Source organism: Chiloscyllium punctatum, chromosome 22 (genome assembly GCF_047496795.1).
Source record: "Chiloscyllium punctatum isolate Juve2018m chromosome 22, sChiPun1.3, whole genome shotgun sequence".
Taxonomy (NCBI): Eukaryota; Metazoa; Chordata; class Chondrichthyes; order Orectolobiformes; family Hemiscylliidae; genus Chiloscyllium; species Chiloscyllium punctatum.
The window spans coordinates 47,158,687-47,302,865 of NC_092760.1; the positions used below are offsets into that span (position 1 = coordinate 47,158,687).

At 40.4% G+C, this 144,179-nt stretch overlaps 1 protein-coding gene across 3 annotated transcripts; it reads right to left on the reverse strand.

Moving 5' to 3' along the window:
* Window positions 1-3,842: 3,842 nt before the first annotated feature.
* On the reverse strand, window positions 3,843-70,037 carry accs (1-aminocyclopropane-1-carboxylate synthase homolog (Arabidopsis)(non-functional)). 3 transcript variants are annotated; one of them, XM_072592233.1, is made up of 17 exons: window positions 69,953-70,037; window positions 63,772-63,887; window positions 62,740-63,411; window positions 55,337-55,980; window positions 51,115-51,174; window positions 45,508-45,578; window positions 41,280-41,349; window positions 38,172-38,238; window positions 34,721-34,818; window positions 34,047-34,124; window positions 32,026-32,126; window positions 30,754-30,843; window positions 26,986-27,031; window positions 18,861-19,002; window positions 16,889-17,031; window positions 12,366-12,519; window positions 3,843-9,803 (listed from the first exon to the last, which is right to left on the reverse strand). In XM_072592233.1, the coding sequence occupies exons 3-17, from the start codon at window positions 63,395-63,397 to the stop codon at window positions 9,523-9,525; spliced, it is 2,703 nt and encodes a 900-aa protein (XP_072448334.1). In that variant the 5' UTR covers window positions 63,398-63,411; window positions 63,772-63,887; window positions 69,953-70,037; the 3' UTR covers window positions 3,843-9,522. The 3 variants fall into 3 exon arrangements, with proteins under 3 accessions (XP_072448334.1, XP_072448335.1, XP_072448336.1); XM_072592234.1 differs by having other exon boundaries at window positions 69,879-69,972; XM_072592235.1 differs by lacking the exon at window positions 51,115-51,174.
* Between the last annotated feature and the right edge of the window lie 74,142 nt (window positions 70,038-144,179).

Here is a 144,179-nt window from a genome sequence, read left to right on the forward strand (position 1 = left end):
CCATCTTTGGCCTCCTCCATTGCCAGGGCAAAAGTGAGGACTGCAGATGCTGGAGATTAGAGTCGAGAGTGTGCTGCTGGAAAAGCACAGCAGGCCAGGCAGCATCTGAGGAGCAGGAAAATCAATGTTTCAGGCAAAAGTCCTTAATCAGGAATCCTTTCTCCTTGGATGCAGCCTGACCAGCAGTGCTTTTCCAGCACACACTCCTGACTCCTTCATGGCTAAGAAAAACACAGCTCCTATTGGAGGCAGAACTTCCACCTGGACACTTTCCAGCCGGAGGATTCAACACTGAGTTCTCCAGTTTCAAATAACCTCCCTCCCCATCCCCTGACTCCCTTCCCAACCCCTCCCATCCACTGCTCCCCCCCATCAATCGGATTCATTCCTCCCATTGACCAACTCGGTTGTACCGTCCACCTGTTCTCACCTATCCCCACTTCACCATCCTGCTCCTGCCACCCCCTTCATCTGCAGCTCCCCCCACATCCACCCCGAGTCCTGAAGAAGGGTTACACCTGAAATGTCGACTTCTCCACCTCCTGATGCTGCCTCACTTGCTGTGTTCTTCCAGTCTCCTGCCTGTCTACTTTGGATTCCAGCATCTGCAGTTTTTTTGAATCTAACTAATGTAACTTGTGTCAGACCACATCATTTTATCTCATTTCCCTGTGATGAAGTCAATACTGCAGCCTGGGCTTTGCCAATATAGTTGGCTTCTGCCATGTGCAGGGCACCTTCATGGAGCAAACCGTAGGCATCCTGAAGGGGAGGTTCTGATACATTGGTCAGTATACCTCAATGTGCTGCATAAAAACAAAATGCTGAAGAAACACGAGAGGTCTGGTGAAGAGAGAAACCTTTCACATTCCAGGATGTTGGCAGACCTGTGGAAAACCAAACATATAAATAGAAAGCAGGAATTTTCAGCATTGCTTCGCGTGAGGTCCACTGAAGATGTTACCTAGTAAGGTAATGAAACGTCTGGAAATGAACCTTTTATCTCAGCGAGCAAACCTACATCCATTTTCTGTATTTGTTTCAGATTCCCTTCACTGGTAATTTTTTATAGAACCCCTACAGTATGGAAACAGGCCCTTCAGCCCAACAAGTCCATACCAACCCTCCGAAGTGCAACCTACCCAGATCCATTCCCCTATTACTCTACATTTACCCCTGATTAATGCACCTAACCTCCACATCCCTGAACACTATGGGCAATTTAGCACAGGCAATTCTGTACATCTTTGGATTGTGGAAGGAAACCAGAGCACTCGGAGTAAACCCACGCAGACACGAGGAGAATGTGCAAACTCCACACAGAAGTTGCTTGAGGCTGGAATCTAACTCAGGTCCCTGGTGCTGTGAGGCAGTATTGCTAACCACCGAGCCACTGTGTGTGCTACATAATCCTAGCATGCTGTGCTTTACAGGGTATGAAACAGGGAGTATGATGAGTGCTGAGGAGTTGGGAGAGTGGCAATTGTCTCCTGAGGAGGAAAATGAGGGTGACTTAATTGACACCCATGTCCTATAGATCAGTGTTGAGTGAAGTAATCACTCATTGACTGTAAGTTTGCTGTTGCTCAGAAGTCAAACAGGTTTAGTTTCAGAAACAAATGTTTTTTCTTTTTGGCTTTTTTCTTCACTTTTCCTGCTATTATAATAAAGAGCATGTTGGTCCAATATGTCATTCCTAATTTGGCTGGGTACCTACAGATACCACCCTGTCCATTAGTGAGAAAGGGGCATGTCATCTGCCACTGGTGTCAACTACCCATGCCTAAAGCAATGAGTGCAGTTTTGCTAACACTTCCAGTAGTCAATGAGCATTTTGTTGGACATGGCCTGTCCGGGCAGCTGCCGACCTATTCTTAGTGTCTCCAACAGACCTGCCTTCTGCTCCTGAGAGTATTTATGTAATTAATTGCTGATACCATGGGTTCCTTTCCTGCCTGGGCTCCAGTAGTCCTGAGTGGCAGTGACTTGGGGTGTGTTGACCTCAGCTTGCTGTAGCAATATGCCAATTATGTGCTCACCGTAAAGTGTTCCGCCACAATCTAGCTAATGAACCCACTGTGCTGTCAGTAGCTGAGCTAATTAAAAGTTGCAAGAGCCAGTCAGTGTTTCCCTGAAGGATCCATGAACTCTTCCTCAGAGGTGGAGGTGATTGGTCTGATGGAGGTGGCTGTTTCCTTCATGACGGAGGCTGTGTGGACATCTGTTAAGCCTGGAGAAGATAAGGGGGAAATGAGGAGGAAATAGGGGAAATTATAAGCATGTTAAGAATAAGTTCAACAGTTGTAATGGGACAGAACAGCAAATTTAAATGAATCTTACTCACTTGCTGGGACTCAAAGGTCCATCAGGATCTCCATGACCTTGTTAGCAAATCCAGGGTGCTAACATGCCTCTGTTAGCTATTTTTAGAGCCGACTCTTCACATACTAAAACTGTGACGGGTCATTCCTGGCTTCCAGTGTTTGAACTGGTACACAGCTGGGCTTTAAGTATGGGGCTGGTGGAGCTTGTGGAGAAAAACCCTCAATGAAACTCAAGAATTGACATTTAGGCATACTTGGGAAAATTTCAGCCCAATGTGTGACATACACCGAGTGTTTCATATGTTTTAGATCAACAGATGTTTAGTGTTAGAAGTTTAACTGCTCACTGGAGGCAAGTGCTAAACAATATCTAAAAAGAATGGAAATCATATGCTTCAGGTTACTAAAATTCAAAAGGTAAATTACACTTACTGTATAAAGTCACAGTTAAAAAGCGAGAATCATAAAATGGCATATGATCTAACTTAGCTATAGAATTAGAGACATGACATTTGCAATTATTCCAATTAAAGAAATGTTAGTCATATGATCTTCCACATGAAAGAAAGTTATGACATTTGGTTATAAAATTTGGTTAATTTGTATTTATGTCTGGGACAGATAGGCATATCAATGTTGCCTGTTTATCAGTAGAATGAAGTGAGAGTCTTTGTTTCGACTCAGAAAGGGCACAGCCAAGAAACATAACTTGTTTATCGAATCTCTACACTGTAGAAACACGCCATTTAGCCCATTGAGTTCATACCACCCCTCCAAACAGCATCCCACTGAAACCAACCCCCTACTCTACTCTGTAATCCTGCATTTCCTATGGCTAACCCACATGTTCCCTAGACACTGAACACTTTAGCATGGCTAATCCATCCAACCTGCACATCTTGGGATTGTGGAAGGAAACCAGGGCACCCGGAGGAAAGCCATGTAGACACAGGGAGAATGTGCAAACTTCACATAGACAGTTGCCTGAGGTTAGAATTGAACCCTGGCGCTAGGAGGCAGCTGTGCTAACCACTGAACCACCATTAGGTAATGATCAAGTGCATGCAGACACTGAGGGAGAGGATTTCTGGTACGGATGACCATCCATAGGTGGATATCCTAACACAACATACCTTGTACAATCGCATATGATAAAAGAGGACCTGACCTAGATACTGAAAGGCAACCATAGCTCTGCAGAAGTCAAAATATTTATGAGACACTGAAAATACTGGTGTATAAAGTACAGACAATATGCCACCAGAAACTCCAGGAAAATTTCAGAAATTCCAAAAAGACTCATGCAATATAACTTTTCTTCCCTTCAATGGAAAGAATCACATTGGTGGGATAGCCTCTGGCTGTTTCCTTCACTGTCAATACTTGGAATTCAAACTTAGACCTGCTATTCTGTTCAATTTAAGCAAACATGTAAGATTGCTCTGCAGACCCAATGTTTGCAGGATTTAAGTAATCCCCCCTCCCCCCAGTCACATAATGCAGAGTAAAATACTTAAGTGGCAATTAAGTGAAATTTTACTGGACAGATACATAGACAATACAAAATAAAACTTAATTTTATAATAATGATTACATTAAAAGGTACATTTCAAATAGTTTCACAATCTATAACCATATCTATTATGTTGAATTATTATTGTACAGCATTGGATGTAGTAATACACTTTACATGAAATACATTTGCCTTCCCTCCCTTGATAAGGTTCACAACATAGATGCACAATTAAGTTTCATGTAACAGTTATGTACATCAGCTCTGAGTAGCTCTGCCACATGGGAACCTAATAGTTGTCCAAAGATTCTGATATGAGAAGTGACATATAATGTTTGTGTCCCATTTGAATTATTAAAGAGAACATTATACATTAAAGAAAAATGAAAGACAAACCAATTTTTTCAATTAAACATCATGCTTCTGTACTCCATGGTATCTTTAATACTATCAGAACCTCCAATAGTCTGATCAGCTTTCAAAACTCAGTGTGAAAGTAGGAAGATGTTTTCACATGTTATCAGGTTATTCTGACTGAGTAGTGAGAAATACTTCTCAATTAGTTATATTTTAAAAGCTCCCATTTGAAACAAGTCACTGCTGTTCTTTCTAGACAATAGGAACTTGACAATGATCATATTTTCAAAATCAGCAGTTACACATTCCAAATCTTGACAGAATTTTGTTCACACAAAACCTATTGCCACCTAATTATCCAGATAAAGCCAAACTCACATCTCACTTCAAAAATTAGTGACAATAGTTCCAACCATATGATGTGAAAAGTTATTCCTCCAAAACATTGCTCCCTTCCTGCATCGAACGTACATTATGAAAGGGGTCAGGTGATACAATTACAGTCATGCAATGAATTGGCCTTCACTGACAAGATTTATTAATAAAACCTTGAAAATTCCCACAACAGAAACTCAATATTTACAGAAAAATAATAACAATTTATAAATGCTCATAACCTGACAGAAAAATTGAAAATCATAGAAACATAGACTGATACGGCACACAAGAATGCCATTTGGTCTAACGTACTTGTGCCTGTTCTTTGGTGACAGTATTCAATATGTCTCATTCTCTACAATTGCTTTCCCTTCAAGTATATCCAAATGCTAGGAATTCACAGCATGCTTTTCCCCACCTTTAAAAATACACATTTCTGGAAAACACTTTCAAAAGAGTCCATGCTAAAAATATTTTAACATCTTTTTCCATTTAAGTCAGTTTTTGCCTGAATTAAATGAAAAATACTTTGGTTAAAAATAAGGCAACTTTGACATTTCTTACAAAGTTGCAACAATTTCAGAATTAAAAAAAAAGGGGCTGCAAAAAGATTAAAATCTTCAAAGGATGGTGTTTAAATCTAACCGATCAAAAACAAATATTACCCGAACTGCAGCATATACGTTGGCCTGGCATACAGATCAGCCTCATTTTCCAGTGCCCAAAAATTATAGTTTTGCATTGTTCACTGTGCAAAGTGAAGGAGGGATTTTTTGGAGGGATTTTCAGTCTTCAAAGGCCAATTTGTGTGCTGACTTCCATGGTTGGAATTATTTTGGAATTATTTTGCCATTCATTTGGCATCACGGTCAAAATGATGGGAATTTCTTCCTAACAGCAAGGTGGGCAAAACTACACCATATATCCATATCTCTTTCTTAGCCCCCACCGCCAACCCTGCTGTAACAGTTCAAGAGGCTGTTCATCAGCATTTTCTCAAGAACCATTAAGAACAGGTTTTAAATGGACCTAAGCAGCAATGCCCACATCGCATAAAGAGATAAAAAATAAAATTCCCATAAACAAAAAAAACTTTTTTGAAGGGGTAAATGTAGGGGAATGGGTCTGGGTGGGTCGTGCTTCGGCGGGTTGGTGTGGACTTGTTGGGCCGAAGGGCCTGTTTCCACACTGTAAGTAATCTAATCTAATCTTTCCTTTAATAGAAATCCTGAGGAAGAGTACTTGTTTAAATGACAAAACCAAAATTTCTTCTCATATGCTACATGTAAAATTGCTCAAAACAAATTAAACAAGAGGCATAAACAAACACTGCGATACAAGTTTAAATAAATTTGGCACAAAATTCAATTAAACGTTAATAAAACACTGGATGTACTAGATATTAAGTTACAGTAATATATACTTTTGTCATGTTTTGTCATGTTTTACATCCAAGTAAAAGCACCATAATTTCACCAGAATACATAATTTATACTATAACATAACCATCCGATTGCACTAAAGCTTCAATCTGGCCATGAGATTCCAATGCAACCCAACAACCTGGAAAAAACACTTTCAACAGATCATAAGCAGGAATATTCCAAATGATACTCTGAAATATAAATTTGAAAATCTATCTAGATCAACATTTAAGAGATCTTTCCTCAATGTTTAAAATCACTTAGTTTCCTAGCACTGTCATTTTTTTGTCAAACTGACTTACATGCAATATAGTGCAGGGCTGTCATAATATTTACAAAAGTAATTTGCACACCACCTAAGTAACTCCATTATTTTTCCTTCAATAATTTGCTTTCACTTAACACAACGAGAAGCCACAACTAAACACAAAATACACTCTGGAGCCAGCCTTTGGTTTCATTCATGAAAAATGACAGGGAAAACTGAATATGCTTCTGGTAATTACTAGTCATGCAGTCTTTCACAGTGAAAGACTTCATTAATTGTTACTCATTTGATGATGGCCATTTCCCAACAGCCATGAGCAACTTTTACATAAAATCAGAAACATTCTTTGATCAACAAATTTGCCAAGATGTAAACGAGCTAAATTATACTCCAAACATTTGCTGTTTACCAGCTTCCTTGAACAATAGGTCTGGGAATCCACTGTGGATGTAAAGAGCAACAGAAATTTTAACAGTAAACAGAAAATGACAATCATCAAGCAAACAAGGTTAATAGCTCAGGTTTGGCCCTTTGTCTGAACTACAGTCAAGTCTGAGTAATCCACAGATTTTCTTTATTTTTATTCAAATAATTTCTATGAACAGTTTCATGATTTCTCCCTTCTAAATGCATTAGGGTTTGAATGCTACATATCATTAGCAGACAAAATGAGAAATGACTTTTTTGTTGTTCTTAGGAGCATGCCATCCACCTCTCTTAAAAAAAAACATAGTATCCACTACACTAAATAACAATTTAATTAATACATCACCTACAAACTCCAAGTACCCGTAACTACTGCAAGCACAGAATGAAAAGCAGCACGAATCATCTTCACCAGCTTATTAAAACTTAAATGACCTATCATTCACAATTATGGTTTGTATTGTTGGTATGGAATTTAGCTCATTTGCAACCTGCACTACATGACCAAACTGAATTCATCCCAGTACAGTTCACAGAGTACGGCAGTAAAGTTTACAGTACTGTACTGATAACTGTAGCTTTTTAATATTAAAAAAAATTAACAACTTTATATCATTTTGTAATGACAAGTTGAGGGAAGTCAGTGTTAAGGAAGAGAATGTATTATCACAGTAAAAAGCAATATGAACACCAAATATTGCCAGGTTGAGCAATCACAGAACAGATTCTGAATAAAATTCCTTCCTCTGTGCTTCAAATGGTGAGCTCAAAATCAAAGTGACTGCATATTCACACAACGTTCCCTTTCTCTCAGTCCAACCATTCGGTAGGTCCAGGAGTGTGATTGTCAAACGCTGTGGAGACAAATCACTGGCAGCTTAGTGCCATAGTCTCACACCCATCAGGAAGTCGATTGAGAGTTTCTATTTCACATCAAATCCTTCAGTCAGCAAACAGATGGGAATTCCATGAATTTGGCTTCCATGCAGGCAAAATAACAAATAAACAGTTGATGAACGATTCTTCTGCGTTAAGCTGTGTAATATTTCCTACATTTGTTTTATTTAATGAAATTATAAATGTATTTGAAAAAGATTACAATGATTGACACAGAACTAAATTGGCAACTGGAAAAAAATTTCTGCTCCCAACATGACTAATATAACTTGTTTGATTTATATAGCACCTTTAATAAAACAAATGCACTTTATTGGAGCACTATCAAGGAAAAAATGAACTCCTAAAATGAAGAGATTAAATGGCTGACTAAAAGCTTTGGCAAAGATCTATTGTTTCAGGATTATCTGAAGTAGCAAAGAGCTATCGTAATAGAGTTCCAGAGATTAGGATGTTGATGGTTGAAGGCATGGTGACCAATAGCAGGATGAAAGATGTGAGGGAAATCACAATAGAGTGATAACAACATACAATGAGTTAAATCACTGTGACACCGAGACTCTACACTCCTCACTCTCATTCTTGGCAGTTACATTTTTTATTTGAGTAATTCTAAAATATCAATAGTCTTGTGTGTCAACCAATATGACCTCTTATTGAAAATAATGTATCTAGAGCTCTACAGATAAGCAGCTCTATATATTAGTTTTATTGCTAAACTTGACCCATTAAGAAATGAACTCAAAGCTTTAGTACATGGGAATGTAATTACCTTCTCCTTTTAATACAAAGTCCATGACAGTGATCTTTGTATGTGATCTTTGTGTACAGAAGATTGACTTGTAATATTTAATTAGTTTCCATGAGTGGAGGTGGAAGGAGACAATTCACTTCCTTTTTTCTGTTATATTTTGAGGTCTATAAAATAGCCAGACTGTTTTGTATTAGCGCCCCACAATGGGTTGAATTTTTCACAAAAGCATTAAAAACATTTTTAAAAAATGAAATTTTCTTGCAAACTTTGCAACATAGGTGCCAGGATAATTAATAATAACATCCTACCCAATGCACTACTGAAGAAAGAATTTTCCTTATTACTATTCTGCTGGTGAATAAAAGTCAAATTTATGAACTAGAGTTCCATACAATTTAATATTGTGTGATTAGAAGATCTGGACTGGGGATTTTGTGAATGGATGACAATATGAGCAAAGATTTGGAGGAGCAGGTGTGGGACTGGGGTGGACAAAGTTAAAAATCACACCACACCAGGCTATAGTCCAACAGGTTTATTTGGAAGCACTAGCTTTCGAAGTGTTATGACCACCTGATGAAGAAGCAGTGCTTTGAAAGCTCGTGCCTCCAAATGAACCTGTTAGATTAATACTAGCAAAGTACTTTTAGATCAATTTATTTCTCTTGGAGAAGATAAGTCCTATCTTTAAATAAGTGGACATATAAAGAAGCAGCATATACTGAATTTCTCAGTATCCTATCACATTCTGCTATCGTTCAAGATAGTGTATTGTATTAGATTCACAATGATGGTATGACAAAGATACAAAACTTTACATTCCTATATCTTCTATCTTCATCCAAAATCAATTAACAGACTTGTGAATATTGACAATACAATGTGTGATGGATGGTGAAACTTCCAAAAGCATCACATGGTAAAACATGAGGACAATCATAAATTAGTCTTCAAATACTGGAGAAAGTGGATGAATGAACATGCAAAATTAGAGACAGGTGGAAAAAAATTGCAAAATATCAGCAGTGTCATACAGTACCACTTCAGTGTTAAGATATGTTACCAATTTTTCAGCAAAGTATGGGAAAGTCATGGGAAATAATCCACGAGTATTTTACAAATTTGAAAGCAATCACTAATATATTCCAATCAATGCATTCTTCTGAAATTACAGAGGCAGATTATTTCTCTGCAAGTTTACAGAAAACATCGTAAACTTCTGGATTCTCTTGCGCAAACTGCTCAGGTGTATTTCTCTGTAACCAGTCGGTTGATCGGATCTGTTGGCGTAGTAGTCCAATCAGACCATCGAGGGCGGGATCAGGTGGAGACTGCTGGACACCAATTTCGAATATATCCTCAACAACTTTGGTTCTATTCTCAGAGTCAGTATTAGATCCTTTTTCAATTGACTGGATTTCTGAATCTTGCTCTTCCAAAACCTTTCTAAGCCTCTGCATTCCTAAGCAAAAGAAGAGTGAAATCTCAAATTGGTTTTGGAAGCAATAATTTATAAAATTTAGGAAAATAAAAGTAGAAATAACTTTCGAACATACTTTACTAAGCTACTTACCACATTAAAGTACAGGCAGTAAAATTATTTTGAATTTCTTTGTCACTTCATTCAAAGTTTTGGCTCGACTTTGAACAACCATAATGCAACATTTTCAGAAACCATGGGGCAAACCATTGTAAGCACGATTTTTAGAACAAAATGGTGGTGCAGGACCACTTTGAAAGGCATCCAAAAAGCAGTTCCATGGGCAGAGCACTTGAATGGCAGGTCTGGGTGCATGCTGAAGAGCTCAAGGAAGTCTAATTTTTGACACTTATGTCAAAATTGTGGCGGACTTACCCAACTCTTTCCATCTGTTCTAAGAGTCGGTCAGAGGCCTGTGCGGAGGTCTCTTGACAGGTTTGGAGGGCAGGCCACCCCCACTTTGACTCCAGCCGTCCCTCCACAGGCACTTGTTTAAAATTTATTTTTGGGCGGCACGGTGGCACAGTGGTTAGCACTGCTGCCTCACAGCGCCAGAGACCTGGGTTCAATTCCCACCTCAGGCAACGGTCTGCGTGGAGTTTGCACATTCTCCCCGTGTCTGCGTGGGTTTCCTCTGGGTGCTCTGGTTTCCTTCCACAGTCCAAAAATTTGCAGGTTAGGTGAATTGGCCATGCTAAATTGCCTGTAGTGTTAGGTGAAGGGGTGAATGTAGGGGAATGGGTCTGTGTGGGTTTCTCTTCGGAGGGTCGGTGTGGACTTGTTGGGCCGAAGGGCCTGTTTCCACACTGTAAGTAATCTAGTCAAACTGGGTAGCCCCTTAAAATGAGCACAAGGATCGCAAATGCACAATCGTGTAATTTATAGAATTTAATGTAAACACACCAGTTCTTTTTGTTTGTATGAGGCCAACATTTATTGTCCAGCCCCAATGGGTCAACCACATTTCTGTGGGTCTGGAATCACACATAGGCCAGTCCAGGTAAGGATGGCAAATTCCCTCCCTAAAGGAGGTGAGTGAACCAGATGTGCTTTTCTGATTACCGACAATGGGTTCATGGTCATTGTTAGACTCTTAATTCCAAATTTTATCTGGCATGGCAGAATTCAAACCCAGGTCCCCAGAACATTACCTGGGTCTCTGGATTAACAATCCAATGATAATACCACAAGGCTGTTGACTCCCCTTCCTCTGAGGAAGAGGTCCAACTAGACCAACTGACCAACTGGTCTTTCCTGGGATTCATGACCCCAGGAGCAGAAATCCCACCTGGTAAGAATTGCCAGCTGCACAGTAACCTTACTGTCAGTAATGCAACCGGAGGCGGCCTAAGATCACGGAGGATCCAGGCCAAATGTGAGTAAGGAACTGAAAATGTGTTGCTGGAAAAGCGCAGGTCAGGCGGCATCCAAGGAACAGGACAATCGACGTTTTGGGCATAAGCCCTTCTTCAGGAATGAGGTAAGTGTGTCCAGCAGGCTAAGATACCAGGCTCTCTCCCAAATATGAGTAAGGTCAGGATAGGGTTCAAAAGGGAGACTGGACGGTCGGAGCTATTCACAGGGTTTCGTTGGCAATTACCCTGCATGATGCTAAATTCCTTGATCATGCACAAAGTATTTTTGAAAGAGTGATCCCACCCTCAAACCCATCGGCAAATTCGATAGGTAAAGCATTACCTTAGGCATTTAATTCCTGAGCTACCACTCCACCTCCATTTGGATCAGAGATTATAGGAATCAGTTGGCTCACTAATGAGAAGGCACATTTCCCTGACTGGGCTCTTGTGGCCTCAGACCCAATTCTTGACACTTTGCTACCACTAAGGAGACAGCCATGCAGACAGCATGATTAAGTGGTTTCAGCTTGATATTCCCTGTCACAATGGGCCATATTAAATCCAGCTGAACTAAATTTTTGTGAAGAATTGGTGCAGTGTGTCAAATGTGCAGGGAGAAAAAGTGCATAATACATGATCTGGTGCAATAAGTATGATTTGTGGGGTAGGGGAAGGCCTTACTAAAGAATCCCTGATTTGGAGGAGGCAGTGTTGGACTGGGGTGGACCAAGTTAAAAATCACACAACACCAGGCTATATTCCAACAGGTTTAACCTGCTGGACCATAACCTGGTGTTGTATAATTTTTAAAGAATCCCAGTTTTACTATTAACATTAGAACACAACAATTGCACGCAGGGATCCTTAGTCTATAAATAGGGACGTCAATCCAATAATGCCAATGATAAGTGATGCTTTCATATTCTGAAAAACATGCACGGATTTGAAACTGCACCAAATTTTATCTGTTGGTTAATCAGTGTAATCTCCAGCATCTGCAGTCCTCGCTTTCTTCTAACCAGTGTAACGCAGACACAAACGTTTATCAACATCTGCATTTTAATTATACACTCCTCAGGTAAAGGAATGGGAGCTGTGGAAACATACATTTGGAAGTGATGGAGACATAAAGAGAGAGAAGAAACTGAAACCAACAAAGTGAAGATATTTTCATCAGTCTACTCACCTAACTGTAGCCGGTAGGTTTCATCAGCAAATACAATGCGGAACCAGCCAGGCTCACAGCAGCCAAATGACCTCCCATTGATGAGAAGAATTTTATTCTTGACAAATCGCTTCAATAGTTTTTCCTCTTCTTCAAATGTTGGATTCTTTAAGTACTGGATCAGAAGAAATGAAAGTATTATATTCTGTGGTTTTCAGCAGTTCATCTGCTGAATTACCCAACACACTTTTAAATCCTTTCCTAGTGTGGGAAAGGGCTCAAAGCATCCTAATGTACAGACACAATAAATTAAATTACATAAATTAAGTATAAACTAGCAGAATCCAGTTATATCATATTCAGGGTTGTTAAAACCCCATGATTCTTCAGAGCCTTGTGCACTAGGAGGACAGACATCAAATGAAATCCTCTGAAAAAACCCATGCTAGCCCCCTCTACCCTTGCAAACCATCATTCATGGTCTTTAAATGTGTTACTAGCTTTCTCATCAGTTCTTGCTATTCCCACAGGAAGAAAGTGAGGTCTGCAGATGCTGGAGATCAAAGTCGAGAGTGTGGTGCTGGAAAAGCACAGCAGGTCAGGCAGCATCTGAGGGATGTATTTTCCAGCACCACACTCTTGACTTGCTATTCCCACAACTTTGTCTGAAATTCTCCAATTGACTTCCAAGCAATGAAATCGATCGAACTAGAGTTATAAACCACCTCTATGAGTATGCACAGCACTTAATCTTATATTCCATGGCCCGTCTGTAGGGACCACCCCTTTCAGGGAGTTCATTTCAGATCATTCAGACCATCACTTGTGTCCTTGTCATCTCTGGACTGAACAAATTCAAGTGTAATTATCTTTACTTAGACCTCGGGTGGTGCCAGTCCTTTGCATTTTTCACACAAAATTGCTTATATTAATATGTAGAGGTACAACATCCAAATTTGTCATGTCATTGAACCTTTCAGCAATGTAGCACAGATCAGTTACATCATAGAGGTGATGATAGATACAAACAACGTCTCCTTTACTGTTGATTTGTCACAATGGCCAAAGGAACTCAAAATAAAAAAAAATTCACTAAATGATCAAGTAGACATTTGTTATGACCCCATAGAGACCCTCAAAGTTTAAAGAGAAATTCAAATAGCCAGTGATTCACAGAAAAATGAAACTATAAAATTCTGCATTTAAAAGAAATTAATTTTACTATATAAGAATAAAGTACAGTAAACACTAAATAAACCCTCATGTCACAGAGTCATAGAGATGCACAGCATGCAAACAGACCCTTCGGTCCAACCCTCCATGCCGACCAGATATCCCAACCCAATCGAGTCCCACCTGTCAGCACTTGGCCCATATCCTTCCAAGCCCTTCCTATTCATATACCCATCCAAATGCCTCTTAAATGTTGCAACTGTACCAGCCTCCACCACATCCTCTGGCAGCTCATTCCATACACATACCACCCTCTGTGTGAAAAAGCATCCCCTTAGGTTTCTTTTGTATCTTTCCCCTCTCACCCTAAACCTATGGACTCCCCAACCCCAGGGAAAAGACTGTCTATTTATCCTATCCATGCCGCTCATGATTTTGTAAACCTCTATAAGGTCACCTCTCAACCTCTGACGCTCGAGGAAAAACAGTCCCCGCCTGTTCAGCCTCTCCCTCTAGCTCAAATCCTCCAACCCTGGCAACATCCTTGCAAATCTTTTCTGAACCCTTTCAAGTTTCACACCATCTTTTCGATAGGAAGGAGACCAGAATTGCACGCAATATTCCAACAGTGGCCTAACCAATGTCTGCAACATGACCCCCCCCCCCCAACTCCTGTACTCAATACTCTGACCAATAAAAGAAAGCATACCAAATGCCTTCTTCACTATCCTATCTACCTGCGACTCTACTTTCAAGGAACTATGTACCTGCACTCCAAGGTCTCTTTGTTCAGCAACACTCCCTAGGACCTTACCATTAAGTGTATAAGTCCTGCTAAGATTTGCTTTCCCAAAATGCAGCACCTCGCATTTATCCGAATTAAACTCCATCTGCCACCTCTCAGCCCATTGGCCCATCTGGTCAAGATCATGTTGTAATCTGAGGTAACCTTCTTCACTGTCCACTTCACCTCAAATTTTGGTGTCATCTGCAAACTGACTAACTGTACCTCTTATGCTTGCATCCAAATCATTTATGTAAATGACAAAAAGTCTTTCTTCATACTTTACATCAAAAGCACAACAAACACAATCACAACAAACACAATCACAGACTGTTTAGAATATAAAGTTCCAACAAACATTCCTTTGGAATTTTTCACTTTGATTTTCCCAAGAACGCCTTTGAAACGTATCAAGTGCTTGAAGATTATCCACTTGGAACTAACTCCAAAACTTTCCATAGAGATCATGTAAAATCTGAACTTCTCAGGTCAAGTTTGACCTTCACCGACAATCCCAGAATCCCAACCAAGGCTCCACTTTTAACCATTCATCTCTATGTTACAGAGGTTAGTAAGAAAGGTTACTAAGCTTTTCAAATAATTACTATTAAGCTTCAAAACTAAATCGTATGATTATGGAACTCATAGAAAACTTTTATTTCTCGCAGTTCTCACCAAGAAATTGTTTTTTTTTTCAAAGGTGCTTCTAGCTCCTCTGGTCTGGGAACTACATAATTGAACCCTTTGCAAAGTCAACTGTCGACACCTCATTAAAAACTGAAAGAACTGTGGATGTTATAAATTAGAAACAAAAACAGAAGTTGCTGGAAAAGCTCAGCAGGTCTGGCAGCATCTGTGCAGAGAAATCAAAGTTAACATTTCGGTTCCGATGACCCTTCCTCAGAACTGATGGTAACTTGCAAAATATTGGTTTTTGTGCAGAAGATTGGTGGGGGGGGAAAGGGGGCAGTGTAAGGAGTAAATGATAGTTAGCAATAGAACCCAAAGAGAGAGGACAGTTGGACAGACGAAGGAGTTGATAACAATTTAGCTGGAAGGATGAATAGCTGTTATTGGATAACAATAGGCAGACTATGCAAATACAAGGATAGGTATGTGGGATACGGGGCTAAATCATGGGAGAGTTCAGGCCCTAAAATTATTGAATTTGATATTAAGTCCGGAGGGCTGCAGGATCTCCCAGCAGAAAATGAGGTGTTGTTCTTCCAGCTTGCGCGGAGCCTTGCTGGAACACTGCAGCAAGCCCGAGACAGAGATGTTGGCCAGGGAAAAGGGTGGTGTCTTAAAGTGGCAGGGTCTTTTTTTGCGGGCTGAATGTAGATATTCTGTGAAGCAGTCACCCAGTATATGCTTCATTTCCCCTATGTAGAGGAGATTGCATTGCGAGCGGCAAATGCAGTAAACTCAATTGAGAGAAATGCAGGTGAAGTGCTGTTGACACTTCATGTCTACCAAGAAACTCATGTAAATAGCTCACTGTCTAGTGTTTTCAAGATGACCCCATTTTAGGAACACATCGATTTTTTCCAAACCCAGACGTTTCCTCATATTTTATATTTAACACTTCAGTTTCTAAAATTAAAAGTTCTTTTTCTAAACTGTACGAAATACGGTATCCAATATTTGCAAATAATTCTCAAAACAGATTTCCTTTTTTGCAGTTTTACTTCAATACGAATCAGAATTTACATAAAATAGGGGCAAGTTAACAGGCAAATTGCATTTGGTATAAACTATAAAATACAAACAGAAAGCAAATACTACAAAATCTATCTCATGAATCTGTTAGGAAAAGGGAACACCTCCTCTCTCCAGTTTTGTTTTCCTTTTTATTATGTCACACAGTCTCTGTATTTTAATGATTTGGAGATGCCGGTGTTGGACTTGGATGTACAAAGTTACAAATCTCACAACACCAAGTTAAAGTTCAACAGGTTTAATTGGAAGCACTAGCTTTCGGAGCGCTGCTCCTTCATCAGGTGTTGGACTGTTGGACTATAACCTGGTGTTTTGTGATTTGTAACCCTGTATTTTAACTTCTATTCTTTCGTACTGCTTCAAGGTCACCAGATCATAGACCAGTATTTTTATTATCCAAAATTTGTAATTGATCCTTTTCCAATAAATACAAGCCCTTAAAATTCCACTTCAAAACCTAATAGCAATAAGAAAAAATTAAAGTAATTATAATATTTTCTTATTGCTATTACTTTGGGCTCAAGAGCTGATACAGCCTCAATAGACAGTTATATTTTTCCATTATTGCACACACAAACTTCAATTGAACCAATTTGCAAGAAATCATGGGCGCATATCTACTAAAAACAGATTTAGACTTTGTCAATTTCATTGTACTCAAGATGTAGCATGGAAAAGGGGAGTGTCATTCCAAGACTGAAATCTAATACTATACAAGATCCAAATTTGAAAAGAATTTGTAAGTAACGTGTCACTTTATCAATTGACACAGCTGAATAAATTACACTTAATCCCAATTCAATCCTTTACTTAAACCAGTACAAAACAAGACAGATGACTGAAATGTAAAAATAATTGCACACATTACCTTTCTGAAATCAGCCCAGATATACAAGCCTGCATGCCTGTTCAGGAAAGGAATGCCCATTGCTCTGAGTTCATTTGCTACACACTTGTGGGCAGTTTTCAATCTGGCTCGATTTGTTGGCAAAAACACCTGACTGATCCAGTCTATAGAAGAGAGTGAGGGGAGGAAGAAATATCAACTCAGTGGATTATTGTGGCTTGAGGCACCAAGAAATTTTAAACCCCTTACAAAAGTAACACATTTATATTATGTCTTTCACAATTTCAGGATGCTCCAAAACACCGACAGCCAATGGAATATTTCTGAAGTGTAGTCAATGTTGCAACATAGCAAACATGGCAGTCAATTTTCACGGGGCAGGCTCCCACAAACAGCCATGTTATAATGAACAGTTAATCTAGTTTTAGTGATATGGATTGAGCCCATAACTATTCACCAGGACAGTGGGGATAAATCCTTTAGCCTTCTCTAAATAATGCCATGGGGTCATTGACATCCACCTGAGGGGATTCACGCAATAGCTGACTAACTTGTCAGTCAAAAACTTTTATCTCTGAAAACACAGTGTTCCCTCAGCACTACATTGATGTACACAAGCTTCAGGAATGGGATTTGGACCCAGAACATTCTCACCTCAGGGTCAAGGGAGTTTAACCACAAAGAAAACCTGATCTTTCAAGGTGCCACAGTTAACATTTCATGCTGGAAAATTGCAATTACTTAGTCATATTGGTTTAAAAGCTAATGCTACAATAATGGCCTTATCAATCTTTTCCTTATAAATTTCCACATTAATAGCAACAATCACGCTGATATTTTCCACACAAATACGTAATGTTTTGTTTAGTACAGCATCATGTTAAATGCTCCTTAGATGGAAGGTATAACCTCATGGATTAAGTAATTTGTTTATAACTCATGCTGCCAATAATGTGAGCTCTCTAACCTCAACAGAATATTACATATCTTTAGGGAATCAGAGCATGGTGCATGTAACAAATAGAAAATATCTTATTTGACATTTGACTTCCCAGGGTGGCATGTGATGGCACCAAGCAGAGTTTACAGCCATTACAGATGACTGCAAAATAGGCATTTTCTTTGTCTGAATTCTTCAAAAGCTCATTGAGGAGTCTGATCATTGCAAGGTCTTTCAAGTACAGACTCTAGCCAGAATCCTTCAAAGCATGATTGCGTCATTAACTTACTCTTTTACAGGAGTAACAGATGAAAAGATAAAAGATAGATTTATAAACTACAAAATACAAACTTAGCAAGTATCAGATTTTGCGGAGTTGTAATTTACTCCATTAACCATTAATTTCTGAAATAATATTTATTTACTCATGGGCTAATGAAGAAAGCGATATGTGTTTTGGTGGGTGATTGTACTCAAACCACTCTCTTCAGGGTTAATGCTCTATAAGAACAAAAAGATGCCAATTTTGTTTCCAGGTATGAGCTAGTTGATGTCAGCAGCACAATAATTGACTGGCATTGCTATTATTTTCTGCAAGTACAGCAGCAAAGATAAATAATTGGACAAGATTTCCTGACCTCTATACAGTCAGTTATATCAGTTGTAGACAGTGCATACAAATCTGTTAAATGTGACTGGTGAGAAAAGGAACAACTGTGGAGGCTCTTATATGAGAAATGTTATATTTGAAGAGGTGCTGGAACACCGGTGCATGTACAGCTCTTCATCAACAGGGGCAGTATCTTCAGGATAGCAGCGAGGAAGAGATAAGGAAGGTTTCGGAATCGAATACAAAGAATACATACAGCTAACGATGGCGATCTTTGACACCTGCTTGCCAACATTTGTCATAAAAGCATAACTGCTTTGCAGGAGGTCTTCAATCTGTGCAAGATAAAACCGTCCATTTTGTACACTAAGCTCACTACTTATGTGACACACAAGTCCCACAGAGATACAGAATAAGTTAACTCTATACTGTGACAGATGTACCTTGATCGCGTAATAACTGTGCTACCATATATTGGATAGGACCTGGAACACCATGGAAGCATGCCAACTGGCCAAGGGCACTGATAACATCTGTATTTTCAGTATACAGTGTACCAACTCGAATTCCACTGGCTGCAAAATCCTAAGAAACAATAAAACAGATATAACTTTTACAGTTTTAGGCTCTTCCATTTTCCGTCACACCATTTTGCCATGTATTTCTTCACAGTCACCTTCAGTAAGTATACCAAGCAGCAGACTGGCAGGTTCGCCCCAGTTTAAAAAGAACTGCTAACAAATGGTTCATCAACAGGATTTCCACTTCAGTAAAATTCAGCATTAGTGCCCTTTATGCCAAATACTAGATTTTGTACCAGGAAGGCTATGACCATTTAAGGGATTCATTCAAAGGCATTGTTGGTTAATTAAAAATAAACTGGGACATGTTTCAACCAGGTAAATACAGAACACAAAGTCAACAGTCACACAACAGTAAAGCTCAACAACTATTTATCTTTAAATAGCACCTTTAAATGTAATGAAAGGTCCTAAAGTACTTCACAGAAGTATTATAAAACAAAAGCCACAAGAACAGATATTATGTCAGTTGGCTAACAGCTTGGTTAAAGAGGTAAAAACCCTTAGTTAAAGCTTTACGAAGTGTCTTAATGATGTGGAAAGATTTAAACAGGGAATTCCAGAACATGGGGTTTAAGCAACTGAAGGTGTAACTTCCAACGGTGGAGCAATTAAAACTCACAATGCACAAGATTGAGATCACATTTGGATATTGTGCACAGTTGTGGGCCCCATATCTCAAGAGTTTGGAAGGAACAGGAGAGGTCTTATCAAACACACTGAATGGCCTGGACAGAGGGTTGGGAAGATGTTTGCATTGGTAGGAGAGATGAGAACCTGAGGACACAGGATCAGAATAAAGGGAAGATCGGAGATAAGGAGAAACTTTTTCAGCCAGAGAGCGGTGAATTTATGGAATTCACTGTCACTGAAGGCCATGGAGGCCAGGTTGTTGAGTATATTTAAGACTGAGATATAGATAGGTTCTTGACTGTCAAGGGGATTAAAGGTTACAGTGAGAAAGTGGTAGAATGGGGTTGAGAAACTTCTCTCTCCTCTCCTCCCCCCCCCCCCCCCCAACCCAGATCCAAGCTTCCAACTTGGCACTGCCCTCTTGAATTGTCTTACCTGCCCATCTTCCTTCCCACCTATCTGCTCCACCCTTCCCTCCGACCTATCACTATCACTCCCCACCTACATCTACCTATTGCCTTCCCAGCTACCTAACCCCCCCCCCCCCACCCAAATTATCTCTCAGTATCCCCCACCTACCCCACCCCCATATTCCTGGTGAAGAGCTCATGTCCGAGATATCAACTCTCCTGCTCCTTGGATGCTTCCTGTGCTTTTCCAACGCCACACTTTTCGATTCAAGAAACTTATCAACCATGATTGAATGGCAGAATAGACATGATGGGCTGAATGACCTAATTTCTGCTCCTATGTCTTATGGTCTTAAGCCAGAATTTGGGTATTTCTTCTGCAAATTTGTTATTCATTCTTTGGGATACTTAGCTTTCTCACTATAATTAACTCAAACGTCTACAATTTCATGCTTCACGAAGGTACCTGAATTAGAGACCACAAAACAAGCGTTTTATACTAACTGCTGTCTGAGATCATTTACTGCCAAATCTTAAGGTTCATGGAAGTGTTTACTATCAGCACATAACTGAGTATTCTTTCCATTTGAATAACAAAACTCTCAGACACGAAGATTTTACACAGGAATAAAGGACTGATTTTCCCAGGCCCTGAACAACATGAGCAAAGCAGACACAGTTTGGAAAATTTTGTGTGAATCGAAAAATTCAATTTTCAATGCTGATAAAATTGCCTCATGCGCTTTCAATAGCTAGATGAGAACATGGTCAGTGAATGGCGAGGTGGTTATTTGGATGTGTGGGCACCGCATTATGCCCTAATCTCACCTCCTTTATATGCAGATCACTATTTGGATAGGTCATGGAGAGAAACTAGGCAGCTGTTCGTGGGCAGCTACAACTCGGGTTCTTCTCTGGTTAGTCATCTTATTCCAGCATTCCCAACATGTTGGGACACACTCAATGGGCAGCAGTTGCTTGCAACCCCTTCTACAAAGGCTGGTATAAGCCAAGTACCAGCCTCACCACAGCATTATGGCACAGATCCAAATCACTCATGGAGCAGCTTGCTTTCAACACTGCACTTTGGAGTTCACTGACACATTTGAATGCAGTGCTGCTACCAGGTTGATTTATACACAGAGACAGGCACCCATCTTATGCATAGGAAAAAATAAAATAAAATTGAAGATGCAAATGTCGAGCATTGCCCAACTATGTCAACTACAAATCCTGGTCATGAAATATCTTCATCATATCATTGATCATTACAAATGAATCTTAGAAATGCTATGATGCAGAAGTCAGGCACACTGTAAAGTTACTAGGCAAAAGTGAGGACTGCAGATGCTGGAAACCAAGTTTAGATCAGAGTGGTGCTGGAAAAGCACAGCAGATCAGGCAGCCTCCGAGGAGCAGGAAGATTGACGTTTTGGGCAAAAGCACTTCATCAGGAATAGAGGCAGGAAGCATCCAGGGTGGAGATCTCTGTAACACTGTAAAGTTACACCTATGCTCCATAATCTCCAAACAAATTCGAGAGTCTCAGAGCCTGCTCAAGATTCAGGAGATGCTTACCTCACAGCTTTAACTCTACAATGTCCACACCATTATCCTACATGCAATGCTACCTTTCCTGTATATTATGGAGGTGGAATTGGGGAGAAGAAAGTCTTCTTGCAATCTCCTGTGTGTGCCACATCCTGGCTCAGCAAATACCTGAATCAGGTCTACTACATAAAAGGTCCAAGCAAAGGCATCCTGTTGTTCTCCTTGTCAAAGGCCTCCATTGAAGGACGATAGTTCAATGTCACCTGTATGTGTTGTGATTGCTGACTGATCCCATTACTGTGGAGCTGCTTTGTTTCCAATATTCCCCACATGGGTGCATTTGGAGCTGTCATCAATGGATTCAGATACAGAATCCATTGGCAGCTTTGTGGCTGCTTCAATACAAGCCTCCACCCGGCTTGATGAGGAAATCCAGCAGCAACCACAACCACCAATGGATGTGGAGCAGCTTCCTAAAGCAGAGTTTCCAGCAAAAGGTCTTTTCTTTATGCAGAGAAAGTGCAGGAGACCCACACTTTCACCTTCAATGAAATGTCCTCCAAATGAGCGATGTGCAGTTGGTACTGCCAAATGAGGACACCATGACAGACTATGATCTCCTGCAGCATTCCAGGTGCAGGGCACCATAAACTGTACACAGTAGTGGTCAGAACATCACATTATGAGGGTCAGCACATATACAATTCCTTCCTTCCACTGGGAACTTTCAGAGTGATACAATGTCTCCGCAAGATGAGGTTCCCATACTTGTACAAGAGTGGGAACTTATTGTAGAACAGTAAAAAGTAAATTGATGAGGGCAGAGCACTGTTTACATGGACTTTAATAAAGTCTTTGACAAGGTTCTGCATGGTAGACTAATTAGTAAAGTTAGACTACATGGGATTCAAGGTGAGCTTGCCAATTGGATACATAATTGGCTTAACAGCAGGAGACAGAGTAATAGTGAAGAGTTGTTTTTCGGACTGGAGGCCTGTGACAAGAGGTGTTCCACAGAGATCAGTGCTGGGTCTACTTTTGTTTGTCATTTATATAAATGATTTAGATGAGAATATACAAAACATCATTAGTAAGTTTGTGGATGACGCCAAGATTGGTGGTATTGTGAACAGTGAAAAAGGTTATCTAACTTTACAAATAGATCTTGATCAATTGGATCAATAGGCAAATGGAGTTTAATTTTGATAAATGTGAGATATTGCATTTTGATATAATAAATCAAGGCAAGACCTATACACTTAAAAATAGGGCCTTGGGTAGGGTTCAAGTACATAATGTTTTGAAGTTTGCATCACATATAGGTAGGGTGGTTAAGAAGGCATATAGCATGCAAGCCTTCATTGCTCAGACCTTTGAGTATAGGAGTTGGCATATTATGATAAGTTTGTACAGGATGTTGGTCATGCCTTGTGGAGTCCGAAGAAATTTATCAGGATGCTGCTGGGAATTAAGGGTTTGAGTTATAAGGAGATGCTGGATAGGCCGGCACATTTTTCCATTGGAGCACAGGAGGTTGAGGGGTGACCATTTACAGGCTTATAAAATAATGAGAGGTATAGATAAGGGGAGTAGCAGGTGTTCTTTCCCTAGGGTGTGATTTCGAGACCAGGGGACATATTTTTAAGGTCAGAGAAGAAAGATTTAAATAAAACTTGAGAGACTTTTTTTTTAAAATACACAGAGTGTGGGTTTCAGTGTGGACTGAACTTCCAGAGGGAGTGGGGGATGTGGGCACAATTACATCATTTAAAAGTGATTTGGAGGCTTGGACAAGTGGTTTGGACAACCACCTGATGAAGAAGCAGTGCTTTGAAAGCTAGTGCTTCCAAATAAACTTGTTGGACTATAACCTTGTGTGTGTGATTTTTAACATCATTTAAAAGACATATACATAAGTATGTGCATAAGAAGGGATATGTGCTTACTGCAAGCAGGTGAGACTAGTTTAGTTTGGGATTATGATTGGCGTTTACTGGTTGGACCAAAGGGTCCGTTTCTATGCCATATAAGTCTATGACTCTACAAAGGATGCCATATAATCATTGCATGCTGTGCTTTGGAGAGCTGGAACAAGCAATTAATGTAAGTGATAGATAATAATATATTCTGTGAGGGCCACAGCATTGCTGGGAGTAGAAAAATAAAGATGTTCAACCAAGACACTTCACCTTCACCATCCGGAAGCACAGCATCACTGGTCACAGTAAACAAACGGCACTTCTTTGGCAACTGCATGCAATGGGAACGGAAGAGAGCAACTTTACAGAGAGAGGTCTCAGAGAGAGAGAGAGAGAGAGAGAGAGAGAGAGAGAGTGTGTGCAAGGGGAGCGAGAGATGTTGATGCAGTCAGCTTCAGGAGGTTTCCCTTGCATCGGTCTGCATTTCCCTCTCAGGATCTATATCAAGCTGCGCTTGGGTTGTTACAATGCTGAGCTCTCCTTAGCACGCAGCCAATGGTGCCACACAAGCTCCTCAAAAAGTAACATTGTTTCATATTCATCAGTTAGCATCACTTTCTTTAAGCTTGAACACCTCCACACACATTCTCCACTTTAAAAAGCAGTTTCCACGTTTCCCATTTTCAGTCCACAGGCCAAAAATAAAACGAAAATGAGGCATTTACAGCACGCATGTCCTCGAACTTTCTTTCCAACAACACAATATTCTGAGGTCTGCGCATGGCAGCAACATCCAGACACAGGAGTCAATGCCACTGTTGTAGCAGTCATTTTTTAAAACAGTTTAAAGATAACATTGTTTAGACAATTTTGTGTAGTCCTAGAGCTGAAAGTCAGGGGAGTCTGCCCTAGAGTTCCAGATGAACAACGCTGGGGCTGTTTGTGACCAGATAGATCAGACATGCGGAGAGTGTGGCCATGTGCAGGCTCACCATCCCCTACATGGTTGGGGTGAATAAGCTCAGCACTTCTGGAATATCCAAAGAGCAGACTTTTGGGGGATGTATATACGGTTACTCTTCTATATTGGCCAAATGTTGACACAGACCTGTCTCCATGATAAGAAGGGGTACTTGGAGTGAGGTCAAGGTCTTTTGCCATTGGTGCTGAAAGATGGAGTACAGCTCTGTGCACTTATCTGACCATACAGACCATAGGTCTCCGTGAGAGTCACCACATTGTTCATGGAGGGAACCAGATACACACATGTCAGAGCCAATACGGTACATACAACATGCACGGACTCTTTCAACCTTCGATTGAGTTTCCCAAGTGTCCCTGCCTGAAGCTGTTGTGTCTGTTCATGCATTTTGACAAAGTTATTGAACATGGGAGGGGGAATCCTCTCCTACTTGGGGCTGAGGATATGTCCAGTCTCCTGCTCTTCTAGCTGCAGAGACACACCGGACTGTGACTCTATAATCCAGCTACAGCAGCCTCCAAGGAGTCAGAATCTGGGTCATGGACAATGCTGGAGGGAGTCTTGCCGGTGCATCCTCAGAGGCTCTGTGGTCTGAGGTGGAGCAGGAAATGTTAGCTTGAGCGTCTCTTGTTGGAAAAGGCTGGGTGGATGCTGCTTGTCCTAGAGAAGACATGAGAGGGGATGAGTTGTGAAATAGAGATTGAAGTTTGAGCATGCCAAGAATACAATCATAGGGGAAGTAATGGGCATTGGGCAGTGAATCTTACATAGTTGACAAGCTCTGAGCCATGGAGGTCCCAGTATCACCATGAGTGATCAAGGTCTTTTCCTGCTCAGACAAGGATTCTCTCCTTATAAAAAGTGAGAGAAAAGTGGCTAGCATAGTTATTAGTGCTGGTGCAGGTAGAGAAAAGGTGTTAAGCTGCCCCCAGTGAGAGAGTAGAAAGCACAGAGGCTAGCAAGGGTTAGGGGTTGAAGCGAATGGGGTGAGTGAGAGCCATTAAAGAAAAATTGCAACATGCTACAGTGGGAATAGTAGACCATGACCCTACTGGGGGGTTTGTGCAGTGGCACAGTTAAAAATGAACAAACAGGCCATTTAGCCCCTCGAACTTGCTCTGCCAAACAATAAGACCACAGCTGGTTGCGATCATAAAGCTGTATTCCAGTCTACCCTGACAATCTTTCATTTATTTACTTAACAAGAATCTATCTCCCTCTGCCTTCATAAAATTTCAAGGATTCTGCTTCCAGCACCTTATTAGAATCAGATTTCCAAAGACACACAAGTGTCAGAAACAAATTCCCCTCATATCAGTTTTGAACAGCTGATTCCTCATTCCCTAAATCCCCATAATAGGGAACATCCTCCCTACATCTACTTTGTCATGACCCCTCATGAACTTGTACATTTCAATCACATTTGCTTGTAAATTTCTAGTGTCACAAACCTAGTTACAGTGAGTATGAGGTAACGGGATAGAGTATGGTGGAATCTACGCTTGTGGAGCACAGAAGTTCATTAATCATCTTCCTGTGCTGCTGGGGTGCTCCTTCAACCTGTGGACATTACACTCACCCAGGCTGCAATTTCAGATCAGACCAGTAAGGCCTATTGCTATGGTCTCCACGAGCCACCCTGAGGAAAGAGGATGGTACTCCTGTCTATCACCATGTCTACAAGGGGCTCCAGGTTCAGGTCAGTAAAAGGAGGTGCCAAACTGCCTTTATTAGAGCAGTTCTTCATACATTGTAACTGTGTATGGCTATGCCTATCTTGCAGTGCTTGAATTAGTGCACAACTGAGCTTTGAATATGGCACCATTGGCAGAAAACCTAGAATGTCCTAGCAGTGTGAGCATCTCTACTGCTGCTGAGAGTAACACATATGCAAGAGCAGCACCATGGAGGCATTTGACATATTTAACAAGGTTAGCAGAGTACATTTTTATGAGAAAATTCACCAGAGTTTCTGGAGGCAGCTCTTTCATGAAACACCTGAAAATGACACTTAGCCTAATTTTTGTTGAACTCTACCAACATATCTTTCTATCTTGTCTCCTTACCTAGATAGGTATTCACAATACTTTCCTCAACCACTCCATGTTGTTGTGAGTTCCACAGTCTCAACAGTCATTGCAAAAGGAGGTTACTCTTGTATCCTGATTTGAGTAAATTAAATATAACAGAAAAAGATTCTCTCCAAAGTGAAATTCTTCTTTCCCCTATGTAAAGTCCCCATATTGTGTAATGACCCCTGACAAAGAATAGCAGAAGCATATTTTTGCATTCCACTGTTGTCATTCAGATGGTTGACTCTTCCAATCCCAAATGAATCAGTAAAAGACTGAACATTCATCATGTGAGGCGATTACTTAAGTGGTGTTCCAGCATAATCTACAAAATTTCCATTGTACACTGCTGTTTTAAAAAAAATATGCATCTTGTGTTTTCAGACAGAATTAACCATTAGTTCCAATGAAACGTTTTACCTTGCTAATTCCCCACATTACATGAGTTCTCTGTGGATCAGGAAGCCTGAAAAACAGTGTGATACAGGCATTAATTCTGAATACTTAAATGTGAACAAAAATATAGCAACACAGATATAATAAAAAGCACCAAGATAGCAAAATCTGTTTGTTGAATTTTCAAGCACAGAAGTTGGAAAAACAAAGTATGGTCCATCTATAATTAATGTAAATGCAATTATTTTCACTCCCCCATAAACAAAGTTGAATCAAAATGACTGCACAGACAGCATGCAATGCTACAATACCTACATTTCACAACTATTGTGCAATGTTCTGGCATTGTCTCAGATTACATTAACAAGTTGACAGAAGTCTGTGATTAAGTATGAGTGATTAGACAGGCCAACATGGGGTGAGGCCACATTAGATTCGGTACTGGGTAATGAACCAGGTCAGGTGTTAGATTTGGAGGTAGGTGAGCACTTTTGCGATAGTGACCACAATTCGGTTATGTTTGCATTAGCGTTGGAAACTGACAGGTATATACCTCAGGGCAAGACTTATAGCTGGGGGAATGGCAATTACGATGCGATTAGGCAAGATTTGGGGTGCATAGGATAGCGAAGAAAACTGCAGGGGATGGGCACATCTGAAATGTGAAGCTTATTCAAGGAACATCTACTATTGGTCCTTGATTTACCTATTAGGCAGGGAGAAAGTTGTCGATGGCAGGAGCCATGGTTTACTAAGGAAGTTGAATCTCTTGTCAAGAGGAAGAAGAAGGCATATGTTAGGATGAGATGTGAAGGCTTAGTTAGAGTGCTTGAGAGTTGCAAGCTAGCCAGGAAAGACCTAAACAGAGAGCTAACAAGAGCCAGGAGGGGACATAAGAAGTCATTGGTGGATAGGATCAAGGAAAACCCTAAGGCTTTTTATAGGTATATTAGGAATAAAAGAATGACTAGAATAAGAGTAAGGCCAATCAAGGACGGTAGTGGGATGTTTTGCATGGAATCAGAGGAGATAGGGCGGCTCTGGTTTCCTCCCACGATACAAAAATGTGTAGATCAGGTGAATTGGCCATGCTAAATTGCCCATAGTGTTAGGTACATTAGTCAGGGGTAAAGTGGGGAATGAGACTGGGTGGATGTCTTCGGAGTATCGGTGTGGAGTTGTTGGGCTGAAGGGCCTGTTTCCATACAATAGGGAATCTAATCTGGATCGGGGAAGTGCTAAATGAATATTTTTAAATCAGTATTCACACTAGAAAAAGACAATGTTGTCGGGGAAAAGACTGAGATACAGGCTACTTGACTAGATGAGATTAAAGTTCACAAGGAGGAGGTGTTCGCAATTCTGGAAAGTTTGAAAACAGACAAGTCCCAAGGGCAGGATGGGATTTATCCAAGGATTCTCTGCGAAAACACGGAGGAGACTGCCGAGCCTTTGGCTTTGACCTTTATGTTGTCATTGTCTATAGGAATACTGCCAGAAGACTGGAGGATTGCAAATGTTGTTCCCTTGTTCAAGAAAGGGAGTAGAGGTAATTATAGACCAGTGATCCTCACTTGAGTCATGGGTAAAGTGTTGGAAAAGGTTATAAGAGATAGGATTTATAATCATCTAGAAAGGAACAAGTTGATTAAGGATAGTCAACACTGTTTTGTGAAGGGTAGGACGTACCTCACAAACCTCATTGGTCACCTTCTCAAAGAACTCAAACAGGTGGATGAGGGTAAAGCGGTCGATGTGGTGCATATAGATTTTAGTAAAGCATTTGATAAGGTTCCCCACAGTAGGCTATTGCACAATATATGGAGCCACATGGGATTGAGGGTGATTTAGCAGTTTGGATCAGAAATTGGCTAGCTGAAAGAAGACAGAGAGTGGTGGTTGATGGGAAATGTTTATCCTGGGGTTTAGTTACTACTGGTGTACCACAAGGTTCTGTTTTGGTTTCACTGCTGTTTGTAATTTTTATAAATTACCTGGATGAAGCCGTAGAAGGATGGGTTAGTACATTTGCAGATGACACTAAAAGGTGGGTAGAGCTGTAGATAGTGCCGAAGGATGTTGTAGGTTACAGAGGGACATAGATAGCTGTCGAGCCAGGCTGCAAGGTGACAAATGGAGCTTAACGCAGAAAAGTGAGAGATAATTCATTTTGGAAAGAGTAACAGGAATGTAGAGTACTGGGCTAACGGTAAGATTCTTGGTAATGTAGATGAGCAGGGAGATCTTGGTGTCCATGTACATAGATCCCTGAAAGTTGCCACCCAGGTTGATAGGGTTGTTCAGAAGGCATATGGTATGTTAGCTTTTAGTAGAGGGACTGAGTTTCGGAACCATGAGGTCATGCTGCAGCTATACAAAATTCTGGTGCCGCCGCACTTGTATTGCATACATGGTCACCGCATTATAGGAAGGATGTGGAAGCGTGAGAAAGGGTTCAGAGGAGATTTACTAGGATGTTGCCTGGTATGGAAGGAAGATCCTACAAGGAAAGGCTGAAGGACTTAAGGCTGTTTTTGTTGGAGAGAAGAAGGTTGAGAGGTGACTTATGAGAGACATATAAGTTAAATCAGAGGATTAGATAGGGTGGACAGTGAGAGCCCTTTTCCTCAGATGATGACGGCTAGCATAAGTGGACATAGCTTTAAATTGAGGGATGATAGACATAGGACTGATGTCAGAGATAGTTTCTTTACTCTGAGTAGTAGGTGCATGGAACGTTCTGCCTGCAACAGTAGTAGGCTTGCCAACTTTAAGGGCGTTTAAATGGCCATTGGATAAACATATGGACAAAAATGGAATAATGTAGGTTAGATAGGCTTCAGGTTGGTTTCACAAGTCGGCGCAACATCGAGGACCGAAGGCCTCTACTGCGCTGTAATCTACGTTCTGTGATTAGATTCCTTTTACATTATTGTTCACCCTAGAGGGAACTTCAAAAGATCCAATATTGAACAGCAGAAAAAAATGGCAAATCAGGTGGACTTGTTAAATGGACAGATCAGAAAAGGTGCTATTGATGAAGAACACTTGCTAATTTGGGGTAGAGTTTTTATTTTTATGCGGCTTCAGTAACTCTACAAACCAATACTCCAGTGAGTAAAATGATTGTACCTGAAAGGGTAGTGGGAGGCTTTGAGGTTTAGTTTTATTCCAGCAGTACATCTTTGTACACTTAATGGCCTTGGCCCAGGCTGTAGCAACCTGCAGCTAAATTCTGTATTTGTGGGTAAGAGGGGCAAGTAAACTGATGAGGGTGGAATGTGCATTCTGAGTCAGGAAAATAGAAATTCTACATGTAAATTGCTCGGTAGCTTGATTTAGAGTCTCCTAAATTGCAATGATAATGACGATTTTCTATACAAATGTGGGAAGACAGGTAGCACAGTGGCAATGTGACTGGACTCGTAATCTAAAACCACAGACTAAGATTCTGGGGACATAAGCTTCAGATCGCAACATGGCAGATAGTGAAATCTGAGTTCCAATTAAAAAGCTAGCCTAATGATGATTGTTGTCGATTGTCACAAAATCCCATCTAGTTCACTTATGTCTTTCAGGGAAGGCAATCTGCCATCCTTAAATGATCTGGTCTTCATCTGACTTCAAGTCCACATTAGTTAACTCTTAACTGTCCCCTGGACAATTAGGAATGTGCAATAAATGCTGGTCTAGCCAGTGACACCTGCAAATTATGAATGATATATTTTTGATTAATTATACAAAACAATTATCACTTTATTCACTATAGTTAATTTAAGATATAAAACTCACTTGTCAAAGCTGAGAACACTTTGGAATGAGTCCATATCACCAAATATCGATAACATATACACTTCATCCACAATTACATGCAATTTGTATCTGCACCACCAGGGGAAAAAAAAAGAAATCTTATTGAATTAAGTTGTGCAAACAATCTCAGTTCAAAGAAGGGGCTTGATTTTTATACTCAATAAAGCTAGAATGTTTAAATGATGCAGTGAGTCTACTGAACATCTTGACTGGGGACTGGATAAGTTCCTGTTTTGCCCTTCAATGCAATAACATCTTGAATAGACTATGTCACTTGTTTTAAATATTGATAAGTTACTTCAATTACACAATTACAGCTCATTTGGGGTAGATCTGGACTCTGTGCATCTACTAAAACATTAGCAGCATGTCAGCAGCTTGTTTACTCTCTTTCCTTACTTTTGTTTTCATTGAAGTCTACATCTTGGGGATCTTTGGAAAATATGGTGAAGTAAATTGTTTAAAGGCCTCTAAAAATGTTAATCTATGTATCAGTGTCCAGGAACTGCATAAGAGTGTCAGGTGGGACAAGAAAAGCAAAATATCCTTATGGCCAAATACCTGGTGTCATATGACAGAGCTTCAGAAAATCAGATAATGAAATTATTGACACAAAATAATCTTGACACAACATGAGTTTGTTCTAATAATGTGCATAGCTTGTGGCAGAACCAGAACCAACCTCTTGGCTAAAAATGATATTAATTTGCAAAATAATATCAAGCTCATCAGCACACAACAATGATTGATACACATCAGGATTTGAAAGGCAGCGTGGGGAATGCAGAAAATTATTAAATCCACATTACAATGTAATAAAGCACTATTCTAGCAATTGTCACAGATTTTCAGCGTAGATCAAACTACAACATTCTGCAAAATATATTTTTAGTTCTCATAAAGATACATGTAAATAAGTTTAAAAAAAACAAGTGCACGAGTTCTAATAGTTAAAATATTTGAGTCTGGATTTATTTTGTGAAAGTAAGTGAATTATTTGAAATCAAAGTTGAAGATGGTGCATAATCATTGAATGGGCAGTTTGGATTTCTTCTTAAGAGAATTAAATGAAAATAAAATGTACCTTTACAACCTGAAACTGATACAAACTACAAGTCTGCAGGGGATCTGCAATATCCATCTTCTAAACATTTTAACAATTTAAAAAAGAACATTACATCTCTTTACAAAGCTTCATTGCTGGTCAGGCAGGAAATTGTTTATGATACATAATTCCAGTGGAAATCTCACCTTTTAGCAAACTCAAGAAACTCTTTCATTTCTTTTGCGGAATAAATATCACCCAAGGGATTATGGGGATTTGTCAGAATCATTGCCGTGACCCTGGTACCCTGTGATAACACAAAAATCATTGATGTGTAGGATTGTTCTGTGCTAGCAAACTGCAAATCGAATCAAAATGAATCTATTTTAGGAGTACACTTAATTAAAAATATGTTGACATTAACAAACTCTTCCTGTTGAGAACTGAGTCGTGCTAATTAATATAAACAAAATTTAAACAATATAAACAAAGATTAAACTATCAGGTTCAGACTGAAAAATCTGCATCTTGCATGTTCATTTCTGATGTGCAACATTACAGTCTTGCCTTCCTGTCTCAAATTGCACAAGATATTCTGATTAAATCAACATGAATGTGCATTTATGCAGCAGCTTTAATGCAGTAAATTGCCTCAAGGTGCATCATTGTAGACTTATAAAATAATTTAAGCCTTTAGGAAATATTAGGTCAATTAAACAAAACTTGGTCCTAAGGAATCTCATAAAGGAAGAGAGATGGTTAAGGAAGAGGAAAGACTTATAGAAAGAATTCCAGGCTTCAGGATGTAGACTTTTATGTAGCTTTATAGATTCATCAAACTCCAACAACCACAGTCAGTCAGTCAGTTATTCGATTTTTAAAGATTTCACTTGGACCGACATTGAAGGATGGATGTACAAAGTAATTCAAAATCCTATTCTGGAAATAGGTTAAGAGCACTGAACTATTCCTTTACAAAGTTCTGAGGTAAGTCATCTGTGTGGAAAATTATGAGTTCGGTATTTAATTTTTATTTTTTTCTCAACTGCCTCATTCACTATACTTAGGGACTAGCCCTCTGATCTAGCAATCATTCAACAGTTGTAAACCAATGGAAGTTTTCCTTTCAGAATACCAAGTGTTACTATTCCACTGAAGCTGAAACGACTGACTGGAGATTGAAAAGAAATGTTGAAAAGTTGTTAAGCTTTCTTTAAAACATTTTAGTCAATTAGAAAATACCAGCATAATGCAGTTGAAGCAAACAGTGTGCTGAGGCAGGATTAAATGTTGACTTTGTAAACTTCAAAAAAAAAACACTGGAGTTGAGGCTGGATAAAGACAGGACTGAAATACAAGATATTTTGCATACAGTGACTATTCAACGCATTGTACAGAACATGTTAACCTGAAAACATGGGAAACAGATTCTCATACTTTATGCTGACATTTTTAAAAGCAGAATCTTCTTGCTGAACAGATTAAATTGACAGTAAAGGAGAAATGGAGACTGAGTTAATGCCTGAGTAGATTGGAAGGGCAATAATGACTGATGGTGAACTACACTCAGTTAGCAAGGAATGATGTGTATAAGATGGCAAAATGAGCAAAATAAAGAATCTTCTGGCATATTGCAATAAAATGTTCTTCAGGAACTATTGCTAGGATATTTTGGTGTCCATTATAGATTCACTTTGAACACAGTGCTAAAAAAAACAAGGTAAGCATCAAGATTAATTTCCAGCTTGATCGAATTAGCAAGTACAGAAGTTAAATTGAACCTGTATGTAACCTTGCCTAGCCCATATTGATTGCTGTACTGCAAAATGGATATTAAAACTCAAGGAGCTTTAAAAATAATTTGCAAACATTATAAAAAAAAAATTAGGATTATGTACTTAACAAGAAAGGCTAAACATTCTCAGCTATGTTATTCTTTACAGCGCGAGGAATTTGGGTTTGATTCCAACCTTGGGTTACTATCTACACATAACAACCCTTTGACACAATGTGTTATTTGTTCAGTATTAGAAAAAACGGCATGAATTGGTCAACTGAAGATACACGTTACATAATCTCTGCAGAACGTACAATTTCTTTTTTAAAATTGTGTACAGAATTTTGATCAATTAACCTCGTTGTCTGAAACTAACATAGAAAGCAAAGCAACATAAAAATAAAGATAAATAAATTGTGAAGAATCAAAATTTCTGAACCACCCACGCACCTGTAGCTTTGCAATCTGCATTGTTTTTTCAAGCTTTCCTACTGTTAATTGAAATGGACGTGTATCTCCATCGGTCACCTAAAACAAAAACATCAAAGTTCACTACAAGAATTAGACTCACATCTCCATGTTGCAAATTTCTAATGTTCTTTGGGATTGACTATGAAGATGCAGTATTTTTACAAGTTAACACACATAATCACACATTACAGCATCAACAAAACCCAACCAGTATAACTCACTCAACCGCCATCCATAATTCCTTGATTAAGGGGACAATTAAAAAAAAACAGACTGGCCACTTCAAAGTTTCAGAAGTGCTTCAGTCAAACAGACACTTTGCCTGAACATGAAAATTTCGAGGTGAAAGGGTAGTTTTGTAATACAATGAACCACTGGTAAGTAACTACACACTTGTCCTGATCATGTTCAACAATGCACTAGTGATATGGAAATAAAAATCCAACAACATGTTTAGAACAAAACTACATGTTACATATGTTAAATTCCTAATACATCATTGTTCAGGACATAATTCAGAGACAACCAGTGATAGAGACTACTCTTTGAGTTACTCAATTGTTTAGTCCTCATTCACTGAACTGAAGTACAGTATGATGAAGCAAAACAAACAACAGATTATGCAGCTAATTGTTTTTGTGCGATCTCCTTACTTTGCTCTCCAAATCCACAAGTAATGGTTTGACTGCGCTGTAGAAAAATATATCATCCTTGATAACACCATAGTATGGAGAAGATAGTAGAATTGTATCTGCCAAAACAGAAGGAAAACCAGGCAGTATAATTAATTTAATAATAAAATGACACATGGTCGAAAGATAGAAGTTAACATTATGTCCTTACTGACTCAACCCTCTGTTTGCTAGTATAAATGTTGCAATTAACTAGTAATGCATAGGCTACTCGTGATATACACTATAGCACCAAGGATCAAGGTTGAGAGTAAGAGAGGATTTAGTGCCAATGATAACAAATAAGCATAAATCAAAAATTGAAATTTTATCCATTTCCGAAAATAATGAATATAGTATTATTTGCTTAAGATATTCCCCAAACTTGCAGAAATAAGATTATTTTTGGAATTGTTCTTGGGATCCAGGCAATGCTAGCATGGCCTCAAAATTGACAATGCTTAGTTGCCTTATAAAATATTGCAGTGGGGCATCTCCTTAATTCATGCTCTGAAAATAAGTAGCAAATTACAGGACAGCAATCGATCAACAATGATGAAACTACAGTGGAAGAGGTACAAATTAGAATAGTGCAGAGCTTGGAGAGAAACCTGGAGGTGATGTTGTTCCCAAGACATTCCTTTTCTTGTCTTTCTCAGTGATAGAGGTCATGTGGCTAACAGACAGTCCCCATAATGGGTTACTACAGTGCCTCCAATAGTTGGTATAAACTGTAACTACAGCTCAGTGGGGAAAACTAGGATTATTGCTCAAATAGTTTTGGGTTTATAGACACTTATATTTGTTCAATGGCAATCATTCTGTGAATACTCTCTTAAGAAGCTGTAATGTCAAGGCTGGATTGTGAAACAGAAGTGTCAGCTTTGCTAAAAATGTCAACTAGTCAGTTATGTGTTTGTCAAATAGTTTACTCTAGAAATTGCTTTATTTTGAAATACTTTTGATAAGTATTTTAAAACCTTTGCACAAGATCAATGAAAGGTGGTTAGTTTGGAGACTACAGAATTGCTTGCAGAATGTAAAAGATAAGATGAATGCTGAAACTGCAATTGTACAAACATTGAGTTATTATCAGAAGCAAAAATCTTAGAACCTTCAGAAAACATCTATCTATCAGAACATAGAGAATCCATGAACTATCGATTACCTCAACTTGATAACAATCATATTGACCAGGACAAATCTATGGCCTAATAAGAGTGTTAGGATTTCATTGGGATGGAAGATAAAGAATTACAGAACATTGTTGAGAAAACAAGAAGACATATAGCTTATGGTCAACAGAATACAGAACAAAAGAGAAGACTGTGCCCCAGACAACTCAAAGCAAAGAGTCAGAGTTGAGTCCCCTTGTGCTGGGTAAACTATGACAAGGATGTAGCAATCTTTCAGCGTGATCTGGAGAGGTTAGGTGAATAGTCAAATCAATGGCAGATGTAATATAATTTGGATAAACATGAGGTTATTCACTTTGGAAGCAAAAACAAGAAGGCAGATTACTACCTGAATGGCTGTAAATTGGGAGAGGGGAGTGTGCAGTGGGACTTGGGTGTCCATGTACACCAGTTGGTGAAGGGAAGCATGCAGGCGGCGATAAAGAAAGCAAAGGGTTTGTTAGCCTTCATTGCCAGAGGTTTCGAGTACAGGAGCAGGGATGTGTCATTGCAGTTATATGGGATTTTGGCGAGACCACATCTAGAATATTATGATTAGTTTAGGTCTCCTTTTCTGAGAAAGATGCTCTTATTCTCAAGGGAGTACAGCGAAGGTTTACCTGGCTGATTCCAGGGATGGCAGGACTGACGTAGGAGGAGAGATTGACTAGGTTAGGATTGTTTTTTGCTGGAGTCCAGACGAATCAGGGTGGGGCACTCATAGAGACTTATAAAATTCTAACAGGTTGAGACAGGGTAGCTGCAGGTAGGATATTCCTGATGGTGGATATGTCCAGTACCAGGGGTCACTGTTTGAGGATTTGGGTTATGTCATTTAGGACTAAGATGAGGAGACATTTCTTCACCCAAAGAGTGATGAACCTGTGGAATTTGTTACTACAGGAATCTATTCAAGAAGCGGCGAGACCTAGCACTTGGTGCAAATGGTTTCAAAGGTTATGGGGAAAAGCATGATTAGGCTACTGATGTGGATGATCAGCCATGATTGTGATGAATGGCGGAGCCGGCTTGAAGGGGCGAATGGCCTCCTGCTGCTTCTATGCTATCTAACAATTGCCATTATTAGGTATTAACTTTGCATTTCTGTGGTATACTTAATAAGGTCCTTAACTTATTAAGAAATGCGAATGTGTACCTTGAGGTCAGAATTTGTCAATACCCTGAGTGAGATGGACTGCAGTAATCTCTGTCTCACATTGATTATTATAGTGAGAGGTCTTTCTGTCCATGATATCTTACATTTACAGTCTACATGGTGTCAAATGACGCTGAGCTTCTAAGATAGTATTGGGTTTCATCCATCCAGGTCAGCAGAGAATATGCCATTACACTTTTGATTTGAGTCATGGAGATGGCAAGAATCGAGAGGTCAGGAGGCAAGCTACCCATCAGAGTTGTAACCACAGCCTTAAAAATGGCCTTGATTTACCTGATCAAACTAGATTAGATTAGATTCCCTACAGTGTGGAAACGGGCCCTCCAGCCCAACAAGTCCACACCGACCCTCCAAAGAGTAACCCACCCAGGCCCATTTCCCTCTAACTAATGCACCTATCACTATGGGCAATTTAGCATGGCCAATTCACCTGACCTGCACATCTGTGTGACCGTGGGAGGAAACTGGAGCACCCGGAGGAAACCCACGCAGACATAGGGAAAATGTGCAAACTCCACACAGACAGTTGCCCGAGGCTGGAATCGAACCTGGGACCCTGGTGCTGAGAGGCAGCAGTGCTAACCACTGAGCCACCACCATGCCGCCCTAGGTTTTGGAACAATAGTAGTCTCCAGGGTTAAAGTGTTATGGAGAGCTGGGATGAAAGTGGAGCTGAGACTGAGATGAGATCAGCCATGGATCATGTAAAATGGCGGAGCAGGCTCATGGAACTGAATTGCTTGCTCCTGCTCCTAGTTCTTATGTTCCGGGAAGGAAAGTTATCCTTCCTTGGCTTTCCCATTGATTTTAGTTGTGTTAGGGCTCTTTGTTGCTCAGTTGAATGCTTCACTGGTGATAAGTACAGCTGGTCATCCTTACCTCTCTTCCAAGTTTCAACTCTTATCTCTATATCTGGCTCAAGGAAATGATGATGGCAACTCAGAAGGTGTAATTTGACTTTTACACTACTCTTGTATTAATTTTTTAAAAATGTTACATCTAAGATACCATTTCCAGAAAACCAAAAGGAAATCCAAATATCACTTAATTAAAGAACGTCCCTGATTCAACCTTTACTTACCTCCAGGATCACAGAGCACAGCAGACAGTGAAGAAAACAGGGAACCACAACCATTAACCACTACTATCTAAAATAATGGAAAAATAATGTGTTAACATACTTGGTTAATTAGCATTCTACGAACTAGTAGAATTTTGGGAAGAGGAAAGATGGCCTTTTCATTTAAAGTAACTTTCAATTTCAATTGTATAAAATGACAATCATTATATATAAAGAAATCAAATCACTGATTCACAGAAATGTGTCACTCACATTGCTAGGACACCCACTCCTACTATTTAGACAGGCATCTAGTTTTTAATCGATGATTCACATTAATGTTACTCAGAGACTTCAAAAGAAACCCATTCATTGAGATACTCAATCTTCAAGGAAGGTTCAGCTAAATTTAACTGAATCATAGAATGCTTACAAGGACAGGAGGAGCCCATTGGTGAATTATGTCTGTGGTTGATCTCTGTACAGCAATTGAGATAGCCCAATACCTGAGATAGCGTTCCCTACACGGTGCTGCACATTTTAATCTAACTCCCTTTTACAAACTATGATTGAATTTGCTCCCACCTCATGCTCAGTCAGTGCATTCCAGATCCTAACAGCTCAGTGCACAAAATGCACAGATTTTCCTCAGCTTGCCGGTTTCTTTGGCCAAGCCTCTTGAATCAGTGACATTTTAGTTCTTGACCCTTTCACCAATTGGGAACTGTTTCTCCCTGTGTTCTCTGTCCAGATCCCTCTGATTTTGAAAACCTCGAAAATCTCCTCTCCATCTTCTCTCCTGCAAGGAGGACAACTCCAGGCTCTGTCAATCTATCCACATATCCAACATACCTTGAAGCATTCTCATAATTTTTTCCTGCAACCTTCCCAAATCTTTCACATCCTCCAAAAGTGCAGTGCCATGAACTCAACATATAGGCCCAGAAATACTGATCAGCTCAGAATCCAAATATCTAATCTTTATTTCTTTAAAATCAGTTCAGCTATAAAGGAGGGAAAACTAAAAGAATGGAAGGACAGTAACTTAAGGAGATTATTTAGTTATGGGAAAAGGTAGGCTTCTCTGCTGCCATTAATCTGACTCCAGGATGCAATGTTGCCTCTGATACTAGATTCAAGGATATCAGGGGCTGGCTGCAGAAGTCAGAGACCGTGATTGACATTGTCACTAAAAACATTGGTAGAAAGGGAAATGTGGTTCTGCAGTCAGAATTTAGGTAGCTAGGCAGAAAATTTGTAAGCAGGACCCCGAAATAAATAGTCTCTGGATTACTCCCAGTACTATCTGCCAGAGAAATAGGATGATAAGGCAGGTGATTGTGTGGCTGGAACAATGTTGGAGAGAGGGTTCTAGAATCCTGGCACACTACCAGTGGCTTCAGGAGAGACAGCACCTGTATAAGCCGGACAGACAATAATTGAGTTCCTTGCAGAGCATTTTGCTGGTGCTGTTTGGGAGGTTTTGTTCTGAGAGGTGGGAAAGAGCAATGTGAAATTAATTCACAGAGGTGCGAATAGGACAGAATATCAGTGAGGAATGTCAGGATTACACTGCATGTATGTGAAAGCACAGATTACAGTTAACAAGATTGGAGAGTTATAGGCACAGATTGTCTTGTGGGATTATGATGTTGCTGCAATGACAAAGGTCTGGCTTAAGGAAGGGCAGGACTGGATGTTAGATGTTCCTGGTTATAAAGATGTTCAGAAAAGAGAAACAAGGAAAAACATGGAGGAAGGATGGTGATGTTGGTTAAGGAGAACATTGTAGTGCAGGTAAATAAGACTATCCAGAGGGTTCAAGGACAAAACCAACTTGGCTACAGTTAAGGAAGAAAAAGGCACAATCACATTGTTCGCTGTACCCTATAAATCATCAACTAGTGGGAATGATGAAGAGGAACAAATCTGCAAGAAAATTGCAGAGTGTTCTAATGGAGGACTTTCAATGAATATAGATTAAGATAATCGTAGTATTAAGTATGGAAAGGAACATGCACTCCTATATTGTGTTCAAATAATTTGTTATCGCAGTCTGTGTCCAGTACAACAGAAAATGGAGGCGCTGCTTGACATGGCTCTTGGGAATGAAATGGATGAAGTAGAAAAAATGCCAATAGGAGAACATTTAGGGGCAGTGATATTTGTTTTAAAGATTAGGATGTTGGTGAAGAATGACAGTGGTCAACCCAAATAATCAACTGGTGGTTGATTAGCCAACTCCAATGGGGTAAGAATGGACTTCAGCCATTCAGATTCAGACTTATAGATAGGGATCTCTTCCTTCCTAGTTAAACAAATATTTTCCTTGCATTATACTTACCTGTGAAGTTTGTTGCAATGTTCTTCTCACAAAGGTATTGCATAAATGTAAGCTGCTATTATTGAAATGGTTTCCCAAAAGCCAGCTATAGTACACACATCTATACTCAGGCTCAATACTTAGCATATTGGGGTTAAAAAAGTCAAGTAGAAGCTGAAGTTCAGAACTTCCATTGTTGCACAGCATTTGAAAGGCATATATTCTGTGATCCAGGGATGGCAGCAATTCAGCCATTCATTTCACGTTGAACGTCAGGATGAGCTCCATAATTTGTAAACATTGATAACCACTTTCTACCTAGTTAGGATTCAAACCTGTGAGTTGCCTAGTGACTGTCCAACTTAAAAAGAAGGCATGTGAGGTCTCTTTATGTTTGACAAAAAATGGGACGTGCTGAGTTATAAAAATTCCAAACCCATTTTCCTCTCTGAGAAAACCCAAAAGATTCATGGATACTGTTAATCATAAATAAAATCAGAAGTTGCTGGAAAAGCTCAGCAGGTCTTGCTGCATCTGTGAAGAGAAAGCAGAGTTATTAATACTTCCTCAGAACTGATGGTAAACAGGAAAATGTGGGTTTACATGCAGGAGATATGGTGGGAGGAAGGGGGAACGGAGTAATTGATAGTTGGGGAGATGAAGCAGAATGAAGAGACAGCAATAGTAGGAAGACACAATGTTGTGAACTAGGACAAAGATTTTGAATTCACATAATTAGGAATAATGGATATGCAAAACTTGAACAGTTAAATATTCACAGCTATTCTTTACTTATAAATACTCACGTTCTCAGGCTTGAGGAGCACTGGTGCCTTACAGTACTTTGTCAAAAACTTTCCCACTTGCACACGAAGACTGAGGTAGAGAAAGACAAATATTTTCAATTCTTCTGTTGGACATTTTTCTCTCAATACACAAATTCACAGATAGAAAGTTAATCAAAACAAAAATAGAAAGACATTCCTGAAAGAGAGAAAACATAAGCAGCGCCGTATTATAAAGTCCTAATTTAAGATTAGATGGTAGATGGTGCAAGTTTGGAAGGAACTGTTCATGAAGCTTTAGCAAGTTTCTGCAGAGCAGTTTGTGAATGGAGTACACTGTAACCATTGTGATCTAAAAGTGGAGGAATGAATGTTTCTCTCCAACAGGCAGGCTGCTTTATCTTGGATGGGGTTGAGCTTCTTGAGCCTTGTTGCAACTCCACCATTCTTCTGACATGTATCTGAATGTGGAGGCGAGGATCAGGTGAGTTATTCTCCACTTTTCCTTTTTCAATTTTTCAACATCTCCAAAATGCAGCATTGTCTATCATTCTATTTTATTACTGGGGGGACTTAAAAGTTGGAGATCACCCAACAATGATGGCAAAACTTTGACATTCTTTTTTTATTCATTCACAGGATGAGGGCATCACTGGCTAGGACAGCATCTATTGTCCAACCCTAATTGCCCAGAGGGCAGTGGAGAATCAACCACATTGCTGTGGATCTGGAGTCACTTGGTAAGGATGGCAATTTCCTTCCCTAAAGGACATTTGTGAACCAGATGTTTTTTTTTTCTGACAATCGACAATGGGTTCATGGTCATCAATAGATTTGTAATTCTAGATTTCCACTGAATTTGAATATCTGCCATAGTGGGGGTCAAATCCAGGTCTCCAAAACATTACCACATCTCTGAATCAAGAATCCAGCTGCTGTCACCTCCTCATTTTATAATAATCTGCCTTTCCAGTGCACCTTTAATACCGAAAAATACTTTAGGACATTTTACAAAGATGAAACAATCATAAATGCATGCCAAAAGAGATATTCCAAGGGGGACTAAAAGCTTGGTTTTGCAGGAGGGCTTTTAAAGGAGCAGTGAAGACATGGAGAGGCAGACTACAGAGGGGAAATTAGGAATGGCCTTAAGTGGCTCAATCTCTTGTACTGGACCCAGGAAACAGCAGAAGTAGGGACATGGAAAAACTCAATGGTGAGTTTCCAAAGTATGTATGATCATAAAGAAGTATTAAAAATGTTTGCAATTAATTATAGCCACTTTCTACAAGTCTGCACAGAGTATTCAAACTTTAAAGCTCTGAATTGGTAAGAGACCTGAGTTTTGATTCAAAAACATATTACATTGCAATTAAAACAAAAGGCCATATCTTCTATTCAGCATCAGACACTAAACACAAAGATTTCTGTGACCCAACATATTTGGTTTTTGTTTTGCTGGGATTTCCAATGGGTCAGCACATAGTCTTTCAAGCACAAGAATTGATGGACAAAGATAGGAAATGCCCCCTTTTCACAACAGTAGTTAGTTCTGATATAAAGTGATATTTCCGTTCTCACGCGATCTCATTTTATAAGAAAATCGCATAATAGCCACGCCATTTAAACTAATGGGGCCAGAATCACATTATAGTCAATACAAGTAAGGGAAGTTTGCATTCTACAAATAATGGTCTAAATTCTTCAATCACATTAAAGCCAATTTGAGTTAAAGAAACGTGTTATAGCAGAACTGACTATAACTGGCATTTTCAGATAGGTTTTTAAAGATCACAGCTGTTCCAGCAAGTGACTTCGATTTGATTTGCTTTATGACTATTCACTGTACGTTGGTACACACAAAGGTGTTGTATTATGCGATTTACGGGCAGATCATATTATACAAGTGCTTCAGGATAACAGAACAGAGTGCAGGATATAATGTTACAGCTGCCGATAAGGTGCAGACAGTGATCAACATTAACGCAAAAGTCTGATCAACATTAACAGCAAGAAAGAAGCTGTCCTTGAATCTGTTTACAAACCTAGGTCTTGGAGTCTGGAGGTGAGTTTGTTTTGGAATTATTGTGTTGAAGACGGAGCTGCCACCAATAAATAGGAGCCTGATGGAGGTATCCTTGATGCCCAGTTTTAGGGATAAGTTCCAGGGAGATGGTATCTGCCATAGACCTATTGCGCCGGTAGGTGAATTGCAAAGAAATTTGGCAATCCGAAAAGCTGGAGTTGATATGAGCCATGACCAACCTCTTAAAGCACTTCATAACGATGGATGTCAGAGCCATTGAGGTACACTGCATGATTTTTCTTGGGCATTGGGATGGTGGTGGTCTTCTTGAAGTAGGTGGGAACTTCAGATCTTAGTAAGGAGAAATTAAAGATGTTTGTGAATAATCCTGTCAGCTGGTCCACGCAGGATCTGAGCGCATGTTTGGGGACTGCATCTGGGTTGGTCGGTTTCCATGGGTGTGCCCTTAAGGCAGCCAATCTAATGCTTGCAGCAGTGACTGAGGGCACATGTGCATCCAAAGCTGTTGGGACGGGTGACATCGATTCACTGTCCTTCCGTTCAAACAAGTGTAGGATGCATTGAGCTCATCGGGTAAGGAAGTACTGTTGCCCAGGATTCTGTTCAACTCTGCCTTGTAGCCAGTTATGTCATGTAAACGTTGCCACAAACAACAGGTCTCTATGGGGTTAGTCTGGGTCTCGAGCTTAGTTTGATATTGTCTCTTGGCATCCCTAATGAGTGATATAGTGAATGAAGAAGTCGGTGGATAGATGGATTGGGCAGGTTGGTAACTGGGTCACATTGAGAGGGTGGTAAGAATGGGTAAGTCAAATTGCAGTGGTCTGCTTGGGTCAGAGGAATAGCTGGATCAGGTCTCATTGCATCAGGAGATGGTCAGGCCAGCCGTCCAGGTCGAGTCAAACCAGATATTAACTAGTTTAAGGTATTCAGGATGAGTTACAAGTAGCTAGGGCAAATCTTTGACACTGAAATCAGCCCACAGCAGGTTTGACTTCATCACAGAATCCCTACATTGTGGAAGCTGCCATTCAACCCATCATATCCACATCGACCCTCTGATGAGCATCCCACCCAGACCCAACCTGTAACCCTGCATTCCCATGGCCAATCCACCTAGCCTGCACATCCCTAAACACTTTGTACAATTTAGTATTGCCTACAACTTAATCCGCACATCCTTGGATAGTGCAAGGAAATCTGAGTACCCGGAGGAAACCTGCACAGACACAGGGAGAATGTGCAAACCCCATGCAGACAGTTGCCAGAGTCTGGAATTGAACCTGGGTCTCTGTCACTGTGAGGCAGCAGTGCTAACCACTGAGCCACCATGCTGCCCACACCACCCCCCCAGGCAATTTCTACACAGTTATTAGGACCTCTGTGACATCCCAATGTTCATCTCCTAATTTGCATCCAATTTTTCATTATCCCAATAGTGGAAGTTTTGGGCTAACAATATAAGACTGACTCCTACAGAAAAGGAGCCCACATACTGAAATCTATGGATAGTGTTGAGCAGCTTCAAATCAGTGCACTGACATAACTGTCCTTCAAGTGGCACAACTTGACCTTTTAGAGTCTAAATAGTTCTGAATGGAAGCAAAATACTGCAGATGTTAGAAATCTGAAATAAAACAGTGCTGGAAAAACTCAGCAAATCTGGCAGCACCTGCAGAAAGAAAAGTATGGTTAATACTTTGAGTTTAAGAAAGCATTTGTTTCTCTGAAAACAACTTCAGGGTTTGTTTCTAAGATTCTTTTTTTTATAACTTTAGCCCACAGCTAAAATTGCATTGCAGATAACAAACGATCATCATTTATTTTTGTCAACGTGGCAGCCAAAGTGCACATAGCAAGGACCCATAAACAAAACTAAATTGCCTTTTCTTCTTTGACAGTGTTTGTTGAGAAATTCTGTGCCCTTTAAATTATGGCACAATCTTCTATACATGCAGCAAAGTGACCTTTGTTTAATGTCTAATCTTAAGGATTGCATTTCAAACAAGCATATTTTGTCATTATTTGTCATTATTTCACTAATCCTAATGTCATGAACACATCCTTCACTTGGGCTCAAACCCACAGCCTTTGGACTCAGACATGATTGCATAATTATTGAGCCAAGGTTGATATGAAAACTATGAGAAGGATGTGATCTAAAAATCAACAAACAGCATTGTAAAATTACTCAATACTTACAACTCATGCCCTTTCCAGTCTGGATACTGCAAGAGTGGAGGGTCTATCTGATAAATGTCAGTTCGCATCAACTGCAAACAAGAGATCAATCAGCATTTTTATTGAGCATTTAGGATAAGAAACAATCCTTTAATAATTATAACTCGACATTGAAAATGGTGTGAACCTTGTTCTAAGTTTATGTATTTAGAAAGTTTAAATTACAAAGCATAAAAAAATTCTGAACTAAAATACCAGAAGAGTAATGATAAAAATATCTTTTCAAGAAAACAAACATGGCAACATGATAGCTCAGTGGCTAGCACAGCTTTCTCATGTCAGCAGGGACCCGGGTTCAATTCCTGCCTTGGGCAACTATATGTGGAATTTGCACATTTTCCTCATGTCTTCATTTCTCCCACAATCCAAAGATGTGCAGGTCAAGTGGATTGGCCATGCTAAATTGCCCATATAGTGTCCAGGGTTATTAAGCGAATATAGGTGGTTCCCTTATGAGATGTGCAGGGTAACAATTATTGGGCAAGGGGGTGGGTCTGGGTGGGATGCTCTTCATAGGGTCGGTGTGAACTCGATTGGACGGATGGCCTGCTTTTACACTTATAAGGATTCTATGACTATTCAATAGGTTTACTAAATAACACTTGTGTTTCAATTGGTCCTTCATTGTAAGGAACATTCCAAATAGCTTACAGAAAATTGTCTGTTGAACAAGGAAGGGGTAATGAATTTTCCCTGAAGGTCTCCTGCCTTAATCATCGACTCTCCTGCTCCTCGGATGCTGCCTGACCTGCTGTGAGTTTCCAGCAGCACACACTTGACTCTGATCTCCAGCATCTACAGTCCTCAATTTCTCCTAATGAATATTTAGCCAACTGGATGGGGATTTGAGAAGGTTCTTCAAAGGCAGAGAGGGATTTGGGAGAGATTGAAAGGTTAAGAGAGGAAATTTCAAATAAACAGTCAAACGATTGAAGGTTCTATTGCCAGTGATGAGTGAACCAGGCATTTTTAGATCAAATTGATGAGCTTTGATTCATTGGAAATATTGTCTATTTCCTGCCCTATTAGTTTAACAAACAGATTTATCATTCTTCAATCTCTGGCAGCAAAAGCAGAGTTAATCTAAAACAGTTATTATGTATTTTGTTTGACTTAACAAAAGAACTCTGAAAACTTGAGGATAGCATCACCAGGGGAGAAAACAGTTATACAAGGCTTATTAAAGATTTATATAAGTTAGATATTCTAAACAATTTAATTCTATTACAACTTGAATCAGTAAAGCATATTTAACATTGTAATCCTACGCAAAGCACTGCATAGGAACGTTATCAAACAAACTTTGAACAAAACAACAAATAAAAACTGTTGTAAAGTACGAGAGGACAGTAAAGAGGCAGATTGGATTAGGAAAGGAATTCCAGAGATTGGGATCCAGACAGCTGAAGTACAGCCACCAATGCAGAAGTGGAAAAAAAAATCAATATCCGTCAAACAGGATTGTGGCAAATGTCCACTCTGTATAATACATTTAACTTACCTCAGTTGGTGTATTGCGTCCAGTTCTAGGCATTACACTTTGGGAAAAATGTGAAAGCATTAGACAATGTGCAGAAAAGATTCACAAGGTTGGTTCTAGGGATAAGGACCTTAGTTATACAGATAAACTGAAGAGGGTTCTAGAATGGTCTGCATCTTAGGATTTTGAAACAAATGGCTTCATATATAGTGATAGCGTTGGTTTTATCTGTTGAAATTCTTTAGATTCTGGAAGGGTTCAGGTTGATTGGAAAATAGCTAACTTGGTATTTTAATTCAAGAAAAGAAGGAGACAGAAAGCAAAACATTACATGTCGGTTAGCCTAATATCTGTCACAGGGGAATTGCTAGAATTCATTGTTAAGGAGGATCTAGCAGGTTACTTTGAAAATCAAAATGTGCTTGATCTTTTGAAAGGAAAATTGTGCTTTAAATGGGAGGTTTTTTTGGATGAAACAGCAAGCAAGTATAAAAGGTAAAGAAATAAAATATCAAGAGAAAATAGAGGGTCTGCAAAGGGATATTGATAGGTCATGAGAGAAGTCAAATAATTAGCAGATGCAGTGAGCTGTAGGAAAATGTGAACTGAAAAGCAGAGTGCTGTTACAACAGAGAGACACTGCAGGACTCAGAGAAACCTGGTACTTGAATCATAAAACGTTAGTTTGCCAGTATGTGGAAGGCAATTGGAGTGCTGATAATTATTGTGAGGATAATCGAAGTTAAGAATACAGAGATTTAACTGCAGATGTACATAGAATTGGTGAGACCACATCTTAAGTATAGCATAATATTTTACTCTCCATATTTGTTATTGCAGTAGAAACAGTTCAAAGGATGTTCACTCAAATTATTCCTGGGATGAAAGGCTTATCTAATGACGTAAGATTTACCCATTAGGGTTTAGAAGAATGAGAGGTAATCTTATTAAAACTTACAAGATAGTGAAGGGACTTGACGGGGTGGAAAATGGTAGAATGCTTTCTTGTATGATGGTGTTCCAGGTGAACGGGGGAAAGAGTTGATTTAAGAATAGGAGACTTGATTTAAGAATAAGACTTTTCCCTTTTAAGGTGAAAATAAGTGGTGTTTTTCTCTCAGAGGGTCATGAGTCTATTCTCTTTTCAAGCAAACGGTGTAGCAGAACCAGTGTGTGTAATCAAGACTGAATTAGATGGTTTCTTTCATGAACAAGGGAATCACTGATTACATGGTGGCAAGAGACAGGAAAGTGGAACTAAGATCAAAGTCAAGATGTTAGTGAATGGGGAAAAGGCACCATGGACTGAACAGCCTACTCCAGCTCCTTCATCCAACATTCCAGTATTCACCTTGGAGGAGAGGTTTCAGAGGAGATTTGATAGAAATCTTCAAATTTATGAGAGATTTTGATAGGAAAATACTGTTCCAATATCTGGAGGAAACAGAACAAGGCAATATTGATTTAAGGTGATCAGCAGAAGAAGAATGGCAACGTGCGGAAAAACATCTTTTATAGCAAGTGGTTTGTATCTGGAATGCACTGCCTGACAGCATGATGCAAGTAGACCGAGTTGTGGATTTCGAAAGAGAACAGTTTCATTATCTTAATGGGGAATATGCGCAGAGCCATGGGGTCAAGGACGAGGAGTGAATTGCTCTTATAGAAAGCTGACATAGACCGTAAGATATAGCAGCAGAAGTAGGCCATGTAGCTCATAGAGATCTGCTCTTCCATTCGGTGAGATCAGGGTTGCCTTCAATCCCCAATGCCACATTCCTGCCTTTTCCACGTAACCCTTTATTGCCTTACTGATTAAAATTCACCCAGCCTCTACAGTTCTTTGTGGTCAAGAATTCCACAGATTCACAAACCTCTGAGGGAAGAAATCCTTCCTCAATGTCCTAACTTGACAAACTCTTGCTCAAAGATTATGGTCACTGGTTCTAGACTCTCCACAAAGTGAAACAATCTCTCTGCATTGCCCTATCAAGTGTCTTAAAGAATCTTGAGTGTTTCAATCAGGTTGACGCTCATTCATCTAAAATCCACTAAATAATAATTGAGTACAAGCCCAAATTATTGAACTTCTCCTCATATCTGGTATTAACCTAGTGAACCTTCTCTGGACTGCCTCCAATACAGCAAATCTTCCCTTGGACAAGGGGACCAAAATAGTTCACAGTATTCAAGGTCTGGTCACCTAACTAGTGCCTTGTATAGTTTTAGCAAGACTTCCCTGTTTTTATACTCAACTCCCTTTGAAATACAGACTAACATTTTATTTGCTTTCCTTATTATCTGCTGAACTTATTTGCTAACTTCTTGTAAGCTATGCACATGGATTCCCAAATTCCTTTGTGCTGTAGCTTTCTGGAGTCTTTCTCCATTTAAACAATATTCTGCACCTCTATTCTTCCTTTTACAGTACATCACCTCACATTTTCCCAGGATATCCCAAATGGCAAAGTTTAACTTTTAAACTCATTTAACCTATGTCCGTCTGCAGACGCATGTCATCCTTCTCACCTATATTTGCATCACCTGCAAACTTGGCTACAATACATTCACTTGTCTCATTCAAGTCATTCATATAATTGTGACCCCAGCAGCGATCGTTGTGGCACTTCAGTAGTTACAGTTGCCATTCTGAAAATGCCCCCCATGACCTAACCCTGTCTTTTATTAGTTAGCCAATCCTCCAACCATACTAATATAATCCTTTGTAGGCTCATACCTTATTAAGTAGCCTAATGTGTGATGCCTCATCAAACACCTTCTGAAAATCCAAATATATTACATTCACTGTTTCCCTTTATCTATGCTGCTTGTTACTTTATCAACGAATTCTATAATTTAGCTTACATGATTTCCCCTTCGTGAAATAATGCTGAGTCTGGTTATATTATGTACTATTTAATGCTCTGCTATTGCATCCTTTACATTACACTCTAACATTTTCCCAACGTCATCTTTTAAGCTAAATTCCCCATGACCTGTTTTGTCTTGTCTCCCTCGCTTTTTGAATAAGTGTTAAATGGGGAATTTTCCAACTTCCTGGGACTCTTCCAGAATTCAAGAAAGCTTGGAAGATTATAACCAGTGCATTTACTAACAGATCCAGGGATTTATTGTTCTTTAGCCCTATTAGTTTCCTAGTACTTTTCCTCTTGTGATAGCTTTTTTTTCATTTATTCATTGGATGAGGGCATCACTGTCTGAGCCAGCATTTATTGCCCATCCTGGAGGACTTTTAAGAGCCAACAGTATTGCTGACAGTCTGAGGCCACATATAGTATGCTAAGAGCATAGTGAACCAGATGGGTTTTCCCATTAATCGATAATAGTTTCACTGTCATCAATAGAATCTTAATTCCCGGTTTTTTACATTAACTCAAATTGCACCATCTGCCATAGTGGGATTCAAACCTGGGACCCAAGAATATTATCTGGGTCTCTGGATTAACAGTCCAATAATAATATCACTGGGCAATCCCATCCCCGCCCCCTCCTATTGTGTTTATTTTCTCTGCCTTTTTCACCCCTTGATTACTTAGTTTTTTTTTGGAATGCTATTTGTGTCTTGTAGTGTGAAGACAGCTACAATTCATGTCGGTTTGTGGCTCCCCATTATTACTTGCCCAGCTTCATTTTCAAAGGATATGGAGTTAAAATCTCAAGTTCGGCATGAATCTTCTTCAGAATGGAACTGTGTTTCTCTCTCCACAGATGGTGCCAGACCAGATGAGTTTCTCTAGCAATTTGTTTTCACCTCTGATTTACAGCATTCACAGCAACTTGCTTTAAATTGAAGTGTGTAGAAACCACTGGCTTCACAACCATCAAATTTTTTCACAAGCTCTGACCAGTCTCCTAACCAATGGGCTGCAAGTAAAATTAACTTAGAAACAGTCACAGTGAGTGTTACACTCGAAACATGAAGCACTCCAGTTAGCTATGCGGCATTTGGAATCTGTGGTGAAATGCCTTAGCAAATGAGATAAAAGACACTGGATAGAAAATTGGCAAAGCAATTCAGACGGTAGAGTTCTTAAAACATTTTACAGCTTAAGTAAAAATGCACATACCCTTTCAGATAGCAGGTCAAAGCACAGCTTGTTCTCGCTAGTTGCCAGATTAATAATGCCCTACAAGATGGGATGCAAACAAAAAGAAAATAATAATAATAAGAAAACAAACTGAATAAAAAAAACTGCATTCAGATTCACTTTAGAAACTCACCCATACATTATTAACTCACACAGTGTGGGTGCTAGGTCACTCCATTCCAGTTCCAGGTCAAACTGGATTTAAGTCACATTAGATTAGATTTAGATTACTTACAGTGTGGAAACAGGCCCTTCGGCCCAACAAGTCCACACCGACCCGCCAAAGCGCAACCCACCCATTCCCCTACATTTACCCCTTTCACCTAACACCAAGGGCAATTTAGCATGGCCAATTCACCTGACCTGCACATCTTTGGACTGTGGGACGAAACCAGAGCACCCGGAGGAAACCCACACAGACACGGGGAGAATGTTCAATCTCCACACAGTCAGTCGCCTGAGTCGGGAATTGAACCCGGGTCTCTGGCGCTGTGAGGCAGCATTGCTAACCACTGTGCCACCGTGCCGCCCATATATAGTAAAAGAATGTAGCAATTTCACTACCTGTAATTTGGATCATTAATATTTACCAAACTTATAAACACACAAAACAGTATTTAAAACAGTGACTGGTGTTACAAAAAGAATTTTCCAACAGTCTGAAACCCAGGGCCGATACTTCTTTAAAGGAAAATATATCAAGCAAAAGATTTTGTCTGATCTAATGGATACACTATGGCTGGGAGACTTTCTCTGATTAATAAAAGTAAATTACGGCGGATGCTGGAATCTGAAACCGAAAGAGAAAATGCTGGAAAATCTCAGCAGGTCTTGCATCATCTGTAAGGAAAGAAAAGAGCTGACATTTCGAGTCTAACTGAACCTCCATCAAAACTTTTAAAGAACAACAGAGGATTACTAAGAAGGAAATACGCAGAGGAAAAATGAGGTACAAAGGTAAGCTGGCCAAAAATATAAAGGAGGATAGTAAAAGCTTTTTTAGGAATGTGAAAGGCAAAAAAATGGTTAAGACTAAAATCGGGCCCTTGAAGACAGAAACAGGGGAATATATTACGGGAGACAAAGAAATGGCAGAAGAATTGAATTGGTACTTCAGATCAGTGTTCACTGGGGAAGACACAAGCAATCTCCCTGAGGTAACAGTGGCTGAAGGACCTGAACTGAAGGGAATTTATATTTGCCAGGAATTGGTGTTGGAGAGACTGTTAGGTCTGAAGGTTGTTAAGTCCCCAGGGCTTGATGGTCTACATCCCAGGGCACTGAAGGAGGTGGCTCGAGAAATCGTGGATGCATTGGTGATTATTTTCCAGAGTTCGATAGATTCAGTATCAGTTCCTGCAGATTGGAGGGTGTCTAATGTTGTACCACTTTTAAGAAAGGTGGGAGAAAGAAAGCAGGAAATTATAGACCAGTTAGTCTGACCTCAATGGTGGGAAAGATGCTGGAGTCTATTATAAAGGATGAAATTACGACATATCTGGATAGTAGCAACAGGATAGGTCAGAGTCAGCATGGATTTATGAAGGGGAAATCATGCTTCACTAATCTTCTGGAATTTTTTGAGGATGTAACTCTGAAGATGGACGAGGGAGATCCAGTAGATGTAGTGTACCTGGACTTTCAGAGAGCTTTTGATAAAGTCCCACATAGGAGGTTAGTGAGCAAAATTAGGGCGCATGGTACTGGGGGAAAAGTACTAACTTGGATTGAAAGTTGGTTGGCTGACAGGAAACAAAGAGTAGTGATAAACGGCTCCATTTCGGAATGGCAGGCAGTGACCAGTGGGGTATTGCAGGGATCAGTACTGGGACTGCAGCTTTTTACAATATATATTAATGATATAGAAGATGGTATTAGTAATAACATTAGCAAATTTGCTGATGATACTAAGCTGGGTGGCAGGGTGAAATGTGAGGAGGATGTTAGGAGATTAAAGGGTGATCTGGACAGGTTAGGTGAGTGGTCAGATGCATGGCAGATGCAGTTTAATGTGGATAAATGTATGGTTATCCACTTTGGTGGCAAGAACAGGAAGGCAGATTACTACCTGAATGGAATCAATTTACCTAAAGGGGCAGCACAAAGAGATCTGGGTGTTCTTGTACACCAGTCAATGAAGGTAAGCATGCAGGTACAGCAGGTAGTGAAGAAGGCTAACAGTATGCTGGCTTTCATAACAAGAGAGATTGAGTATAGAAGCAAAGAGGTTCTTCTGCAGCTATACAGAGCCCTGTGAGACCACACCTGGAGTACTGTGTGCAGTTCTGGTCTCCAAATTTGAGGAAAGACATTCTGGCTATTGAGGGAGTGCAGCGTAGGTTCACGATGTCAATTCCTGGAATGGCGGGACTACCTTACGCTGAAAGACTGGAGCGACTGGGCTTGTATACCCTTGAGTTTAGAAGACTGAGAAGAGATCTTTTAGATTAGATTAGATTACTTACAGTGTGGAAACAGGCCCTTTGGCCCAACAAGTCCACACCAACCCGCCGAAGCGCAACCCACCCATACCCCTACATCTACCCCTTACCTAACACTACGAGCAATTTAGCATGGCCAATTCACCTGACCTGCACATCTTTGGACTGTGGGAGGAAACCGGAGCACCCGGAGGAAACCCACGCAGACACGAGGAGAACGTGCAAACTCCACACAGTCAGTCGCCTGAGTTGGGAATTGAACCCGGGTCTCTGGCGCTGTGAGGCAGCAGTGCTAACCACTGTGCCACCGTGCCGCCCTCAATAGATTATTAAAGGATTGGACACTCTGGAGGCAGCAAACATGTTTCCGCTGATGGGTGAGTGCTGAACCAGAGGACACAGCTTAAAAATACGGGGTAGACCATTTAGGACAGAGATGAGTAGAAACGTCTTCACCCAGAGAGTGGTGGCTGTGTGGAATGCTCTGCCCCAGAGGACAGTGGAGGCCCAGTCTCTGGATTCATTTAAGAAAGAGTTGGATAGAGCTCTCAAGGATAGTGGAATCAAGGGTTATGGAGATAAGGCAGGAACAGGATACTGATTAAGGATGATCAGCCATGGTCATATTGAATGGTGGTGCAGGTTCGAAGGGCAGAATGGCCTACTTCTGCATCGATTGTCTATTGTCTTTTCTCTCCTTACAGATGCTGCCAGACCTGCTGAGATTTTCCAGCATTTTCTCCCTTTTGGTTTCTCTGATTAATATTTTGAGGAAGATCAAAACCTCATTCTTTCAGAAACCTTTTGCAATTTTAACAGAAAAATCTAATGGAGCATATCTTCTCACTAAATTTTTAATGCCACTGACATATAGAATCAGAGGGAGCTTTACTCCACAGATTTTATGAATGATTGATTAAAATGCCAATTAAAGCATTCAGTTATGAGTGCATTAGAGTGAAACAAGAGATCACAAGTCCAAAAATACTACTAATGTCTCTCAGTTTTTACATTTTAAAAGAAACAATGCTAAATTTACTAAAAATTTCATATTTCTAAATGGAATGGGGCAATAAGTTTAAAAATGAGGTTCATGTCTGATATTGAAATTTCATAAGATTGGCTTTCAAAATCTTTTGCTAACTGCAGAATTAGAGTAAACTGCAGGAAGGTAGTGATGAACTACATACAGGAGAACAGTGAAATAGTGTTAACCTCTGCCAACCAGGATGATTAAATTTCCTAAAGCCATGTGAAGGAATGCAGTTATATTGTCACCATATTAAGTATTGTTTAAAAAGAGATTGTGAAAGAGCATGGATAGTGTATAGTGCACACCAATCATTGGAATATTGGTCTACTTGTGCCACACCAAAATTTCAAACATGTTCAGCAATTTAAAGAACATTCAATGTTGTATTTCCCAACAAGAATTGTGAACCTAAACTCTTGATTTAAATTGATGCACCTGTCACCCCAATTGGTTTTAATCTTTACTCAAAATTAAAATGCTAAAGGAAGTGGCAATTTTGTATACGTTTATGTTGTGCAAACTACTCTTAGGGAAAGACCTGAAAGTTATGGAATAAGCAGACACCCCTCACTGTATCATAAAAATGAAACTCAAGAATTTAGAGAAAAGAAATCAGTAATTTAACACAAACTGAATTTCAATTTTGGTTCAAATGAAATGCCATCACCCAAACAAATGTATATGAATACAAATCTTCAAGATATTTAAGAAAGCATAACGGACATACATTAGGGTTCTTATCTTGATCATGCTTATCTGTATGGTAGGCAGTATAACCCTCCTGAATTATTCCAAAGGAATTAATTTCATTTCCTCTCTTTGATAAATAACTGCTAGATTCAGGTTGTTGGAATGTTGGATTATGTTCTGCACTGGACAGCACATCTTTCAGTCCATTTGGCAGAGATTTGCTTGGATATGATGTTACTCTACTGCTTCCATCTTTAGAGGCAGAAGCGGAGGATGGGCGACCACCTGGTCCTGAAGCTTGACTGGAAGACTGCGAGGAGGCCTGACTGAGATCCAAGCCTAAGGTCTGCATGGAGCCACCATGACGCAGTGCATTCACCATCTGAGCAAATATGGTGAACATTCTGTACTCATGCTCCCTCTCCAGCTCCATCCGACGTTGTTCCAACTGCATCCGTCTGTCTTCCAGTTCCATGTCCCGTTGCATTCTCCGTTCTTCCATTTGAAGGAAGCGTTCCTCCACCACTCTTTGTGCTGTCAGAAACTTGAGAAGAATGTCATCCAAAGGATCCTTCATGCGCGGTGGCTTCCTTTTCCGACGAAGTCTGTGAAGGGCAGAAAAAGTAGGTCCAGAAGTCGGAATCCCAGAAGAAGTACCACTTACATTTGGGTCCATGTAACCTGAAATAAAACAGGGTACAGACATGATCATAAACTACATATTCATTATGCTTATTTATGATGCTAAACTCAACAAAATGAAATGAAAATTTCAAACAAAAATTTCAGAATGGCATCCTGGAAAGACATTTGTTCCCAATTTACTCTAGTTTAGCTGTGCAGGGTTGCTGGGAAACAAATTTTTTCAAGGGTTAATTCTAGAATATTCACAAAGGAATTGAATAGCTCATAGATTGTGGGTCCTGAAATTTTAATACAAGGGCCAAAAAATAAAATAGAGCAGTACAAGTGAAGGCAAACCAGCAGCTGTAACCAATTAAAATTCGTCAGGGATACAAATCAGGGTTTTTTTTCTATTAGTCAGCTTTTCCCTCCATTAATGACTTCCTACAGTAAGAGTCTCACACTTTGTTAACTGATGATAACTCATCTAATTTTCCGATCTGGCGAGAATGCCTTTGGTTAGCAGAATTAAGCTAACTCTATTGTTCACCCAACAAACCACAGAGCACACCCAGAGTTATAGAGTCAAAGAGTTTTTTAAAATATGGAAAGAATCCCTCAGGCCCATCGTATTCACATCAGTCATTAAGCATCCATCTGTCTATTTTAACTCCACTTCCAGCACTGGGCCCATAAGTCTTGTTTGCTATGGTGTTTCAACAGCTCTTCTAAATCATTCTTTAATGTCTTGAGAGTTCCCACCTCTACCACTCTTTGAAGCAATGACACCCACAAACCTTTGCACGAGAATCTTATTCTTAAAATCCCTTCAAATCTAAAGATCCTGAACCTTATCTTAAAATTGCTTATTGACCCCTATATTAAGGGAAAACGTTACTCCTGATACCCCTCAGAACTTTGTACACTTTAAATCATCTCCCCAAAGAAAAACAACTCCAGTTACTCTTTATACTTGAAATTCTCCAGCCCAGGCAATGTCCTGGGGATTGTCTCTGCATCCTCTGGATACCAATCACATCATTCCTAAAGTTTGGAGACCAGAATTGCACACAGTCTTACAAATCAGTCCAACTAACATTCTACACAGCTCCATCAAAACCTCCTTACTCTTATATTCAGTGCCTCAAGACAATATCTCCCACATGCCTTTGCTATTTTTGTGATTTCAAACAACTTTTCCCTGGGGTCGGGGAGTCCAAAACTAGAGGTTTAGGTTGAGAGTGGAAAGATATAAGAGAGACATAAGGGGCAACCTTTTCACACAGTGGGTGGTGTGTGTATGAAATGAGCTGCCAGAGGAAGTGGTGGAGGCTGGTACAATTGCAACATTTAAGAGGCATTTGGATGGGTGTATGAATAGGAAGGATTTGGAGGGATATGGGCCGGTGCTGACAGGTAAGACTGGATTGGGTTGGGATATCTGGTCGGCATGGACAGGTTGGACCGAAGGGACTGTTTCTATGCTGTACATCTCTATGACTCTATGATAACTACAGTTGCTGAAAATCAGAAACAAAACAGAGACTGCTGGAAAAAACACAGCAGGTCTGGCAACATCTATGGAGAGAAGGCAGAGTTAATGTTTTGGGTCCACTGAGCCATCTTTAGAACAGTTCTGAAGAAAAGTCAGTGGACCCGAAATATTAACTCTGCTTCTCTCTCCACAGGTTCTGCTAGTCCTACTGCATTTTCCAACAATTTCTGTTTTTGTGCCTTCTTGACCACCTTATCGACCTGCCCTGTTGCCTTCAAAGATGTATAGAAATGCGCACCAAGGTCCCTCTGATCCTCTATACTTCCCAGTGTCCTACCATATACTCCCTTGTTTTGTTGGTCCTCCCAAATTGCATCACCTCAGACATTTCAGTACTAAATTCCATTTGCTATTGCTCAGCTCACCTGATCAGTCAGTCCATATTATCCTGTAGTCTAAGTCTTTCTTCTTTGCTGTTGATCACACCAACTTTTGTGTCACCTGCAAACTTATTGCTGAAACCCCTTACATTTACGTCTAGATTATTAACATTCACAATAAACAATAAGCAACCCAGCACCAAACCCTGTGTTATACCTCTGCACACAGCTTCCAGTCTTACGACTATCACTCTCTGCTTCCTCCATGAAGCCAATTTTGGATCCAACTTACCAAATTGCCCTGGATGCCTTGAGCTCTTGGCTTCTTAACCAGACTACCATGCCAGATCTTATCAAAAGCCTTATTGAAGTCATGTAAATGATATCAATTCTACATTTATCTATACAATGATTCACATCCTTGGAACTTCAAATCAAATTTGTTGGACATGATTTCTCCCTGACAAAACCTTGCTGATTACCCTTGATTTATACATGCCTCTGCAAGTGGAGATTAATTATGTCCCTCAGGCATTCTTCCAACAGTTTCCTGACCACAAGAGTTAGACTCACTTGCCTGTCATTTCTTACTTTACCCCTACTACCCCACTTGAATACTAGTACACATTTGTCATCCTTCAGTCCTCTGGTATCCCTCATGTCCAAAAAAGACTTGAAAATTATTGTGAACACTTGTCTTCCACAGTAGCCTAGGCCACGTCTCATCTGGATTTAGGGATTTATCCACAAACAAGCCTAATAATACCAGAATAACTCCTCTCTCTCTCAATGTTAATTTGTTAAAGTACGTCTTATTCCCCCTCCCTGATTTATAGACCCAAATCATCTCAGTGAACTAGAGCATTCGATCACCTCATCTAGGCTGCCTACTCTCCCAAATGAGTGACCTCTGCCATTTAAGGATGCAAGAACAGAAACCACATGAAATTACCACCACTTCCACATTCTCTTCCATGTCTCAGTGTCCTTCCTTAGAAATATATTGCCAATTCTTCATTATTGCTTAGAAAAATCTGGAATTCCCAACCACACAGACTGCTACAATGCAACAGGAGGGGTGATCAATAAGTAACAGCCTTGCCAGCATTACCCATATCCCTTGAATTAATAAATAATAAGGAACTGATAGAATGCTGCACTGTTGTCCTTTGGATGAGATGTGAAAACTTTGATGATCTATTGGTCTCTCACTTAGACACGGAGGGCCAGAGAATGGTGAGATTCTCAGAGTTCCAGCTAACACTTATTCCTCAAACAGTGAAACAGATTATTATTGGTTTTAAGACCAATGCTGTGTGCAAACCAGCTGCCTTTTCTTTCGTGACAATCAAACATTGGTTACAACACAATATGGGCCATCTAGCAGTGTTGAAAAGCACCACATATAAATTCAAGCTTTTTAAAAAGCAATTCATCTACTCAGAAGAACATTATAATCTTTATTGCCAACAGAGAGCAGTAAACTTTGAAACCCTGGTTGCTTGTTTCCTGTGCACTGTTTCCCTGGACTAATGATTTAATATTCTTCAAATCCACACAGATGATAAAATAAAAACTGCACAGAAACGTTAAGTACCAAGACTAAACAGTACCTTAGTTAATGCTCCTAGGACTAATTTCTCAGTAACAAAGGAAATATTGGTTCCTACCTTCGAATGGGTTCTGGCTTAATTTTCAGGAACTTCACTGACGCAATCTTCAGCATGTGCAGAAAGCTACAATCTACGATGTGTAGTATATATAGGGCAAAGTATAACTTGCTAAATGGCTACTGATTTACTGATTAATACCTTGAGTCAGAAGGGCATCTGATCCTAGAGCTGTCATTGTCTCAAACATTTTATAGCGCATTCACCACAGAATGATTCAATGCAGTTTTTTTTTGCAATAATAAAGGACTAAATTCCACTTCTCTCCATTAAGTTGCTATTTGACTAGGTTCTGTTATTGTGACTAACCTGGTTTACTTTCAAACTTAAGTTATAGTTTTTGAAGACAAAATTGCTTTTTTGCTCTTTCCTTCCAATATTTGCAGAACCTAATGTTTTATAATCCTATTGCCACAAAACCAAGCTTGCTCATCATACATATGTGGTTAAAAGCAAAATTGTTTTACTGCCATTGCACTTCACTTATGCTTTTATTTTCCATGAATATTATGTCATCCAGTATTTGAGCATCAATCAATCATGTGGCACAGCCACCAGTATTGCCTTTTAAACATTTGTTTCTGAGTGCAGTGGCTTTGTATGTTGTTTTAAGCAACTGATTTGATTTGAGGGGAAGTGTATGCAAAATCTTTCAAAATACTAATAAGTGTTCAGTTTAAGGGAGAAATGCACAGTCTATGTTAGAAAATCATAACATCCCAGTAAGGACTGAGGGTAGATATTCTTAGGTAAATTAGTTTTCTTTGTTCAGATTCACCGAGAAACTGGAATTTTCATGCCCTCTGGAGTTTTCATGAAATATTGCAGAATTGAATATGAAGTCACATTAGATGCATTAAGTACAGAGTCCTGTTGGCATGTCACATCAGCTAAAATCAGCCACTCACTATTGGGATTTTATTTTTTAAAGTTTATCGTTATGTGTTTTACTGCCAGAAGTTTTAAAAAATGCACAAAGTACATTTATGTGCTTTTTACACTTGAAACTTGGCAATGCATGTTTGCACCGAATAGCTTAAATCCCAATGGAGAACTATTAAATGAAAAGTAGTTTAAACTGCAGACCCCACCTCTGACACTGGCATAGTCATGGAGTTAGAATCATGTGAATATACTGCCCTGGGAATAATAGCAATTTTGAAGTTCTGAAGAAGTTATATTGGACTCAAAATGTTATCTCTGTTCTCCCTTCACAGATACTGCCAGACCAGCTGAGTTTCTCCAGGATTTTCTGCATTTGTTCAAAAATGTCTGAGCAACATGTGTTACAATATCATAGTGCACCTCTGACATGTGCTTACCTCAAACACCTCAAGTCAACACATGAAGTCCTACAGATAGATAAAATATGCATACCCAAATTATACCGAATGTGCATGTACACCAGTATGCTGAGATTCAGCATAAGCTCCAGGTTCCAGAATGGCTCAAAGCAGACCCAATTATTCCTTCCTAGTTTTGAATAATTTTTCCACAAATTGGTTCACAAAAGACTACTAATTAATATTAGGTGTTGTGGGTTGACTGGTAGATTTAGCTTGGATTCAAACGTACAGAGGGCAATTATTATTTATAGGAACATTGGGTGTGCTATCATTAGTGGGCCTTTTATTATTTCAAAAATATACTATATATAGGATATATACACAAAGTCTCTAAAGCAGTTCAGTTCTGTCTAGTAGTATATGAAGAAAACAAATACTGAAGTTCAACTCTATCCAACAAACAAACTCAAGGCATTTCTTACTTGCATAAGATTATATTTACATATAATTAAGACAAAGGGAGGGTCCGATAACTGAACGGACACCCACTTAACTTCAGCAGAAAGACCTCAGAAGTGGTCTTCCCACATTGTTCTTTAGCAGCAGCTGCCTGATTACTACAGGAAAGAATATGAAAGAAAGACTTGTATTTCTACTGAACTATAATGTACTTTTCAACTGTACTCACTTTTGTATCAAATATAATCAGACAATTTGTGCACAGTAACCTTCTGCAAAGAGAAATATGATATTAAGAAAATCATTTGCTTTCAGGTATTTTTTGAAGGGTACGATTGGCTCTGGAAATAGAAGGAACATCCCTGCTCTTTGCAGAAAAATTGCTATGGGATTTCTTCCCCAAATGGTGAATTACTGTCTCATTTGAATGTTGACATTCTTGTCGCACTCCCTTGAGTTTTGGCACACAATCTCCAGGCTCAAAGGTTATCAGTGAGCCATAGTTAACACCTTGGAAAACGACATTTGTTCCTTTGTTTTTCATCATCTGCATTAATAATCTGGCATCAGAGAAACAATCTACAATTTTGATTTACAACTATGAATGGCAGATGCTTGTCAAGAGATAAACGTGGCATGATGCATTTGAGCAGACTTAAATTCAGGTGTGTTACATAAAACATAAGGATTGACAATAGCATGTTCAGGATGTACATCAAATTTTGTTTTAACCGGCGCTTGTGAACTGGTGCTCTCGATAAACCAGCAAAAAATTTATTACGTCAAACACCGGAAGTTTACTGTACTATTGTCATCTGCAAGACATCAGCTGAAGGCATGAGTGAGAAGGCTCTCTACTGATAAGGTTTATTTAAGGCAAAGTTGCATTATTATTTACATGATTTACACTGTAGATAAAGTACAATCATGATGTGTCTGCATTACATTTCTATTACTTAGTGTCTGTTTTTACATTGGTTGTGTGGACCTCTTGATCAACTGAGATATTTCATCAACTGTCACACTCCTCGTGCCACAAGTTCCAGTTAATAACATAAAACAACCGTGACAATTCTAACTATCTATCCGGCCTTGATTCAGCCCACATCTATAACACTGTGCTCAGTTTGTTTCATCACATGATTTTGAAAAAAAGGTCAAACTTTGGAAAGGTCACATTCAAACAGATTGCAGCAACGCAAATATTTGTCAACAGGATATCACTCAGCAAAATAAGTATAGCAAGTGGAGCATTTGAACAAATATCGACACATACAGAAAAATAGAAAAGGAGACAAAAAGGTAAAAGAAGAATAAAGTCTTAAAACTAAAAGAAAATAGAGAATAAAAGACACAAAAAAAGAGTGAAAGAAGAGTGAGCATAAGGGAATAGGGGACATGAAGTGGGAGGAGACAATGGCAGAGGAGGGGAAAATTAGCAAGTGGGGAGAGGAGATGAATAGGCAAGTAAATGCAAGACGTGAATCTGAATAAAAGAAGAAAAATGAGAGATGTTAAGTACCAACCTGATGGAGAAATGGTATTATCCGTATGAGTATCTGGCCTAGCAGCTGGTGACCCATCATGATGTCCCCCTTCCAAGAGGCTCCCATCCATTCCATGATCATCTGCAGCTTGTGAAAGTACAATAGGTGGCGGTGGTTCAGGTGTCTCACTACGTTCATCTGAGTCTACTTCCTCACATTTAATATCCATTAGCTCCTGAGGATGTTGAGAATGAGAAATACCATGTGGAGAAGTAAGATGATGGTGGTGGTGATGATGAATATAACCATCTCCCGCTGCCAAAACACCTGGTGGTATCTGCTGTGTTATCACAGTGTTACCCACAGTACTGTAACAAATATTTGGCCTATTGGACAACACTCTATCCATCACCTCAAAGAACTTCCAAGTCCGTCCACCCCTACAGATCTTGTTGTTGTCCTTAATTCTTCTATATTCAAGTTTCATTTTCTTAATCTTCTCCCTGCACTGGTCTCCTGTTCTGTGGATCCCCTTCTCCCTCAAGACTTCAGCTATCCTGTTGAAAACATGCTGGTTTCTCAGACAACTCTCCAGTTCCATCTGAACAGACTCATCGGCCCAAAGCTGCAGCAACTCAACCACCTCGGGATCTGACCAGTTACTCCCACGCTCATACTTTTTGCCTCGGAAATCCATCACATCTCACTAGGCTGAAAGACAAGACATCAATACATTTTGAATACTTTGCTACAGTACCATTTTAATATCCAACAATAAGCAAACATCTGTAAAGAATTGTGTTCTCTTTGAACATCTAAATTCCCTATAATGGCGTAATAAGCACTTACAAAGAAAATACAAAGGTATAAACTCCCAGATGACTTGCATCTTATTACTAATAGTTTAGCAAAGTATTACTTACCTTCTATTTACATTAGATGTTTACATTGGAACAATTTGGCTTCAAACATAATTTATATTTCCCTAACAATAATTTGAGACTTATTTCATATTATGATAAAATTCACTGGGCAAGATTAGTTTTAACCTAAGCACAGGAGGGAACAAACCTGAATCACACTGGCATCAGTCGAACCATCACCATTTAAAACAGAAGGAGAGATTTGGATTAAGATGATATTGTTGGATCCATAGCCTGATTTGCAGAGAAGGTGCCATGCAGAACCTAATGAAATCAGAAAAATTGGTTGGATGAAAACAATTCAAAATTAATAAGATATTTTGAGGAATTCTCATAAAGGACTTTACCTTCCGCCTAATAAAAAAAGAAACAATACAAAGATGTAGGGATTTTTTTTCTCTGGGATAGCTCAGTCAACATGGAAAAAAACCCACATATCATTTACAATATTTGTTACTCCTGATGCGGTCACCTCTACATTGGGGAGACAAGATGCCGACTTGAAGAGCACTTCAGAGAACATCTCCGGGACATTCACACCAATCAATCCCACTGCCCGTGGCCGAACACTTCAACTCTCCCTCCCACTCCACCAAGGGCATGCAGGTCCTGGGCAATCTCCATCACCATTCCCTTACCAGCCAATATCTGAGGAAGAATGCCTCATCTTTCGCCTCGGGACCCTCCAATCCCATAACATCAATATGGATTTCACCAGTTTCCTCATTTCTCCTCCCCTGACCTTGTCCCAGTTCCAACCTTCCAGCTCAGCATTGCCCCCATTACCTGTCCTACCTGTCCATCTTGCTTCCCACCTATCCACTCCACCCTCCCCTCCAACCTATCACCTTTACCCCCATTTCCATCCACCTATTGCACTCTGAGCTACCTCCCCCGCAGCCCCACCGTCCTCCCATTTATCTCTTCAACCCCAAGGCTCACAACCTCATTCCTGATGAAGGGCTTTTGCCCAAAACATCAATTTCCCTGCTCCTCGGATGCTGCCTGACCCGCTGTACTTTTCTAGCACCACACTCTCGACCCTAATTTTCAGCATCTGCAGTCCTCACTTTCCCCTAATAGAAGCAAAAAAGCTATACACTAAGCACAAAGATATATAAATAACATTCAGTTATTCCGGTCATTGTAAAATACAATAGGTGCAAACATATTTTGGTATTGTGTAATTGCACGAAAATTCTCTGTCGTCTGTGGAAGTTCAAGGTAAATGCTTGATATGAACAAAGACGAAAGGTAAAGGGCAGTTGTTAGAGGAGCTCTGTTGAGAAGGGGAAGAATGTACTGAATGGGCCAGTTCAGTGATCAGTGTTTACAACACTATTACTTCTGACATAAATCATGAACATAAACTCAGAAATCAAAGTTAGAAATCACAAAACACCAGGTTATAGTCCAACAGGTTTATGTGGAAGCACCAGCTTTCGCAGCGCTGCTCCTTCATCTTGATGAACCACGTGATAAAGGAGCAGCACTACGAAAGCTAGCACTTCCAAATTAACATGTTGGACTATAACCTGGTATTGTGTGATTTTTAACTTTGTACACCCAGTCCAACACTGGCATCTTCAAATCAGAAATCAAATGTTGGTTGAATTTGCATATAATGCTAAATTAGAAAGGGCAATTGAATAGAATTTTAAAACCTGCAGAACATGCTGGACAATGTATGGAAGTGAACTGGATAATAGCTTAATGCAATCAAATTCAAACTGGTATTAAATAAACAGAAAGACTTGCATTTATATAGCACCTTTCAGTTGTACACGACATTTCAAAGTTGTCTATGGAGTGGTTTTAGAGTATAGTCACTATTGAAATGTAGGAAATGCAGTGCCCATTTACAAACAGCAAACAACAATGCAAAAAAAAATGACCGGTAATTCCAGCTGTTGATTAAAAACAAGAATGGTCAGGCTCAGGCATAACCTGCTCACTCTTCTTTGAAGTAGTGCCATCAGATTTTTTACATCCACCTGCAAAGGCAGATGACAGCTTTGTTTAACATTGTGTCAAAAAGATAGTCCTTGTGACTGTGCGACACTTCCTCAATAGTACATTAAAGTTCCAGCCTTGATCGACATGTTTATTGTGAGACTTCGAGGTAAGAATGCAACTTAGGCACAACTGATGCATCAGTTCTGCACACTGAAACACAAAGTGGGTATCAGACACATTCTATGAATGGTAAATAAAAGCAAAGTATCTGTTGGTGCTGGGAATTGGAAATATAAAACAAAGTGTGCCAGGGAAACTCGGGCACCCTGGACACAGTCTCTGGAGAAAGAAACAGAGTTAACATTCAATTCCATTACCTCTTCCTCAGAACTGAAAGGGGTCTGGGTGTGTGCTTTGCAGAATACCCTCATTCTGTCTGTAACCAAGTTAAAAATCACACAACACCAGGTTTTAGTCCAACAGGTTTATTTGGATGAACAAGCTTTCGGAGCGAAAGCTGATGAAGGAACAGTGCTCCAAAAGCTTGTATTTCCAAATAACCTGTTGGACTAGAACCTGGTGTTGTGTGATTTTTAACTTTGTCCAACACTGCCATCTCTGATCTTCCAGTTAATTTGCTCTCACGCTAACATTTCTATCCAATACCTGCTGCAGCTGCCCAGCTGGAAAGACAGCACCTCATTTTCCATTGAGGCACTTTACAGTCTTCAAGACTCAACATTGAGTTCAACAACATCAAATAGTGAACACTGTCCTCCATTCTGATTACATCCACTTCCCTGTAACTTCCCCCTGCACCCCCACCACTGTCTTGTTTGCATGGTTTATCCTCAGCAAAGCTGATTTATTTTCTACTACTTACACATTGCATTAACATCTATTTGAATCTACACCTCTCCTCTTCTTCTACGGGCATTCCCTTTTGCTTTTTGTTCTGGACACCTTCACCATCTGTTCCACACACTCCTCCTCTCCCTTTGTCAACAGCATAAAAGCCATACTTTTCCCAACTCCCTTCAGTTCCATTGAAGAATCATTGAACTTGAAACTCTAACACTGTTTCTCTCTCCACAGATGCTAGGCTGACTGAGTTTCTGCAGCACTATCTGATTTGACTCTATCAATGATATTGGATAAGGCTGAAACGAGTTAATGTAACAATCAATGCCCAACCAATATATAACAACGATGCACAAACCCAACACACATTGGCTGACTTAGCCAAAACAGCAGAACACAAGTATGATACAGAACTCTGGTCAGAGCACACATCTTGAACATTTAGTGGAGTTCTTGCCACTGAGGTACAAAGGAAATTCTGAAACATTGGATGCTGTACAAAGAAATGGTTCAACACAGGTGACAAATCTTTAGACATAAACTATGAGAAAATAATCCAGAGGCTTTGGCTTTTCAACAAGGAAAGAATATATCTGACAAATGTTGACCAAATAACCAATGGAAACCATTGGCCATTCATCTTTGAAACAGTGCCATAGGAACTTTTACCTTCACCTGAGAGGGCTGATGGAACTGACATTTAAAATTGCACCCAAAAGATGCTCTTAAAGGATGTAGGGCTGTGATGATGTACGTCCAGAACACACAAATCCTGCAATCATTTAAACCCAACTATGGGGGTAATAGGAGATTAGGAACAGATGATGTATTTTACCTCCACATTATCCCAAAAGGCTTCCTAAGTTCAAAAGAATGGAGGTGGCTCCTTAAGTGGCATTCCTACCAAAAGCTTGAAGCAATCATTTATACATAGTTAGGCAGGTTTTTAGGCATCAATGTGATCTGCACAGCTACGTAACCCACTTCCAGCACATTTAACATACAGGAATGAATCACTTTCCCCAAGCGCTAAAACAAAATCTTTTTTACATAATATTTTAGGATGTTATTCACCCTTAGCTTGAGAACTTCAAAGTATATCTCCCTATACCTATACACCACTACAAATAATGCAGTGGCTGCGGAAGGTGCCAGGAGGGGAGGGTGGGTTGTTGGGGGACGTGGACCTGACCAGGTAGTCACGGAGGGAACGGTCTTTGTGGGAAGTGGAAAGTGGAAAGGGATAGGGAGGGAAATATATCCCTAGTGGTGGGGTCTGTTTGGAGGTGGCGGATATGTCATCGGACATGTTGCAAAACCTACACCCACCACCACCCCCCCCCCCCCCTCACTTCCCATCCAAGGCCTCAAAGGAGCCTTCCACATCCATCAAAGTTTCACCTACACATCCACCAATGTAATTTATTGGATGCTGTTGGGTTTGAGTTCGAGGGAAGGGTTGAATAATCTGGAGCTATTTTCTCTGGAGTTTCATTGGATGCTGAGGGGTGAACTAATAGAAATTCAAAAAATCATGAGGGGCATGGATAGAGTAAACAGACAAGCTCTTTTCCACAGGGTAGTGGAGTCCAGAACTAGAGGCCACAGGTTTAAGGGGAGAGGGGAAAGATTTAAAAGGGACCTAAGAGGGAACGTTTTCGCGCAGAGGGTGGTGCATGTATCAACTGAGCTGCCATAGGAAGTGGAGGAGGCTAGTACAATTACAACATTTAACAGGCATCTGGATGGGTAGATAAATAGAAAGGACTTCGAGGGATGTGGGCCTAGTGCTGGCAAACTGAACTAGATTTATTTAGGATATCCAGTTGGCATGAACAGGTTGGACCAAAGGAGCTATTCAACTCTATGACTCAAAACGTGGGTGTCAAGATTTTGCTATCTTTTTCTTGCGGCCCCAAAGAGAAACCAACAGTTTTTAAAACTCCACTAACTGAATGACACCAGAATGAGTAGAATAAGAGTTTGATTTGAAAGGGTTGAATTGAATGAGAGTTAATTCTCTCAGCACAGTGAGCTATAATGGTGGGAATGGGATAACCCCACCCCTCCAATCACAACAAGGACAGAACCCCCTTGGTCCTTACCTTCCACCCTACCAACCTTCGCACAAAACGCATCATCTCCAAACAGACCCCACCACCAGGGATATATTTCCCTACCCATCCCTTTCCACTTTCCACAAATACCCTTCCCTCCGTGACTACCTGGTCAGGTCCACGTCCCCCAACAACCCACCCTTCCCCTGCCACCGCAGGAATTGCAAAACCTGCGCCCACATCTCCTCCCTCACTTCCCATCCAAGGCCTCAAAGGGGCCTTCCACACCCATCAAAGTTTCACCTACACATCCACCAATGTCATTTATTGTATCCGTTGCTCCTGATGCTGTCTCCTCTACACTGGGGAGACCGGGCGCCTTCTCACAGAGAGCTTTAGGGAATATCTCTAGGACACCCGCACCAATCAATCCCACTGCCCTGTGGCCAAACATTTCAACTCCCCCTCCCACTCTGTCGAGGACATGCGGGTCCTGGGCCACTCCCTCACCACTCAACTTCTAGAGGAAGAAGGCCTCATCTTCCACCTCAGAACACTTCAACCCCGTGGCATCAATGTGGACTTTACTAGTTTCCTCATCCCCTCTCCAGTTCCAACCTTCCAGCTCAGCACCATCCTCATTACCTGTCCTACCTGCCAATCTTCCTTCCCACCTATCTGCTCCACTCTTCTCTCTGACCTATCACCTCCATCCACCTATTGTGCTCTCCCTGCCTTCATTCCTGATGAAGGGCCTTTGCCTAAAACGTCGATTTTCCTGCTCCTCGGATGCTGCCTGACCTGCTGTGTTTTTCCAGCACCACTCTGATCTAGACCCTGGTCTCCAGCATCTGCAGCCCTCACTTTTGCCCTGGACTGGAAACTTGCAGAGCTATGATTGGAAGAGGCGCCTGGAGGTAGCAGGGAGCACTGCTATCACTTTGACGGACCGGCTGGTTACTGTGGGAATGAATGAAGTCTGCGGGAGGAGCACAGTTGACAGGCACCTCCTGAATCACAAACCTTGCTGGTAACAAACCACCTGAGATCAATGCCTGCAACAGCAGTGCAGCACATTATTAATTTTGAAAAGTTTGGCTAAATCCGTACAAAAAAACCCAGGAAATAGTCATTTTAAAACGCATAATTATAAAAACATCCAGTGTAATTTTGTTTTCTTAAATGCAATTTTATTTGCCCTTTGCTTTAGCACTTCTAAGTATCCCCGCTCTCCCGAAATATTTGCCAATGGATTAAATCGCCCAGGACTAAATACACCGACCTCGGGTTTTATTTCCATCCCAGCTATCCCGGGTATAATTCTCCCAATTTCACCGACTTTTCCCCCAACTCCCCAGCTGGTTGTCATGGCCAAATTTACCGCATGAATTTGGTGCGGTGCGCTCTGCTTGCCCGACCTGCTTTTCAAGGCATGAATTGTTAGCGCGCTCTAACCTGGCCCGACTCGGTCCGGTCCAGACCCGGTTACACTGCCAAAATTTCAAGCCAGGCTTTCTCTAAACAAGTGATTTACATCCGGGTTGACGGCACATGCGTGCTGTCCTTATTCCGGGATAAATTTGGTCCGTGTCAGCCACAGGTTGTGAGCAGAAGGAGAGCCTGTGGAAACAGAGAGAGAGATACAAGTGTGGAGCAGCTGGCTAATACACAGCACACCTCAGGAGCTGCCAGCACATCATCTGTCACACTTCAGTGCATACACTTTGCTTCCGAGTTTTCAATTGCAGTGAGATACACACCCTCGTTGTCAATTTTATTACATTTAAAAATCAGATGATGCTTCTTTCCCTGAAAACAAACCATTGTTAAAGGGATTTTTTCCCCCGGTTAGTTTTTTTTTGTCGACAGTTTCTGTCTCAGCTCGCCACTGGGTTGTCAGTTGATACCATTAAAGAGACGGCTGACAACGGGTCCCATTCGCCCCTGGTTTGAGGCGAGACTCTGCTACTGTGTACAATCGCTGAGATAAGCAGACACAAAGTATTTACTTTTTTAAAAAAGTTAACCACTCACTTTATTCTGTCTCTGATGAAGGATCGTCTCTTCTCAGAAGTTTTCGATATTTCTTTACTGACATTAGAAGATAAATCAGAATATCACATATATATCTGAGTCCCTTCCGCTCGTTTAAACTATACTAGCTCAGAGTGGAATCTCAACACTGCAGCACATAAGCAGAACACGAATAATCTGTGGCATTTATCCCTCAGTCACTGCATTCCAAAATGTTAAATTATTTTTAGGATATTTTAAAGTGTTAAATAAATGCAAATGTATTGTTTCCGAAGATGTGCACTCACAAAGCTGTGCGCTGGTATTCTCTAATCCCACCAGTCCTGGCCATTAAAGGTCAGATAAGATTGTTCTTTAATGCTCAACTTCATCTTCAATGAAAAACGTACACTAGGCAGCTAAATGTGCTGTATCCCACCCAGGATTATCTCATGAACTAACCCTTGCAACTTTGTGTTTTGACCTGTCTTCTGTACATAAGTGAGAATCGCTCAATAAAATCAGCAAACAAGCATCTCTCCAGAATGAAAAGGAGAAATTAACAGTTTGCTGAAAAAGTAAATCTATGTATCATTCACAATTTTGAGTGTTGGTCATATTTATCCTTCAATATTCCATTTCTTTAAGCATGGAACTCGGAATGAAATACTGTGCCGATCAAATGTAGTTGCAACATGACTCCAACAATAACAAGTAGTTGCTTTTTTCATTTTCTTACAGATACGATATATAGTTGGTTTCAACATTTATCTTTCTTTGAACATTAATTCATATCAAAAAAATCCTTCTTCCTCTTCCCCTGTCTCTCAACTCCTTCTGTCATCACCCACTATTTTTGTTGCTCCACCCTGCCCACGCCCCCTGTTCTCTGCCTATTTTACTCTCTCTTGAACTCAAGCCCCAAAAGGCTTAATACATGTTCTGTAACTTTTCAAAAAGAAATCAAAAGCTGCAATTTGTACCATTATGTTTTTTTCACTCTGCACTTTGCCTCCATTTCAAGGAAACATAAATTTTAACTGAACAAATGTCTTGGATCTGGTCCTCTCACTTCATTTCAAATAATTTTGAAAACTGCTAGAGGTTCTTCAAATTGTTGATACAAAAATGATAGTTTAAATTGCCCACTTCAGAGCCATACAATTCCATGATTTTAAGACAAAGAAATATATTCTAATTTACCAAATTATAGTTATGCATCTTGGGGAGATGTGTTCAGGAGTCACAAATCAAATTCACCTCTTGGCAGATATGTCAAATCCCAGTCCAAATGTTGAGAAGATAAAGCCTTTTATGTGAAAACTTAATTAAGCCATTAAAAGATTTAAATGAATATGCCAAATCATGTCGTTGTGCCTTTTTGTTTGAAAGCACGGTAGTTGAATCCTTATTGAGAAAAATTGAAATTTCAGCTGTTGGGAAATAATATCGCAAAAAATGTATTTTTGTTTAATAAAACAGTTTGAACAATTTGTGTAGAGAAATAACACATTGGTCAATTCTTGGAACAACATGCAGACTCAAGATATTTTTACCTGTATCCCATACACTCTCATTGTAAAATAGCAATAATTATGGCATTACAAGTGGAAGTAAATGATGTGATACAGAAGAGGCCTCACCACTTGTGGCACAACTAAAGAAAGCTGATGCATGATCTGAAGTACAAGAGAACAATTTCAGGATGGGCATGCTTGGAAGAGATGTGGCAGTGAGTTAAATACTAAATAAAAACTGAAGGAATTGCAGATGATGGAAATCAGAAACAAAAACAGATATTGCTGGAAAAGCTCAGCAGGTCTGACAGCATCGATGAAGAGAAATCAGAGTTAACATTTCAGGTCCACTGACCCTTCCTCAGAAACTTCCACTGAGGAAATGTCACTAGACCCGAAACATTAACACTAATTTCTCTCCACAGATGCTGCCCAACCTGCTGAGCTTTTCCAGCAATTTCTGTTTTTATTTATGGCAGACATTATGCATCTTGTTCCAATGCTGCAAGATTTTACAGAAAGTATCAGCAGAATAATTGGGCTCAAGGAGCTGTGCTAAAGTGATTTACTTTTATTGTTGTTTGGTAGTCCAGTACATGAAAAGAGATGCATGCCTCCAAAACTGTTCTTCTTGAACTCATCAGAGCAAATGCAAAAGTGAAGTGCCAAACTACTGTTAAAATGTGATTCTGCAATTGGACAGCAATCCCTGAACAATCCCAAATGTGCTAATAGCTATTTCACAACCAATTTACAATAAATAGTCACAATGTAGTGTGACCCATTTACACCTGATCGAAGTGACATATGTAGGAATGTGAAAACAAAAGAAATATGTTCAATCCTGTGCCTTATTTAAATTACCAGGGAGCCTGGGGCCTTTGATTCTTCATTGCCTTTTCTGTGGAAACAATTCAGCCAAGCACAGTTGACTTGCCAACCAAATTAGCAATTCTTTTCCCTTATAGTATAAATTGTTGTGATCATTTGAAATCTAGCAACAAGGTATATTGTTAGGGGGGGAGGGGGTGGATTGTCGTGTTAACATCTTGGATGCACAGATGTTAGCCAAGAATTTTGAGGTAGCCTTTGGGAAGAATTTAAAGTTGTTCAACTAAAGGTTAGAATAGATAAATGAAAAAAGAACACACCAGGATTCAACTACCCAGATTTGCAAATGGTAAAGCACAGAAAATGAATGTCAGCTTTCAGATAGATCATTTAAATTCTCAATGTTAAAATTTTTTAAAAACTTAGAAATAAGCATCTGGAACTACAATCTTTAGTAGCATTAGAAAATACAGATGTTATTGGTGTGGCTGAGACCTGTTTAGATTTAAGTGATGGCGACATCAATAGACTCAAAAGTGATCAGATAGAGGTTTGTAAAATAATTAAAGAGGCAGGATCTTGTTTCTGTTGATAGATTATTTCAATTTATGAGATTAGAAAGAACCATCAGACAAAATTAGAACAGAAATAATGTTAAACTGATCTTCTCTCAGAGAAGGGTGAATACATTGCTTGGTGGATGTCGACCCTCCTGCCTTGTTGAAAAGAGAGCTAAGCCAGGGTTCAGACTGGTTACACTTCATAGAAGATAAAGGACTTTGATAGGTACACCCTGTCTCTGTGATGTTTCTTTTACTGGTTTCAATTGGCTGACAGAGTCACAGTGGAATTTTACAATGGTTTGCTGTGAAGGTGGAAGTGGGTTGAGTGGGTATATGTGTTGGGTGGGGGTGGAGGATGGGGTGAGAGTTTGTGGGAATAAAATCATAATGATCCAGGTATTATGATGTGGAGTATTATGACGAAGAATCAACACTTCATTTCCTATCTAACAATTTCCATGTTCATCTCATACGTGTGAAACACAAATATCTTTAATGTAAAAGAATGATCTGTCTAGTAGCCAATTCTTGATAATATATATATATATATACACACATAAAAGCAAAATTCCTTTCAATCACTCATCATACTCATATGAACACGTGACAATAACGCTAATTCTAATTATTCGAGCATAAAACAAAATGTATCCATTTGCATTTTTCTCCCAACTATTGTAATCCTTTGATATTGTTCATAAATTGTTATTGGGATCCATTTCTTGCCTTAATGTTTTCCTTCTCTTTCTGTGAAGTGATGTGTCCTCTTTCAAAATTAAAGTCAGGAGAGTAATTTTGATAAATCCTTTGTACCTCTTCTTCTAGTACCCTGCTTCTCCCACCACAATAGCAGCTTTCATTTACAGTAGCAATTTAATACAATTGCAAAATGTTGAATTAAATCGAAGAAAAGTAGGCATCTTCTTTGACAGCTATTACACAATGCCAGTTTTAACATAAATTTAAAATCTCCCACTTTGAGTCTTAGTCTTATCAAAAACCCTCTTACATAACACTTAATTAAATGCCTTTTTAAAAATTCATAGATGCAACAGAAATGATATTTCCTTTATCCGCTATTAATTTTTCATAAAACACAATTACATTTAGCTGATATGATTTGCCTTTTCTGACTTCATGCTGTCCTTAATTAACTCACAAGGTAGGAGATAAGTATTAGCTTTATCTTATAATAGTGATTCTGGAAGCTTACTGATTTAACTCTAACTGATCTCCAGTTAATTGATTTATCCCTTCCTTTCGTTTTGAACAGAGGTGTTGCATTGACAATTGTCAACCACAACTTCCACTTGCAAGAAAAATTCTGATCAATGCCATTGCTATTTCCTTTCAGATTGTTAAGATTCTAGGATGTTTGCCATCAGTGCTGTTTGAAATTTTGCAGAGATTGGGGAGACATTACTCACACCGCACTTCCCTTCCTTCCATCCCTCCCCTTCGGCATGTTGAGATCATTATATGGCCAGTCAATGGCAGTCATAGTATGAATACAAAACTGGTTAAGGGATGGTAAAGAGGGAGTTGCTCTTTTTCAGACTGGAGAGATGTATAGAAATATGTTCTGGTTTCCTTTCACTGTCCAAAAATGTGCAGGCTAGGTGGGTTGGTCATGGTAAATGTGGGATTAAGGGGATAGGGTGGGTGGCTGGATATAAATGGAGGGTCTTTGGAGGGTCTGTACAGAATCAATGAGCTGAAAGGCCTTTTCCTACACAGTAGGGTTTCTATGATTCTATGTTCCAGGATACAAATGCTATAGGAAGGAAAGAAAGGGCAGTAAGAGAGGAGAGGGAGTGGTATTTTTGATAAGGGACACATCCTGAATATGTCGCTGAATATGTCCAGGGAGGTTATTTGGGTATAACTGAGAAATTAGAAAGGGAAATTGAGAAACAAATTTGGAAGGAGACCTTACTTACCTGTAAGAGTAATAGGGTGGGAATGGTAGGGGATTTTAACTTACTAAACTTAGGCTGGGACTACCATAGTGTTAAGGGAGAGGAATGTGTTAAGTGTGTCCAATAAAATTTTCTGATTAAGTATGTGAATGTACCTTCTAGAGAAGGTGCAAAACTTGATCTATTTTCTTGGGAAGTAAGGCAGGGCAGGTGAGTGAGGTGTCAGTGGGGGAGCACGTTGGGGCCACCAACCATAAATCTGCTGGTAGTTAAACTTCTAAATTGGAGGGAGGCCAATTTTGTTGGTATTAGGCAAGCACTTTCAAAATTTGATTGGGGGCAGAGATTCGCAGGTAAAGAGAAGGCTGGAAAATGGGAAGCCTTCAAAAATGAGATAACGAGAGTCCAGAAGCAGTATATTCCTATTAGGGTAAAAGGCAAGGCTGCTAGTGTAGGGAATGCTGGATGACTAGAGAAATTGAAGTTTTTGTTCGGAAAAAGAAGAAAGCATATGTCAGGTATAGATAGCAGAAATTGAGTGAATCCTACAGAGCACGATAGCTAAATATCAGCGATCTTAACAGCTGTCTGTGTCATGAGGAGCATTTAAAACAGTCCCAGCCACCTCTTCACTTTCCAGTTTTTCTGAAGTCTTTCACTACTGTCCAGTCTCCAGGTTCGAGATCGTGCAGCTTCCCTTCTGCTGGTTGGGGTGGCACTGCTTTCACTTGATTCTGTATTTCAGACAAAAGTGTAGAGAGTTTTATACAGTAACACAACATCTCATCCTCACAGTGGCCTGTTATATGTCTTACCCTCGGTCTTGGGTCAATTCCTGTATTGGGCGGCCTACCAAATAAAATCTTAAACGGGCTAAGATTAGCTCTTCCTCTCCTCCTAGATCTCATATACATCAGCACAATCAGAAGTGCCTTTGTCTATGTCACCCTAGTTCCTCACAACATTTTGTCAATTTATTTTTTAAGGTAGCATTTTCTCTTTCCACAGCCCTACCGCTTGCTGTTGTCTCATGTTTATTCCCAAATAATCACTGATCTGCTGTAAGGCATTATTGACAAATGGTGTCCCATTGTCACTACTAAGCCTTTCAGGGATGCCCCTGTATCTACCAAAAAAGGTAACTGGGGTACCTTCCACATATAACATCGAGGTAGGCATTGACTTATATACATCATCATTGTACTGAACATATGTTTCACGCTCTGCAATCTCAACACTCAATATGGGGGTGGAATTTGTTTCAGTGCCCTTGGGTTAGTAGAAGAGATTAGTAAAAGTGAGTCTTCATTGCCAAGCATAAGGGAAAGAGGCTTACCTGTACCTTGTGGGCTATCCACCTCCACCTCCACCTCAGCCTTCCCCTGTCAGTCACCCTGCTGTTCAGCCTCCAGAGCCGATTGGGACTGTCTGTGCGGGCATTGCCTCACCCAGTGGTCCATTGCTCCGCATACAAAGCACCCATCAGATCTAGCTCTGCCAGCACCTATTCCACTCTCTTTTTCTGCAGCACATCCCTCCAACGGCTGGGCAACCATCTGCATCAGATTAAGCTGAGCTTTATGTGCTTGCTGTTCCATCTTCAATTTCCGCTTATACTTCTCTTGGGTAAGCAATTTTTCAGCATGTATCGCATGTTGTTCTTTCAAATTCAGCTTTCCCATGTCCCAGGTAATACATGTATCTTTTACCATTTTCGCTGTTTCATCCTTCACTCCATTGATGAAGCTGTTCCTCAGGTGTGCCTCATACGGCGTGATTTCTGCCGTCGTTATGTCCTCAGGTGGTCTCAGTCCACTATGGGCATTATGGACTTCAGTGAGGCATGTAAGGTACTGGGACACTGTCTCATCTTCTCGCTGTTTACACGTTGCTGTTTTGGTCATGTCCATTTGCACTGGGAATGCCTCCCTACAGGCAGTTGCCAGCACTGCAACAAAAGCATTAAAGTCACCATTCTGCTCCACTTACGGGTTGGCAGCTGTGGCATAGATGTTTGCGGATGGCCATTTATACTTGATTTTGGTGCCATTGGCACCCACTTTTGGTCCCAGGAGACGTGGGTGATGTGACGTGGGATGAAACTCGATACAGAATATTGTCACTTCTTCAGCGAATTTATTACCTCCAACCTCCCGTGAGTCAGGCAACTGCCCAGAGGCACTTTCCAAATTCTTCATGGTCCATGTTCGGTGGACCAACACTGGGTACCCTTCTGGACCTGCAACATCAACCATTGGTGCTTGCAGGACTACCTGGTTAGATGATTGTACGCCAGTACTGTCGCTGGCTGACTCATCATTCGTCGTGGGGAGATCGCGAGCAGGCCCTGGATGCCTTTCCATTTTGAGGCAGTCATTATTTTGGGCTCCTTGCTTCATTTGGTTGTGGGTATGGCATGCTATTGGTGATTCAGCAGATCCTGAGGTGGCCGCCGCTGACGTGGAACCTTCGCCAGGTGGATCTCATAGCAGGACTGTAGGTCTGGGAGGGCAGTCATCAAGATCAGGATCTGAAACAGAATTAAGACACTGTACAGCTTCATCAGGTTGTTTTCCGCACGTGTCCACATGTGCGCTGGTGTTTGTACGTGTATTTGATCTATCTTTTACTTGAGATTTCCTTTCACTGATATAAGCATCAGCTTTCCACATTATAAGCACTCCAATTCACAGGTTCTATTTTTTCCCTTCTTTTCTCCTTCTCCCTCCCCTCCAACCTCGACCTCAATATTTCCAACTGCCTTTTACTAAAACTTCCTCTCTCCGGAAATCCACATTCCTTGACCCACAATTCAAACTGCTTTACAGACTCTGGGCCATAATTATTTAGCATGTATTGCATTTTTGGTAGAACATTCCAAGTTCTCTGTGGACCCTCTTTTTGTTTGCTCTTGCTGGAGTCTATTTTTAGCGTTACTGGAAATGTGCTCAGCTCTTTCTTTCTCTCTCTTTCTCTCTCGTGGTACCATTATCTTTTCCCTTTTGACTTGGTTTCACCTCTGGAGGTCCCCTCTCACATTGGGCGTGTCCACCTCAATGCCTTGGTTTTCGAAACCAAGAACCCATGTACCTGGTACGTCTTTGGCAAGTCCAACTCAGCCAGTGGTAGTTCCTAGACTAAAACCACCCTTAAACTTGCTGTCTCTTAAACACTCTAGAGACAGCAATCCCCTTCCCTTGGGTTTTGCTCAAATACCACACAAGAGTTCAATGAACCCTTTTCCTGTTTTATTTATTCTCTTAGAATGAGTCTCTATGTAGGAATACTTAAGCCATGACTTTTACCCCGTCCCTATTCGATTCAAACCCCGGCGCTAGGGCAATCCACAGATTCCCAGTCCTCTTACACAAACAGGCCAATTCAGTGCTCGAGATGAAGTGAAAGACCTTCAAGGTGCTGGCGCCTGCGCCTCTCGGGAATCCTCAGAAGCTCACCCAATCGCGGGATCCCAGACGAGCCCCCAAGTCGTGGAAATTAAATTGACTCCACTCAACTATTAGCAAGAGCAAAGAAAAAGAACTTTATTATATTTTAACCTCTGCAATGCAGAGGGACCAATACACTTGGCAAAAATGCCTTGAGTAAGGGCCCTGAGCATAATTCAGAAACACTTCTTATATCATTCTTATCATGATTTCAAGGGCAAAGACTGGGAAAACTCAAGTTGTTATTTTTTCATTTCTTTTTTGTGGACATACTGTTCTTATGTTTTCCTTAGCTCAAATCTGAAATTGACTGCTCACAAGGCCAGTTTGAATGTTTACAAAGTTCCACAGAGACAAGCTGTCCCTTGACTGCAGACTTCAGCAAAGTTGCAAAGTGTCAGAAAAGTTTTAAATTTAGTAAAGCATTCTCTTTCAGATTTCAGAGTAAATGGATTTCAGAGTAAATGTTAATTTTGTTAATTTTCCATTACAATCCTTAGAAAAGTATAAACACAGTAGGAGTATACTTAAGAGGTCAAAAGGGGGACATGAGATAACTTTGGCAAACCGGGTTCAGGAGAATCCAAAGGGATTTTTTAAATACATGAAGGACAAAAGGATAGCTATGGAGAAAATAGGGCCCCCCAAAGATTAGCAAGGCGGCCTATGTGTGGAACTGCAGGAATGGGGGTGATACTGAACAAATATTTTGCATCATTGCTTACTGTGGAGAAGGACATAAAAAATATAGAATGTGGGCAAATAGATGGTGACATCTTGAAAAATGTCCTTATTACAGAGGAGGTGGTGCTGGATGTCTTAAGACACATAAAGGTGGATTAATCTCCTGGACATTATCAGGTGTACCCATGAACTCTGTAAGAAGCTAGGGAAGTGATTGCTGGGCCTTTTACTAAGATATTTACATCATCGATAGCCACAGGTGACGTGCCAGAAGACTGGAGATTGGCTAGCATGGTGCCACTATTTAAAAAAGGTGGTAAGGAAAACTATAGACTGGTGAGCCTGATATCGGAGGTGGGCAAATTTTAAGAAGAATCCCTACCAGCAACAAGTCCACACCAACCCTCCAAAGAGGAATCCACCCAGACCCATTCCCCTAACCTATATTTACCCCAGACTAATGCACCCAACCCCCACATCACAAAATACTATGGGCAATCTAACATGGCCAATTCACCAAACCTACGCATCTTTGGATTGTGGGAGGAAACCCACACAGACACGGAGAGGATGTGCAAACTCCACACAGACAGGCACCAGCGGCTGGAGTCGAACCTGGGACCCTGGCACTGCAAAGCAGCAGTACTAAACACTGAGCCACCTTGCCACCTAAATTGTTGGAGGGAATCGTCGGGGACAGGATTTACATGTATTTGGACAGTGAACATGGCTTTCTGCGTGAGAAATCATGTCTCGTGAACTTGATTGAGTTTTTTAAAGAAGTAACGTACAGGATTAATGAGGGCAGAGCAGTGGACATGATCTATATGGACTTCAGTCAGGCAATCGTCAAAGTGCCTCATGGTAGACTGGTTAACAAGGTTAGATCTCATGGAATACAGGGAGAACTAGTCATTTGGATACAGAACTGGCTCAAAGGTATAAGACAGAGGGGTGGTGGTGGAAGGTTGCTTTTCAGACTAGAGGCTTGTGACCAGTGGTGTGCCAAAAGGATCGGTGCAAGATCCACTACTTTTTGTCATTTATATAAATGATTTAGATATGAGCATAAGAGGTATAGTTAGTAAGTTTGCAGATGATACCAAAATTGGAGGTGTACTGGACAGCGAATACAATGGGATCTTGATCAGATCAATGGGCGAAGGACTGGCAGATTGAATGTAATTTAAGTAAATGTGAGGTGCTGCATTTTGGAAAGGCAAGTCAGGGCAGGACCCATACATCTAATGGTAAGGTCCTGGGTAATGTTGCCAAATGAAGAGACCTTAGAGTGCAGGTTCATAGTTCCTTGAAAGTAGAGTTGCAGGTAGGTTGAAGAAGGAATTTAGTATACTTTCCTTTATTGGACAGAGTATTGAGTACAAGAGTTGGAAGGTCATAATGCTGCTGTACAGGACATTGGACAGGCCACTTTTGGAATATTGCATGCAATTCTGGTCTCCTTCCTATCGGAAAGATGTTGTGAAACTTAAAAGGGTTCAGAAAAGATTTACAATGATGTTGCCAGGGTTGGAGGGTTTGAGCTATAGGGACAGGCTGATTGGCTGGGGCTGTTTTCCCTGGAGCATCGGAGGATGAGGGATGACCTTACAGAAGTTTATAAAATCATGAAGGGCATGAATAGGATAAATAGACAAGGTCGTTTCCCTGGGGTGGAGGTGTCTAGAAGTAGAGTGCATAGGTTTAGGATGAGATGGGAAAGATTTAAAAGGAACCTAAGGGGCACCTTTTTTACACACAGAGGGTGGTGCATGTATGGAATGAGCTGCCAGAGGAAGTGGTGGAGGCTGGTACAATTACAGCATTTAAAAGGTATCTGGATGGGTATATGAATAGGAAGGGTTTAGAGGGATATGGGCCAAGTGCTGGCTAATGGGACTAGATTAATTTAAGATATCTGGTCGGCATGGACGAGTTGGACTGAAGTGTCTGTTTCGATGTTATACCTCTCTATGACTCTATGATTCTATGATATGACTGTTGCTGCAATGCACCCCTTCTGCAACTCCCTCATCCCCTTGCTAAGACCCCTGACTCTGGGCTTGTTCGGACTGTTTTGTAGTTTCAGGAGTGGTTACTATGTCGGTTCTGATCCAGCTAAAACTACAGAGCTGTGGGTCATGGTTATTCCATTGGCCAATAGCACTCTAAGGCAGGACTTCCTCCTGAGATAGAAATGGAAGTCTCACCTTAAAGCTTTCATATAGTTGCAGGGTAGCAATCGATATCATGGGCATTATTCCACAATAAAGTCCCTACCCCATCTAATTTTGTCGCCAGGTGTGTGGGGACAGTGCCCATAAACTTTAACTTCTCTTTCTAAAGTATGAGATCCTATTTTTTTTTCAATCTGCACTACCACTTTTAAATATTTGTAGCACAGATATCTCCAGGTCTCTCTGTTCTTTCATCTCTTAAATTCGCACTTTTTCGCCTGAATTGTCTCACCTTTCTACTAAAGGATAGTGACTCACACATTTCTGGATTGAACCTCATCAGCTGTTTATCTGCCAATTGCCCCAGCTTATCTAATTAATCAGCCAAATTCTACTGAAGATTTTCTTCATTGTCACTACATTTGCAAGTTTCGTAATGACTGCAAATTTTGAAATGGTATATACCCAGAACATTTTAGTACATTACTATCACATACCTGTGGGCCTAGCATTGAATCCTGGGAGTACCATTGTATCCCTCCCTCCAGCCTGAAAAACAGGCATTCACCACAACTCTCTGTCATCTACCATGGCTAAGTTTACATTCATTCTACTAACGTCCATTTTTAAACCACAGCCTTCTATTTTTTGAACAAAATGTGATATCTTATCAAAAGTATTTTGTACGTCCAAACACTCCAACTTCTTTCACCTTCTCTGTAACCTCATAAAGAAACTCAACCAGCATAATCAAACACAATCTCCCCATAGCAATCCTTGCTGAATCTTCTTCATTAGTGCATGCTTTAACAGTGGCTGTTACTCTTATCCCAGATTATTATTTTTAAAAGCTTCCTGTTGTTTGGTGGTTCCTCATCACAGTCAACTCGGCAAAAGCTAAATCAGATAGTTTTACTGTGAACATCTTCCTTTTAATTTGAGACCTAAAAGGCTTGACTGGTCTTGTGTGGCAGAGTCTCATGAGGAGACATTCTTGTCTTAAGCAAAATGTAGTTTATTGCATGATAGCAATCAGGTACATGCTAAATTGGCATGATATACATTGTTACTTTAACTATGAAAATGATCTTGATGGCTCCTTTAAGATCCACACTGGCTCAGTGGTTAGGGCTGCTGCTGCATCTGGCAAGGACAGTGTATTACACCAAATTCATGCAGGTGCGACTAGTTTCCAGGAGGTACCCAGCCTGAGCAGGAACCACTTACGGGCCCCCCAGATGTCTCCTCTCAGGACATTACAGAACCTTCCACCTCCTCCCATCTGCATCCTCAATCATAGAACCATAGTAATAAAAGCAGGAGTAGGTCATTTGACCCATTAAGCCTGCTCCACCATTCATTAAGATCATGGCTGGTCTATCCATTGTCTCAGCTTCTCCTACCTGCATTATCCCCATAACCCCTACCATGCAAAAACCCATTCCAACTGTGTCTTGAATATATTTAATAAAGCTGCCTCAACTGCTTCCTTGAGCAAAGAATTCCATAGGTTCACTACTCTCCGGGAAAGGCAGTTCCTCCTCGTCTCCATCCTAAATCTACTCCCCCTAATCTTGAGGATATGTCAGCTAGGCAAAAGTGAGGACTGCAGATGCTGGAAACCAGAGCTTAGATCAGAGTGGTGCTGGAAAATCACAGCAGATCAGGCAGCCTCCGAGGAGCAGGAAAATCGACATTTCGGGCAAAAGCTCTTCATTGGGAATAGAGGCAGGAAGACTCCAGGGTGGAGAGATAAATGGGGGGGGGGGGGGGGGAGGGGTGCTGGGGAGAAAGTAGCAAAGAGTACAATAGGTGAATGGGGGTGGGGATGGAGGTGATAGGTCAGAGAGGAGGGTGGAGGAAGGTAGCAAAGAGTACAATAGGTGAATGGGGGTGATAGGTCAGAGAGGAGGGTGGAGTGGATCGGTGGGAAAGGAGATTGGCAGGTAGGACAGGTCATGAGGACAGTGCTGAGCTGGAAGGTTTGAACTGAGGTAAGGTGGGGGGAGGGGAAATGAGGAAACTGGTGAAATCCACATTGATGCCCTGGGGTTAATGTGTTCCAAGGCAGAAGAACACCTCACCTTCCACCTCGGAATACTTTAACCCCAGAGCATCAATGTGGATTTCACCAGTTTCCTCATTTCCCCTCCTCCCACCTTACCTCAGTTCCAACCTTCCAGCTCAGTATTTCCTCATGACCTGTCCTACCTGCCAATCTCCCTTCCCACCTATCCACTCCACCCTTCTCTCTGACCTATCACCTCCATCCCCACCCCCATTCACCTATTGTACTCTTTGCTACTTTCTCCCCAGCCCCGTTTATCTCTCCACCCTAGAGGCTACCTGCCTCTATTCCTGATGAAGGGCTTTTGCCCGAAACGTCGATTTTCCTGCTCCTCAGATGCTGCCTGACCTGCTGTGATTTTCCAGCACCACTCTGATCTAAAACCTTGAGGATATGTCCCCTAGTCCTAGTCTCCACCACCAGTGGAAACAACTTGCCCACCCTGACATCTTTCCCTTTCCTAATTTTATACGTTTCTATAAGATCCACTCTCATTCTGCAAAATTCTAGTGAGTACAGTCTCAGGGGACTCATCTTCTCCTCATAGGGTAACCTCTTCATCTCTGGAATCAACCTAGTGAACCACCTCCAAAGCCAGTATATCCTTCCTCATGTAAGGAGATCAGAAGCACGCACAATACTCAAGCTTGTGAATGTTCAAGCCGAGAGAGGTGCATCTACTCGGCATGTTTGGATCCTCCAGCCTCAAATTTCCTTGGGCAGCCTGGTCACATATCAAGAGTTCTACTCCACAGCAGGGTCTCTCCAACCCAGATGCAGATCCCAGGACTGCACTGTGACAGAGTGAGAGGGAAAGGAAGAAGAAGAGCATGTCTGAGAGTACATAGGTGAAGTCAGTCACACCTCTTTACTAATGCATTATCATGTTGATAATTATATATCCATATTTCATCATCAGCTGTGTGAGCAAATATAACTTAATGGCACAACTACAAGATTGAAGGTTCCCATCCTTGGCAATACACAATGTTCTAATCCTGTCTAAGCATTAGCTAGGTGAAAGTGAGGACTGCAGATGCTGGAGATTAGAGTCAAGATTAGAGTGGTGCTAGAAAAGCACAGCAGGTCAGGCAGCAGGAAAATCAAGGTTTCGGGCAGGAGCCCTTCATCAGGAATAGCAATAGCTATTCATAAGCAATAACTATCCTATCCATAGCACCCACATTAGCATAAAATGTTGTCATGACTGAATAAAGGACCAATAAATGATGTGACAGCTTCCATATGTTTGTAACCCTGACTTTTGTTAAACATCATGAACCACATCAAAAGATCAAAGCATTCAACTGCATTTTTAATTGGGGTTATACAGAGGATGCTGGCCTCAGCTACTTCAAAACATTTACAGTCGGTGAAAGATCATTTTATGTAAGTAAGTTCCAATGAATGAGATTGACAAAGAAATCCTTACTGCATTGCTCTGCTCGATGCTGTTGCTGAGTAGGTTGCTGAAGGTGCTGTTTTGTCTGGATAACATTCTCATCATCGCAATGCTGCAGCTCTCTCAGATCCCTACCTTCCAGCCTTGGTGTGTCCTCCAGTTATTTGGAGCAGAGATTCTGAGAATCAAGCAGTGTCCTCTGTCTGGACCATATGGCATGAAGCCTCAGACAATTACCTTATTGAAACCTGATGTGGAGGGACCATCCTATGTCCCACATTGGCCCCAGAGGAAGGAGCTGTTACATCGCAGACACAGAACAACCTCGATTATCCGACCAAGACAGGTGGGGAGCATTTGTTCAGATAATTGATTGTTCAGATATATGAACTGATGGCCGCAGGGAACAGGTGTGAGACCAGGTCGCAGTTCCCCCGGTGAAAGCAGTTCCAGCTTCTCCAATACAGAATTGTTGAATAGTAGAATTCACCTAAGTCCGACTCTCCAATTCTGTCCACATACCTCTGCAATTGCTTCCCCTCATAACTGGAACCCGTCACCCACCCTCATCCCACCCCAGTACAGTTGTGTGAGCCTATGTTCTTAGCTTGGTGTTGAGGCTGAGTGGCCAGCTATGGGGAGAGCAGAGAAAAAATAATTGCTGGACTGACATGTTTTGTTCCCTTGGTGGCCAGTTGTGTCACGTGTTCCTCTTGCTACAGGCATGCTGCCATTTTGTGACCATGGCCCTGAATCCAGCTTCTCTTGCTCAGTACGTTCTGATACCCCCACCCAGGACCTTGTTTCTCCGCTGTTCCAATTCTTTCTGCACCCTGGTGGTCCCCTCGTGCCCAAGCCTAGCTCATCGGCCACAGGGTTTCCGAAGAAGTTAAAAATGAAGACCAAGCAACAACATTAGCATTTATATAGCCTCTTCAATGTGGTAAAATGATGCAAGGTGCTACACAGTAGAAGTTTGACACTGAATCACTTGAGGGACTATTCAGTCAGAAAATAAAAACATAGTCAATTTTTAAAGAAGGAGGGAGATGTATAGGAATGGAATGATTTCACGTTTTTACGGGATCTTGAGATCTTGTTTGGATAATCCGAAATTCGGATAATTGATGTTCGGATAATCGAGGTTGTTCTGTATACTGGATGGCACGATGTAGGGTACCAACCTTCACTTCTGGACAGAGTGGACAGCCACCTGCCTGCTCTCAAGCTGCAGGCTATTCAAATGGAAGACAAGCAACTGAGACTCTCCACATCTTCACCACATCATAAGGACACCAATGACTACTAGCTGCACAGTAGGAATTAGCTCTCCATCAGCTGGAGAGTGATGCTGCTTCTGAGCTTGTGGGCACGTGTTCCTTATCCATTTGTGTAGCTGCCCTGAGTGCAGCGGCTACAAAAATGGTCATAGCTTCTGAGCCTGATCCACTAGGGATGGTTCCAAGGAGCCTGGGTGGGCAATAACAGAATGAAAGCAGCTCCTCAGTCATGTGATCATTCAGCATCATAGCACACACAAATAACATTTAAATAGTACACTCTAAATCTTTATATTCCCTCTTGGTTGTCCTCCCTGTGAATCATACTGGTTTTCGTCTTCCCTATTTAAACAATGGGACATGGCAACCTCTGAGCCCAGTGGGATGTCTCGATGTGGATGTTGCACATAGTTGCTCACATCTGTTGCTCAAGCCTTTTGGCATACTTACAATAGCAGATTGTACATGTGACAGTGTTAAGGAAGACCTCCCCCCACATCCCCTACCCCACAATACCCAAGGAGGTCAGTGTTGCAAATAGGATAATATTGTGGACATTTTATAATCCAAGGTATGACATGAACAGTGGCTTTGGGAACTTGGGAGGCGATTGCTCCCAAAGATTTGCCTTTGTAGACCATATCTTTGTAGACCATAATACATTGGTTGCGCTTCACAACCGTGAGTGGGATTATGCAGTCAATTGGCCAGGATTCTTAGTCAGCAAACTAGGTCAATGTGTAAAGGATACAGTTGGTGATTCTATGATTGCTTGTACTTTGTGACAGTTAATGCTATTGGCCTTTGAAGGGCCTCACATTGCCTCAAGGGCTCAGCCCCTCAGTCAGGGTGACAACCCCCCAAATCTCCTTATTCCCTTGTTGGTTGCCCTCCCTGTGACCCCTACTAGTTTTTATATTCCCCAAATTCCCACAACACGTGTATTTAACTCATTCACCTCCCCACTTTATTGCCAAACCACAGGCACACTGTGTCATCTTATCAAACATAGTAATGCATTGTCCCTAATCAAAGCCACAATGGTGCTGGCTGTTGATTACCTCTTTCCCTCCCATGCTGTTCATCTCCCTAACCTATACACCCCTTCACAATTATCTTCCCCACTGTATTTCAGAATGCTGTCACCAAACCCCCTAAATGATTTTCCCCAATGTAGCAGCTCAAAGTACTTTCCTCTTGACTTTCACTGGACTGATTGGAAGTATTAATCATGGCCCAACCTGCTGACTAAGTTGGAAAGAAAGCCCTTACTAAAAAGTGACTAGACCCCTGACTGATCTTTATGCAGGTGTCCTACAGACTTACTGTGATTCCCTGGACTGGTTACAAAAGACCAGCAGGAATGACTGTGACACATTCTCCCCAGGCTGTAGTGGTACAGATCCCTTGACTCTGGACTCACAAATAGCTAACCATGTCCAAACCCTGGACCAATAACAGACATTGCTTTTGACTTAGTCTGCCTGGATCCCCTGACTAAAGGCTGTCTCCTTTGGCCTGACAGAGAAGTATTCCCCTTAGACTTTGAGATGTAGCCATTTGATTGATACACATGCAGCATGTTTGTTTCAGAAGTTACCGATGCATAGTTAATGCAAAATTAACATTGCATGGTGTCACTCAGCAACATGTCCACCTCCTATGATCACTACTCATAGCCATGACTTTATATCTATGTTAAAAGGCAAGGAAACACATAAGGGCTGTGAGACTTTCAGCTCTTTAAACTCTGGTTGACAGGATAAAGCACAAAAAAGCAAGGCAGATTTACTGTGAGCACCCAAGTAAGTGCGTAGCTCACCTCCCGACTCCCAGAAGACTGTTCACCATCTACAAGGCACAAGTCAGGAGTGTGACAGAATACTCCCCACTTGAAGCTCCAACAACATTCAAGAAGCTCGATACAATTCAGAACAAAGCAGCCCTCTTGACTAGCACTATATCTATAACATCCCCTCCCTCCATCATCAATGCGGGTAGCACCAGTGTGTACCATCTACAAAATGCACTGCAGAAATTCACTAAGGTTTCATAGTACATTGCAGGCTGCATCTGAGGAGCAGGACAATCAATATTTTGGGCATAAGCCCTTCATCAGGAATACCTGAAACATCAATTCTCCTGCTCCTCGGATGCTGCCCGACCTGCTTCCAGCACCACACTCTTGTCTCTGATCTCCAGCATCTGTTGTCTTTACGTTTTCCTAAGTACATTCCAGAACCACAACCATTTCCACTGCAGTAATATGAGGGAACACCACCACCTATAAATTCCCCTTCAAGCCACTCACCATTCTGAGTTCAAAATATATCGCTATTCCTTCACTGTCAAGATCCTCCCAACAGCATTGTTGATCTGCCTACACAAAGTGGACTGCAAGGCTCACCACCACCTCCGCATAGGCAAATAGAGATGGACAACAAATTCTGGCCCAGCGAGTAACATTCACATGCCATTAATGAATTTATACAATTAGGAAGTTGGAATGTTGCATCTTGCCTAATTAAGTCACCCCCATCTACCATGTTTCTCACTTCTGGGGGCTTTATACTGTTCACCCATTGAAATTGTTTGCCTTCCACTGAATGACTGTTTTGAGAATAATACTGCTGGGAGTGTGGAGATGGTTAAAGACAGTCTTCATTAAAAGCATGCAGAGGAGAGATTCATATTCCAAAGTCCCTCAACAAGTTCAGTCACAGTAAGGTTTATTTACACGTAATTCTAAAATCAAGACATTTGGTTTCACAATGTTCTTGGTCTTATCCAGTCTGCATGTTTATGTCACCCAAGGTTTTCATTAATATCTTCTGGAAAGTGCATTTCATTGCATTCACACAGACAAGAAAGCTAATGGAAAATGTTGAAGTGAAAAACAGCATCAGCTTATGAACTGTCGTAACCTTACCTCCAGAAGGTCTCAATCTTCATTCTCCACAATATATGTTTTTAAGTATTCCTCCATCTTTTACAAGCTACATGGTCTACTATATTTCCTAGAGCTGTATCTTTCTGGCCCTTCGATTAAAAATGTACTATTTTTGAAACACTTATGGATATATAGCAGACATGCTATTCCTTTACTGCTATTTACACTACTCTAACCCAAACCTGCATTTTGTCAATTGGAGTTATTACAGCCTTAGATCTGAACATTGCTCCAAATTATTAATATACCTTTTCATTTATTTCTTTCCTATCGTCTGATAGTCAGTACTCCCAATCCCAGCAATTTCTTTTTTATTCCTTGTCTTAAAGCCAATTTAGCCTTTCCACTGTTACACATATTATTCCTACTTCTGGTGCGATAAGGAATATTTAATTAACACAACCAACTTTCCTTTCTCCCCCCTCGTGTAAGCCATTTGAAACAGTGTGACCAAAAATGTTCAGTTCTTAATCCTAGCTTAAATTCTGTCTTTGAAACATCTATTTTAAAAGTTGAGATTTCGAAGCTGCTATCTCTACTGCCCAAAAGAGACAAGCCAAAAAAAGACTGCAGATGGTGGAATCCAAGGTAGACAAGCAGGAGGCTGGAAGAACACAGCAACACAGGCAGCATCAGGAGGTCGAGAAATCAATGTTTCAGGTGTAACCCATCTTCAGGACTGGGGGTGGGTGGAAGGAGAGTTGCAGATAAGGTGGGGTGAAGGGTTGGGGGAGGAGGGGGCATTGGTGAGGTGGGGATAGGTAAACACAGGTAGAGAGTATGACTTGGTTGGTCAGTGGGAGGAATGAATCTGGTTGGTAGCTGGAAGGAAGGGTCGATCAGAGGAATGGAAGAGAGGGGCAAGGGCTGGGAAGGGAGTCAGTGATGGGAAGCGAGGCGTTACACCTGAAATGTTGACTTCTCCACCTCCTGATACTGCCTGCATTGCTATGTTCTTCCAGCCTCCTGTTTATCTACAAAAGAGTAAAGCCAGATGCCACGTGGAAATACTATGACATCCCCTTCCAAATCACTCTGATTTGTAAGTATTCTATTATTTCTTCAATGGCAGTGGGTCATGTTGTTGGTACTCTCTACCTAACAACACTACCTATACCAGAAGTTCAAGAAGTCAACTCGCCACCTTCTCAAAGGAAGTTAGTTGTGGGCAATAAATGTCAGTCTTTGCAAGCAACATCCCATGAAGGGAGAAAATACAGTATGTGAAATGCTGACACAGAAAATTAATGCTTGCATGGTTCTAGTCACTGGAGGAGTATTCAAATAATAAATAGTTCTTTGGAATTTAGCATCTCCTATTTAATATCTAAAGACATGCAAGGAATCTAGGAAGGTATGAAGGGCTTGAGGGAGTGTACTTACTAGTGTTAATTAGTTTTGTCAAATGTCATTGTGAGTCTTATGTATGTCATAGGACAACAATCTTCATACTACCTAAAGCAATCATCTGTTTCAGCCACCCTGTGATAGGCCCGCGTAAAAGTGGAGAGGGCAATAGCCTTCTGGCTCCATTTTGAGATCATTCCCACTTTGTTTACAGTAATTTTCTCAAGTTAAAATCAGTCCTAAAATGGTTATTATGTTAAAAAAAAATCAGTAGTGCTTTAAGCTGATTTGGTCATGTTTCACAAATGTTTGAGGTCTTTTGTTTTGGCACAGAAAGGATTTTGAAATGAATTAGATTTAAGGATGGTTTGGAGGTGCCGGTTTTGGACTGGCGTGTACAAAATTGAAAATCACACAACACCAGGTTATCATCCGATTTAAGAACTATATTTTAAACAATGCAGTTTGCACAGGTTTAACATTCTCCCTGTGGGTATGTGCTGTACTGTTAAAATGGACAATTTTATTTGCTAATTAGCATGTTACTGGAGGGTTTTTTTTGCAATAATCAGGAACAAGAGTCAATTCATAATCTCACAGCAGGTTTCTGATGGGCATGCTCACTTATTATTGTTGGGATAGCTGGATCACTTGAGCCCCTCTCGAATTGACAGTTGAGAATGCCAATCATATCAGTTGAAGTAAGTCCTGAAGCATGGCTGTGTCTTTGTGTACTTCTGCCTAAATAGGAGTTTTAGTTTCAATTTGGTTCACAGACAAGTTGGTGAAACTCTGAATGGTAAGAAATTGTAAGTATAACTTATTCAATTCTGAGAGAGAGGAAAATAAACTTCAAGTCAGTCAGTCAAAAAAGGAGGAAGAAATGTGTAAACACAAAATTTATATGCTGAAGTAGGCCTCCTTAAGCTTGCTTTACCATTCTGATCTAATTATTGCATATTTCTTCCTACCATGGATTGATTTCCACCCTCATACTCATCAAGAACATATCCATTTTTACCATAAACATATTCAAGGATTCTGCTTCCATCATCTTCTGAGGCAAAGAATTCCAAAGATTTACAATCTTTTGGGAGGAATCTTTCTCATCTCCATGTGAAACGGACAACCCTTTATTTTTAGATAGTGACCCATAGCTCTAGATGTTCCCCCAAAGAGATAGCATCCTTTTCACATACATCCCATCAAAACTCCAATATGTTTCATTCAAGTTGCCTTTTATTCTTCTAAGGTCAGTAGATACAAGCTTAGCACGAACATCTCCCCATAAGGCAACCCACCCATTCCTGGTATTAGTCTAGAACACTATCTCTAAACTGTTTACAATGCATTTATATCTTCTTTAATAGTATACTATGCAGTTTTAATCTCATCAATACACTGTATAAATGAAGCATAATGTCCTATTTGCGTATTCAATTCCCATCACAGTTAACAATAACATTTTGTTAACTTTGCTAATTACTTGCTGTATCTGCACATTCTCCCCATGTCTGCATGGGTATGCTGTGGTTTCCTTTCACAGTCCAATGATGTGCAGATTGAGTGGATTAGGCATGTTAAATTGCCCGTAATGTCCAGGGATGTGCAGGATAGGTGGATTAGCCATGGGAAATGAGTTACAGGGATAGGACAGGAGGGTGGTCTAGGTGGGATGCTCTTCAGATGGTGGACTCGATGGGCTGAATGGTCAGCTTCCTGCACTGTAGGGACTCTATAGTTTCGACAATATGCTTCTTTCTTATCATTCCTGCCAAATGAGCATTTTTACATTTTCCCAAATGATACTCCATTTGCCAAATCTTTGTCCACTCATGTAACCTACCCATATCCCTTTGTAAGCACATGCTGTCCTCTTTACAACTTATGTCATGAGTTATTTTGTGTTCTCAGCAAATTTAGCCACAATACTTTTGTCCCTTTAATTCATTGGTTTGCCTATACCTACAGAACATTGCTTCCTCAAAGAAATTCAGTAAACTGGTTAAAAAAAAACCTTTTCACAAAGCCATGTCGACACTAAAGCACTGTCCAATAAAGTGTGCAGTAATAATTTTTAACATCTTCCCAACACCACATGCTAAACAACTGGACTGGAGTTTCCTGCTTTCTGGTCTCCCTCCTTTTTGAATAAAGGAATCAGATTTGCTACATTATAATCTAATGGAACCTTACCCAAACCTAGAGATGTTGAAAAATTACAACCACTGCATCAACTCTCTTACTAGCCACTTCTTTTAAAACTTTAGGAGGAAGTCCATCAGGACAAGGGATTTGTCAACCTGCAGGTCCAGCAATTTACTCAACACTACTTCCCATCCAGTTGTAGTTTGCTCAAGTTCTTCCTTTCTTTCCATTTCCAGATTTATAACCACTCCTGCATCTCCATAGTGAAGGCTGATGCAAAATATATGTTCAACTTATCTGCAATCTCCTTATTATCCATTATTAATTATCCAAGCTAACTCTTTATAGGACTTAAGCACACTTTGTGAGCACCTTTTAAAAAATCTACAGCAACTGTTAATACATATTGCAGGCATATGCAATACATATACATATACTTCCTACCTTTTTAAATTTTCTAATCTTCTTAATTTTTTAGTCATTTTTTTTTTATATATTCTTTCCTATCTTCTGACCTGCCAACTATCTTGTAACTTTATATATGAAAGAAAGATTCATATTTATCTTCATATTTTCACGACCACCAAACATTCCAAAAGATTTACAGTGAATGAAGCCTGTCAGCTGGTCTCGGGAAAGAAGGGAAACTTATTACAGAGTTGTGTGGAATAAGCCAGTGTAATTTTTGACCTGTGCCTGTATCAGAATGATCTGAAAGTAAGAATTAGTCAGCTTTTTAACTTAAGATAAAGCAGCATGATCTATTCTTTCAAAAGCAGAATACTGCATATGCTGAAAAAGCTCAGCTGGTCAGGCAGCACCTGTGGAGAAAAACAGAATTAAAGTTTCAGGTCAATTACCTTTTATTGGAATAGAGTTATAAAGTCACCGAACTGAAATGTTAAGTCTGTTTCTGTCCATAGTGCTGCTGACCTCTTGCATAAATCTAGCTTTTTTATTCTTATTTAACTGTTTATTATCTTCTGATTCACAAAAGGAATTTGAAGTTAAGTGAAGTCAGATAGTGAACTGTTATCCTAAATCATCAGTTGGTGTCTTTTCAATTCAGGTGACAGAAACAGATTGAGTTTGCTGATATCTACAAACAATGTCCAAATTGTGCAAACCAAACTGAAAAACATATCATCACACTTGAGATTGCTTTAGGTCACCATTGCTGCTGGTTTAGGTTCTGGAATTGAAATACTGTCAACATTGCCAACATTTTACCCATTTTCAATAATATTATAAGATGGAGTACAATGTACTAATGACAGTTTCTCTTCAAAGAGACCTTAATAACTCGGCTTTCTCACTTGTTTGCACAGAACTCCTATTGTCATTTCAACTGTGTCTGACATGATCACACATCATGTACCTTAAATAATGTCAATTGTGAAAGATTTGTGAAAGTTTAAAGTTGTAAATGGAATATAGGTCAAAATTTGTAAACTCTTCACAAATGTTATTGAAGTGATTATATAATTAGTATGTTCTCCAATTTTGGATAAAACTGATCAGGCCTTTTTAAAAATAAAACACTCTATCCTTTCAGCTTGTTGAACTTAGTACCATAACTTGCATCACAGCTACATGGTAGCTATTATGACAGCAGTAAAATTCAGCAATCAATTTTTGACTTCCATCATCTAACCTTTAATGCCTGGGAATTTAAAACTTTATTGCAGCCAACCAAGGGAGTAGGAAATAGAGGACCCAATTCACCCATCCTCACTCGATCATAACATTTAAGTATATATTTCATGAAAATCTCATATCAAATTCAGCTACCACACGGATGGCAGTTAGCCGCAGCAGAATGGGCAACCTAAGTAAAGAGGCAAGAGCAAACGAGTGAAAGGGTGGTTGTGGTGGAGCACAGACATTGTCACCCTGAGAGCAGATGACAGGTTGTTCCCCAATCCACTGGATTTTGTTTGCATACTTGGCAGTTAAAATAGTTGGGTTAAGAATTATGTAATTGCACCACGTACTTGAACATTATTGATTCCTTTCCTGGAATCAAATTTGGTGAGATTAAAATATTGGGAATTCTGCAGGAAGCAATCAAACATCAGTCAAGCCAGTTCCTGCTTGAGAGGTTAACATGAAGCAAAAAAAGATGATTGAGGAAATCAAATAAATACATTGAATCAGGCACTCTTGACATCTAAATATAACTCAAGATATATTACCTACCTATCTAACTGACATCCATATGCACAAATAATAATTATATATATCTTGAATATCCAATCAGCTTCCTTTGACACAATGCTCCTTCCAGTAACCCACTTGGATGAATTCCCTTGAATGCTCCTTTCTCCCCCAGCCCTGTACTCTGAGCTTTCTCAAGTATCCCATGTATCTCGCTTCTTGCTGTTTTTGAGCTCAGCTTGTCCATGAGATCCACCTTCCATTCTCGTGATCCTACTTACACTAAATTGCTAATGATTTAATAACCTAACTTTCCCTCCAGAGGCCCACGTCAGTTAACATTGTAAATGTTTCCTCTTTTCAGACGTTGTTCCTCTTCCTTGAAGTCTTCAGTCACCAGCCCCTGCTGAAAACCAAATCTTAACCCTCTTATCTCCATCCTTGATTTCTACTCTACAGCTCTTGAACCTATCATTGCACCCCAAATCTACTCCCATCTTTTTGGGAATACCATGTTGCAACTCTTCAATCAGGTTTCTGCACTTGCCGCAGCTCCAAAATAGCTCTTATCAAAATCAAAAATGACATCCTTTGTGACTGTGAAGGGAGACTACAAATTATTCCAACTGCTTTTGTACTCTTACTATTCCTAATCTCCACCCCTACTAAATCTACTTCTGATTGTCTAAGGTCAGCTTCTTTCCAGTGTCTTTATGTCATTCTTTATTATTGGGGGCTACCTCTCATCCTTTGCCATTCTATTTGTATTTCCTGAAATATTGTGTACCATTTGCAACCAATTATCTGTAATGATGATTAAGTCTAAACCATTTTTCCATATTTGAGAATGAATTCAGATACAAAACCTTAAACCTCATTATTTTTATTACGATTTTCTCCATTGATCTTATTCACTGATGCATAAATGGTGCTACATTCTTAGCCCCTTCCTGTTCCATCCTGCTGGTCACCGCATGGTTGCATTGCCTCAATGCTTTTCTTTGGATTTCTACATCTTCTTCCGCCTAACCCTTACAGGCCTTCCATTCCCTCTTTCCCACACACAGACCAATTCCACCCCAACTCCATCCCACATGTTAGCTTAAAGTCCTGTTCATAGCCCAGCTTAAGTGGAGTGTTTCAGAACAGGATAGCTCCCTCCTCCCTGAGTGCTGATGTCAGTGCTCTATGAATTGAAGCTCCTTTTTCCTGCACCACTTTTTGAACAATGCATTTAATTTTCCAATCTGCTTGACCCTTTGCCAATTGGCATGTGGCACAGGTAATGATTAGCTTTGATGTTTTGCATTTTAATTTAGATTAAATTCCCTACAGTGTGGAAACAGGCCCTTCGGACTCCTCAAACCCTGTTACAAGATGACCATTCCTGTTTCTATCTATGTGACTGGTTTCCACATTGGCTACAACAATTAGATCATCCCTCTCCACATTCCAAGTTCTTTTCCAGCCACGAAGAGATATCCTTAATTTTAGCACTAGGTAGACAACACACCATGGAGGCTGCTACAGAAAACAGCATCCATCTTTGTGACCATAATGTCTCCTATTAATATTGCACTTCTTAACTTGATTGTCATCCAGCACCATGGTCCTATCGTCAGCTCCCTCATCCTCTCTGCAGTGTTCTCCTCAGTCACATTGATAGTCAGCATTTTGTACCTGCTGGGTGAAGGCATGGGTTGCAGGTTCTTCGTTGCGAGCTACTGGTTCCTCAAACCTGTCCATCTCTCTGGCACACTTTCTGTCATTGACTATTGACCAACATTAAACCTCAATCTAATCTAAAGGGTGTGATAACCTGCTAAAACAAAGCATCCAGGATAACTCATCCCCTCCCTGAGGCCCCACAAAGCCTTCAACTCAGACTCCAGCTCAGCAACTCAAAGCTTAACTTGTGCAAGCTGCAGACATTTACCACATGGTTACAGTGCATTCCACAGATTCTCATATGCTGCAGTCATGGCACACCAATATCCCTGCCCTGGCTGTCTTACCTTATTTGTTTAGTCAGTCAAGTAATTATGGATTTCCACAGTTGAAGTAATAGTACAGGAGTATGATAAAATACTTCCCACTGTCCTGCATGAATGCAGTTACAACAACACTCAGGAAGATTGACACCTTCCAGGACATAACAACACACTTAATTGGGACCCCATCCACAGGCTTCAACACTTACTCTCTTCACCAATGATGCACAGCAGCAGCAGTGTGTACCATCCACAAGATGCACTGCAGAAACTCACCCAGGGCTATTCTGACAGCACCTTCCAAATCCATGACATAGAACATTACAGCGCAGTACAGGCCCTTCAGCCCTTGATGTTGCGCTGACCTGTGAAATCAATTTGAAGCCCGTCTATCCTACACTATTCCATTATCATCCATATGTTTATCCAATGACCGTTTAAATTCCCTTAAAATTGGCAAATCTACTGCTGTTGCAGGCACGGCATTCCACGCCCTTACTACCCTTGAGTAAAGGACCTACCTCTGACATCTGCTATCTTGAAGGACAAGAAGCAGCAGAGAAAACCACCACCTTCCCCTTTAAGGCATACATCATCCTAATTTGGAACTATATTATTGATCCTTCAGTGCTGGGTCAAAATCCTGCAACTCCCTTGCAAACAGCACTGCAGGTATTAGGACAGCCAAAAAAGTGCAGTGGTTCAAAAAACACAGCTCACCACAACCTTCCTCATGACAATTTGGAATGGGCCATAAATGCTGGCCTCAGCAGGGATGCCCACAGCCTATTACTGAATAAAAGAAATCCTCTGAGCTTGGTGACAAAGAAGGCTGATTCAGCTGAAACTGAAACTGGAGGCCAAAAAGATGTGATGCTGGAAAAACACAGCAGGTCAGGCAGCATCCTAGGAGCAGGAGAATTGGTGTTTCGGGCAGAAGCCCTTCATCAGGAATTGCGCATTCCTGATCAAGGGTTTACACCTGAAATGTCGATTCTCCTGCTCCTCGGATGCTGCCCGACCTGCTGTGATTTTCCAGCACCACACTCTCAACACTGATCTCCAGCATCTGCAGTCCTCACTTTCTCCTGGCCAAATAGATGTAGAAAGTAAAGATTCCCTGTCCCTCTCTGCATGGAATTCCTCAGTCTATGTGCACTCAGCAGCATTCCCTTGTATTTTGCGGTTTGTTCAAACCAGTCAGCAATTCCCATATGAACCAATTTCAGTTTATACCTCACTCAGGTTTCATCACCTTTCTGTGTATCCCTGCATCCTTTCTGTGTATCCCACTTCTCCTTCCACCCTCTGACCTCTTGCCTCAAATCAGCGACAGAGGCTGATCAGTCTGCCCAATATTGCAGTGGTCTGAAGTTGCTTTGAGTCACTCATTTATTGCCTGCAGCCCTCCTTCATATGACAATAAGTCCTCGCATGGAGAAATACCAAACAGGTGGCTTAAGACTCAACACACTTTATTTTTTGAGATGTGATTTGTGTTACTGACAATACCTCAGTCGTGACAATTTTCTTGAATTAAGTTTAGTTTTTCACAAGTCAACATTGTCCAAGCATTATATTCCATCAATCAGAATTTCTGCTTTGTTTTACAAGAGATAAATGAGAGTCACTCAGATAGGTAATCATAAGGTAGTGAAATCTCTATTCAACTGACTAACTAATCACATTTTTTCCCAACCAAACTTTCAGAAATTAGTTCACAATGAGGTATTGTGAAAAGTTATTAATAACCACAAATACCCCACAGTCATTGCTTGAAAATTACTGGAAACATTTCACAGAATGACAGAATCGTGACCACACACAAGGAGGCTATTCACCCCTCAGTCTTCAATGGGCTCTCTGACTGAGCAATTCACTTCGTGCTATCTTCCCACCTTCTTCCAATAACCCTCACACTCTTCCTTTACAGATAAATCCAATTCCTTGTTAAATGCTCCACCTCCACTATCCTCTAAGGTAGTGCATTTCAGACTATTTGTTGCACAATACAACGTCGCATTTGCAAATTTTGCCATCTACTTTAAATCTGTGCTGTTTCATTCCCCATCCCTTCACAAGTGGAACCAGTTTCTCCCCATGCACTCTCTTCAGGTCTCTAAATTTTGAATACTTCAGTCAAATCTCCTCTCTGCCTTCTTTTCTCCAAGAAAAACAGTTCCAATGTCTCCAATCTATCTTCATAACTGAGATTCCTCATTGCTGGAACCCCATTCTCACAATTTTTTTGTGCACCTTCCTTAATGGCTTCATATTCTTCTGAATGTCTGGTGTTTAGAACTGGATATCACACTCCAGCTGGGGTTGAACTAATGTCCGATACAAATTGAATATAAGCTCTTTGCTTCCTATACTCTCTGTCTCTATTAATAAAGCCTTGGACAATGTATATTTTATTAATAAAATGGAAAGAACTACAGATGCTATAAAGTCAATCTAGTATAGAACACAGAACAGAACAGTATAGTACATGCCCTTCAGCCCTCAATGTTGTGCCGGCATTTTACCCTTCTCTAAAATCAGATTAACCTACATACTCTTCATTTGCACTACCTTCTGTGTGCCTATCCAAGAGTTGCTTAAATATCTCAAATGTATCTGACTCTACTGTCACTGCTGGCAGTGCATTCCATGCACCCACCACCCTCTGTGTCTGACATCTCCCCTAAACCTTCCTCCAATCACTTTAAAATTATGTCCCCTCATGATAGACATATCCGCCATCGAAAAAAGTCCCTGGCTATCCAAACTGTCTCTGCCTCTCATCATCTTGTGCACCCCTATCAAGTCACCGATCATCCTTCTTTGCTCCAGTGAGAAAAGCCCTAGCTCCCTCAACCTTTCTTCATACGACATGCCCCCCAGTCCAGGCACCATCCAGATAAATCTCCTCTGCACCCTCTCAAAAGCTTCCACATTTTTCCTATAATGAGACGACCACTACAAGTGTGGTCTAACCAGGGCTTTAGAGAACTGCAGCATAAGCTCCCAGCTCTCAAACTCAATCCCCCTGCTAATAAAAGTCAACATACCATATACCTTCTTAACAACCCTATCAACTTGGTTGGCAACTTTGAGGGGTCTATGGATATGGACCCCATGATCCTTCTGCTCCTCGACACTGCCAAGAATCCTGCCTTTAACCCCGTGTTCTGCATTCAAATTCGACCTTCCAAAGTGAATCACTTCACAATTTTCCAGATTGAACTCTAACTGCCACAATTATCAGCCCAATTTTGCATCCTGTCAATGTCCCGTGCCAACCTACAACTGCCCTCCACACAATCTACCACTCCACCAACCTTCATGTCATTGGCATACTTACTAATCCACCCTTCTACTTCCTCATCCAAGTTAATTTTAAAAATCACGAAGAGCAGAGGTCCAAGAAATAATCCCTACGAAAAACCACTACTAGTCACCAAGCTCAGATTGAATACTTTCCATTTATCACCACTCTCTGTCTTCTAATTCTGTATCCAGACAGCCAGATTTCCCTGTATCCCATGCCTCCTTACTTTTTGGATGAGCCTATCGTGGGGAACATTATCGAACGCCTTGTGAAAATCCATGTACACCACATCCACTGCTCTATCTTCATCAATGTGTTTTGTCACATCCTCAAAGAAGTCAGTAAGGTTTGTGAGGCATGACCTCCTCCTCACAAAGCCATGCTGACTGTCTCTAATCAAACTATGGTTTTCCAAGTAATCAGAAATCCTGTCTCTCAGAATCCTCTCCAATACTTTGCCCACCACAGACGTAAGATTGACTGTCTATGATTCCCAGGATTATTCCTATTCCCTTTCTTGAACAAGGAAATAACATTTGCCGCCCTCTAATAATCTGGCACTACCCCAGTGGACAGTGAGGATGCAAAGTTCATCACCAAAGACGCAGCAATATCTTCCTTTGCTTCCTGTAGTCACCTAGGGTATATCCCATCTGGCCCAGGAGGTTTATCTATCCTTACGCTTTTCAAAGTTTTCAGTACATCCTCCTTCTTACATCAACTTGTTTGAGCATATCAGCTTGTATTACGCTGTCCTCAGAAACGTCAATGTTCCTATCAGTAGTGAGCACTGAAGCAAAGTATTAATTAAGGACCTCCCCTATTTCCTCTGACTCAAGGCACAAGCTCCCTCCACTATCCCTGATTGGCCCTACCCCCACTCTGACCATCCTCTTGTTCTTCACAGAAGTGTAGAATGCCTTAGGGTTTTCCTTAATCCTACCTGCTAAAGCTTTTTCATGTTCCCATCTAGCTGTCCTAAATCCATTCTTGAGTTCCTTTCTGGCAATATGTAACTCTCTGAAGCCCTGTCTGATCCATGCCTCCTCAACCTCAAATAAGCTTCCTTCTTCCTCTTGACTATATGTTCCATATCCCTTGTCATGCAAGGTTCTTTCAAGCTACTATTCCTTCCTTGCCTCAGTGAGACAAACCTGTCCAGCACTATCATTAAGTGCTCCCTAAACAACCTCCATATTTCTGTCGTGCATTTACCTGTGAAAGTCTATTCCCAATTTAGGCACTCCAGTTCCTGCCTAATAGCATTGTATTCCCCTCCTCGAATTAAATACTTTCCCATACATCTGCTCCTAAACCCTCCATGACCATTGTAAAGGTCAGGGAATTGTGATCACTATCACCGAAATGCTCTCCCACCGAGAGATCTGACACCTGGATGGTTCTCTGCCAAGCACCACATCCACTATGACCTCCCCTCTAGTCAGCCTATGTGCATATTGAGGAGAAAGTGAGGACTGCAGATGCTGGAGATCAGAGCTGAAAATGTGTTGCTGGAAAAGTGCAGCAGGTCAGGCAGCATCCAAGGAACAGGAGAATTGACGTTTCGGGCATATGAGTCTAATGATGACTGTAAATCCATTGCTGATTGTTAAGGAAAAGCCCACCTGACTCACTAATGCCCTTTAGGGAAGGAAACTGCCATCCTTACCTAGTCTGGCCTACATGTATTCCAGATCCACAGACATGTGGTTGACTCTCACCTGCCCCCTGGCCATTTAGGGATGGGTTATAAACACTGGCCTAGCCAGTGAACCCCTCATCCTGTGAATTACTAAATAAAAATGTACAGGTTCCCCAGGACTCATGGCACACTCTCCTCATTCCTGAAGAAGGGCTCATGCCCGAAACGTCGATTCTCCTGCTCCTTGGATGCTGCTTGACCTGCTGCGCTTTTCCAGCAACACATTTTCAGCTCTGATCTCCAGCATCTGCAGTCCTCACTTTCTCTTAGAATGACATAGCTAGGGAAGGTTAAAAATCACACAATACCAGCTTATAGTCCAACAGGTTTATTTCAAAGTACTAGCTTTCGGAGTGCTGGTTAGTTCAATATATCATTTCAGTTGCATGACACTGTGATCTTTTGCTTTAAATTCTGTCTTACGATCCTACTCCACAGCTACCTGGTGAAGGAACTGTGCTCCGAATGCTAGTACTTCCAAATAAACCTGTTAAACTATAAACTGATGCTGTGTGATTTTTAACTTTGTCCACCCTAGTCCAACACCAGCAACTCCAGATCATAGGTAGGGAAAGGGAGGAGGACCTGAAAAGAGAATAGGGAGAATTAGATTGGAAACTGGAAAGCAGGATGAGTGGAGTAATAATCTCAGGATTGCTACCAGTGTCATGGGCCAGTGAGGCTAGGAAGAGATCAAGTACAGATGAACATGTGGCTGCAGGGCTGGTATAGGAAGGAGGGCTTCAGACATGTGGATCATTGGGATACCTCCTGGGGAAGGTGGGATCCGTACAAAAAGGATGGGTTGCACCTGAACTGGAGGGGCACCAATATCCTGGGCAGGAGGTTTGCTAGAGCTCTTCGGGAGGGTTTAAACTAGATTGGCAGTGTGATAGGAACCTGAGCTATGGGTCAGATGATGAGGTAGGTAATGAATAACCAGATACAGAGAGTCTGTGGGGAGGGCAAAGTTGCAGTCACTGTGATGGGTTGAAGTGTGTCTATATTAATGCAAGGAGTATCAGAAATAAGGGTGATGAACTTGGAATATGGATCAGTCCTTGGAACTATGATGTTGTGGCCATTACAGAGACTTGGATATCACAGGAGCAGTAATGGTTGTTTGATGTTCCAGGGTTTAGATGTTTCAAAAGGAATAGGGGGAGGTAAAAGACGTGGAGGAGTGGCATTTCTAATCAGGGATAGTTTCATAGCTGCAGAAAGGGAGGTCATCGAGGAGGGTTTGTCTACAGAGTCAGTATGGGTGGAAGTCAGAAACAGGAAAGAAACAGTCACTTTATTTGGAGATTTCTACAGAACCCAATAGCAACAGAGACACGGAGGAACAGATTGGGAGGCAGATTTTGGAAAGGTGCAGAAGTAACAGGATTGTTGTCATGGGTGACTTTAACTTCCCAAATATTGATTTGAACCTCCTTAGTTCAAATAGGTTGGATGGAGCAGTTTTTGTCAAGTGTGTTTTAGAAGGATTCCTGACTCAATATGTACATAGCTGAAAAGGTGTTGCTGGAAAAGCGCAGCAGGTCAGGCAGCATCCAAGGAACAGGAGAATCGACGTTTCGGGCATGAGCCCTTCTTCAGGAATGAGGAGAGTGCAAAAACAGGCTAAGATAAAAGGTAGGGAGGAGGGACTTGGGGGAGGGGCGTTGGAAATGCGATAGGTGGAAGGAGGTTAAGGTGAGGGTGATAGGCTGGAGTGGGGCTGGGGGCGGAGAGGTCAGGAAGAAGATTGCAGGTTAGGAAGGCGGTGCTGAGTTCAAGGGTTGGGACTGAGACAAGGTGGGGGGAGGGGAAATGAGGAAACTGGAGAAATCTGAGTTCATCCCTTGTGGTTGGAAGGTTCCTAGGCGGAAGATAAGGCACTCTTCCTCCAGCTGTCGTGTTGCTATGGTCTGGCGATGGAGGAGTCCAAGGACCTGCATGTCCTTGGTGGAGTGGGAGGGGGAGTTGAAGTGTTGAGCCATGGGGTGGTTGGGTTGGTTGGTTCGGGTGTCCCAGAGGTGTTCTCTGAAACGTTCCGCAAGTAGGCGGCCTGTCTCCCCAATATAGAGGAGGCCACATCGGGTGCAGCGGATGCAGTAAATGATGTGTGTGGAGGTGCAGGTGAATTTGTGGCAGATATGGAAGGATCCCTTGGGGCCTTTGGAGGGAAGTAAGGGGGGAGGTGTGGGCACAAGTTTTGCATTTCTTGCGGTTGCAGAGGAAGGTGCCGGGAGTGAAGGTTGGGTTGGTGAGGAGTGTGGACCTAACAAGGGAGTCACAGAGGGAGTGGTCTTTTCGGAACGCTGATAGGGGAGGGGAGGGAAATATATCCCTGGTGGTGGGGTCCGTTTGGAGATGGCGGAAATGACGACGGATGATATGATGTATATGGAGGTTGGTGGGGTGGTAAGTGAGGACCAGTGGGGTTCTGTCCTGGTGGAGATTGGAGGGGCGGGGCTCAAGGGCGGAGGAGCAGAAAGTGGAGGAGATGCAGTGGAGAGCATTGTCGATCACGTCTGGGGGGAAATTGCGGTCTTTGAAGAAGGAGGCCATCTGGGTTGTACGTTATTGGAACTGGTCCCCTTGGGAGCAGATGCGGCGGAGACGAGGGAATTGGGAATATGGGATGGCGTTTTTACAGGGGGCAGGGTGGGAGGAGGTGTAGTCTAGGTAGCTGTGGGAGTCGGTCGGTTTATAGTAAATGTCCGTGTTGATTCGGTCGTCTGAGATAGAAATGGAGAGGTCTAGGAAGGGGAGGGAAAGAGTCTGAGATGGTCCAGGTAAATTTGAGGTCGGGGTGGAAGGTGTTGGTAAAGTGGATGAACTGTTCAACCTCCTCGTGGGAGCACGAGGCAGCGCCGATACAGTCATCGATGTAGCGGAGGAAAAGGCGGGGGGTGGTGCCAGTGTAGCTGCAGAAGATGGACTGTTCCTCATATCCTACGAAGAGGCAGGCATAGCTGGTGCCCATGCGGGTGCCCATGGCTACTCCTTTGGTTTGGAGGAAGTGGAAGGATTGGAAAGAGAAGTTGTTCAGAGTGAGGACCAGTTCAGTCAGTCGAAGGAGGGTGTCAGTGGAAGGGTACTGGTTGGTATTGCCAGTCCTGCTGAGCTATTCCAGCAATTCCTATTTTTGTCTATATTTTATTAATAGTGCTCTAAATGTGTCTGGTCACCTTCAGTTAGATTTGTGCATTCTACACAAAATGTCAGTTTGAATCCTTAGCATATAGTTTAATTATATCATTGTCAGCTGCAACAAAACGTATACATTATGTAGTGTATATGTAAGCCTCAATGATACCCAAAGGAACTTTGATTTGATTTTAAAATTCTTGAGTCAACAGATTCTTTCAAGTCTTGACCATCTATACAAGTTACCTGAAGAAAGTAATTAAAGCACTCTGGAATACATACAGCAGGACATACCCCTTCTTATCACTAGATGGCAGACTTGCTTCAAAATATATTAAAACAACAGTTAGTTTACAAAGATCTCACTAGCAGTCAGAGATTCAAACATAACAATAGATGCCCAGGAAAAGGAGTAAAAACCCTTGCTTCTCTTAATAACACGAGATACAGTTCATCCAGGACTGGCAATTCACTTATTTCAAAGATACTGAACACCTCATATTTCTTGTCTATATTTGCATGATCCAGTATTTCACATTACACTTCCTGAACTATTCCTTCTTTTTAGGCCGTTCCTTAGGATCAAGGAAAACTTGCATTCACTTTGTTGCTAAGGCCTGAGATAACAGGTCTGCCCATTGCATGATCTGAGTAGTTCCATAACAGAACAGAACTGCTCGTGATTCCATAAAATATCGCTAGCCGGCTGCCAATCCATTCAAGGAATTCTTTAGAATCACCATCCGATCTACATTAAACCCAAACTACGAACTACTCACCATAGTAATCAAACAATTTCACACCATCCCTGACACAAGAGCTTAACCAGTGAATTCACTTGTAAACCACCATTCACCAACAACATTTAGATAAGGTACCGAGAAAATTTGACAAAAAATATCTAAAACTAAATTATTTCATGGACTTTGTGCACATTTTAGACTCAAATCAATTTTTTTCCTTGCAGCTAACATCAACATGTTTGCCTCTCAAGCTGCTATTTCTAATCCACTTGCTCACAGCTTAATTGTGTCCCCTTAAACTTAAATCATTGACATAAACCACAAAATGCAAGGCACCCAGCACTGAGCCCAACCCTCTTGACTTTCTGCTAGCAGCTTTGAATTTAACTCACCAGTTACCTTTGGCTTTTATTTTGCTGACTAGTCTTCCACATGGGACCTTGCTAAAAGCCACTCTGGAACTCTATATTAAATGTGTTACTCTGAGGCAACCCTCCTCATTACCTCCTCAAATAGTTAGGCACAGCCTTCCCCTTGAAAAAAATTATGCTATCAGTCATTAATCCATGTCTTTCCAACTAATAATATGTACTTGCATTCACAACTATTTTCTAATATTTTTCCCACCAGTGGATGACTACATTTAAGTGCTCTATTCCTCTCTCACACATTAAATAAAGCTAGTGTTCTCAAGCACACATCTGTCACCAGAAAGATTTAAAAATAACTATCAAATCCTCCAAAATTTCCTCCTTTGCTTCTCTTAATAACAGGAGATGCAGTTCATCCAGGACTGGCAATTTACCTTAGTTCAAAGATGTTAACCACTTTATTTTTCTGGTCTATGTTTGCATGATCCAATATTTCACATTGGTCTTCCTGAACTATTCCTCCTTTTTTGAAACTGTTCCTTAGGATCAAGGAAAACTTGCATTCACTTTGTTGCTAAGGCCTGAGATGATTGGTCTGCCCATTGCATGATCTGCAGACTCTGCAACACATGGAGCAGGTGGTGTTTAGGACGTTGGGTTGATGAGTTGTTTGAAGGTTTAAATGCTCACGCTGACGCCGCAACTTCACCTCTGCATGTTTTCAATGTGCTCAGTGCCTTCCTGAATGAATGTCCTTTTATTTGGTTGTCACAGCCAGAAGTTGACAGGGACATTTGCCCTCTTCAGGGATGTTTTGAGTATATCACTAAAGTGTTTTTGTTGTCCTCCTGGGAGTCTCCTGCTACAACTGAGTTCAGAGTGATGTAGTCGCTTTGGAAGTTTAGTATAAGGAAACGAACTGCATTCATTGCATACATTGATTTTCAATGATTTGTGTCTTAATTTTGGGTATTTGGGGTTGGGGGAGGAATGCTGATGTTAAGTCACCTTTCTTACCCTTTTAACTATAACATCTGTATTGATCTCGATCTTATATGAAGATAAATAGAAAGTGTTCCTTAAGAAAAATGGTCATGTCTTTACCTCCGCTCAACCACTATCATTTGGATCGCTAGGAGATGTTACTTTTCCTTTATTGTCCTCTTCCTCTTTATATACTTATAAAACATGGCTGATCTTTCCTCAAATTTAGTTGCCAGTATTTTTTTTCATATCTAGCTTTGCTTTCCTAAATCCTTTATAATTTTACCCCTGCACTTTCCATACCCCTTTAGAATATTTGCAGCATGGAATTCTCAGTGTTCTCTTTTTTCAGTTCACCTCCTCTCTAGGCTGTTTGATATCCAGGGTCTAGAATTTTGAATTGCATTCATTTTCTTTGTAGAAATATATTCTTTCAGAACCGTCTCTGTCTCCTCATTGAAAGCTTCCCATTACTTCGACATTGGTTGCTTTGGACCACCTGCAATGAATCTCCCCAAAAATGAAAAAAAATTGGGAAAATTCAACTTTATGTTATAGTTGAATAACCTAATCGTAATGCTTACAAAATGCTGACATTAACTCAATGTAATTTGATCATTCCCAGATCACGATAGCACAATGATCTATTCCTACTCTCCCACTTGGCTTCAATTAGTGAAGATGAAATGGTGAAAGACACATAAGGTCTATTTGGTTCTGAATGAGCTTATTGTTGGCAATAAAAAACATGCTGCTTATAGAAATGCAGTGTGTTGTACAAATCTTTTAAATGCCATTGTGTAGCTGTTTATGTAAAAATAGAACTACAGTTTTTCACCTTTTTCCATGCCCAGTTCACAGATTTAGCTCATGTTTGTAAAATTAGTATAGGGGCTGCATGCAACTAGTCAATTTCACAATGAGTTGTGTGTAGTTGAATATTGATGTAAATCAAAACCTCAACTGTATTATTATCAAATTGGATTTCTCGCAGAGAAGGGAGGAACTCTAAGAAAACAAATGAGCGTGTCAGCTTTTATGAATGTAGTATGAACTCCTCAAAAACCTTTCCAAACTTGGACACATCGCTGCAGCAACATCAGATGACACTGTGAATGTGAATTTTAGTTTTTGAGCTTTTCACTGCTGACACGCAGCAAGTTTGATTTCCCTTCATTATTCTCTTTAAAGCTTCCAGTTATTCATTCTGATCAGAAATGTATTGCAAAAATATTTCCTTTTGTGAAATTTTTAAAAGTTCAAATTTAAATTCTCCTATGGTGAATAATTCACAGGGAATTGTTGGCAGTATTTGATACTGAAGACAACATCACTTCATGATCCATGCTGCTTTCTGAAGCGAGATCTCAGTCAGTGATTTTTTTCATAGTACTTCTTACAAGTTGGTGATTTAAGAGTTTTTTTTGGTTTATTTTCAGCCGAGGAACATTTTAGTGACAGAATTAAAAATGGACGAGATCCTAAGTTGACTTTGTACTTTCTTCACCAACAGCAAAAAAAATGTAAGAATGGAAGTCGAGATCAATTCGGTGTATTTTTGAACTGCCACAGAACATCAAATCCATAATGCATTCCTAATGCTCTGAAAATTGTGATTGAATGAAAAATTGCTCAGAGACAATGACTCTAATTTGGTGGTCAACATTAAAATGAATTGTCCTTGTTGTTGATTATGTTAATTGCTGAAAATAGAGTTTTTGTGAGTGAGATTACAATCATTAGCAATCTAATCCATTTTCACACTGTTTATAGAGTATAACTTAAGGGAATAAATTATGGTAAGTATTACAACTTCACGTGAGCATCTAATTTACTCCATAATAAAAGTAAGCATTAACAGTCTCAACATTCTCTCAACAAGTGCTGTGGCATGAAACAAACACAGAAAATGTTGGACAAACTCAGCAAGTCTGTCAGTATCTATGGAGAGAGAAACTGAATAAATGTTTCAAATCTCGAATGACTCTTATTTGGAATAGGTTCTTTCTCAGTCAACAGATGCTGCCAGACCTGTTGAATTTCTTTAGCATTTTCTGTGGTTTTTTTCATATTTTGCTTTCATATAGGAGTAGTAATACAATGGTTCTGTTCTTGGATTAATGATCCAAAGGCCTGGACTAATGATCATAGCAGTTGCGGAATTTGAAATCGGTTCTCTACATAAATCTGAAGTTTAAAAACTAGCATAAACAATTCTAACAACGAAATTGGTGGGCTGCTGTAAAAATTAGTTCACTAATGGCCCTCAGAGAAATAAGTTTTTTTTTACCCAGGATGGCCCATGCTCCACCCACAGTAACGTGTTCAACCCTAAATTAGTAAATGGTCCAATTATACCAAACCACTAGGCATTAAGGGAATGGCAATAAGTGCTGTTTGGGAATGAGGAAAGGTGTCTCTTCATAAGGCATGGGTAGAGCTAGTCTTTTACTATTGGTCAATTTTGTATATTTATAACTCTATGGTTATTTGACTGTTTATTGTTCCAGGAGACAGTGAGATCTGCAGATACTGGAGATCAGAGTTGAGAGTATGTTGCTGGAAAAGCACAGCAGGTCAGGCAGCATCTGAGGAGCAGGAGAGTTGATGTTTCAGGCCGGAGCCCTTCATCAGCCTCATTCCTGATGAAGGGCTCTGGCCCAAAACGGTGATTTTCCTGCTCCTCAGATGCTGCCTGACCTGCTGTGCTTTTCCAGCAACACACTCTCAACTCCATGCAACTAATCTATCATGAGATGAAATCCCAACAAAATATACAATCTCCAATGTAGTTAATTAACTGTAAAGGTGCATGTGGATAATGGAACAATGCAATTATCGGAAGCCAACGCATGTTCTATTTCTACATTAGGCTATGCAAAATTAACAAAATAAACAACACTCACAAGACAGAATCACACAAGTTGATTGAACCCGGGATCAAACTGGCGCAGCTATTTTGGTTTTGTGTCTACAAGTCTCATTCCAAAATATTAACACAGTTACCTTCATTTGCAGTCAGCATTTATAAATAGACTAGAACACATTTAAAATAATTCCAGCTTGCTGCTGTTATCATATGCAGTCACCTTCACAATAAATGACAGCATGATACAAATGTATATAAATACTTGAAATAATTCAAATTCTACACTGTACTTGGCTAAATTAGTTGGACTGTCAACAATTCACTTCACTGTTAAAACATGCTTAGCTGATGACTGTCAAACTAAATGTGACTGTGTGAAGATCCCTGACATTTTTGTGAACTTTTAAATAACAATGAATTTAACATGTGCTGCTTAATTTTCTCTAATTATCTGTTCTTCTCACGACCTTAGACAGAAAGAACACCCAACACCGGATGTCAGCTCACTGATGATTTACAAATTTACAAATGTTTGCACCCAGGAACTGTAAACAGATTCACAGTTATGCTGGAGACTGTGATGAATGAGATTCTGCTGCTAACAACACAGCTGATTCGATGGTGAATACTCCACAACACGAATTACAGCACAGCAAGCAGCTGTCAGCACAGTACATGTTGTTTCGCTGGATACTTTTTCAGTTCCTGAACAGAATGGAAATGAACCATAACTTAAAGTGTGCAGACACTTGACTGATTTATTGATTTCCCTGGTTACACTGTGCTCTGTGTTTTCTTTCTGTAACTTTTCACTTTATCACACACCCTTTGGGAATTATTCATAACTTTCTGGCAAGTCTGCAAACAATCAGGTCTGCAGCCTGAAACTTGGAGCAGCAATAAACTATGAAATAAGAGGCGAAAATCAGTGGCATCTACGTAAAACTGAACATTTTTAAAATATGGAGTTGTGCTTCTCAAATTGCTGCCACACAGTAGGAAACATTTACAATAGGTATTTCAATCAGCCTGCTCAGACTTGTTATGACACACCTCCAGAGCATGTAGAACTTTCGGCCAGATCCTCTCACCCAGACAATACCATTGCATGACAAGAATCCTGATCATGATGAAGAACTTGCAAACCTGTAGTTATAGATATTTTCAAAGCAACCTGCTCGGACATTTTATGATGCACCTCTGAGGCAAATGATACTTGAACCCAGACTTTCTGGCCCAGGGATAGGAGCAATATCTCTGCATCGCTCAACCTGTCTCATAGACCCCACATGATAAATGTTCTAGAATTCACCATTAAGTCCTGGAGAGCGAGGTAAATCTTAAAGTAACAGCCTACAGTTTCACTAAAGATACCAAACTGTCCCGGTTCCTATTTTATAATAGGAGCATCCCTCATAGGGATAGCATCCTTCCAGCAGAGCTGCCAATTGGGAGAAGAATCTGCACCAGGTTAAATCTGATTTACCTGTACCTGAGGCAGCGGGGGTGAGGGTGAAATGGCATCAGGAACACCAATTCTGGACACAAGACTCCACTAAGTGAGAGGCTCAGTTTACTTCAGCGAATGAGGTTTGGTGTCAAAACCATGGAATGCCCTTGCATGGGTAAGAAGCATGGTAAGAGCACCACCTGCAAATTCTCCTCCAAGCCACCCACCACTCTGACTTGGAAATATACCGCCATTCCTTCACAGTCGTTGGGTCAAAGTTCTGGAATTCCCTCCCTACCGGCATTGTGGGTCAACCCACACCAAGTGGACTGCAGTGATTAGCAAAGGCAGCTCACCAGTACATTTTCAAGGGCAAGTAACGATGGACAGGTCCAGTGACATTTAAAGTTCAGGTAGGTGCAATGTGACTTAAAATAAGTTCTGGTATTTACATATTAAAGAACATATTAAAGTGTGTACTATCTACAAGATGCACTGCAGAAATTCACCAAAGATCCTTAGACAGCACCTTCCAAACCCACGACCACTTCCATATAGAAGGACAAGGGCAGTTAGTACTTGGCCTGCAAATTCTCCTCCAAGCCGCTCACCACTCTGACTTGGAAATATACCGCCATTCCTTCACAGTTGTTGGGCAAAGTTCTGGAATTCCCTCCCTACCGGCATTGTGGGTCAACCCACACCAAGTGGACTGCAGTGATTAGCAAAGGCAGCTCACCAGTACATTTTCAAGGGCAAGTAACGATGGACTATCAATGATGGACAGCCAGTGACACCCAAGTCCCACAAACGCATATAAAAAGCACTACAACTGATGCCACTACACTATACACTCTCTCTCACACACACACACTTACACACTCACATAAACCCTCCTCATACACCAGCTCTCTTTCATACGCATACACATACACCCCCCACACTCACACCCATGCACTCACCTTCTCACACCTTATACCCCATCACACTCATACACATACTTTACCAAGCTCGCGTGCACACAAGCACACACTCTCTCACATGCACTCACAATCACTCTGTCTTTCTCTCTCCTGCGTGCATGCTCATATATAAGTTTATGGGGTGAACTTATATTTGCAGAATTATATTCCCATGTACATTCTATTTTGTTCAAAAAATGCATAACTTACAGGTAGTCATTCCATGTAATATCCTGTAAATTCCACTTTAGAAACAAAACCAGTCTGACTCAAGATTGGGATACACGCAGACTTTAACCTCACACCTTTAATGCATTGCCTGAGCTGAGATGGCACCTTTTGTTAAAAAACCTGAAGTTGTCTTGAGAATGTGATGTCAAAAAAGTTCTAAGATTTACATATTAAAGAACCGAAACTAGCAAACTCATTCTAAAAGATGAAAGACTTAATCTAGGTTTGTTCAATACATCATTTGCTATAAACTCTATGTCTTATGATCCTGCTTCACAACCACCTGATGAAGAAGCAGTGCTTCGAAAGCTAGTGCCTCCAAACAAACCTGTTGGACTATAACCTGGTGTTGTGTGATTTTTAGCTTTGCCCACCCCAGTCCATACCATCTCCTCCAAATCATAACATACATCAACTGTGTATCGACTTTTCAGAAATAGTCAAATTCCTTGCTGGTAAATGATGGCCCATTATCTGTGACCAACACTTCTGGGACTCTGTGTATTGCAATAGGTGTGGGCTATTTTTCTACGATTGTCCCCGTGTTCGACGAATGAATTCTCTGCATGTCCAGCCACTTTGAGTGGGCATCCACAATGACTAAGAACATTGAGCCCATGAAAGGATCTGCACTGGTGATATATAACCAACTCTAGGATTTACCCGGCCATTCCCATGAATATAGAGGAGCTGCTGCCAGCAATTTTTGGCACTCTTGCCCCTACCCCATCAACGTGGCGATGTCTGCATCCAATCCTGGCAACCAGACATAACCTCTTGCCAACATCTTCAATTTTAAAATCCTTGGATGACCTGAGCGGCATTCAGTCAGTATTTGATGGTGACATTTGCTTGGGACAATCACTTTTGTTCCTTACAATAACATGCCACCCTCTACTGTGATCTGGGTCCAAAAAGGTTACTGTTTTGATTGTGACGGCCCTTTGGTTAACCCCAACACCACCAACTATTTCAGTTTTGCCAGGAGCAGGTGTTTCTTCTGATATTGTCAGCTGTGATTGGAAGTCTGTCCAGAAAATTTAAAACCATTATGGAGTCTTCCCCTGGCAGTAACACTGCTGGTGTATCTGCCAGCTAGAGGCTGCTCAATGCATTCACATTTGCTACTTCACCTCCAGGACAGTGTTCCATCTTGTAATTATATGTACATATATGAGAGCCCACCACTGACTTCAGCCTGAGGTTATGGGTGGCACTGCTTTGTCCTCTTTAAGTGGACATAGCAGAGATTTGTGGTCCGTTATTATTATAAATATATGTCTGTAAAGTTATTGGTGGAACTGCCTGACCCCAAATGTGACCGCCAAACCTTCCTTCTCTATCTGGGCAAATTTAGGCTCTGCATTAGCCTAAGTCCTGGATGCATAAGCTGCTGGTTTTACCTCTCCATTGGGCCACCTATGAGCTAATACTACTCCTATGCCACGTGGGCAGGCATTGCATATTAATACCAGATCTCGCTTGAGATCATAGTGTGTCAACACCTTAGAGGATGATAGGTGTTTCTTCACTTCCTTGAAATCTATGGTTTGGCAACACAACCATTTCCAAGACTGACTTTTTATAGGAGTTGATGCAAAGATGCCAGGATGGAGAGCAGGTTATTTGTGAACTTTCCGTAATAATTCACCAACCCAAGGAAAGACCTAAGCTTCAGTACAGACCTGGAGCCAGGGCACTTTATCTTCCAATGGGAGTAACCCAGTCTTGTCGACTCTGTAGCCCAAGTAGGTTAGTGGGGATGCCTAAAACACACATTGTTTCCTTCTAAGGCATACGCCAGCCTGGGAAAAACATCTAAGGACTCTGTCCAAGTTTTCTTAGTGTTCCTTACTGGACTTCCCTGATATTAGCACATCCTCAAGATGGTGTAGACCTGGTAAAATGTTCTCCATTATCCACTGAAAAATTGCGCAGGCTGATGATGCTCCAAATGACAATCTCATATATTGGTACAAGTCCTGATGGGTAGCAATTGTAGCATTCTTCTGGGAATCCTCATCTAACTACAACTGCAATGTTCAGCTTCGTGAAGGATAGCCCCAAACCAGCTTTGCATATAAATCTTCCATGCGAGGGATTGGGTATTTATCCAGCTGCAAAAAGCAATTTACCATTTGTTTAAGATCCTCACAAAGGCAAATCGGCCTATCATGCTTCACAATTGGTACAATCGGTGGGGTCCATTCTGAAAACTGGACTGGTTTGTTCATTCCTTCGCTTTCCAGCCTCCTGATTTCTGCTTTTACTTTTGACCCAAAGGGAAATGGCATTGGGTGTGCTTTGCAGAACCCTGGAATTGCTTGCTGGTCAACATGCAAGGTGGCCTTGGCTCCTTTGATAGTCTCCAGACCTTCCTGAAAAATGTCTGGGCATTCAATTAGGACTTCACTTTGGCAGCCATTTTCTAATTCAAACATTTTGAGCCAATCGAGGTGAATCTTTCTCAACTGATTTCACCCCATTAAGCTTGGGCTGAGCCTTTTATAATAATCAGTGGCAACTGAACCAGCTGCTTCTCACAAGAAACAGGAACCAAAGTTGTACCCTTCATCTGTAAAGGTTCCTCGGTATAGGTAATCAGTCTAACCAAGGTCTTGTGCAATCCATATTTTGTTAAAGACTTATTCTGTGATCACTGAAATGGCTGCATCAGCATCAACCTTCATTAGAACCAGGTAACCATTTAACCAGATGTTTATTTTGATTGGTTCCGATATCAATGTCGCTAGGCAACTTAATTGCTCCAAACAAGATATAGATGGACATTCCAGCATGTGCAATCTCCTGGATACCAGCCTATGAGTTCTCATGCTCAATTTAGGCCTAGTGGGACTCTTTGCTGTCATAAGTCCACATACCAGCAGCAACTACAATGGATTGAAGGCCCAGATCCTGAAGAAAATGTTCACCATTTGGCCGAGGCTTGGCTATGTTTTGGAGTTTTGCTGTGGGCTGATCTAGAATCCCTCTGCGCAGGATATGTCGTGAGCGAGACTATGCGATTGTCTTCACTCAAGTAGTGTTCCCCATGTTTAGTCGGACTGGCGAGGATGTCCACTTTCATCTGAATATCCTGCAATTCATATGCTCCAGTTCCTGCGTTTAAATAATAAAGCCAGTTGCAGTGCCTGTTTGAGGTCATAATTGGGCTTTAGCAAGTAGGTGCTTCGGCATGGTTACACCATTAATCCCACACAACAAATGGTCTCTCAGCATCTGATTAAGGGTTAAACCAAAGTCACATGCCTCTGCCAGTCGTCAAAAATCCAGATATGGATTCTCCTCATTCTTAAATTGCCAAGTGAAACTGATAATGTCTCGGAATTAGAGGTGGCTTAGGGTCATCATATCACTTAACTAAATTTGTCAACTCTTGAAAGGTTTTAGTATGTGGTGCCTAAGGCTCCGAACAACCAACAAAGCTTCGGGCTCACAAACTGTTCGGAGAATTACTCATTGTTTTTCATCTGCCCCAATGTCATTTGCCTGGTAAAAATAATACATTTTTCCATATACTGGGTCCAGTCTTTGACAACAGGATTAAACAAGTCAATCTTCCCAAATGATGACATGATGCCAGAAATGCTTACCCCAACTCAAAGATGAGAGTTGCAAGTGAATTTCTTCAGGAGTCACTCCACAAATGTCAGTCTAATCACTGAGGCACCTTTTAGTTACATATGGAGAGTCCTTGAGACTGACCCATCTCACTAGAGCCTGCTCTCAGACTGGATAAGATGTCTGAAACTCCTGTTCCTATTTGTCAGCCAGTGCTCCCCGACAGCCTCAATCAGGGAACTCATATTCTATGAGGTCCTTTCTCACTGCAACCCCCAGGTCAACTCCTCTACCCAGAAGCTCTTCAGCCGCGTCCTGAAACAGACTCACTACCACAGCCACATCTCCCTCCTTAGTGCCTGCCTACAGAAAGGACTGATCCCACATGGACTCCGGACTGCATTCAGACCATCACAATTTGGATCCGAACAGGACAACCAGGACCTACTACAAATTCAAAACCTCCAGAAAGGGGAAACAGTACGCCTACTTGCAGAGCACTTCAGAGAACATTTTCAGGACACCCCGCATCAACCAAATCACCGCCCCATAAGCAAATACTTCAACACCCCCTCCCACTCTGCCAAGGACCTGCAGGTCCTGGGCCTCCTCCATCACCCCTCGCTAACCACCCAATGCCTGGAGGAAGAACACCTCATCTTCCGCCTTGGGACCCTCCAACCCCACGGCATCAATGTGGATTTTACCAGTTTCCTCATTTCCCCTCCCCCCACCTTATCCCAGTTCCAACCTTCCAACTTGGCACCACCCTCATGACATCTTCCTTCTCACCTATCCGCTCCACCCTCCTCTCCGACCTGTCAGCATTACCCCCAACTCCATTTATCTATCACACTCTCAGCTACCTCCCCCAGAGCAACCCCCCCCCCCCCCCCCCCGCCCCTCCCATTTATCTCACCATCTCCTCGGCTCACAGCCTCATTCCTGATGAAGGCCTTCTGCCTGAAACATCGATTCTCCTGCTCCTCAGGTGCTGCCTGACCTGCTGTGCTTTTCCAGCACCACACTCTCGACTCTGATCTCCAGCATCAGCAGACCTCACTTTCGCCTTCTATTAGGCCAACCTGGCTGACCTTGTTACAATCTCTACACCACCTTCTTGGGGCAATTAGTTAAGCAATAAATGCAAACATATCAGGGTTATGCATTTCCAAAGTATAAATGGAAATCCATTTACTGGCATTTTGATAATTGCATAGCCCCTGCGTAACGATGACACGCACGTTCGTGAAGCATTTTGTATTTTTGACTTCTCCACCTCCTGATGATGCCTGCCTTGCTGTGTTCTTCCAGCCTCCTGCCTGTCTACTTTGGATTTTAGCACCTGCAGTTCTTTTTGTCTCTAGCCAAGATATTAGCTGCACATGTATAAAAGCATCTACACACTCTGAAAAAAGTCATTAAATTCTGAGCATTATGTATTAGTGTAGGAAACCTGGATTCCATTTAGAGTGGTTTTCTTTTATACTCAAAAATATTTGATAAGGTTGAGTGATTTCAAAGTCCCTGTTGCTTTTATATAATGGGACAATCCACATTATTTTGTATTCTTGTCTGCAAGTAACCATTTCACTGGAAATGTTTTGTGTTTACTTTCTATTTAGTAGGGAAAACAAACAGAAGTTCTGTTTTTTCTGTGTTCAATTCCACACAGAAACAATCTACCATTTCACAATGTTGCCAAAAGCATTTGACCACCTTTATTTTATACACAGCAATTGAGAGTGTTCATTACATTTCAGTGACAAATGTTTTGGAAAGAAAAGTGCTGTATTTTTGTGCTGCATTTTCCACTCTAAAACTGTAAATTTATAATCACTTTCTAATCTGAAAACTTGCCTTGATACACAACAATTAAATGGTCCCTAGGTTACCTTGATTGAAACAGTCTGACTTGGCAATCTGAAAAGTTACTTCTAACTTCACTCTTGCCACAGAACAATACTTGTGCATGACATAATGTAACATTCCTGACATTACAAAACAACATATCATCAGATCTATCATTAACAATGCTGGATGGGGCTCATTAGTTTCTCAGGAGAAACAAAGAATTTCAGGTTACAAAATAGTCGGATAGTTTAATTGCAATCGTGTGGTATGGTGGCCTTTGTAAGCATTTATCATCTTTGAAGATTTTAATATTTTTGCCTTTCCACTGTTTCAACAATAATGTTCATTAAATTAATGTTAAATGACGTAGCAGAAATTTTCCAGTTCCAATGACCTCTCATTCTTCATTCTCAGCAAATTTGTGCTCAATAAACTGTTAATCATTCAATTTATTATTATGTATGCTTAGTCAATGACTAATTGAACATATGATTTGGAGGTGCCAGTGTTGGACTGGGGTGTACAAAGTTAAAAATCACACAACACCAGTTTATAGTCCAACAGGTTTAATTGGAAGCACACTAGCTTTCGAAGCGCTGCTCCTTCATCAGGTGGTTGATGAAGGAACAGCGTTCTGAAAGCTGGTGTGCTTCCAATTAAACCAATTGAACATATGTTACAGATAATCTTCTACACTCTAATAAGATTCTTAACAAAGAGGCAGATCGTGTACCTTAATCTTAATTTCCATTAATATGGCATTTTATCAATAACTTCATGAAAAAATTCATAATTCACTCAATTTGTGTAAATTATCATTTGTAATATAATGAGATATGTACAACTTGTTCTTCAAATTCAAAAGTAGTAATTTTCTCCTTTTAAACAACGTCTTTCTTCCTCTGCACAATCCAATGTCTCTGACACTAACTTCAAAGCAGCTTGACAAGTACAGTGTTGAGGGAGATCAGGTACACATTTCTGTCAATATTTCCCATTACATAGTTTCCAGGGATTATTCGTAATTTTGTTACACTATGAACATGGCACCTTTTCATTTGACACCTTCTGTAAAAATAAATAGGCACTTAGATTTTTGAGAGGATTTGTAGCTCAGGTTGAGGTTCAAGTTGTAATTTTGCCACTGAGCTGGAAGGTTTGTTTTCAGACGTTTCACCACCATGCTGGGTAACATCATCATTGAGCCTCCAGTGAAGCACCGGTCTTCTGTTCCACATTCTATTTATATGTCTTGGTCTGTGAAGGTGAGTGATATCATTTCCGGTTTTTTTCTCAGAGGTTGGTAAATGAGGTACAAATCGATGTGTTTATCAATGGATTCTCGGAATTCCCGTTCATGTCTCTGTTTAGCTTGTCCTAGGATGGATGTGTTGTCCCAATCGAAGTGGTGTCCTTATTTGTATGTATGTAAGGATACAAGTGATAGTGGGTCATGTCCTTTGGTGGCTAGTTGGTGTTCATGTATCCTGGTGGCTAGGTTTCTGCCTGTTTGCCTGAAGTAGTGTTTGTTACAGTCCTTTCGGGGTATTTTGTAAATGACATTCATTTTGTCAGACTACTCCTTGGCATCATGGCAGTCCACAAACCTACCAACACACTGAAACAGCTACTGATGAACCTAAAGGACCCTATACCAACAACCAGCAAAATGATTGCCATTTACAAAATACCCTGCAAGAATGGTAACAAGCACTACTTTGGACAAACAGGCAGAAAACTAGCCACCAGGATACACGAACACCAACTAGCCACCAAAAGACATGATCCACTATCACTTGTATCCTTACATACAGACGAAGGAGGATAACATTTCAACTGGGACAACACATCCATTCTAGGACAGGCTAAACAGTGGCATGCACGGGAATTCCTAGAGGCCTTGTATTCAAACCAGAACTCCATCAATAAACACATGATTCAGACCCCACTTACCAACCTCTGAGAAAAAGAACCGGAAATGATATCAACCACCTTAACAGACCAAGACACATAAATAGAAAGTGGAAAGAAGACCAGCGCTTCACCAGAGGCTCACTGATGATGTTACCAAGCATGGTGACGAAATGTCTGAAAACAAACCTTTCAGCTCAGCGAACAAAATTACAACCTGGGGCACTTGGATATTAGTTTGGTCCTTATTCTGGAATAATTCCTTCCTAATTATCAATGTCTGGCTATCCAATTTCGGAGAGAGGAATAAAAGCAAATGTAATCTAGTATCTAATTTCTTCAGTGGTAAATGACAAATTCTCAACACCAGCTGTAAATGCAATTGGATTGCTAAGGCAAGCTCCAAATATCAGGTCCAGATAAACAATAATGATCATTTTTAACAATTACAATATACCTTGAGTAAACTGGAGAAACAGATTCCTGAGACAAGGTTGAGTATTTCTGTTGCAGACAGAGTTCTGAAAAAATGCTTGCTGTTCTGCTCATATTTTTTGAAAGGAATTTCTTTGTTTCCTATGTGAAATACTTAAGGGTCAATTAGGACTTCAGACTTGCATCATTCCAATAGCATCATAGAGAATGGAGAGTCACCATGACATCACCAGCAGGACTCCAGAGAATGTTAATATTTGGTTCATGTTAATATCATTGCTGGCTAACAATGCGATTGATTTGGGAAATGAGCAGCCAACTGATTTCTAGTCGGTCTCTAAGCCCAACTTAAAAACAGATGTTTTGTTTCTTACTTCATGTGCAAATTACCTGCTTCACTGGAACTGACTGAATTTATTGCTCATCCTTTTGTTTCTCTTCTAAAAGTGAAGGTCAGACTTCCTCTTAAATTGTGCAGTCCATTTGATAAGGGTTCAGCAGAATTACTGTCAGTTAGAGAGTTCCAGTATTTTGACCAAATAATGAAAAGAATTGGCCATATATGTCTCAATCTAGAAGATGGATGATTTGGAGAGAAATGTGCAAGTAATACATCAGAAATGTATCTACTGTAATTCCCACTCTTGGGTTGTTTCAATACTGTGGACACAATTCATAAAATGATACAGCACAGACTAGTAGAGCAACTCTTTAGTAGAGCAACTAGAAAGTACTGTAACTCTTTTCCTTATAGGTATTTCAGGCAATTACTTCCATATAAAATGCACAATTTTTAGATTAGATTACTTACAGTGTGGAAACAGGCCCTTCGGCCCAACAAGTCCACACCGCCCCGCCGAAGCGTAACCCACCCAGACCCCTACATCTACATCTACATTTACATTTACCCCTTACCTAACACTATGGGCAATTTAGCATGGCCAATTCACCTGGCCTGCACATCTTTGGACTGTGGGAGGAAACCAGAGCACCCGGAGGAAACCCACGCAGACACGGGGAGAACGTGCAAACTCCACACAGTCAGTCGCCTGAGGCGGGAATTGAACCCGGGTCTCAGGCGCTGTGAGACAGCAGTGCTAACCACTGTGCCACCGTGGTTTGCAGTGGAAAAAAAAGCTTTTCTCTGTTGCTTTTGGTTCTTTTGCCAATCATCTTCTATTATATTCCTCTTTGTTTAAAAGCATTCATGGCATTGAATAGTTCTATGAAATCTCCTCTTACATTTCTCTGTTCTAAGAAAACCAATGTCAGTTTTTCCAGTCTATCTACATAACTGAAGTCTGACATCTCTAGTGCCATTCATGTGACTATTTTTTGCACCTTAGACTCTGAGATCCTTCCGAGGGAGTGTGATGCCCCAGTTGATCAGAGTACTCTAACAGAGGCTTAACAGTGTCTGACAAAGCTTCAAATAATTTCCTTTTTTAGTAATCTGGTCCTTTATTAACAAAGCTAAAGACCCAGACGCTGCCTTTAACAGTTTTTTCAACTTGCCCTGCTACCTTCAAAAATTTGTACACATATGTATATCTCAGGTATCTCTCTTTGACAACTGATTTGCAATACCTTCATTTTAAAACTCACATCTTTGTTTTCAGATTGCTATGCACTTCCTTTGATTTTTTTCAATTTAGGTCACCTTGCTTTTCTTCATCTTCTTCCGACCAAAATTCATCACTCATATTTGTTCACATTACGTTTAATTTGTTGTGTGCCTGTCCATTTTATTAAACTAAAAGAAATAATATTGAGAATGCCGGAGATCTGAAATTTAAAACAAAGAGAGTGGTAAAGAAACTCAGCATTTGTGGAAAAAGATACAGTTAATGTTTTGAGTCCATATTCTCTTCTACTATATTTGCAGCATCTTTTTCTTTAGAGAAGCCAAGTGCAAAGTACTCATTACAATGTAGTCAAAATGTTGTTTGAAAATCAAGTGCATTACCCTCATCATCCTCTTCATTACTTCAAAAAACTTAATCAAGTTTGTCAAACGTAATCTATAAATTAATGCTGATTTGACTTTATTGGTGTCTACTTTTCCAAATGCTAATTAATTTTGTCCCAGAACTTCACAAGTCAATTTCCTTTCTGACTGATTACCAATCAGGTCCACTTTTCCTGTGACTACTTTTTACGATTTACATGTTTAGAAATGACTTGGATTCCCTTTTAAGTTAGCTGCTTTGTTTTTTGTTCAATACATACTCCTTAAGCAAGTCCTTTTTTACACATTTTAGAATTCCTCTTTGCTCTCTTAACCATTGCTATGTCTACCTATGTTACGATAATTGAAGTCTCTCATACTACTTTGGAATTCATGCATCTTCCTGTTTTTGCTACAAAGGCTTTTCTCTATCCCTGAACCATGTTGTGGTTGCAATACACACTTATTTGGAAATACTTTAGGCAAAAAATCTCTATTATTTTAAAATTCTAAATGCAAAAATTGTCCTTGAGCCTTCATATCCATCATCCCTCACCAGTGCTACAGTTTCTTTGATCAATTCTCTCATCTTCTCATTTTATGTCTTTTCCTATCTTTCCTGAGTGCTTTGTCCCCAGGAATATTTCTCAAATCTCTTCTTGGTCAGGGCTCTGTTAATGCCACTTGATCACAGCCTTATGTGATAACTTGTGTCTGCTACTCAACAACTTCTTTACCACACTCTGAGTATTTGCATACATGCTTTCAAAAGATGTTTTAGACAACTTCACATTTTACTCCAGTCTGATACTTTCTAATTCAGAATTATTTTTTACTTCAATACTGATTGTCTGTCACAGTCAGACCACTGCCACTGTATCAAAATCTTCTTTGCAAAAATCATAAATAATATTTTGTGTTACTGGGACAAAGGAAATCTCACACGTTTTGCTCTCTTGACCAATCTGGGACCTGTGACATAGTTGGTCACACCATGCTTATCTAATATCTCTCCAGCTGAATGAGACTGCTTTCATCTGATCTCATCCATATCTATGACCACAGCAAGATAATCATCTGGATTGGCTTGTCCTTCCCTCTTCAACACAGTTACCTTTGGAATCCCCTTAGGAGCTATTGTTGGTCTCCTGGTTTTATTATGTCCATATGGCTGATAATAGGCATTATCCAAAAACCAATGAGGTTCCTGATGAATGCTGTTGTCACACAGTTCTAATTTATCACCAACTCCTCTTCCAATGCTTTCGCTGTCTCTAAATTGGCTGACTGTTTGTCTGACAACCAATATTGGATGAGCAGAAACCTCCTTGATATTGGCCCCTTTATAAACTCTTCTTCCCACCCAAGCTCCATCTCTCACTCTCTCTCCCTCTATCTGTCTGTCTCTCTCTCCCAGGCAGTTGTCTGAAGCTGAACTAAACCTCCTGCAATAGTGGTGGCATGAACAGTCCCATGGCCAAGCACAAATGCATGTCATCTCCAAGATTGCTTACTTCTATCTCTATAACATTGCTCTGTCTCAGCTTACCTACTGCTAAAGCCCAGGCGCATTCTTTAACTACCTCCAAACTTGAGTGTTCTGGTACACTGCTAACCAGATTAATACTCACCAAGTCCTGGTATGGAATCTTCTACTGTTGTTTATAGTGACTCAGAGGTGGGCAGGGCATTTAATGAGTTGGGTGGTTGTATACTTGATCATTGCATTCTGAATTGTGTTGTGGGTGAAGACCGCTGGTTTACCTTGCTGCCCCGCCTCCAATTGAGGCCTTTAAATGACCAATGAAGGACCACTTAAGAGCCATATCCTGTAGTAATTGAGCCTGCCACTATACAGCATACATGTCACGACAGAGACAAGTTTTGCTGTAGTGAGTTGGAGGGTTGCCCCAACCCCTTTGTTTTCTGATGCCACCTATAGGATAATGAACATGGGATAATAGCATTAATGGTATGTGGGCAGGCACATTTGGAATTAGCACCAAGCAAGCATTGTTCTAGGAATGCTCTCTCCTAGATAACTCTATATAATGTAGACTGTCCTGCTCCTTGAAGCTGCCTGATCTGCTGTGCTTTTCCAGCACCCACTTTTTGACATATAATGCATCTAGTTTACAAAAATGCTCCCATTCACTGGTATGAAAGCAAACGCATCGCCCTTTATACAATCTCATTACACCCTCAAAGGATCTCAGAGCAATAGAGAGGTACTGTTCCCTAAGATCTATAGGAGTTCTCCCAGGGACTGATTCAGGCTAGAGGTGGCTGAAAGGGTTAGCACTGGCAACGTTTTTTCCTGGGCTGAGTTTCAGGATAGGAAAGGATAGGTGACCACACAAGGACATTGAGAATGCAAACTCTCTTCACAAATTTCTCTTAACAACATCACCACTCTGAACAAATTCCTCCCTTCCATTGGGTATTCAACATACTTTCATTCTCATTCCAATGCACTCACCTTTTTCACTTCATTTTTGTTCTTCTGTTCTCAACTACTTCCACAGTATCGTTAAGAATGAAAAAGTGAATTAGTGTTTGGCATGAGACAAGTGGTGAATTAGTCAAAATAATTAAAGGCTGACTGGTGCTAAATGATAAGAATAATTTTCTATAAATAAAACCAGGATGAACGCCATGCATCTTTTTCCAGTTTAATTCAGTTCTGATTATATTTATATTACTCGCTAACTGTGTAACAAGTAGCAAAACATTTTCTGTGAGTTTCACACCTAAACAGAAGTTGTAATATTTTTTCCACATAACTGTACAAAGATATCGCTAAGACCTGAATAGTAAAAATGATTATCTGACCAAGTCTGAAACGTTGATTCGGGCACGGGTATCCAGGTCAGATCAAATCATAGGCAAGTGCTCATTGCTGCTCTGACGATGGAGAGGTGAACCCAGATCTATCAAAATTTAAACTGTCGCAGTTGCCCAAAACCACACTGTTGTATTCCAGCAAATCACATCTATATGTGAGTATAACAAAGACAAATTTACAGTCACATACAAAGCATGGCTGTTACTTATCAAACATAAAAAAGTTAAAAAAATTAATTTGGACTGAGGTAGGCTCTAGTGTCAATACCTTTACTTAAGGTTCATAACCTGACTTCCCTATCCTCTGCACTTTCCAATGACTTCGAAAGAAGTGTTAAATGGGAACAACAGTATATGTGATACAGTTTCTCATTCCTTTTGAAGTAGAATCCGAAACCAAATTAATCGAATTCGTATCTTATCAATTTCAAAAGCTGTCAAACATCCTGCTGGATCAGCAGATTTCAATTGAATTGTTATGCTCTATCCTGGGATGAAAAGAAATTGGTACTGGTACTCTGAATAAATAGTAAGGCATTCTCATCTGTATGCAATTATCTTTTTCCAGCTGACTGTAAGAACAAAGCAAGTATGTAAGCAATGGTGCAATTAAAATATTAAGATCTTAGTGTCATGCTGCTTCATACAATAGATACTGATCTATATCCCCAGACTGTTGTGTGTCATTGGACTGATCTATTCCATAAGTAAATCAGATTTTAACTTCAAATGATACTGTAATGAAATACTAGATCAAAAATAACATACCATTTATAAAATATATTTTTCAAAAGGAGGTTGTCTCCTCAAAAGGAGGTGGCATTAGCACAATTACAGCAGTCTCATAGCACTTTGAGAGAACATCTGCCTCTGCTGTAAACTTAAATCCTGGGAAAGTGCACAAATCAACAAAAGAGCCAACAGGTATGAATCTTGGAAACTGAGTTCATCTTGCAGAATTGAGCATAAACTGTGTAGTTTAAATCTCCAGCACCTAAATTTCTGTTATGCTCAGACAAGCAATCCCTTTGAAGATGCAAGAAGAAGTGCCCTCTGATGGAATAAATTTCATTCTATAGATTTAGCACAGATACTGAAGAGGTCTGTCTTGTCATGGTCCAATTAGGCATATCTTGACAGTTCAGTGAGGACTTGCTGCATGACCTCCTTCTGTTCATTCCCAACGGAAAATACATCTTATATCCTAGTGCTGTCTGGAAGAACCCCTCTCAGATAACAAAGGGGGCCTGGGCAGATGTTGCACTGAGGTGAGCATTCGTGTAGTTTATCAAAGGTTTTATGTTCAATGCAGGGACTGTGCCAACTAAATATCACAAGAGTGAGTTTGGGAGACAGACTGGCAAAATCTGGATTCAGGTTGAATGGTGAAAAAAAGTTAATCAATTATTATGGTCCTGGACAGCTGTTGAAACATATATTGTGTCACATCACCAGGTTCCACAGTTACATTAACTACAGGCGTTTGAGTATTCTCAAATTTGTTTTTTCCACTCCATGTTACATAGCCATCTTGAAAGTATGAGATTTAAAAGGCACCTTCACAACTCATGGAAACAGGAGACAGCCTGGCATTGGAGGTTCTCCTCATCACCACTTGATGCCTTACTATTCTCCCTCATGCTCTACGGACTAAAGGGGCTTGCGGCAGCAAGGGGATGTGAAAACTTCGAGTGGTATGCAAGTCAATATACAGCTGACTGTTGGTACGTTGGAAGCACTTAAGGTTGGCAGGAAAGCAGAGCTGGGGTTGCATCAGAGATAGAGTTTGGAGTATTGGGTGTGGAAAGTAAAGAAGATTCATGCTTATCCATCATCACTGGCTACAATGACAATCCACTCAAATAGATGGGGGTAAATTGTTAAACAATCACCCAGGTCACTGTTTTTCTGCTTCCTTTGCAGGTTCAACTGTTTTGCAATTTGGAACAGCTTACCTCTGCACTATGTCACCCCTCCTTCAAGTATGGCAGTCCTGATGTTGTTGCAGTGTTAAACCCTGCACCAACAGAGCCACAGGTCGGACTGAGACATTGCATAACGGCTCTGACATAACAAACAAGCAATGAAATTTTATAACCGACGTGGGAGGTTTAATATCCAGTTTCAGGTGCAGCTATAGAGGTATTGGTGATTTAGAAAAAAAATCATCACCTGAAACTACAGAAGAAGAGGATGATCTTTGGTTTTTGAACCTGATCAGTAAGTGTTTGATTTTAAGATTTACAAAACTTCTAAATCTTAATCTGACTTCTTTTTTTGTAAATCCATAATAGTGAGTAAGGTAGGGGCTTTTTTTATTCTTATGTTTATACTGAGATCTCTCTTGATTGATTTTTAATATTAAGGATTGGTATTAGGTGATACCAGGGCAGTGTTTTTGAGCAGAAAAACTGTGCTAATGATGCATTTTTGACCAAAGTGTGTTGTGTTTGTTTTTACTTCTTCTGTGGGACCGTAGATTGTTAAAGGCGCAGAAGTAGCCTTTAGTAGGGTAGTGTGTTCTTTCTGTCAGATGTGGCAGATGAGGGAGATTTTGAATGTTCCTGGAGACTCTGTCTGCAGGAAGTACGTTTGGTTGTGAATTCTATCTGACTGCAAGGATTGGTTGCAGCAGCAGTTACAGGCAATGAGGATTTTACAAGAGCAAGTTGTGATGGATGGCAATTTCATGAAGGTTGAGAAACCATAGATACAGTTTCTCATACCTGAGCAGTTCTCATCAGTTTGAAATATTAAGAAGTCACCAGTCCTTTTGAAAAGACCGTTTGGTGATGCCCGTCATACAGCAGAATGTGACTGCCTGTGAGATCCCATATGGGTCCTTGGTTGAACACTAAACTGTTGCCATGGTTGGAGGGTTTGAGCTATTGGGAGAGGCTAAATAGGCTGGGGCTGTTTTTCTCTGGAGCATTTTAGGCTGAGAGGTGACCTGAAAGAGATTTATAAAATCATGAGCAGCATGGATAGGGTTAATAGACAAGGTGATTTTGCAGGGATGAGGAGTACAGACTAGAGGGCACAGATTTAGGGTGAGGGGAGAAGGATTTAAAAGGGACCTAAAGGGGATCTTTTTCATGCAGAGGTTGGTGCGTGTATGAAATGAATTGTATCTATGGTTTCTCAACCTTCATGAAATTGCCATCCATCACAACTTGCTCTTGTAAAATCTTCATTGCCTGTAATTGCCGCTGCAACCAATCCTTGCAATCAGATAGAATTCACAACCAAACATACTTCCTGCAGACAGAATCTCCAGGAACATTCAAAATCTCCCTCATCTGCCACATCTGACAGAAAGAACACACTACCCTACTAAAGGCTACTTCTGCGCCTTTAACAATCTACGGTCCCAGAGAAGAAGTAAAAGCCAACACAACACACTTTGGTCAAAAATGCATCATTAGCACAGTCTTTCTGCTCAAAAAGAGGAAGTGGTGGAGGCTGGTCCAATGACAACATTTAAAAGGCATTAGGATGGGTTTATAAATAGGAAGGGATTAGAGGGATATGGGCCAGGTGCTGGCAAATGGGACCAGATTAATTTCGGATATCTGGTCGGCATGGACAAGTTGGACCGAAAGGTCTGCTTCTGTGCTGTACATCTCTATGATCCTATAACTATAACCCTATTACAGTAGTATAGAAATTGAGTGTAGCCATAACTTTAAGTACAACTGGCATGTGGTTACCACTTTAGCCCCTTAGAGCAAAAGCTGGTTAACACGTGAGTGCACTATTCTGTGATGGTCTCATGAAAGAGTTCACTCTAACACCATCTCTCAGCCATTTGCAGGAATATCAACTGTGAGCAGAATACTCTAGGCTGAGGCTGGTGTCTTCTCATGTGTCCCCACTGCTGCTGGCTGCTTGATCTGTCTCCTTCGTCAGAAGCACGGGCTTTTCTTGGTGTTTCTGTATCATTGTCCTGATATTCATCATGACAACTTCAAATCAAGGTGTATTCAGAATTACCAGGGAATTAATCCCATTGGAAGTCATTGTGAGGCCATATTTTTGCATTGAACCTTTAAATGGTGGACTTTGGTCCTGCAAATGAAGTTTTCTAAACAACCTGCTCAGAGATGCTATTACACACTTCTGGAATAGGCGGACCTTGAACCATGCACAGCCAATTTGAGAGCCTGGCCTTTCCACTGTCAAAAATCAGCTTCCTACAAGAAGCTCCAGCCTCTTGGAGCATTATTGTATTCAGGCTGTATAAAAACACAATGATACATTTAACTTATAGGGAGCGCAGATCCAAAATTACACCAGCTCACACAGATCCCTATATGTTGGCTATGTTTAACTGAATGGATCTCAGCGAAGTATGACAAGTTAATCAGCTCAACTAGTTAATATTTGGTCATTAATGATCCAGACAATCATCCTCCAAGCTCCCTTAATCCAACCCTTTCAGCATATCGACTCCTGTCTTAATAAAAAATGATTTCCAAACATACACCTGAAATAGATAACATGTATTGCTAATCATTGCTACTCCCTAATAAGAAACTAATCAATTTATCTGCCAAGACGGGGGGGGGGGGGGGGGGGGGCGATGCCTTTTAATTGATCCGTCTCCTTTTAAACAGCATGTCTTCTACGAGCTGCTTACCATTCACATGACTTTTTATAGAACCATTCAGGTTCATTTCTGGTGTTTGTAAACACACGTTTTGATCCATACAAGAAAATACTAAATACTGCAGGTACTAGAAATCTGAATTAAAACCAGAAAGGACTATAAATACTCGGCAAATTAAGTACAATCTGTGAAAAGGTAAGCATTATAACTTTCATCATCAGTTTGCATACATCATGTTCCTACAGGCAGCAGTGAGATGCATGTCAAGAACAGGACGAAAACAAGAACACCTCAAAAAATCCAAAAAAGTGAACCTTGCTTCCACATTTCCTGTGGCAACCCTTGAATCCCACAGCCTACTGATGTAAAGGTAGGTTGGTTATAACTGACTCAACCTGATCATTTCACAATGCAGTGACCAGTGGGATCAAGAACTGCCTGGAATATACATGCCAGATATGTAAGAATATCTGGTGTCCATCTCTCCCCATTCACAGCAACCCGCCTGTCAGTTGAGCAGAGAGAACTGACGTTGACCTGGACGACAACACTTTAGGCTATGCAAAGGGAAGTGATCATGATGGAGAACAAGAGAGTATTTGATCGTGCACAAGTCATTTCCAGAATTTACTCATCTAAGACTTGTTTTATTAATTTAAATTGAGTTCAGGTTATTAAGGAATCAAATTTATTTGAAAAAATCTCTAAAAGTGTACAGGACTTTACAGAGATTTAAATCTCATTTTACCATAAGCTAAGATTAGTGAAATACCTTAATAGATTTTGTTGCTGTAGATATTTATATTGCAATATTAAGAGTCATAATATGTTTAACAATTCACACAACAGGAATTACTAAAGTACTTTGGTTTATTTTATAGAATTTGATTCATGTTGCAATTTTCATTTTAAACATTTCAATCCAATCTCATACAACTCTCTAATATTAGATGGAACCAGTTATTTACATGTTGAAATATTATTTTAATGCTGATGTAACAGACCTCTAATAATTAGCAAAATATTTTTAAAAATAAACTAGTAATTGGAAGGCATCATTTTGATACAAAATGCCACAGTTCTATAAATTTAATAAAGTCCTTTATTTACCCCTGTGAAGACATAAGCGTTCAGTCACCAGTACAACACTGAGAAGCCAACTTCTTTAAATAAAATGTTAATAATATATACAAATAAAAATAGATAATGCAAGAATATATTTATCAATCAACATCTGAAATAAAAAGGCGGATTATTCTGGCAGGTATATCTTATAATGTTCCCTTTATAAAACCTTCATGCAATAGTGAATTACCTTTCTATTTTCGATGTTCGCATGAACTATATCTCAATGCCTGATTTCTATCCTCTTCTTCTTTTTGTCAGTCATATACATGTAGCTCAATTACTAGATCCACTCAAACAGCACACTCAACATGTCAAACTGCTTTCATTTATCTAATGCTTGTGGATTCCCTGCACACTTTGTGCTTAAAATTCATTTCTGTTCGTATTTCAGGTTTCCTGGATTTCTACTTTTAAACCTCAAAATAAATTTAAACTCCTGATGGGACTTTTCTTTGTTGTGACAACCTGCCAAACAAGTATCAGCAATTTTTGTACTCCATCATTGCTTGTTTTCCAAGGGTTTATTATAGTATTTCAGTTATTATGAAATGGAAATACCTCCAGTTACTAAGGACTGAAAACAAAAGACATGATTATTCAATAGCAAATAGCGCTGAAAGCATGGATACCATCTGTTGTTAAAGTGTAAATTACTCATGGACAAGAAAAAGACTTTCACAGCAATAGAATAACTACTGCATGGTTAATAATGGAACAATATATTACAAGTATATCTGTTATTTTGCCATCCGATATGAAAAGACTTTTTAATAAGACTGAATGGCTTGGAATTAAATGAATGATCTCACTCAAGTGAGGTCAGAGGACATCCTTTGAGCAAATGGAAAATGTCATGAGTGCAATGGAGAATATTTTACTGCAGTTTTGATTAAGACACATGATTGTCCAGGACTTCTTTCTCCTAAATCTAATTCATATTGTTTCAAAAGAGGGTGTTCAAATGGACTCAAAAGTAAAACAAAAAAAAAATCCAATCTGCAGCATGGATAAACAGAAAATTAACCAAAGAAAATTAAATAGGGTGCAAAATCTGGCTTGCAACTAATTTAGTTCGGAATAGTAGGCACAAAATATATTTACCTATCATCTTTCATCTCCTTTGAATGTCCCAAAAGGGCTTTATAACCAGTGAATTATTTTTCAAGTGTAATTACTATTATTATTTGAGTAAACATGCTATGTAGTTTGTACACAGAAAGGTCTGTCAAATAGCAAATTAATCAACAAGGAGTTAATCTGTTTCCCACAGTGTTGGCTGAAGGGGAAGGTCAACAGTAACTTTGAGGCTCATTGTAATGAAAGTTAATAAATAGAGTTACTTAACTGTCAATAGTGTGACCACATATGATAGCTTTTCTGAAATAGATTTCCAAGAAAACACATGGCTTCATAGGTTAATGACAAATATCTAAAATATTACTTCAGAAAACAATCCATAATGACTTGCTCTGCCTTTGGAAACTATCATCCTTCGTATCAAGAGCCTACCAAATGAGAAGTTAGAGAAATTAAAATCAGAAGCACATCCTCCATCACCTACGTGTCAATTTATGTTGAATTACAGTCACAAAAGAAAAACAACTTGCCTCCTTCTGCTGTGGACTAAATTAAACCATTTGTATTTGTTTGAGTAAGTAAGGGGTCACCATTTTCACAGAGTAAGAGCATGTTCCATGACCAACTTTAGTTTACTAATACAATATTAATTCATCTATCTCAGAGAAGAAATTGTTTTTATTCATTCATGGCTAAATTATCATTTATCACCCGTTTCAAACTGTCATTGAAGGCAATGTTCAGCTGCCTTTTTGAAGAACAACAGTCGATGTATTGTAGGTACAACCACAATGCTATTAGGAAGGGAGTTCTAGGATTTTGACCCAGTTAACACGGAAGAAACGGAGGCAAGGTTATGTGTGGCTTGGAGGGGAACTTGCAAGTGATGGTACTCCTTCTGGCCAAGCCCCACTCCTCATCTTGACCCAAACACAGTGACCCCAACCACAGCCAAAGTCCTGGGGTACAGTCATTGGGCCCTGAAGTACCTCTGCCCCAATTCCCTTTCCCATTTATTTATTGGCCTTGGACTTCTAGGTGGTAGAGGTTGCAGGTTTAGTAGATGCTTTCTAAGGAGCTTTAACAAATTGTTGCAGTGTATCTTGAAGATAGTACACGCTGCTGCTACTGTGCATTTTTCAAGTGTCCTTTAAGTGAGCCTTGTAGACATAATGAAAATTCAAGTTTTGTGCTAGCCCAACTGGGCAGTCTTTTAACTTGTTCACTAACCACATAAATGTAAAGCTAAAATTCTCATATGCTGATGGAGCAGTCAGTTAATAATTGTCAAAATAAGTAACAATTTAAATTTATAACACAAAAGTAATTGAACAAAATGTATTTCTGCTATTTGTAAACTTTTTAAAAGTGAGATTGTGCTGTGTGACAAAAATGTTGCTCCAAAAATTTATGGAGAGACAGAATGGTAAAAAAAAGTGGCAAGGAAAAGGCTGAAGGGTTAGGCAAGGTTGTTTTGGAAGATGTCCTGTTGAATATTATTGCAGGACTATTCATTATTTTTTGAAGACTGGTTCCAATTTGGCAGCTGGCCAAATCTGACTGATGGCCAGGACAGAATGTCAGTGATATGTGACAACAGACTTGGGAACTTTCTGGATACAAGAGGGACAGAGAAACTGTACTTTGGAAGAAGGAAACAAGCCATGATTGGGATTGGTTGGCCAGAAACTGGTCACAATCAGAAATGGGAAAGAAGGAAAGGTCAACAATCTGGATATCAGTAACCAGATGTTGACGAAGTCGAAGGCTTACTTGAAGGACCGAAGGAGTAGAGAGGGAAATGGTGGTTGGCAGGATGGGGGGGTACCTGGTTGGCAGGATGGGGGGGGGTACCAAAACTGCGGTCTACTTTGGACCAGAAAGAGAGTTCAAAAAGTCCTTCTGGACTGGCAATCTCTGCTTCCTGGCTTCTGGCAAAGCTGGCACTCATACCCAATTTTGAATTAAGTCACTATTGGAGCCCAATATTAATTTCTCCACTTTTTTTGGCAGCACACTAGAAAAGCTCAACATCCACCAATGTAAATAAGGTTGTGAACATGTTTATGGTTTGTTGGAAACATGTTTCTAGTATTTAATTCTTTCTCCCCTTTGACTCTCTCCTTGCATCTGGGGTTAGGGTTAATTTCACGGTTGATATTTGAACAAAATCAGAAGAAAAACTAAAACTGTGTGAAAAACATGATTACATTAAGGTTCCATTGCTCTAACTCAGCATGCAAAGACTGAAGTAACTAACTTTTGTTTTAATTCTTTCAGTTATGCTTTTACTTTATGGAATTTAGGAATGGAACCTCAGCGCTAAGAGAACATTGTATTCAAAATTCTAGTTCTGGAGAAGCAGGAAGCGGAAAGAATTAGCAGAGGGATGTTTATTAACTGGAAGTCTGTTTACAGTGGGTTCCATAGGGCTCAGTGCTGGGGTCCTTGCTGTTTAAACTGCATGGCTGTGATTTGCAATTAAATGCAAGGGTTATTATCAAGATAACTCCAGCATTTGGGTGTTAAATCAATAAAATAGGGTGGTAAATAGTAAGGAGGATAGCTATAAACTACAGGAGGATATCAATGGACTGGTAAGCTCAGCAGAATAGTGGCAAAATGGAATTCAACACAAAAAAAATTAGGTCATGCACTTGAGGGGGGGGGGCTAGATTAGAGTGGTGCTGGAAAAGCACAGCAGGTCAGGCAACATCCATCTGCAGTCCTTACTTTTACCTACTTAAGGGGGCTTACAAGGCAAGGGATTATACAATGAATGGAAAGACTCTGGAAAATGCTGATGATCAGAGGGACTCTGGTGTACAGACACACAAATCCCCGAAATTACTAGGAAGAAAAGGTACTTAAGAAGGTGTATGGGATAATTGCATTTTTTAGTCAACGTGTAGGATACAAGGAGAGGGAGTTTATGCTGAAACTGTATAAAATGCTGGTTCAGTCATAACTGGAATACAGCATACAGTTTTGATCATTACGTTACAGGATGTGATTAGACCAGGGAGAGTGCATAATTGATACACCTGGATGCTGTCTGATCTGGAGAGTCTAAGCAATGAGAAATGATTGGATTAGCTGCAGTTGTTTTCCTTGGAGCTGCGAAGTTTGAGAGGGGACCTGACAGAGGTGTAAAAGATTTGATGGGCTTAGATAGGGTGGATATGAAGGCACTTTTTCCATTATAGAAGCGTCAATAATTAGGGGCATAGATTTATGACAAAAGGAGAGTTGAGATTATTCTTTTTCATCCAGAATTGATGGGCATCTGGAACTCACCACCTGAAATTGTGGTTGAGTCAGACACTCTCACAACATTTAAGCAATAGATATTCCTTTGCATTGATTAGATTCCCTACAGTGTGGAAACAGGCCCTTTGGCCCAACCAGTCCACACCGACCCACTTCCGTCTGACTAATGCACCTAGCACTATGGGCAATTTAACCTGACCTGCGCATCTTTGGACCATGGGAGGAAACCAGAGCACCTGGTGAAAACCCATGCAGACAGGGGGAGAATGTGCAAACTCCACACAGACAGTTGCCCAAGGCTAGAATCAAACCTGGGACCCTGGTGCTGTGAGGCAGCAGTACTAACCACTGAGCCACCATGCCACCTGTAACTGCTGTAGCTTCCAGGGCTATGGGCCAAGTACTGGAAAATAGGATTAGCATCATCACATCTTTGTTGATTGGCACAAATACTATAGATCAAAAGGCCTCCTTCTGCGCTGCAAATGTCTGTGAGTGTACAGAACATCAGTGTAGAATGTGTGTATTAGATCATGCTTCAACTATTAGGATGTTCAATATTAATCTATGTTGTTCAATAAACCCTGTTAGCTTGCATTCTCAGTAGGCGATTGTCCTTTTTGCCAATAACATTATGACCTGACAGCCAGTTTTTAACTTTTCATTTAATAAAGTCCAAATCCAATCAAACTGGTATAACACTAAGGGCTTGAACTTGAAATCTCCTACTGCATTCCCACCCAGAAGAACAGCAAAGGCGAACTTAACGGGTTTAAATTCTGCTGCCTATTCGGCTTTGGAGATGCATGTTCCTTATGGCATATACTTTCAATAAAGCCCCATCATCAATATTACAGACTTACTTCGGTGAGAGGCCACTGTGTTAAAATATTTGCTTCATACAAATAGGAATTTTTCAGCCTGTCGACTTAATGTTATGCAGATAGGGATGTTTCTAGAAAGACTCAAACTGTCCATGACTACCAATGGGAACTTTTTGACTGATAATTTGTTCTCTATCATTCCATAAATTGTCATACATGTTTTAGCTTTTGCTTGGATGTCCATCAAACTGAGAGGCACCTTGTATTGGCTTTGATCTTCAATCCAGAATTGCTATATTTCATTTTTGAGGAGAACAATTTTCATCAAACGCACAAATTTATGTGTAGGTAAAAAATACATTTTAAAGAAAATTTGAAATATAGCTACAATACATTAAAAAATCAAAGCGTCTTTGACTGACAGTGTGATACATTTTTGTTCCAATGGCAACATCATATCATGAATTTTATCTCTGTAAAAATAACTTTATAAGCTCTTCTTCCAAGCTGTAGGAGTAATTATGTTCAAAATAGGATGGTTAAAAACCAGTAGGTTCTAATGATGATGTTAAGAGAAAGTAAGGACTGCAGTTGCTGTAGAGTCGAGAGTGTGGTGCTGGAAATGCACAGCAGGTCAGGCAGCATCCGAGGAGCAGGAGGATCTATGTTTTAGGTATAAGCCCAAAATGTCAATTCTCCTGCTCCTCAGATGCTGCCTGACCTGCTGTGCTTTTCCAGCACCACACTCTCCTGATTAACTAAATTAGCATTACTCAATTGATGTAAAGTAATATGAGCAAAGTCTAAGATTATTCACTTTAATAACTGTAAAATCCCTCAATGCACAGCCAGACATGAATTTAAATGTGATAGTAGCATTCACCATTATTTCTTTTGATGAAAAACCAGCTGTCACTTACACCTGAAAATTCTATTTGGTTTATCCTGTGCTGAAAATGTGTTGCTGGAAAAGCGCAGCAGGTCAGGCAGCATCCAAGGAGCAGGAGAATCGATGTTTCAGGCACGAGCCCTTCTTCAGGAATGAGGAAAGTGTGCCCAGCAGGCTAAGATAAAAGGTAGGTTACCTATCGCATTTCCAAAGCCCCTCCCCCAAGTCCCTCCTCCCTACCTTTTATCTTAGCCTGCTGGGCACACTTTCCTCATTCCTGAAGAAGGGCTCGTGCCTGAAACGTCGATTCTCCTGCTCCTTGGATGCTGCCTGTGGTGCTGCACTCTTCCAGCAACACATTTTCAGCTCTGATCTCCAGCATCTGCAGTCCTCACTTTCTCCTTGGTTTATCCTATGTTGATCTAAAATATTCAAGTCTAGTTGAAGCTAGTTTTCCAGCAAAACATCTTTAATTCTATTTAATAATCATTACCTTATGCAATTTGATCAAGAATTTCAAAAATATTTTCTCTTTGTTTAGTATAAACACTGTAAGGATATGTGCACTTTTTCATCAAAAGGGTAGTATCATCCTGTAAGTAAATGGAAAAAATAATTATGGATTTCCATGGGAAATGCACAGCTGGTCCCATTAAATGGGACCAGCTGACACAAATGGTCACATTCATTGCTGTCAAAATAAGAAGGTTTAAGTTGGAATTCAGTTTATATACAATCAATTGAATATGCAATATCAGTTTTGATGGGTCTTGGTTGGAAGGTTGGATGAGAGAGGAACAAACAATACACATATCATGCCTAGTTAGTCTTTCTGTTTGCAATTTGATCACATACTGGTACTGTTAGCTGTTGTGGAAATCTATTCCTTCATATATGAAGAAAATTATATGGCAACAGGGCACACCCCACGTGGAGCAGCATAAAGGAAGAACAAATACAAATACCCAAAATATAAACAGAAAGTGCACAAAAAGCATTGTTTTAGTATCTAAGAAGAAGGAAAAGAGAACTTAGTGTTTTGGTTATTAATTCTTTATGACAAAAATCAAACATTAAAATAATTGAAACGTTTCTAACTTGAGTATTTTAGCATTTAAACCTTTTTCAACAAATGACACTTTCACGTTTCATAAACAAACACTTGTACAATTATGCACTTTCCAAAAATGTACTGGCTGAGCTGCAGGTAATACTTACTAATCAGCAAACTAATTCTTAGTTACTCTCTAAGTGTGGAGCGTCAGTCATGTCTGCATATCATAACAAGGTTTGTTTGGCAGGTGAAGGCCACACCCACTCGACACTCGTGGCGGCATGGCCCAGTACTGGCAGGCATCAATTGTGTATTTTTTTTCACTGTGTTTAATTGTTTAATTTCACTGTGAAAATGCCAAAAAGAGCTGCAGGTACACCTATGCCGAACAATAATAAAAAGAAAAGGAAGCATCTGGCGTTATCAATGATGCAGCAAGGAGAGTTATTGCAGAAGCTTGATTGTAGTGTGTCTGTGCGGTGTCTTACTGAAGAATATGATGTCGGAATACCACTGTATATGATTTGAAGAAACAGAAAGACAAGTTACTGAAGTTTTATGGTAACAGTGATGACCATAAACTAATGAAAAGTAGGAAAACACTGCATAGGGTAAAAGATAAAGATCTTAAGTGTGTGTTGATGGAGTGGATGCGACAACAAAGAAGTGAATGTATGCCACTGACTGGTTTGTTGGTCATGAAACAAGCTAGAAAATATCATAAAGAACTGATCATTAAAGGCAAATGTTAATATTCAGAAGGTTGGCTGCAGAAATTTAAGAAGCATAATGGTGTGAAATACCTGAAGCAGCTGAAAATTATAATAATGATTTTGCCAAGATGATATCTGAACAAAGCCTTGGTCCTGAACAAATTTACAATGCTGGCTCTCTACTGATGCTATGTTCCAAGAAAAACATTAACGACAGCTGATGAGAGAGCACCAACAGGTTTTAAGGATATGAAGGACAGGTTAACTATTCTTGGGTGTGCTAATGCTGCAGGCACACACAAAGTGAAATTGGCAGTGATTGGTAAAAGCAAACACCAAGATGTCGGAAAGGTGTATACAATTTACCTGTGCATTATTATGCAAACAAGAAAGCAAGGGTAACCTGACAGCATTTTTTCGATTGTTTCAGTAACCACTTCATACCAGTGGCACGAGCTCATTTCAGACAAGCTAGACTGGAAGAAAACTGTAAAATTTTATTGTTCTTGGACAACTGCTCCGCACATCCCCCTGCCGAACTACTAGTGAAAAGTAATGTTTTCGGCATTTACATGCCCCCTAATGTGACATCTGTATTGCAGCCTTGTGACCAAGGAATTTTGGGCTCCATGAAGAGCAAGTATAAAGACTATTTTTTAAACTGTATGCTTGCTGCAGTCAACAAAGAGGTAGGAATCCAAGACTTCCTGAAAGAGTTTAGTGTTAAGGATGCCATTTATGCAGGTGTTATTGCTTGGAATGATGTTGATAAATCAACATAAATAAATGCTCAGCACAGACTCTGCCTACAATGGTGTTTCATGCAAATGAACCTACAGATGAAGACTTTGAAGGATTTCATATCACTGAAGAGAAAAAGATGATAGCCAACCCTTGTAAGTTACACATAAAGTTTATCGACGAAAGTGTAAATAAATTACAGGAAGCTGACATCGAAGAAATGCTGAACGTTGACAATGATGCACCTATTGTGCATTCCTTGTGCGATGGGAAAATTGCTGAGATGGTTTTAAATACAATTAAGCATGAGGATAGTAGTGATGATGATGATGGTTAGTGAACACAGTTGAAAAAGTCCCCATCGACAATATGGTGAAAATGTGTGATCAGTTAATTGCTGGCCTTGAACAACGTTCATTTATCAGTGAGCAAGAGATTATGGCAATTTACTCAATTAAAGAGAGATTGCTTAGAAAGAAACCTATGTTAATGAGACAGATGACACTTGAGGAAGCCTTTAAAAACTCTAGCTGCCATTGTGCTGAAGCTGTGTATGTTTAAGTTTTATTGAATGTTTTTCTTGGAATGTTTTTTCTGGAAATAAGATGTTGTTTAATATTTATAGTCTCTGTATTCCATTTATCAGTATATAACTCTATAAATAAACTGTGATAGTATGTCTAGTCTTTATTTATCCCACTTAGTGTGAGTACTCATATGTGTTTGCTGCAGTATTGATGTTTGATTACGGGGTGCTGCCCTAGACCCTATGGGGGCGCTACATCAGTTCCGAAATCCAAAATTTCCAGATTCTGAAAAACAGTTGGTCCCAAAGATTTCAGACAAAAAAATCGTCTACCTGTACCAAGAAGATCAAAGGGTGAGCAATTTTCTTGTCACAGATGCAAGCTCCTTCAGTGATTTCCTCTAGTTGTATAACTCTGCAACTGGTGTAAAACATGTTGTTCTTATATTATAAAATTTGATGATTACAGGGAAACCTTGATTATCTGAACGAGATGGGCTGGCACTATTTCATTCAGATAATCGATTATTTGGTTAATCGATTAAATTCCTTTTCTCTGGGGCTCAGAATTTTTAGAGTCTGCTCCCCGTTCAGGAGACTGTAGCAGCACACTGTTCCTGAGCCCCCGTCCCCAACACCGCCCCTGCCCTCCCCAACACTGTTCCCACCTGCCTCCCAACCCTGTCCTACACCACCCCCGCCCCATCCAACAATAAGGATTACTTATAACAATTAACAATACCCTTACAAATACAGCAAAACTTTTATGAGTAGTGATCTGACCAGGAGCAAACATGCTTCTATGGACAAAAAGCCAACATATCTTCAAATCAGCAAATAATTCAGTGGGTGTGTCAGGTTTTTCCTCCTGGAATATAAGTAATTACTCTAACTGTCAAGAACATTTTTCAAATGAATTAACTGATGCAGTCAATAGGCGAAAGTGAGGACTGCAGATGCTGGAGATCAGAGTCAAGCTTAGAGTGACAAAGGGCTTTTGCCTGAAATGTTGATTTTCCTGCTCCTCGGCTGCTGCCTGGCCTGCTGTGCTTTTCCATCACCACTCTAATCTTAATGCAGTCAATAGAAGAGCACTGTAGCCATCATAACCATAAACAGACATGCTATTAGAAATAAATATAGTTTTGCATTTATATAGGAACTGTAATGACTCTGCAACAACTCAAAGCACTTCACAAGCAATTAAGTACTTTGATGTGTAATTACCTGTTACAACGTGGGAAACATGGCAGCGAACTTGACACAGTAAGGTCGTACAAATAGCAAAGTGTTAACTTCCAGAGAATATGGGTTTTCTGAAGTTGATTGGGGACAAATGTTGACCAGTTCACCAGAGATAATTCCTTGCTCAACTTCAAAATAACTCCACCTGAGAAAGTAGACAGGGCCTTGGACAATGCGCTATCCAAAAGATAGTACCTCCAACATTACAGCATTCCCTCAGTGCTGCACTGACATGTTATGCTAGCATGTGTTCGAAATATTTAAAAAGTAATCTGACAATTACTTCCCATAAGGCGTCCTGTAAAATTAAGCTCCCAGTAAGATGGAAATTCCAAGCGCGTGAGTTGCCAGATAACCAGAGGCTGGTCATTCCCCAGTGAGAATAGTAGCTGCTACTGATAACACACCAGTGCCTTTACCAGGCATCATCACAGGAGCCCTCCTAGTGAGAAGTAAGTTGATGGGCTGATGGCTGTAGGATTGGGTGAGTGTGAATGGGTGGTTCCCCTCCACCCCCACCAAGCCACTGGCATGTAAGACTCTCGACAGTGCTTTTTAAAATTAAAAATCACACAACACCAGGTTATAGTCCAACAGGTTTATTAGGAAGCAGTATAACCTGATGCAGTGTGCTTTTTAACTTTATCCACCCCAGTCCAAGTCATGGCGCCCATTCTCTTTTAATTCATATATCAATAAGTTCAGGTTTAAAAAGAGACTCCTCTTCAAGATGAAATCACAACCCATCGCTAGTGGGTGACTTGCCTACATCATTCCTTTCCTACATGCTGGATGGCCTCCAGCATGATTTTCTAAGCCTGTCCTCCAACACGTCTTAAAAATCAACGTTTCAGATCGAGACTGAAACATCAATTTCTCCACCTCTTGATGCTCATCATCATTAGTTAGGCTACTGAATTTACAAGAATGATATCTAGACATAAGGGGTTCAGTTATGAGGAGAAATTATTTAAATTAGGCCTGTTTTCTTGAGAATTTATAAGGTTAGGAAGTGATCAGATTAAAGTCTTCAAGATATTAACAAGAAAAGATAATGTAGATAAAGTTAAACCATTTCCACTGGTTGAGGATTCCTAAACTTCGGTGCATAGTCTAAAACTTAAAGTCGGACTGTTCAGGAGAGATGTTAGGAAGCACTTCTATGCACAAAGGGTGGTAATGATTTGGAACTCTCTTCCACAAATGGCAGCTGACACTAGAAGGGCGGCACAACGGCTGAGTTTGATTCCAGCCTTGGGCAACTATCTGTGTGAAGTTTGCACATTAATTGTGCGGGTTTCCTCTTGATGCTCCAGTTTCCTCCCACAATCCAAAGATGTGTAAATTAGGTGGATTGACAATTCTAAATTTTACAGCAAGGTGGATTAGCCATGGTAAATGTGGGGTGGGTCTAGGTGGGATACACTTCAGAGGGTTGGTGCGGACTCGATGGGCTTAATGGTCTCTATCTGCACTGTACTGAATCTATGAAGTTGTTAATTTTATATTGGAGATAGATAATTTTTTGTTAGCAGAAGGATTAAGAGATACGGATGAAAGGCAGGTATATGCAGTTAGGCCATAGAGCAGCCATGATCTCATTGAAAGGCAGAACAGGCTTGAGGAGTTGAATGGCTTACTTATGTTCCTTTGTGCTTATTGGCTGTGTTGTACGTATACTACATTTTCATTTCGTTTGGGCGCAGGGCACACGTCAACATCATTTATTCGTATGACAAAATTTTTCCTTACATAGATGAAAAGCATTAGAAGGAACATCAGCAGAATTGTACTTGACAATAAGGTGGAACCGCATGGCTTGGTATATCCCACATTCTATCATTAGATTGTGAAAAGAAGTTGGTTAAAATGTTGCAAGTACTGTCATTATCCAAAATGTTCTCAATGAAAAGAACTGCTTCTTCAGTTTGCAAAGTTGTTATTTGAAAAAGGTGAGAGAAAGAACCGAGAGAAATATAAACTTGTTGATCAAAATCTTTCTTGGGATATTATGAGAGTCCACAATTAAGGTCAGAATGACTGAACACCTTAAATTAGATTGAACTAGTATGGACTTGCAGTTTTTAGATCAGAGTGGTGCTGGAAAAGCACAGCAGGTCAGGCAGCATCCGAGGAACAGGAAAATCAACGTTTTGGGCAATGGGTGAATGGAGGTGGGGATGGAGGTGATAGGTCAGAGAGGAGGGTGGGGCAAGGTAGCAAAGAGTACAATAGGTGAATGGGGGTGGGGATGGAGGTCTTAGGTCAGAGAGGAGGGTGGAGTGGATAGGTGGGAAGGGAGATTGGCAGGTAGGTTCAGTACATGGTTGAAGAGCTTCAGGGCAGAGGAGATAACCTAGGGATTGCAGTGAGAGAGAGAAACTCACTGAGATTCTTGTGGAGAAAGGAGGAGAACTTCTTCAAAGTGGGCATATTAGACAAACCTAATGAAACTTTTTGGAAGAGTAACTAAAGGGAGGCAGGGGAATATCTGTGACCTTCCAGGAGGTATTTGGTGACATTCTTGGAAAAAGGGATGGGCAATAAATTCTGGCTTAGGCAGTGATGTCCATCTCCTGTAAATAAACTAAAAAAACTATAAACAAATTCTTGAACTGCTTAGGAAATTAGCTGAATGGATAGCTTGGGATAATGAACAGATGCTCTAATTGGCAGGATGTGATTACTATGTCTGGCATGTATTTGTTTGGAGCCTCAGCAATTCACAGTATTTATTAATGATTTAGATGATGGAATAGAAAGCCACATATTGAAA

Coding starts and splice junctions, on each gene's coding strand:
- accs (XM_072592233.1), bottom strand. CDS start 63,397: ATGGATTTCCGAGGCAAAAAGTATGAGCGTGGGAGTAACTGGTCAGAT. Junction 41,350..45,507: donor GACTGGAAAGGGCATGAGTT/GTAAGTATTGAG, acceptor TCTCTACCTCAG/TCTTCGTGTGCAAGTGGGAA. Junction 17,032..18,860: donor ACAGTTATTACGCGATCAAG/GTACATCTGTCA, acceptor TCTCTTCTATAG/ACTGGATCAGTCAGGTGTTT.